This window comes from Dipteris shenzhenensis, chromosome 3 (genome assembly GCF_047967505.1).
Source record: "Dipteris shenzhenensis isolate YYH24624 ecotype China chromosome 3, Dip_SZ_1.0, whole genome shotgun sequence".
Taxonomy (NCBI): Eukaryota; Viridiplantae; Streptophyta; class Polypodiopsida; order Gleicheniales; family Dipteridaceae; genus Dipteris; species Dipteris shenzhenensis.
The window spans coordinates 29424116-29557099 of NC_141598.1; the positions used below are offsets into that span (position 1 = coordinate 29424116).

A 132984-nucleotide genomic window follows, 5' to 3' on the forward strand; every position below is an offset into this window, starting at 1 on the left:
GCATGTTTATAACGACATAAGCAAAGATTTTGAGACAATCCAACATGTTGCTTATCGGGATTAGTCTCATCTGCATATGTCACACACATGCTCTTTTTGAGAATCCTTTAATTGCTTTGGAATATCTTTTGGGATGTTGAATAGTTAAATTTGGGCATTGTTGATAGAGGGCATAACAACAATAAGTAAATAAGTAATTTTGGTGTTGACAAAGGGCATGGCCACAATGATGCAAAAGGACAACAAATAGGTTGTGGTAGGTTTGGACCACACATAGGATGTGGTTGGTTTGGGGTCACATATATATATAGAGAGAGAGAGAGAGAGAGAGAGAGAGAGAGAGATTTTTAGCAAAACAAGAGAGAGAGAGATCATGCATGAACAGACACACACATGTGCATGCACACGCACACACATGCACATACATATGCATGTGCTATCAGGTCTCTTACAAATTTAGTAGATGTGCTGCTCGAACATCCCCCACGTCAAGAGCCCATTGCAGCCCTAGCTATTTTTATGGTCCCAAGGCAAATCATTACCTCATTGGATTTTTCTCAGGTCACAAACACTTTTTTACCTATTACTTCAGGACTTTCCCAATCACAAGGCATCTCTTAGGCCTTGACGTGCTACTAATAGCAGTTCCTCCCAAGCATTTCTATAGAAAAGAAATTTATAAAACATAAATGAACTCACTAGGCTACTAAACAAAAGAAAGATTGCCTAGATCACATATCACTCCCACAATCTTGTTTGTTATGCCATCACCATCCTTCTCTCTCTCTGTCTCTCTCTCTCTCTCTCTCTCTCTCTCTCTCTCTTTGTGATGTCTTCAGCATTTACCCATGCGGGTGCGAGTTTGAGCTTTTTTTCACTTGGGTTTGATATTGGACACTTTGAACTTTGTGGAAAGATAGAAATCATAGAGCCTTTGGGGTTACTACTTTTTCCATCTTTCACTATTTTTGGATGTTGCTTAGGCAATCATAAAGTTGCCTATTTGTTTGTCACATAGATTACTCTCCTTTCTTCTCTTACAATGAAATCTTCTGGTATTGTAATTGCAGATGGCTTTTTTGTAATATAAACATACATAGATTTCACCAAAACAAAAACAAAAAGTCTCTCTCTCTCATCTCAGCAAACATTTTTACCGCTCTTGGTGAGCAAACTTGTTGGGTGTGTTGAGTTTGATCCTTAGATGGCATTCCCGCAGAAGGAAAATCAAGTAGCTTTTTTTGTGAAGAGTCCAAGAATGGAGCTCGTCCATGGATTTCCTTGGCTGTAATGGAGAGATCTATTTTCACGACTTATGTTAGTCGTGAAAGTAGGGGTGGAGAGTAATTCGGGAGATGGAAGCCAATCGTCAATAATAGATTACACGAATGTGCTCTGCAACTTTCTTGAAATGTAGGACGTTAGATGAATTGTGATTGCAGTAGAGTTGTTCCCACGAGTAACTTGCATAGTTTCAGCCAGCTTATTCGGATTGTCGTGGGAATGTGCTCTTAGGATGGACGTGTAATGACCTCGTGAGGGCCCCGCCTTATGGTCGGAAGTTTAAAAAATCTTCCTCTTCTCCTCCTTCTCTCTCACCCTTATAGAAATCGATAAAGCCACACATTGAGAGAGGCACTCAGGACAAATATACATGTCGCCCTCTGTTACTCTAGATGCTTTGTTTTGCTATGAAAAGGTAATTTTAGCCTGAAGGTCAAAGCTTTGTGATAATATGGTTCATAGTTTAGAATGTAGTCCATTTGGGGCATATGGAGACCTTTTGGCAAGGTTCAGGCCAAAAAGGCAATTGGGTACCTATCGGATGCCGGACTGATGGAAACGGACTACAAAGTCTGGTAAGGAGGGGGGTAATGGAGAAAAAGGCAATCGAATTACAGGTGCCCCTAACTCTGACAAGGTGAAACGAGCTTCCGACAGGCGTTAGAGTGCATGTGCCCGTGATTCCGATAACTCGAGAGTGCAATCGGAAACCTCTCATGTGCGCGCGCTCTTGCTCTCTCTTTTTTCAAACCAAAAAAAAAAAAAGTGTGACTCGAGGTTGTTGCTGGATAATGATTGCCCTCCATCTCCTCCAGCTTGCGAGACTTTCGCACGTGCAGCCAACATCTCTCACCCACCCTCATTCTATCATTTTACCTGCTCAGCTCCACCTTCACTCTCCTTGCCCCCTCCAATCCAATCCTTTCTTTCTTGCCCTCTCGGCTAAACCCTAATAAAGCTTCCCCTCCCCTTTTGCACTACTGCCTCCATCATGTGCCCTATGCGATTCATTTTTGTGCTCCTCTCCCTCGCTGTGGCGGGTTATCTCGCTTGTAAAGCGCTTTGGTATACCAGTGATGATTTAGAGAGCAGGGATCAACGTGACTCCACTCAAGGCCAAGAGAAACGAGTTGTTCGAAAGGTACCTTCGTTTTTGTATTCGCAATTTGCTCGTATTTAGTTGCTCGAACTGTAGATTCAACCCATCCTTAGCGCCGGATCCAGGTGAGCTGCACTAACTTTCCTGTCTGCTCTTTCGTCAGGGTGTCTCACGATTGGTTTCAGGTATGTGGATTTTGGTGGACATGGCGAGCGGAAAATACCTATGGCGGACTTTTAAAGCAAAAGGAAGCGACGAGAAGGCCAACTCTTACTAAAATGCTCAAAAAAGTATAGATGAAACGCCATTGTATCCCGTTAAACAAATCTAGATTACAGAAAAGAAGCTGTACTTGTGAAATTGGTTGACTTTAAGGTTACTTCTCTTCTGATTTGCCTTACGGCAAATGCCGCTATCCTTTCCGGGACATTTTTGTATACATTTCATACGATTCATCTCTCTCTCTCTCTCTCTCTCTCTCTCGCTCTGGATTTTTCGCCCAGGAAAATTCTGTTCTATTCGACCAACCTTCTGCAGAAGTATTTGTGCTTACCTGCAGTTAGTTTAAAACTAGATTTTGTTGTCAGCAGACAGTGGTGCTTGCTTCATGTAACCTGTTGACAATATCCTTTGAAGGTAGAAGAAACTATCAGCCTGGAAGATGCTGACAACCCAATATACGTAAAAGATGCGAGAGGATGTAAAACTGATTTCGTTAAAAAGCTAGCTGTAGACGTTCAGCTGGTTTGGTGGTGTGGAAAGATTAGATTTTGTCATATGAGAATTGAGATTTGTTTCAGTTGGTTTGGTGGTTTGGAATATGCGAAATCATAGCTATAAATCTTTAGTTGGTTGTGGTGGTGTGGAAATAGCTGTCAGACCAAACCAGAGGTGTGGAAATAGCAGGCCAACAAAGCCGGAAACACGATTTATCGGTGCATTTGCACATTTGGCACCCTTGGATGCGTGGAATGCAAATACGCTATTGCAACTTTGATACTATCTGCTTTTAGACTTTTGTGACATGTATCTGTTGTTTGTTAGAGATGTTTTCAGAGGATCCTGATTTCATCAGATATATGTTCTTGCCGTATTAGCAGACATGCAAATTTAAATTTGTGAAGTTTTCGCCCATGTTGCAGCCTGCTGATATTGCGATAAATTCTTTCTATCTTAAGTGGGACAATGCTCTATCAGCTTTCTTTTCTAAGCATCCTTCCCTTAGAAATACTAGTTACGGAGAGACTAAAATGAAATACCACAGGTTTCACAAGTAACTGTTGTAGTTGAATGAACAGAATGTGGAATACTTTTTTATTAGCCTTCTCCTTTAGTGGAGCCTTTGTCATGGCTGAGTCTGCCCTTCACCTTTGGAGCGCTAATAGAAACTCGATAAGAAGAATTTTGAATAAATGGATGCTCAAGTGTGCGCGGGTGTGTGAGAGCATTTGTTTAAACTATGGTCTACATCCACCGTTGAGCATTGAGGATGTCGGTGGAGATGTCATAGTAGCTAGTCTTTCCTATGTGTGAGAGTTTACAGTTTTCAACCTTGCGAATGACTATCATGAGAATTTGTTGTGTTTTCCCAAGATGCGTCTGGGCATCTTCTTGAATTCATCTAGATATATGTTCTTGCAGCAGACATGCAAATTTCAGTTTGTGAAGCTTTCGTCCATGTTGTGGTCTCCTAATATTGCGATAAATTATTTCTATCTCAAGTGGTGCATTGCTGTATTGACTTTCTTTTCCATGCTAAAAAATGCTTGTTTGGGAGAGACTAAAATGAAATACGGTAGTATTTACAAGCAGTTAAAGCTTGAATTAAGAGAACGTAATCTATAGGTTGGTTCGGGTCGTGTACCTAAAGATTAGGATCGTTAAGTTCCTTTGAGGTACGTCGAAAATGATTAGGTTTTAATATTTTAGGATCTACCTTTTACAATCGTGCCGCTGTACATTTGATAATGGCTGTAGTGGAGCTACATTATGATAGTGAGGGAAACACTAGCACAAGTGGGGATTTTAGATCTAGTGACTCATCTGATGAGGATGAGTCTTGAGTCATGAGTACTTTCTATTTATTATTTAGTAGTATTTATTTTGCTGTTTGACACATTATTTTCATACCCGAGTATGAGACATCCCTTTTGAGTCATGATTCATCTTGATAATTTATTATGAATCATGATACTATGTACTTTTTAGCTTCAACTTTGATACCTTATCTGTGTGAGTTGTCACTTGTGCTACTTTGAAGTTCTAATTTGTAAAAATGATTGCAATTTGCAATTTGCTATGAGTATGAACTTTTAAGTTTAATTTTGTCGTGTGTATAGTGTGCAATGTTTCCAACGGACCATGATTAGGACATGATCCGAACCGACTATCTAGTAGTAACTTATCAATGGTCACTATAATACTAGATAGTATGTAATGTCATATGTGCATCTACTATTTAATATTTGAACACTTAGCATCATATTAATAATAAGATATATATAATCTCTCTCTCTCTCTCTCTCTCTCTCTCTCTCACACACACACACACACACACACACCCACACCCACACACACACACAAACGTTTCATACCTAACTGACGCGACAACCATGAGTCTTCATGAGTAGTTTTAGCTCGAATGAAGAGAATGTGGACTACTTTTTGATTAGCCTTCTCCTTTAATGCTAGCCTTTGTCACGGCTGAACCAACCCTTCACCTCTAGAGTGCTGACAGGAACCGGTATGAAGACTTTTGTGTAAATGGATGCTCAAGTGACCGTGGGTGTGTGGACATGTATGTGTGAGAGCGTTTGTTTATACTATGGTCTGCACTCACTATTGTGTACTGATGATGTCATTGGGGATGTCATAGTGAGCAGTCCCTACTATACATGATAGAGTTTATGATCGTCAATCTTGTGATTGACTATCATGAGATTGAAAGTGCTTTCAGAGGATGAGTCTCGGCTAATTGAGTCAAATCCCATGTTACTTCTTGTCGTATTATTGAATCAATTCCCTAGCTTTTGGAATAGCTGTTCCAGTGTTGGATCTCATTCCGAGGACCAATGGAATTTGGAAAGCTAGAAAGCATATGGCACATGTATTTAAGCTAAGAATTCTCTCATAAGCCATACATGCTAATTGATTGAATGTAGGAGGTTGAAAGACGAATGAGAGAGAGAGAGAGAGAGTCCCACATGTACATGTGAGGGAAGAGTAAGACTCAATATTGGGTGCTGCAACTCTTCCCCCTCCGCAGAGTATTTCTAATAAAAACTAAGCCAATAGACTGAATGTATGAAACTGTAGATGAAGGCCGACTGCTCCTAGAAGCTTTTGAGGCTGCTCGTGGATGAAGAGTGGACTTGACGAAGACAGTTGACTGGCAGTTCCTTGTAGATGGAAAGCTGCCATTCTGCTGCGTATAAAGAAGCCCAGCTTGCTGTAGATCTATGGTGTGGATTGTTGCTGGCTGCAGTAAACAGCCCTAGAGGGATCTCCACCTGCTCTGGATGCCTCTGAAATCCCCTGCTACTCAAGCTGAAGCAGGCTAGAGAAGGTTGAGCTTGTATGCTACAGGGTCTGGGTACTAGTGTGAAAAATCATTCTCCTACCCGTGGTGCTTTGTGCGAGAACTTGACTGCCTACAATCTTTGGTGGTTGCTGTACGTTGAATCTGCGCAAGCAAATCTGCTCTGGCTCAGCCACCTCAGCTCATTGACAATCTGTAGCTGCTCCAGTCTAGTATGGCTGCTAAGCACATATAGCTTGAGCCAAGAAACGCGAAACTTTGGATGCGTGTTCCACTTGATAGGCAATTGACGCTGTATGGAGACATTGCTGATGATTTCAATGATTGCATTAGGACAAAGTCTGATGCAAGAGCTTTTGAACATCCTAGTGTTTTGTTTCTCATGGGTCTTCTCCTTCTCAAAATCTGCTGATAGCTCTCTGTGATTTAGTCAGTTTCCTTGTTGACGTGAGATTAGGACTTGTTGCTAATGGCTTCCTCGTATGACGTCCTGCCTATGTTGGGTGAATGCGCATCGCACCAATGGAAAAAGCTTCGTTTTAGGTTTCCATCTGACTATCGATTGGCAGATGGTAGCTGCTAGAAAAACTCAGTTGCTAATGGCTGCCTTGTACGACGTCCTGCCAATGTTGGGTGAATGCTTATCGCTAAAAATGCCGGGCACCAATGGAAGATGATTTAATACAGCAAATGCCAGCCATCTGACTATTGGTTTGCAGATGGGAGCTGCTAGAAACTCAGCTGTGTATCCAATGGTCTGAGTTCGGACATTGTGTGAAGTTATCGTTACAAGGAAGGGCAAGTTTCTTGGAACATTGGATGCCAAAATAAGAACATGGATCCGAAAAGAGAAGGTGAACCTGGAATGAGAATAACACGTCATCGTATGAGAGAAAAATACTAAAATATTTTTAAAAAGCTTTTTACAGCTTTGAGCTTTCGACTGCAACTTTAGACTTTGTAAAGCGCACAAAATCCATACTAATGAAATGCATTATGCCATACATAATACTTGATATTATATAGGTCATAGAGCATATATAATATGTTGGAGCCTAGAAGTAATGGCCATGCCCCAAGAGTAATGGCCCATGTAATACATTGCCATAAACAAATACTTTGGGGCCCTAAGCCCTCAATACAAAATAGGCAAAATTCAAGAGTGAAGTACATGATGTATGAACAAAGGATAGTGACTACCAAACCCCTAAACACCCGGAACACAAGGGTAAAAATTTCCAAAAGTGTGCCTCGGGCCCTTAGCCCTCAATACAAAATAGGAAAAACAATGGAAGAAGAACATAGACTTTAAAACCTCAAAAAAACCAAAACTCTAGGGAACAATGTTTTGGAATTGGGAACGCCATTCCAAGGCAGTCTAGGTTTTGATTTTCATTCTAGTGGCATCCCAAGCATCCCCCCTTGATTTGTTTCTTTGGAATGGCATTCCCTTGTTTGGGGAGGGGGAGTAGCGTTCCTTGGTAACTATGTGTGAAGCTCTTGTGGTTCCCTTGTGTATTGATCATCAAGCCCCTCAATCATCATTGAGGTTGTTTTTGGAGGGCTTCGCATTGTGGTTGGAACAGATGTTGTGACTTCCTGTAGTCAAGACAATCTTGATTTGTGTAGCTCAGAATGTGAATTGGTAACAATGGTTGTATTTTTACATTTTGCTTGTGTCCCAGTACTAAGATAATAACTATATCCATTGCGATCTTTGACTCTCCATAGCTTCTTGTTCTGTTGGGGCTATTCTTCTTGAGGTCGTTGGAGTTGCCATCTCCAAAAAATACAGCATCTTCATACTTTTTTATTGAGAGAGTCTTTGGTCCTTAACTCTTGCCCATGAGCTGAGCAACCTCATATGTTGAGTCACACTTTTTAGGCATGAATTTTTTGTTCATAAATTAGGTGTCTGATCTGAGGCCATTGAGAAGTTTGCTAACTTTGTCTCCCTTGTCCTTTTTTAATTGAATTGCCACGTGCATGAACAATTCATGTAGTGCTTGGTTGTGACTCATGTTGTTTTGACACACCTCAAAGAACTTAGTCTTCAATTCTTGTGGTAGCAAAGGTTTGGCATGACATATCTAGGTTGCTTTAAATGGGAACTATAATGGTTGGTGCACCTTTTGTGCTACTAATCATTGCTCTAGTTGAGGTTCATGGAAAGTTAGAATGCAATTGTCATTGTCCTCTACACCATGAAATGACCACCAAAGGGTCAGATGCCATCATACCTCTAAAGTAGAGAGCTTTCATGGGGAGAATATATTTGTTAAGGGCCAAAATGGCACACATTTCCTTGTTTGATGTGAATATAGACAGAAGCTCTTAATCATGGGTTTCTTCCCTTTGTTAAATGGCATCTATGTTTCTCTATCTTCATGGCTCAAAACAAGTCATTGCAATCTATAGACATATCCAAGGTCCTTTCTTGCATTGGGGATCCTAGTTGTTATATGCATCCATTATAGGATGCATATGAACATGACTTGTCTGCTACTTGCATGTTTAAAATAGGAATTAACCATGATGCAACCTTTGTGAGTTGAGGGAAAACAAGAGTCCAGTCCATGGAGCTCCAACATGCTTTCATTTAGCTTAATTGTGTACATCGCATATGCAGCTCATCTTGGATGTCCATTGGTCAACCTTTATGTGGTCCTCATTGGTGGATGGCCCTAAGGTCAACTACATAAGTCTTGTAAACGGATGCCCAACTTGCTAGCCAACTAGGCAACACTATCCCTACTTCAAATGTTTTATGCTAAGTGAAACATTATAGAAACAACCTTTGGGATTGATAAGGGGTAACATCGCTCAAATATAATTGTGTATAAAGCAGGTAACATTGTGCATAAACGAGAACTAAATGGAATATTCCTTTGTAGAAGTGAAAAATTGAGACCTTTTTTTTCCTAATTAAGAACACTCTTGCACACTACCAATATGGGGAAAAAACCTACAAAAAAGAGGCCTAAATTTAAGAGTGACTTTCATAGCAATTTTGAAAACTGTAAACATTTATGTAATTCTAAAAAACACAATACATAGTCCTCATGGTTTGCTAACATTGTCAAAGGAATTGAAAAGTTGTGTAATTTTTTGGTACAATGATATTCAAAAAAGGTGAATTTTTTATATAGCTACACAACATAAAGTATACATGGACTCTCTCATTGTGTGAGTGTGCATCCTCTATCAACCCCAATAGTTTTTGTTAACAACATGGTCCAGGTGGAGATGAAGGAGATAGAGTAATGAGGATGATGGTTGGATGGATAGATCATGAAGGGTTAGATTCATCCCTTGATTCATCTCCTTAATTCACTCAATCCACCCAAATGGCTCTTCACTTGACATCATAGCTTAGATCATTGCAATCACTCACACACATGGTGATCACACACAAACACATGTAGACACACAAACAAGCACATATGCAAGCATACATGAAGCTCAGAGTTCCCAAAAAATCACCCTTCGAGTGAACCTCCATTAGCCATGGTGATTTGGGCTCAAGACTACAATCATGTCATATGAATGAACACAATGATGCCAACACCTAAAACTCTAAGTGAGCTAATATGAGAACTTAAGCTTTTTGTGGTGAGCTTTTAGCGTTCAACCCAAATTTTGGTAAGCTTTTAGGGTTAAACCAAAATTTGTGTAAAAGCTCACCAAAATGTATATGAATAGCCCCAAAATCTCAACAAAATATCATTAATTTGACCACACTTCATCGACACGACTACTTCGTAGAGCATGATTCTAAAGTTTTGAGTTAAGTGCATTGGCACAAGGAGATACATATGTCTGATCATACAATCAGCTATTCTGGTAATGGAACGAACATTCTGGTATCCAGGGCTACCTACCCCCCCCCCCCCCGAACATCTTAGTCTTCTTCAATTAGCCCAACAGGGGCGCGGCACTTCCAGTGAGTAGGACTAGGAAGCGCCTTAGTAAGTAAATCAACAGCAATATCTTCAATGTTGACGTAGACCAAAAGGACAACCCCTCGTTGATGTGATCCTTGATATGGTGATGGCATAGGTCAATACGCTTGCTACGATCATTCTTAGCAATATCTTCAGTGTTGACGTAGACCAAATGAACAAACCCTCCTTGATGTGATCCTTGATATGGTGATAGCATAGGTAGCTACGATCATTCTGAGCTTCATTGTTGGCACTAGCTATACTTGACAGAGTGTCAGAGTACATTGTGAAAGGGGCCATCAAAGGAAATCCAAGCTCAGCAAGAATGCCACGAACCCACAAGCCATCTGACATTATAGTGGAACAGAGATATATTCAGCTTCTGGCAGTTGATTTTGCAACACTAGCTTGCTTCTTGCTATACCACAGAATAGGGCTGAGGCGACGTGAAAGAAGAACTTTATGGTTGAATTACCAGAGTCGATGTCGCCACCCCAATCAGCAACCGACCCGTTGATGAGCAATTCAGCATGATAGGTAAGACTAAGTTCCTATGTATAAAGAAGATAACAGAAGATTCATTTAACTGTGAGCCAGTGAGGCATGCCAGGATATTGCATGTGCATGAAAACCTGAGAGGCCGCATAGGCAAGGTAAGATCATGTGCAGGTCACTAGATATCTAATGCAGCAAATCGCCTATCGGTATGGAGCATTTTGCATCTGAGCTCACTAGCTAGGGCCTTTTGGAGAAATCTTCTTCGATAGCACATCGCCTAGCGGTATGGAACGTTTTGCATTTAAGCTCACCAGCTAGGGGTATTTGGATACATCTTCTGAAACAGCTTGAGGCCGAATCCATCAGCGTGGGAAGGGAGTGAGCATTCTCCATCTTGAACCTACGAAGGATATCGAGAACGTACTGCTTTTGAAGTAGAGTGAATACACCTGTGGAGGTTATACATCTTTTTTACTTCATTGTCATCCAAATTCTCCAATGTTTTTAGTTTTTGTATTTCATATTAAAATGGATGTACGTGAAGTAATATTTGAAGTGGAGCAAGCTATGATGACCTCTTTGGAGTGGGTTGTTGAACAACAAAGAGTTCACGAAGAGCACAAGCATAGACGTGAACCATTGACACAATATGAGAAAGAGGATTTCTCTGCTAAGAAGCCCCTAGAGATGGAGAAGTTGGCAAAAGTAAAACATTTCCAAGAGAAGTAATGACCTTGACAACAAACCGATGAGAGCTATATTCATTGCTCAACCCAAATAGCATCAAGAGGGCCTGTCACGGTCCATCCTCTCGTGCTAAAGGCAATGGCATTGTACAAAGAGAGTGCAATTTGTAGAGACAAATTTCTGAGTCAATGCTAGTCTTTACTTCTTATGGTTATGTCAAGCATAGCATTGTGGGGCATGCACAGGATAAATTGGCATCTGACATGAGCTTCAAAACATCCTTGCTTTTGGAGTCTTTTTAAGAGAATACAAGAGTGTCTTGTCAAATCACTTAGTGTTGTTTCTTGTCACTATTGCAACCATTGTAATGATTTGTAGTGCAAAATCTATGATCTAACAAACAACTGTCTCTCTCCTTGTGCGCCTCTCCATCCCCTTCCAACAACGTTCTTGTAGATGCAACGATGGCAATGGGACCTTACGTTAATCGAGAAGTGGGACCTTATGGTCATGAATAATTTTCGATTTGGGGCCTCCCTGATGCACTTAAGTCTTCCACAAGCTCCTTTGATAATTTTGTGAGTCACATAAAGGATTTCTTCACATGAATCTACGATACAATACATGCATGCTCTACAGTACCTTGACCTTTCGTCAAAGTATTGAGGAAACTTATGCACCGGAGAGGGTTGGTTGGTGAATGAGCATATCCTTGGTCTTACACAACCCCAAAACACATAGGAACTTGCTAGTTGGTATAATACATTTCGATCAATATGCCAGTATGCTTCCAATCATCGGCACAAGACCACATCCACTGGGCTTTGGCTCTTCGTAGACCAGAGTGATGTGTTTTGAGTAGAAACATGGAGCCACCGCTCCTCCCAACCATGAGCACAATACCACATCCACTGGGCTTTGGCTCCTCTTGGCCAAAGAGACATGTTTTGAGTAGAAACATGAAGCCAAAGCCCCTCCAGCACTTTGTTCAATATACTAGTCACATTTAGCCGTCTTATCTACGAGCCCAAAGAAATTCACCTTGGAATTTAGTGCTGCTCTTGGTATTGCCCACATCAAATGGTTAACAGGATGCTAAGATCAACCTCGACCTCTACCATCCTGTTGTGTTGTGCTACTTGGGTTTACCCACCTTCTTTGTTTGCAGCTTCTCCTTGTCTCTCATTTGCAAATCTAATTTTGCAGTCTTCCTCTAGACATTATTTCCCACAGCCACATCACATACTCAAGTTTGTAAAAACTATTTCCAATGGCGGAAGCCTTGCTTCTCTTCCGTTGGACAATCTCCATCTCTCCATGAAGCATTCTTGCCTCTCAAACATGGGAATCTCTACCACTACTTTGTGTACCATTCATGCAACTTGGAGGGGCATGGGGGTTTCTCCATTGGCTTCCCCCTCTGCCAAATGTTGTAGGCTCGATTCATCCACGATATGCCTACTAAGTATCCATGCACTTTGTAAGGCATTTGCCATGTCTGACACACAAGCATCATACAAGGTTATCTTTTACTTAAATGCCTCTCCAAATAACCATCTATTATGCATATTCTTTGCAAGATTTGTTCTTGGAGTATGTGCCAACTCCATTGGGCTCTTAACGACCTATGGAAACAAATTGATTCATGTTAGATTCATGTGAAATGCAACCTTAACTCTCAAACAAGGTCTCTGTACCAATAAGACATATCACAAACATTAGATTTCCCCAATGAGCATTGCACACTTCCCACCAACTAAGTGATATGTCAATGGATGGACTACCCCCTTAAATGGTTACCCCATCATGCCACCATTGCCTTAGGACCTTGCTTCATTTAGCTGCTGCCATTTCCTCCTTGCTTCTTTTAGCTTCCTCTTCCTTTGCTATGCTTAACTGCCATCTCGCACACATCAATAGATGCTCAGTGCATTGTTGTTCCTTTAAAAGTTTTTGCATGTGTTTCCTTAATATTTGTTTCCAGTGGAAAAGGTAGGTGTGTTCCCATCCCACGATGACATTATTTGGGCCCCAATTGAACATAGTTTTTATAGCATTTCAATTTGTTTGGGCCTCATCCACCATGAACTCATGGAAATTGGCGGTTGAGAAGCCTAACTGTGCCATCATTGCATTGAGCATCTCCCAAAACCAAACTTGGCTTGCCGTGTCTTTCTCTTCCATCTTGCACAACGCTATTGTCAACAATTCCTGGACATTGGAACGTAGATGAAATAAAATCAACCTCCATCTGTCTCACAGAAGGCAATTTTTCATCCTTCTCCTTCACTTATACTGCTAGATCTACCACCCTTGTTTTCTCAATCTAGACCAAGGTCTGAGCATTATTATTATCTCTCTCTATTGTACACAGTTAGACTTGTAGTTCCTCCAAGTCTTGATCTCATCTTTTAAAATTTGCCAAGGACTGCTTGCAAGAACTTAGCTCCATTATCATAACTAAGAGTTCCTTCTTTGCTAAAGCTCCTCTAGGTTGTCTTTTAATGCAGTCATCCTCTTATCATTGTTTTAGGGTTCTAGCTCAAGCCAATTTAGTTGTTGCTGCCACATATTCACGTTCAAACTCCATTGCAGCATGTTCAATATCATAGAGGTAGTCCTTTGCATTCCTTCAAACATTAATTATGTCCCCTCCATTTGCTCTTGTTCCTCCATCCACTCAAAGCGATCCACTAATGATAGGGAAAGCTCAGCCTCCTCAGCTTAAGATATAGTGGAGAGGTTGATGGAGAACATGGACAAGTCATGATGGACATTGAGACTTGAATGATGACTTGGACGACTGGCCACATTTTAGGCATCTTGCATGAGCCTTCTCATTGTGTAGGCATTCCTTAGCATCCCTCTTGGACTCATCTGCCTTTGAACCTTCTAAAGTACTACTTGGCTCCCAAGGCCTAACCATAGGCTCGTCCTCTGGGCTAAGAGGACATTGCCACCAATTTAATGCCAAGCACATCTTTGTGGATTCTTGCATTGCTTAGAGAGTTAGTTCTAAAAACTCGTGATATCAAATAGGGTCCTTCATACTTAAGTATCTTTGAATTGTTGTCAGGTACAGACCCATCGTGATATCGAATAGGTTCCATCAAACTCAGGTATCTCTGACTTGTTGTAAGGTACAAACCCATTGGTATAGCTTGAGTCTTCTTCTTGCTTAAGTCGAGCGATTCTAGGTAGCACTCAGAAGCGATTGTGAAATGCCACCCAATAAGTTTCATGATGTAAGCCCCCATGACATATGTTAAACTCCATTGTCTAAGCACCTTGTGGCTTATAAGTCCAATCAACTCTCATAAAAATTATTGTAAAAGTAAGAGATTCCAAAGCTTTATTGATGCTAATTTAGGACATGTAGTCACAGTTGATACTTCAATTTACTTTCTAGTAACTTAAGAGACCTTTTCATGAAAGGCAGAAAATTTCAATTATACTCTTTCAAAGAGTCTTGCCCTTTAAAAGCTATTGATAAGGGAATCTCAAAGTTTGTCTTGCAAATAGAAGAAAGTTTAGGGGTTCAAAATATCGTCTCAGAATACAAAGGGAAGATTTTGCAAAAAGTTGCTTTGAAACTAGAAGAAGTGTTGGGGTAAAGGCACATTGCCTACCCTTATATTAAAGAATTAAAGTTAGGACACCTATGACTGTCTTAAGACAGTCATAGGGTAAACCTAATCCTAATAAAACTTAAGTGAGTTTGTGGTGTGGCTCACTCATCACTTCACACCCGCACTATTGTGTCTCTCTCACTCTCACTCTCTTGCTCCCTTCCTTCTCTCTTTACCCTCTCAACTGGTATCAGAGCCTCCTCTCCTAAGCCCCCTCTTCCTTGCCTATCCCTTACAGTACGGACGTACGCGGCCAGATCCGTACGGCCGTACGTCGTCCGTACAACTGTACGGACTGACTGTGGTGCAGGGGGCGGCGCATTGGCAAAGGCAGGACGCAGGAGCAGCAGCTCGTCGAGCAGCTTCAAGGGCGGAGCTGCATCAGGCAGCTGCACAGCAGCTGCTATAGCTGCGTCGCGCTACCCCAAGGGCGGCGCGTTTTCGAAGTGCAGCTCCAAGGGCCTCCAAGGGCGGCGCGTTTTCGAAGTGCAGCTCCAAGGGCCTCCAAGGGCGGCGCGTTTTCGAAGTGCAGCTCCAAGGGCCTCCAAGGGCGGCGCGTTTTTTTTTCAAAGGGCAGCTCCAAAAAGGCGGCGTTTTTCGCTGCTAGGGCTGGGCGCGGGAAGCAGTAGGGCTGGGCGCGGGAAGCAGCAGGGCTGGGCGCGGGAAGCAGCTGCTAGCTGCAGCAGATCGGCGCCGTGTCACGTCAGCAGTATCTGTTAAGCCCTCGGTCGTCGCACAGGCTACAGCTAGGTACACGACTGTACGGCCGTCCGTACCGTCGTACGGACTCCGTATGAGTGTCCGTACAGTACGGACGACGTCGCCGTATCTACAGGAAGCTGTTGTACGAATTCCGTACAGCCATTGTACGGCCGTACGGATCTCCACAGCACAGCAGGGAGATACACCATTTCGGTGTTTCGGGATCTGTGTCAGAGTTTTTTTTTTGGGGGGGAACTGTGCTGCAAGAAGGACAGAAGTACAGCAGGATTTTCTATGCATTTACTGAGTGAAATTCTCAGTTTTGGGTGATCTTATCAAAGGGCTTTAGCCTAGCAGTTGGTGCATTGTATGCCTTGAGGCAGTGTGTTGACAGGGAGCACACATCTGCTTTGTTTCCGCAGTGCATTTGGTGACATTTGTTGCAGGTCACATTCTTTGTACACACTCTGAAAATCTCAGTTGAGCCACGCTTGGTCAGGGCGCATCGAGTTTACTCGGTCCCTAACTGCCCATCGTTGACAGTGCTCAAAAGATTTTCTTCTTGGTGTCTGTACGTTGTGAGTTGTGTTGTTACTGATTACACAGGGGCAGTCTATGCTTTGCACATTGTCAGGTACAAGTGTTAGAGAGATTTATCATATTGCTTGCTACCTCAGTGTTGAGGTGTTCTCCACTTGATTCAGGTGTCAGATCAAGGGGCTTTTGCCCAGACTTTGTTTGACAACACTTGGGTTACCAACAGAGATCTTCAGATGCATTTTCTCCCCTTGGTATAAGGGTGATTGCTTGGGATTTATCCCATTTCCTGTTGCAGGTTTTGTGACAGGCTGAAGGGTCATTTATTTTTTTTTGGGTGTTTGTCAAGTGATTTCTGCAATTTGAGTCAGTGACATACCTCATCTGAGGTGGGAGAAGTGATCAGTACAGTCAGTACAGCAGTGTTTACAGCAGTCTGAAATGGTTTTGTCAGATAAGTATGCACTGTTAAGCTCTTGTTGAGCAGCAGCAGCAGTCTGAAATCACTGTTTTTATGCCTTCTTTGAGCTCAGAACAGTTTGTCAGAAGGTACAGTATTTGCAGGGACATTTACTGTTTTGCTGCAGATTTTACTGACAGTCAAAACAGCACCTTTGAGAGTGCTTCTGGCTCTTGAATAGAGCAGGCTTTTCTGAGAAATCAGAACTTTTTATTCAGTCTTTTTACTTCCAGGGAGTCAGGTACTTTCCTCATCTGATATGGCATCAGGAGGAGGTGATTCTTCAATTCTTAACATTAAGAAACTGGAAGGAGCACATAACTATGCATTATGGGCAGAACAGTGCTTAAATGTTCTTCTGTTAAAGAAGATTGCTAAGCCCATAAGGGTAAAGGGTGTCAAGCCATCTGACATGGCAGCTGATGATTGGGAAGAGCTTGATTTGTCTGCGAGGGCAGCTATTATGCTCACTATTTCAGACACTCTTGTGTTCAATGTACAGGCTGAAAAGACCTCTTATGGTCTATGGCAGAGACTAGAGGAATTGTATGCCCAAAAGAGCTCAGCCAGTAAGGTTTATTGGCTGAAGAAGCTGGTCGATCTTCGCATGAAGGAAGGTACAGCTATGACCTCACACTTGAGTGAGTTCAATGCTATCTTTACACAGCTGATTGCACAGGGGTTGAATCTTGATGAGGAGTTCAAGGCTACTTTCTTGTTGTGTACTCTTCCTGAGAGTTGGGACACTTTCAAGACCACCCTGTCAAACTCAAATGCCACTCTTATTTATGCTGATGTAGAGAGCTCTCTCCTTATGGAGGAGATGAGCAGGAAGAATAATGCGGGCAGCAAGTCTTCAAATGCTTTGCAGGTACAGGATAGAGGCAGGACTCAGCAGAAGGGGAGATCTGCTAGTAAGTCCAAATCCCGCAGTCAGTCCCGTGGCAAAAAGGACATTGAATGCTTTTATTGTGGCAAGAAGGGACATGTGAAGTCGAAGTGCTTCAAGTTCATACGGGATCAGAAAGCCAAGAAGGCTGAAACACAAGATGCAGGAAATGCAAGCAAAGGCAAAGGCAAGGCCAAGATAGTTGAATTGGATGCAGTGAATGTTGCAGCAGAGGACAGTGACAGTGACATACATGATGTTTTATGCTCTTCTGCTGTAATAGCACATGCTTTGGTTATTGATGGCCATGACATGCACACCTGGCTCTTGGATTCAGGTGCCTTTTTTCATGTTACACCTCATAGGGAGTGGTTTACTTCCTACACAGGTACTCATGGAGTTGTTCATCTTGGGAACAACTATGCATGTCAGATTGCAGGGGTTGGCAGTATACAGATAGTACTTTCTGATGGACAGTCATTTATGCTTGATGGTGTTCGCCATGTGCCGCAAATCAAGAAAAATCTGATTAGCACTGGCTTATTGGATGACAGTGGTTACCACACCACATTTGGAGATTCCAAATGGGTGATTACTGATGGCCATACTGTAGTGGCTGAGGGTTTTAAGAGTGATACCTTGTACCCTCTTTATGTTTCCAGTGTGGGTAATCATGTTGTTGCCATAACCGAGCTGCCAAAGGTTTCATTGTGGCATAGCCGGTTGGGACACATGTCTGTTAAGGGAATGCAAGAACTGTCACGTTTGGGTTATCTGCCGCCTCTCTCTTTTTCAGATTTGCCTACTTGTGATCATTGTATTTTTGGCAAGCATTCTGTGACTCCTCATAAGAGGAGAACTCCCCAGAATAGAGCACCACTTGATCTAGTGCACACTGATTTGTGTGAGATGCCACAGTTATCACTAGGGGGTGCCAAATATTTTATTACCTTCATTGATGATGCCACACGTAAGGTGTGGGTCTATTTCTTGAAGCATAAGGGAGATGCCCTCAATGCTTTCAAGAAATTTGTCGCTCAGATGGAGAATCGGACAGGTCGTAGGCTGAAATGCCTCAGATCCGATAATGGGGGTGAGTATGTGTCACATGCTTTTGTGCAATTTTGTCAAGCTAAGGGCATCAAACAGGAACTCACAGCCCCTCATAATGCATCTCAAAATGGTACAAGTGAGCGGATGAATCGAACTGTTCAGGAGAAGGTTCGATGTATGTTGTCTTATGCTGCATTACCCCATGGCTTTTGGGCAGAAGCCGTGCAAACAGCAATTCACATTATTAACAGGTCACCAAATAAGGCTTTGGAGTTGAAAGTGCCAGAGGAGGTGTGGTCTGGCAAGCCACCTTCATATAAGCACTTACGGGTATTTGGCTGCGAGTGCTTTGCTCATGTACGCAAAGATCTACGCACCAAGCTGGATCCAAAGTCTATCAGATGCATCTTTATGGGATATGGTGATGAAGGTGAAATGGGGTACAGATTATGGGATCCCGTTAAACGGAAAATTATACGCAGCAATGATGTCATCTTTAAAGAAGATAGTGTACACAAGGAACCCGTGCAACCTGTGGAATACAGGAGGGTTATTTATGATGATGTTGGACAGCAAAGAATGCCCATTTATATGCAGCAGCAGCCTGCTGCAAATCACCCTGTTCAAGAGGGTATACAGGCTGAAAATCAGCCAGATAATTTTGCCAATGATGCACCACTGGATGTGCCAACAGATGGGGCTGTAGAACAGCCAGATATGGTGGTACAGCCACCTGTCATGCATGAAGAACAGGCTGGACAGCAGCCTAATCCGGAACATTTTGTGAGGAGGAGCACCCGTGCACAACGGCCTCCTGCCAGGTTTGTTCCAGGAGCCAATAATGTGGCTGATTTTATCATGCTGACAGATTGTGGTGAGCCTTCCAGCTTCAAGGAAGCTATGGGAAGAACAGAGAAAAAGAAGTGGGAGAAAGCCATGCAGTCAGAAATGGACTCTCTACTTCAGAATGATACATGGGACTTGGTGCAGTTACCTGCAGGCAGAAAAGTTTTGCCATGTAAATGGGTTTACAAAGTCAAAGTGGATTCAAATGCTTTACTGAGGTATAAGGCCAGATTGGTTGCCAAGGGATTTAAGCAGGAGAAGGGCATTGAGTTTGATGAGATCTTTTCCCCTGTAGTCAAAATGACTACTTTGAGAGCAGTGTTGGCTCTTGTTGCTCATACTGATATGGATTTATGTCAGATGGATGTGAAGACAGCTTTTCTTCACGGAGATCTCCATGATGAGATCTATATGAGTCAGCCAGAGGGATATGCTGTTAAAGGGAAAGAGCAGCTTGTGTGTAAGCTCAAAAGGAGCTTGTATGGACTCAAGCAGGCGCCAAGAGAATGGTACAAGAAGTTTGATGCATTCATGCAGTCCCAAGGGTATCATAGGTGTGAGACCGATCATTGCTTGTACACCAAACGGGCAAAGGATGGCAGTTTGATGCTACTCATTCTATATGTGGATGACATGCTTATTGCCAGTAAATCTCAGCATGAGATTAGTTCTTTGAAGAAACAACTGCATAAGTCTTTTGACATGAAAGACTTGGGTGATGCAAATCATATTCTTGGCATGCGTATTACTCGTGACAGGTCCAAGGGACTTTTATTTCTGTCACAGAAAGAGTATATTGACAAAGTACTGCAGAGGTTTAAAATGGAGGGGGGGAAGTCCATTAGTACCCCGTTGCCTCCACATTTAAAACTCAGCAGTAAGGATAGCCCCAGATCACATGATGATAAGGCTGAAATGGCCAAGGTTCCGTATGCATCTGCAGTTGGATCTTTGATGTATGCCATGGTTGCCACTCGTCCGGATATTGCTTTTGCGGTGGGAGTCATCAGCAGGTATATGGCAAATCCAGGCAAGCGGCATTGGGAAGCAGTGAAAGGTGTCTTGAGGTATCTCAAAGGTACCAAAGACTTGTGCATATGCTATGGTAGGCAGGATGCATTGGTGCATGGTTTTACAGATTCAAACTATGCAGGGAATGCAGATAACCGGAAGTCTACTACCGGTTATATTTTTACATTTGCAGGAGGTGCTATATCATGGGTGTCTCGGTTGCAGAAATGCGTTGCACTGTCAACCACTGAAGCTGAATATGTTGCAGCCACTGAGGCCTGCAAGGAAGCAATATGGCTTACTCGGCTGGTGGGAGATTTGGGCATTACAGGAGATATGCCAGTTTTGCATTGTGATAGTCAGAGTGCTATCATGTTGGCAAAGAATCCGGTCTTTCATCAGAAGACCAAGCACATAGAAGTGAAATATCATTTCATCAGGGAGGTACTGGAAGACAAGCATCTTGAGCTTGTGAAAGTACATACTGATGATAATCCTGCAGATTTGCTCACTAAGAGCTTGCCTACAGAGCGGTTTGCACATTGCCGCCACATCATGGGATTAGGATGAGACCATTCTTACTTTATGGTCTTGTATACAGTAACTGTATATTGCTGTAATTTTTATTCTTTTCTCCCCTTTAGGCACATTGGCCTTTAGGTGGGAGGTTGTTGGGGTAAAGGCACATTGCCTACCCTTATATTAAAGAATTAAAGTTAGGACACCTATGACTGTCTTAAGACAGTCATAGGGTAAACCTAATCCTAATAAAACTTAAGTGAGTTTGTGGTGTGGCTCACTCATCACTTCACACCCGCACTATTGTGTCTCTCTCACTCTCACTCTCTTGCTCCCTTCCTTCTCTCTTTACCCTCTCAACAGTTGTTGGGGTAAAGGCACATTGCCTACCCTTATATTAAAGAATTAAAGTTAGGACACCTATGACTGTCTTAAGACAGTCATAGGGTAAACCTAATCCTAATAAAACTTAAGTGAGTTTGTGGTGTGGCTCACTCATCACTTCACACCCGCACTATTGTGTCTCTCTCACTCTCACTCTCTTGCTCCCTTCCTTCTCTCTTTACCCTCTCAACAAGAAGTCCCTTCTATTAATTGCTCAAAGCAAAGTAACCATCTTTCTAAAGAAGACGAATCTCTTGTTCGAAAATTCCATAGGAAATTTGTCATTTCTTATATGGACAAATGTTCCAATAACTTTGTTTTTATTTGCAAAAAGTTGTACTTAGAATGTCTTTTGAGAGAAGTAAAATCATCTACCAAAACTTATGTCCCTGCCTTAGTTTATCAAAAGGATTTGATCTAACAACACCAGGTTTGTTTGCAATCCAAGTATCCCTTTTCTCGGTGTTGCTTGGAGGTTTCACAAAACTCCAAAAAAGCCAAGATTTATTGCAGTTGTTTGTGAGACTACTTTGACGGATGTCTCTAAATGCTTCAAAGCGATGTTGCCTGCTATCCATGAACTTTGGAGGGACTTATTAAAGGAGGCAGATGTCCCCTCGCACTCAAGCTGGTTTTTAAATGACGCTATAGGAGTGATTTCTATTGTAAAATTTTTTAATTCCTCTCGAAGCATTCAGGAAAAAGAGTCTCGTATTCTCCTTCAAACCTATGATTTTACTACGCTTTACACAAAGATCAAGGTGGAAGATCTGAACTTTAGAATCAAAATTTAAGCTAGTGTCTGAAGTTTTCAAGATGAGATTTGACAAAGATAGATGCAAAGTGCTAAAAGTTGAGAAAACAGATTTATGTTTTGACTTTTTCTGGCTACATAATAAAGATCATGACATGGCTCCCTGGATACCGCTTTGACTCTCGTAGAGCGTAGCCCTATCCTCCTTGGCCCCCATTCGGTTTACCTCATCCCTTGGGTTTCAAAAGAGATTTTGATTGAGTATGCATGTGCTTTCTAAGTTAGAAATACAGTTTTGCATCTTTGTAGGAAGCGCTACATAAGTGTAAGTGGTCCTTTTAGTTTTGTTTCTTGATTTGCTTGTTTATTTTTGCTTGGTCATCTTCTTCCTTTCTTCTTTATTTCTTGTTTTCTCTCTTGTGTTTATTTCACGTATTTTAGTAACCACTGGGTTTGCCCAAGAGACTCTGCGGGTCTTTAGAAACCCAATATAGCTACTTATGCTTGCGCATTGATGACGACATAAGTGTTGCTTTGCTTTCTAAGTATGTCTTCCTTTTGTTTTTCAAAAAAGTTTTTGTTACCTCTCTTTTCTTCTCTTTCGTTTTCTCTTTTATTTTCTGTGTAGTTTTTAAGACTTTAGAACAACAAGAAATCTAAATTTTTATGATTGGATATATTTTAGTCATACAAAGGTATATGTGTATATTTATTTTCCTATGGATTTATAGAAAATAGACATACATAAGAGGCTAAGGGATACTTAAAAAAACTTCTATAGAACGCGTGTGATACGCAAGTTTTACAAAAATCAATGCCCTAAAGAATTTAGGATCTTAAAATGATTGTTTAAAACATTGAAAATTTATGATTATTTTAATGCGGTTGCACATTGTTTTCCAGTAGTTGGATTTTGTGTGTGTGTGTGTGTGTGTGTGTGTGTTTGTGTTTGTGTGTGAAAGAGAGAGAGAGAGAGAGAGAGAGAGAGAGAGAGAGAAAAAGAGAGATCACATTTTTATGATCTTTTTGTGAGCGGTTAGAAATTGAGAGTCGACCCTTAAAGAGCCATGGTGCTAGAACCCAAACTTGGTCGAGACTATGATGGGCATGTATTTGGCACACCGTGTGGTGTCAAATTTGGTGATAAGGTGGAAGTGAATTAGGAGGAGCACTTATTATCGATGACTCTTAAGCTCATACTCAAGTTCAGAATGTGTTCTAATGTTTGAAGTCCAAGATTGCTCAATTTTGTTGAGGAAGTGCTACATAATCGAAAACTTTTGGGCGCATAATCAAGTTCGAAATGTGTTCTAATGTTTAAAGTCAAGGATTGTTCAATTTTGTTGAGCAAGTGCTGCATAACTTATGGATTCCATAAGTGACCCACATACCATATATTCCTTGAACCTCACCATCATTTTGTCATGTTTTGGCATCACAAACATCTCAGAGGGGTTAAGATTCTTTGTTTTGAGACGTCATATTATTGAAAGAAAGACATTAGTAAGGACTTTAAAATGCATCTATTATTTATACCATTGTTCATAATAGCTTTAAGGGCAACAAAAGTTGGGTTGTGAGTTCTTTTTGGATTCCCCATTGGTTGGGAGCAAATCAAAGGAAAAGAAATTGGTTTGTGTTACTAGACAAAATATTCCTTAGTTTTCTCAATCAATTCATGCAAATCCAAAAAACGCTCATCTTGATATAAAAATAAGAGTTCTCAAGCATCTTAAAGGCCCATGGGATTATGGACTTCAATATGATAGATTATCAAACCTCAATGTCTTTCATTACAATGATAATGTTGGGCAAACAGTAGTATCAACAATGACAGAAGATGCTAAAGTGGTTTTTCATTCAACCTATTCAGAACCCTTGCAATGGAAAATTAAGAACCTACTATGGCGTTATGTTTAAAAGAAAAAAAAAATGAAGAATATACCTAGATGAATCCAAGGAACATTCCCAAACTCATCCTCTAAAAACACAACATAGTTTGGTTAAGAAGGTTACGATAAAAATTTAAGAAATCCCACACCACTCTATATTTAAATAACATGAGCAATATTCGACTAGCCAAGAACCTAGTTTTTCATGCCAAAACAAATCACATTGAGATCCATTTTATCTTAAAAATAATGCTCAAAGGTGAGATAAATCTTGTTCCAACTCAAGAATAAGTTGTAGACAACCTATTGTTTTGTATAGCTACCAAGCATGGATACCTAGCCAAGCACCAAGAAGCATGGAAAACTAATGAATTGTCCAAAAGTTCTTAGTGGAGGAGTTGGGAGCCAAAGCACAAACTCCTTGCCCAAATTTGTAGGAAAAAAGTAGGAATGCTTCCTCTAGAAGGAGCAGCACTTTATTCTCTACATAAGAAAATAAAAAAGATGGGACTCAAACAGGCTACCACACAAGGCTCCCAAAGCAACAATGCTGATGGACAGCGAAACTACCTCAAGATGGAATCTTGATGTGTAAAAGACTACTGTAATGAAAAAGAGTTCCTTTCATGATCTAGATGTCAACACTGGCCATTGGAGGAATACTAACCTAGAGAAGAAGCTCTCTAAGCTACTCACATCAGTGCATTAGTAGAAGGTGATGAGAAGGAAGCTTACCCCTTACTCTACAATCATTTTAAATTCATTGGGAACTATATCAGAGAGATCTGGAAGCACAGTAAGGAATAACTGACGACATTAGATCTAGAGAAGTGCAAGTGTCACTAATTTCATAATCTGGGATGAGTGAACATTCGTGACAATTTGTCCCATAGGTCCTATTGGATCTCTACAGAACATTAATACAACATTTCATTTCCTCTCTCTCTCTCTCTCTCTCTCTCTCTCTCTCTCTCTCACAGAACATTAATACAACATTTCATTTCATCTCTCTCTCTCTCTCAGAGCAGAGATAAGTATGTATACTCAACCCAAAAATCATCCAATGGCTATGACATTGACATTCTTTAAGTTGGGCTTTCCACTCATTTTATTATGTACAATAGAGTTCATCTCCAGCTGTGCAGCAGAGTTGGGCGAGGCCTCCAAATCCCTTTGTGAGAAAGCTAGTGACTTTCGAACAGGCTAAAGCAGGTCCCACATTCCCATTTACACCTTAAGTCTGACCGCAACTACAAGCTCTCTTAGAAATATACAGCCTTTTCTGGCATTGAGGACACAACAAGACCAGCATAAGGAAAGGGTACTTAAAGAATGACCTAGACTGAATGAATAAACCTAGCTACCCAAATGCGGGCGACAAGGCTAAGAAATTTACACCTCCAAGGAAAACTCAACATTAACAATGTTCATAGCTGGATAAGAAAGAATTAGAGAAGCTCCAGTTAGCTTGGAGCTGTTAAAATGCTCTAAAGAATGAAAAATGATTCATCCCTTAAAACAGCTCTTGTATATTGAACGTCTTCCAAGCTTCCTGCAAGTAAAAAAGAGCAAAGTTACCCAACATTCGGAAAATCTCGAAGCATTCTTAAACAAACACACAAAAAGAAAGGAAGCAAGCAGGAAGAAAAGGGGTTCATGTGCGCAAGTAGGAAGGGCAGAATGGCGTGAAGTGGTTTTGTCTGCATTTTCACCTGAAGGATGTCGAAAACCCTCTCTGCAACATACTTCTGTTGTAATGTTGCTCCCTTCTGCTGCACCTTGTCTGGGTGCACAAACAGTGTTGCTTTTCTATAAGCTTTCTTGACAGCAGCTCCCTCTATCAGGTCCGTTAGAGGGATGGGTTGCCATCCACTATCCGGCCAAAGCACCTGTTAGCCGATGCAAACAAGATGAGACACTGAAAACCAGCTGCATGAGGGAGAAATACTATTTGGAACTTCCACATGCTATCAGCATTAAAAGTAAGATAGCTGAAATTTGAGCATTTTGCATCAATCAAAACACCACGACATCTGACTACTTGAACAAATCTGTGTATCCATTGAACCAATTCAACCTGATTAGGAACACTTTTACTTACAAATAAAACAGTGATCTTCTACTGTTATGCAAATCACGACATGGACAAGTCACACGTATCACAGCAGAATTTATAGCTCCTATCAAATGCAGCCTCTCCAGAATTGTGTCAAGGTCCTTCAGGCTCTCTAAAGTTCAAGGTCCTTCAGGCTATCTGAAGTTTTCTTAAAAGGCATATCCCCAATCGTGAGTGCAAAATGAGGGACACTAGGTGTTGAGGTCATAGGATGGTTGAGGCGACGCATAGGGATTAGTATGCATAGGTTGAAGTGTCCTTCTGAGGACTGCGGCCACGAACGACCAACTTGCCCAAAAGGGCCCTGCTCTGCATCTCCGGATCAATGATACCCAAGCCTCCCAATGCCTGCAGCATGATTACCATCTGCCAACCTACTCGGGCGCTAGTGTTCCTTGTGCTGTCTGAACCTGCCCAGAGGAAGTTCCGTACCAACCGTCGGAGCTGCCCAATGCATCCTCTGTGAAAGCACGAACAGGAGCCAATACACCAGGCAGTGGCAACGAGGACCTGGTTTGCCACTAAGGCGCAACCTGCGAGGGAGAGTTTGGCCGATCTCCAATAAAGAAGCTTGCGCCGAACACTCTCAAGGACCGGGGCAATCTGCTACTCTGCTGTGATGTCAATACCCACCTGGCATCCAAGGTATCTTGTTGTCTAGCCCCGCAGTATCCATATGAAACCAAAGTCACTCCCCCACTCATGGATCTCCTCTGTCTCCTCAAATCCCGTGAAGAAGCCTATGGATTTCGTCCAATTGATCCGTGCCCCCGAGGCCTCACAATAGATAGCCAAGGCGCCTCTGACTCTCTCTAGACTCCCTGTGGTGCCCTCAACATACAAGGCCATGTCATCTACAAACTCCAAGTCAAGGAGCTCCTCCTCCTGCCTGATTGGGAGGGCTCAACCTTGTGAGACCTGCCACCTGTGATCTCAAGTAGTAGCTCAGAGCCTCCACTACAAACAAGAAAAGGGAGCTAGTGGGCAGCCCTGGCGGACCGCGCGAGAGAGAGGAAAGGCCTCGCCTATGTGTCCTCCGATAATCATCTGACTAGAGCTCCCTGGGTATAGCGCTGAAACTCCTCTAACCCATCAGTCTGAGAAACCCAATCTCCTCATAAAGCCCTCGAGGAAAGACCACTCCACCCTGTCATAGGCCTTCTCGAAGTCCAAGAGAAGGATGGCCAATGGCTGTGACTCCTCCCTGGACCAATCCATTTCCTCCCAGAACGTGAAAATGTTGTCGTAGATCCTGCGCTCCTGGACAAACCCAGTCTGTGTGTCATGGATGATGTCTGTAAGATGAGGCCGTAACCTAAGATGAGGCCGTAACCGCAAACTCAAGACCTTGGCGAGAATCTTGTATGCAGTATTGAGCAAAGTGATCGGCCTCCACTGTCGGATATCTGACCTATCTCGCACTTTCGGGATCAAACAAATCCACCCCCTGCGCAAGGACTGAGGGAGAAGGCCTCTGTCGAAAATCTCCTAGCAAGCTAAACGGAAAGGGGTGGAGATAATCTCCCAGAAGTTCTGGAAGAAGGCCGGAGTCAAGCCATCCTCCCCCAGGCGTTTCTGGGTCGGGAGAGCCTTGAGGGCTTCCTAGAGCTCCTCATCGGTGAAAGGCTCCTCAAGTCTGATGCATAAGTCCCACGAGACTACTGTCGGAACGTGATCCCGAACTAGCTCTCGGGCCACAAGACCGGCTGGGGTCATCCTCTCTATCTGAAAGAGCTGGCTATAAAAACCGATGGTCATGTCAAGAATCTCCTGCGGATCAATGTGCATGATGCCCTGCGAGTCCCGGAGACGCTGTAGCTGTGTGCATGTCGATCGGGGCCCAGTGGTCTGAAAGACTTCGTCATATTGTCCCCTTGCTGTACCCATCGGGCCCAAGAGGAATGATAGGAGAACTCAGCCTGCCGCAGCTTCGTGTACTGAAGCTCGAGACGAGTGCTCTCCAATCTATCACTAAGCCGCTGAGACGCTAGGTCCTACTCCCTGAGCCTCTCAATGGAGGCGAGATCTCTCCTCAAATCCCGCTCGTGCTCCTAAAGGGTCCTCCGCCTGAGAGCGTGAGCCTGCAGCTCCACACTGCTCCTCTGAATCACATCCGCAACCCACGCAGCCCAGCCCTCACTCGGTGCCATCTTTGAGTGCTCCCAGATCTCTGCCATAACCTGCTGAATCTCCTCATCTTGCGAGAGGTCCTCTGGGATGCGGACCCCCTTCTGGGGGAGACCTCGGCTGGGCTGATCCATTGTTCATCTCTTAGCTGTGGATTGGTTACCTTTGATCACGCACAATCCAGCAGGCTGTTGTCTTATCGTGGGTTTCAACAAACGTATCGTGTGTTGACGTGGAGATTGCATGCTATTGAATGAGCTGTCGACATGATCAACAGGCTGAGCCTGACGAAGTGTATGTGATTGTCTTGCGATTCATGGGCTTGTGAACAAAATTGGGGAATTCTTCATTTGACATCACGCACATTGGAGCAAGCTCATAGTGCAAGTGTTGGTGGCGATAGTTTTTTGTTAACGAGATGAGGACAGGGAATGCTTAGTCTTGTGCAGCTGATTTGTGGGGAAGAGTTAAGTCTGAATCTGATCATAGTTGGATGTTTGAATCGATTCGAAGACAAGCTGTGGGTCTGAGATATCATGTGGCTGATTGTTTTCTGAGTTGTTAAGAGAAGTTCATGTGAGAGTTTTTGGCCTGAAGCTGCCTTTGCCATGGGCATTGTGGTTCGTGGTTTCTATATGTGTGTGTGGTTGATTCTGAGTCAGTTCATGGAATCATCTTGAGACTTGTGCCATGGATATTTGCTCTGGATGTTGTGCTCATCCTTCAACTATAAGAGTCCTCTACACTGCTATCTGATCCCTAGGGGACCAGCTTCAGTTTGCCTCTTAGATGCACTTTAAAAATTAATGATAATTTTATCTCTTGAGCTTGGGCCAGAGGTACCTGGTGTTTTCTTTTATGGTTTTCACATAGAGGTTATGCTATCCCTGGTTCATGGTGATTATTGGTCTCTGCTTTTGCATGTGGTAGATGAAGAGTAGATGATTGTGATGCTTCCTGATGAAGAAGATCTTCCTGAGTGTATCCAACATATGGAGTTTTGTGATGAAGATGATCTCAACTAAGTGGGTGTTTGTATTACCCGAGTGTGGAGCCGCTCTTTGAGTGCTTAGTTGTGTGCTTCCTCCTCCTCATAGTTTCACCCATCACCGCTACTCGACATACACAATGATCTCATTGTCGTTGCTCTAGACTATACTTCTATCCCTTATTCCCGCATAGTGAACATGATTTTCAACACCTCACGTGCAATGCTTCACCAACATAGCTTCACTTTTCTTTTTATGGACATAGCTTCACTTACCAAGGTGAGCCAGTGGAGAGTGTGCAATCCTCATGCAGCTAGAGCATGACTCAGACGAGGGTGAGGTGCCATCGCTGGTCTAGAGAGGCAGTGCTTCCAAGCACACTTACAAGATCCACCAACAAAGGGTTGGCTCTTCGACACCCTAGTGAGGCCGACTACCATGTATGCAGCACCTTTTTGGGGGAGTGATCTTCCAATGGCAAAGTGGAGGAGATTCGAGCGGCTACAAGCTATCATCGCAGAACAAGGCATCCTCGTCTGCCTGACATAGTGCAATGACAAAACTGGAATCTCTGTGAAGGCCCCCATCCAGTAGAGAAACCATCTGTGTCAACCAAATCCATGGATATAGCTTCATCAATTTGTTGAATTCTCTTGACACTTCCTTTTGAGGTGACTTGTCAATTGTAATTTACGATCATCTGGAAGTTTTATAAAAACTTTCCAAGATCCCACAGAGGAGGCAAGGCCTCTCTCCCATCTAGAACATAGCATATAGTGGAAACTGCCAATTGGTCTACCATGCTCAAGATCCCGTGGTTTCATTGGATCAAAGGATACACACTTTTTTTTTGGGGTGAAATCCATGGGGTGTCCACACACATCTAAAACCTGCGATTGAAGAAGGAGTGCAATGAGATGAAGCCAGGAACAAAGCGGCAATGGATGAGGAGCCTAAACCACCTAAGGAGAAAACTACAGCCAAATGGTTCAAGAAGACCCTGGAGAACTCACTTTGATATAGGGCATTCCAGATCGAGCTCATACGAATCAAGGGGGAGTCACTAGCTTCAAGCTTCTCAGGTATATCAGATGCATAGGACTATGGGAGCACTTGTGGAGCTGGAAGAACACTTGGCAGTTATGTGATTCAATTTGGGCTGTTGATTTAACACTAGATGTCCGAAGACAAAACATTACCAAGGGCCATCTCATGGCTCAACAAGAAGCCACCAACACTCCCCTAATAGAACTGCATGCCGGTCTATATAGCATAGATGGATACTTGAGGAGAAACAATTGGAAGACACAATGATTCAAGAGGAGAAACAGAGTTGCCTTGTCATTGCACAAAACCTGATGTTTTATGCGAGCACAAAGCACATCAACGTCCAAGGCCATTTCAGTATATACAAATCACTTGGTCAAATTTATGTATAACCCTGTAGCAGAAACATAACCGGTGTGTTCGCCAAGAGTCTTTGCAAAGAGCAGCTGAAGCATCTCACTAGTTGCATGGGCATTGTTCCACAACTGAGTCATTAAGAGGGGGGGGTGAGATTACAGTTAGTCAATATCCTTTTGCAGGCCCCCAAATGAGGACAGCCCTGTCATGTCATAAAACACGACTTCTTTGGAGACCATTCCAACACATGCAAAAGAGACATGTCGCTGCATTGCAGCAATGGAGGTGGCTCTAAAAATTGAACACTTATATTGTATGCCAGGTTTAGTGCAAGGCACTTCAAGGAGAGGTCAGCCACTTTAAACAGCCTAGAAAGGCCAGCCCAGGCTGACTACAAGTTGGCCTGTACAGGTGTAGTAGTGGAGAACAGACCTTGCCACCCTTTTCAATAAAAGGGAGTGCGTCTACTCCATTCTACATACTGAACCAGCTAACACAAGCATATCTTCATATTTGAGTAGAGTAGCATCAGTTCCTTGCGAGGACGGTTTCTACAGCTGTTGTATTCAGCCATTACAGCAGCAATATACTTCTTAGTTTATGTACTGTTTGCACTGGCTTTGTTGGAGGATTGGAAAGACTGTGTACTATCTTGGGCAGCCACAGAGTTTAGTTTCAAGCAAATGCTCATCGACTTGCTTTTCCTCACGCTTGAGGTATCAGCCTTATAGAGGCTACAGATGAGACGAAAGCGATTATGATCTCCCAAAAACTAATGACCGAAAAACATCTAGATTGAAAGCCAATTTTGGTCCTATTTTTCCCAAAGAAAAGAACCTTCTATTAGAAATCTTGAGATGTTACAGATCGGCAATCCATGAGACGCTTGACCAATCCAAAGGGGCAGTGGCTGCTATTCCATCTGCTTGGCAGGACCCCAAGAGTGTCTCAGAAAATGGTGCCAAAAGCCAGGGTGTGGGGTCAGCAAATTCCACAATCCATGAGGGTGTAAAAAATGCCTACAGGCCATGCCTTGCAAAAATGTTCACACCTTTCGGCAGTCTTCCTAGATCCCTCCATGCCCTGCTCCCAAGTGGCAGCAGGATGTAGATGATATCATGTAATATCTTGATAAGGGTGGACAGAGGTGCTCCCACATACTAACTTTCAGCACACTTCCCAGATATTCCAAGCTCTTATGCTGGCCACCGTCTCCCAAACACCGTCATCCAGAGAGAACTCATCCTGTAGGCTAAAGAGACCATCTCAATGTGGAAGCATGTTGCCCCTTTGTCAACCAAGCTGCCATACACCGAGTTCATAGATATGTGCAAGTTTTAATGCTCTTTAAAAAAAACAAAATTTTAAAGAAAATTAAGGCTCAATAGAGGGAAACTGAATGACCCTGTCGGCCACATGGGTATACACTGTAACACCATAAAACCATTTAAATACACATTTAACAACCGTCTCAGACATTCAATGCGATCTGCATGAATATTTCAAGCTTCAAAAACCTTATGGCCATATGAAGGTCAGGTCGTTTATGATAATAACTGGTCCTAAAGCGATAACTGTCAAGCAGTGCATGAGATTCCAGGTTTGAGCTATTATCGTGGCTTTATTTCACGGTCCTCTGTTGAATTATTACGTAAGTCACTTTTACAAGGTTCAGTCACTTTTTACAAGGTTCTAACAGATGGTAAACTATAACTAATATAAGATTTGAATACGGCAACTCTAGATTTCAAAGTGAAAATGAGAACATCCAAATATGATTCAAACCTGACACTGGTGGTTGGTCTTAATCCATAAAGTCTGATAGAATTTCTACTCTGACCAGCTTCACGTTATTACTGGACCATTCAAGCATACCTAAAAGCTTTGATAATTCCTTTCACGGAATAAACAGAAAAACACTGCAATAACAGTTGGTGAGCTATGTAAAATGTACTAACCCACAAATTTCCATATTTAAAAAGACATCATTCAACACTCGAGCTGTCACAATGCAGCATACACAGACTTTGCAAACTTGGACATAACAGTTGTGTACAGGTTTAAGGCTAAGCCTCTAAAAGTAAGTAGCTGATTCAACAAAATAAGCACAAAACCATGGACACACATCCCTCATTTGGCAAATTGCAGCCACTTTCTGTGTAATTTCTATGACAGCCCTATGCTACCCCATAAAATACTTGAATATTAAAACAGGCGTTCGAACCTACATGCTGAAGATTGGAGAGCAATGCACGTAAATTCCCCTCCTTGCCGGTAGCCCAGCGTTTTATCTGATGGTCTGAAGCCTCCGCCAGTCTCTGCCACAAAAATTCGTTGCTTTTAAGTCAGTGAGACTATCAGGACAAATTCGCTTTAGAGTTATTTTTGAAAAAAGAAAAAGTTTCAATGGCTTTCTTTGCTACACCAGCTCTGTATCTTCTTTGCACAAATGCAATCCCCCAAAAAAAGAAAAAACCAAAAAAACCTCTGAAGTTCTCCATCCAGTGCTAAACGAAATTTCCATTATGTCTCCATCATAACTCAATGTAAGTGAGGTGCTCAAATGTTGTCATCAGCACAGCCAATATAACCATGCATACTAATGAAAGGCTTAAACATAGTCATCCAAGAGAATGTATCTTAGGAAATGACTTCCATTTCCCAGACTCCGTGGGTCTTTAGAAACCCAGTATAGCTGCTTATGCTTGCGCACTGATGACGACATAAGTGTTGCTTTGCTTGCTAAGTATGTCTTCCTTTTGTTTTTCTTAAAAGTTTTTCTTTACCTCTTTTTTCTTCTCTTTCATATTCTCTTTTATTTTCTGTGTAGATTTTTGATCTTTAGAACAACAAAAAATCTAAATTTGTATGATTGGACTTATTCTAGTCTTACCAAGGTATATAATAAGCCCGTCTGAGGGCTTCAACGAAGCTGTGTATGAAAGATGTAAAGAGATAGCACAACTAAAAGCCATCCACCAAGGGACACCCCTGTTCTAAAGAAACATGGCTCTAAATCCAAGGTACGCACTCACCATGAATAGACTGACCCAAAGGTGCACCTGTTTCTGAGGGGAACCACCCGTTCATCCTAAGGACAAACCAGATCATGACAAGGACACATCCAATCATCCTAGAGACGCACCCCTTCATATTAGGGATGCAGTTTTTCCTGAAGAGCCACGCCCCTTCACGCAAGGGACGCATCTCATCATGAAGGGACACACGCGTTCAAAGGATGCACCATTTGCAAAGGCGTGCATGCTTCATATGAACAGGGGCACATCGCTTCACAAAAGGGACATCATGCAAACTGTGACACTCTTCACAAGGCTTCACCAAAAATACACACACCCGCACAAAAGGAGGTGCACAATTCCTAGCCCTTCCCGAGGAGCATATCCTTTCCCCAATAGACATAAAAGTATTTCCATGTGAAAAAGGTGCACCTTGTACCCCTCCAACAGGACAGGACATGAGGGCTTGCTTAAATGGCAATGATGCGATACTCCTGGTCCATAACAGCCCCACTCATGGCTGCCTGCACCCCCCCACTTTTTGCACTTGACCCTCACCCCTTGTTTCAATTTACCCCTCTCCCTGTGCAACAATAGCTCCCTTTCTGGTGCAAAAATGTGAGAAGTGCAGCAGATCTGGACAGAAATGGAGAGAGAAAGCGCAGCACACATGAACTGAACAAGAGAGGAGAGAGAGAGAGAGAGACCAAAAGAAATGCAAGGATCTCAGGACAAAACCCTCAAGCTGCAGGGGAAACCTCTGCTATAGATAGGCCAAAACTGCTCCACCAGGAGATGCCAACAATGAGGGAAGGGGGCCTATATATAGGCAACCTCCCCCTCCCTAGTCGACTGCAACAAAGGGCCGACCTCCTGCTCTAGGGGCTGACCCCTCGCTAGTTGGCTGCAACAAAGGGCCGACCCCTTGCTCTAGGGGCTGACCAGCCAGCAAGGTAGACCGACCCACCTCTAGCCTCCAAGGGTTGCCACACACAGCCCTATCAGAGGGCTCTACCCTCTGGCCTATAGGCCGACTCAGCAGTTCTCTAGGAGCCGAGGACATTAGCCCCATATAGATCCCGCTAGCCAGCCATATGGGGGCCTAACTCCCTGTCCCAAGCACCCCGGCTGAAAGCTCTACTGGGCTGACCTTCTCCAGCCCTGGTATGGACTGCCATGCAGCCATAAAGGAGGCTGACCCCTCCTGCAACAGGCCGAAAGCAAGAAAAGGTGGCCGATCATCAGGTCAGCCCACCTCAGCCAACAAAAAGCCTCCAAAGGGGAAGCCCTACAGCTCCAGGGACAGCCACACAGACCCCCAACACTGGGCTGACAAGTGGCACCCATCCTATCCTACTCTACGCTCACGGGGACGGGCACACCCACATCAAAGGCCCTCACTCAGCCTGCCCTAACCTCTCACAGGGCGGGCACACCCACAAGCAAGGCCCTTTCTCTATATAGTGACATCAGGAATTGTTGACCTCCCACAGCAAATAGCTCTATTAACTGCCAGTTGGCTACCCTCTTTTGGCCTGTTTGGTTCGCCTCTCCTGGGCACATTATGTCTCCCCATCAGGCTCCCCTTCTTGCACCTCATAATGCTCTATGGCTGCATGCAGCGTCCTCCAAGGTTGGGCTGAACCTTGCCCCTCAACAGGGTTACTTACAGTCTCCTTTAGAGCAAACAACACAATTTCTATTGCTGTATCACACAATAAATGTTTCAAGTCAATTAATCGACAAACCTGATCCAAAATGAACACACAAGACTAACACAGCCCGATTAATTTGTAATGATGTAATCGGACCAGAAAACCTAAAACGAATCTGTAATCGGACCAGTAATGAATCACAAAGCTACCTTACAGTGATGTAATCGGACCAAAAACCCTAAAACGAATCTGTAGTCAGCCCAGAAACCCCAAATACGAATCACTTCTGGTAGAAACACAGCCTGGATCCTCAATTTGCACAGATAATCACCAAGATAGATTTCGAATTTCACAGATAACAAGGGAAAACAACATCTGATAGCTTTGTTTGACAGGGAGCAGCATGAGATTTCTTCTGGGAAACAAAACAAACTGAGAGAGGTGGAGAAAGAACAGAGAACACACGCACTAGGGCCCAGAAATAAGGGCTGACCCCGAAGGCCTTTATTGCAATAGAAATAACTTTGTACAATTGGCTCTGAGAAGAGCAATAGCTGAGTACAACACTTGAATGATATGGGTGCTTTGGGGTTTTCTTTTATAGTCTTGGCCTAGCAAAAAACTCGACCTGCTTTCTAAAGCTACTTGTTACAAAACCTTAGCTTTTCCGCTTTTGCCCACTTTAGGCCAGCTTTAATGACCTTTTTAGAACCCCAATAGAGTCTTCATTAATGGCGCCATCTTCTAGGAGCTCTTGGTGCTTTTCGCCTTGTGGAACCTACAGTTGGCACTTGCTCCATTAATTATGGACTTTTTTGTCGCATCTCCAACACGTTCTTTCCTTGTAGAGACTCATGTCTTCTTCTAGCATTTTCTGCTCTTCGAGAGCGTTGGGCAGCCATACGCATGTCTTATCTTGGCAAATCCATGCATTGTTTCTTGTGGAGTTGATTGCTTCTTCTTTGTCTCTCACAGTTGCCAGTTATGCTGGTGGGAGAGAAGTATTCCAAAACAGTCATAAGACTCTAAAGACAGAAATCCATCAGTGTTTCCATATTTTTCCTTAACATGTTCCTTACAGATAACCTCAAGAGTCCAGTAATACAACTACTTGTTACTTCTAAGGGCTCGGTATTCCCTTGGCTTCTTTGGCTGCAACGCCATCTTTAATTTCCAAATAAGAGAAAGAAAACCCTTGGCCAATAATCACTTGTACCGAAACTGGAGCAAATCAGGCTCTAAAGTCTTCTCATTTATGAGTAGTGTCTCTCTGAAACAAATTCAAGAAAACATTCCATATTCTCCTTGCATTGACATACAAGGGTTAGGTCATGAGACAAACTTTATCAGCATAAAAGAGATGCTTAGCCTTAGATATTTCTTGGAGCCTTCATTTTTCTTCTTTTCTTGATTTCCAAGTAGGGTGAATCTCTTCTTGAAGTTGCTTTGAAATAGATTCCATGTACTACAAAATTGCACCCAATTCTCAAGATCTTCTTCCTACAGAGCACTTACAGTGCTAGTCATATATAAACTTGGAGGGTTCTCAAACTTTGCAAAAGGACATATAACTGACAGATAAACTGTAAAACTGTATCACATTGGCCATAATAATCAATGAGAAACCATTGGAATTCTTGTATAAAACAAATCCAAATAAAGGAAACTGTAGAATCATAAAGTCATATCTTGGCCAATGACGACCATAAAATGTTTCCATATAGAGAGCTGATACTTGAGCATTTCATGATCCATAAGAAAACAACAAAACTGAATATCTTAACTGAAATCCATTGAGAGGGAATAATTGAAAGCATATAACTGTGTTACAATGGAATAAAGCCATATTCATGTGACTGCAATTGGTATAGCTGAGAATGTACTACCCTCAAGTGGGGCTTGTCCTCAATCTCCAAGGTACTTGTTCCCTCCTATATGAGAACTCTTCAAGCTATGCTTGAATTATATAAAGTGCTGACTTTGGAGTTAACTGAGACCAATTTCTTTTACACGTAATAGAACCATGAACCATACATATAAGATCCAACTGTGTATTTCTCAATATCCGCAAAAGATATACATGTTCCTTTGCACTAGCAAGACTCCAACACTACAATCATAATTGAATATAAAAAACTAGTTCCTTGATGTAAACATCATAACTTAGATCTTGCCAAGCTTGAGAAAGTATAGCTCAAAATAAATACATGTGTGAAAACTGGTTTCACACCCTCTTAGCTGAAATCTTGGCCCTGCCATAATCCTTCCACATCACACTGGAACTTTTAATATTCTCCTGTAATTCATTACCGGCATGCGACATTGCCAGTCACAGAAATTAATTCCATAGCTCCATATTTCTTCGGCATTATTTCCTTGCCGTGTCCAATACTTGGATGAAGAATGCTTCAACATTCATGGGAGTATAATTGTAATAATAAATCAAACCAAGTGTGTACTGCCTTTGTTTTTCTGAAATAAACAAAGAAAAACAACACACTTCTTTTCTTGTATTGTAGTGCAGGAGTTAGATCTTTGAAAGCAAACTAAATAAACATGAAGGAAATACTTAGCTTCATATGTTTAGCAACATCTCTGAAACCACTCATCCAATGACAAGCCTCCATGCTTTTCCGGTTTTCAGCACTTCTGCTCAAGATCTTTTAAGGAAAAAGTGTGGTCTTGATAGAAAACTTCGAACCCCATTGCATGAAAGGTTTCAACTAAAGGGAACCATAAAGTTCATCTCTTGGCTGACGATTGCCTTTTATATATCTATAACTTCATAGATGAACAATACTTGAGCATAGTATGCTCCAATCATGTGCTTCTTTTGTTTCCCCCTATCATAGGAAAAAATCAACGTAGTTAATGCTATGGAGTGTTAAATCTTGAAGTACTGAAATAACCATCAACACAAACAATCCCAAATATGGGTTGTTCACCCATTTGTCATCCCCTTCTCAATCGCTGCAAGCCCTAGGAAAAATAGCAGCTTGCAAGTTGACTTTGAATAGAGAAATGATCTTTTGACTTTCGCTCTCTCACTTGACTAATCGCAAGGAGTTGATGACACTACTTGGGCTGCTTCAAATCAAGTGCAAACAGCTCTGAATTTCCAGATTGTGAGTATGCAGCTCAATCAAAATCTAAGCAGGACTGCTTTGTAAAGCACCGGATCATTCAGAAAAGCAAGCAAATCTAGATTCCCCTTCAAGGTTGATTCAGCTCTGAGTGTTTGTCACAGATGTTTAGCTCCATGGGAATCTAAGCCCCATCTTCTTTGGCATTGTCCACATACCCATGATTTCTTGGGTCTCCTTAGACAACGTTTGAGAACTAGATTTTCTAATGCTACCTTTGGGATTCACTCACACAAACAAGAGTTTGAGTTGTTTTTCACTTGGGTTCGCTACTGGGCGCTTTGGACTCTATTCAAGGATAAAAATCATAAAGTCTTAGGTGATCCTACTTTTTCCACTTGCCTTTTTTTTAACATTCTCTACAGCAATCTTTCTATGATTGCCTACAAACTCATTACATAGATTATAATATATACCTAGATGAATCCAGGAACATTCCTAAACTCATCCTCTAAAAACACAACATAGTGTAGTTTCAATCTCATGATAGTCACTCACAAGGTTGAAAACCATAAACTCCATCATGCATAGCAGGGACTAGCTACTATGACATCCCCACTGACGTCATCAACGCCCAACAGTGGGTGTAGACCATGTCATCAGCGCCCAACAGTGGGTGTAGACCATAGTATAAGAATATGCTCTCACACATACAAATCCACACACCCACACATACTTGAGCATCCATTTATACAAAGTCTTCGTACTGAGTTTCTGTCGGCACTCCGGAGGTGAAGGGCAGACTCAGCCATGATGAAGGCTAGCACTAAAGGAGAAGGCTAATCAAAAGGTAGTCCAAAATCTCTTCATTCAAGCTACAACTGCTTGTGAAGTCTAAACATTTTCATTTTAGTCTCTCCCCAACGAGCATCTAAATCTAAATGTATACTTTTCATTACATAGATTATAATGTATACTTGTCATATACTGAAACCTTCAGCTGATGTACTCTCGAGCTTCCCTTTCAGGAAAAGCTACCTCAGTTAGGACCTCGGTTTTGGGTCGACAGACTCCCTCCTTCCAAGTCGCGCTTTGCAATAGCAGGCGGTATGATCAAGCGTTTGTGCCCCCATTATACGGGTCGCTACGCTTTCAATGGTGACTTCAGCTCTCCTTCACAAATTTTGGCTCCTTACTTAGTCGCTTGCATTTTCGTTTCATTTTTCCCTTGCTTTTCTCTTGCCATAGCTGTGTATATACGCGCCCTTGCTATGTGAAATTCGCCGTTGTCTTTTTCCCTTTCCATGGGGGTTCTTAACATCTCTTGATGATAGGGTTAGGACCCCCTTTATACTTCTGCATCTCTGTGTACTCATTTTATTCCTTTTTCCTCTACTGTTTAGTACTGCTTTATCTCTTCCCAAATACAGCATTACTACCTCATCTTACTCCATATTGTTTATAGTCTTTCTACCTTTTTCCCATAAGCTTTTTCTCTTAGTTAGATAACTCAGATTTGAAGGCCTTCCTGGTGCAATTAAGATGGCAGCGTATCAGTTTGACAAAGCTTAATCAGCTCAAAATAAGAAGCAAAAGCATGCTATGGGTCATACTGATATCTCTCATGAAGCTGAACTTGTTTATGAAGTCATGCATGAGGGATTCGAAGATATTCGTAAGGATAAGAAAGAGCAAGTTTCAACAGTGAGGTGGATGATATTGTGGACTCGATAAGGGAATATGCTAAGAATGCACTGATTATCGGATAATGGTTGCTACAGACGTGGGAAACTGGTTGACTCGCACTTTGGTTGGATGATTTGTTCATAAGTACAATATGCAAGCCGGGGGTTTTTTAAGTAATCATGACAGATGAAGTTAAACAAGCAAATGCTCCTGGAGCATTCTCCCCTTTATTATGGTCAACAGATGGTGCACATTTTGCCTTGGGCTCCCATGCGGGACTATCCATCTTTGATTAAATACCATTGTCCAGTTTGGGTTGAGGTTGTGTACTGTACACAGATGTCCCCACACCAAAATCATATTCTATTACTGTGAATAATGTTGTAATGGGTAGTGCTTTTTATAAGCTTAAATGGGGTTTGTTGCAGCAGCATGCTTTGAATGTAGAAAATTTGGTCATAGCTTCGCAATGTCCCTTGGCTTTGCCTAAGATGCCTCCTGAAGGAATCCCTGCTTCTATTCAAAATAAGGATGCCCCTGGAACCTCTGGGCTCAAAAATAAAATAAATTAGCAAAAGTAAAGAAAAAATCATCGAGTGAAGGTTGGCAAACTCCGAGGAAAATTGCCACAGCCAAAAGGCCCCTTCCTCCTCGTACATGGACTGGTGCCTCCTCTAATGGGCATACCCTGGCTGAGAACTCCGGTATGGGTATTACTTTGGCTGCAAGGATTGCCAATCGCACTCTGTTTCCAGAAGAGGATGATGTTGCTCTCTTATGGCCTGGTCCCCCAGGACCATGCCTTAGATTCTGATGTGGATATGCAGTCATGAATACTGCTTGGGAAGTATATGGCATGAACATATTTGTAAATCTATGCATATGCTGCCAAAAATAAAGTGTCTGACTTACAATGTACAACGATTGTGTGATCCACAAAATGGAAGATTATATGGGCATATGTCAAAAAATTGCAGCCTGATATCGTAGCCTTGCAGGTGCATAACCAGCATAGTTATGCACATCACATGGGCCATTTTGAGGGGTATGACATCTTCTATGTAGGTAATAACTCCTTTTCCAGGCTTGCGCTTCTTGTAAATCATGCATTTCACCTAGAGGTGGCTTATAATGACCAGAATGGTTGCTGGATTATAGTGCAATGCCTTGTGCAAGGAGACATATTTGAATTTGCATCAGTTTATGCTCCAGGAATCATCTCAACACAGAGCTTTGATTTGGAGGGATATGCTGTAGTATCCTTGGAGGGTAGATGCCTTTCTCTATGGGGATTTTAACAATGCACCACAGCCAAGGGATAACACATCGGTCATACGCATATGTTGTCTTTAGAGAGAGACCAATGAACTCAATTACTCTATCAATTTGGTCTAGTTGACCCCTAAAAAGAAACACGTCCTTTGCTTCCTGGGTTTGCCTTTCAACTGTGAGAAGTGCAGCGGAAATGAACGGAAGAGAGAGAGAGAGAGAGACAGACAGACAGAGACAGAGAGAGCACGCGTTACACACACACACAGAGAAGGAGAGAAAGGAGAGAGAAAGGCACAAGAGAACGGCAAGTGATCTCTGAAACCCCGCTACAACTGGGGCAAAACCTCGGAAACAACGGGCTGCTCAAGAGCTCGGAAAACACAGCTCAACAACCAAGCACAAGGGACTATATGGACTGCTCCCCTACCCTGCTCCTCAGGTGCACAACAGGGCTGGCTCTGGTCCTCTACCAGGCCCTCCAAGAGAGGATGCAAACAAGTGAGGGGTAGGGGCCCTATATATAGGGTCAGCCCCTGCCTCATACAACCGACCAGCAAGGGGACTCATGGCCGACCCCCTGCCCTAGGCCACCAACCAGCAATGGGGGGTGGGCTGACCCACATCTTCCCCTACACAAGGGGCTGGCCTTTGCTCCTAGCAACCCGACTGCCAGGGCACTAGGCCGACTGCCTCAGGCCCTACAAAAGGGGCTACCCACATACAGTAGATGTCATCATAGATAATTGCCGTGTCAAAAATGTGTGTGTTGATGGGGGAGCTGCATGTAATATCATGGTGCCCCGAATCATGAAGAAATTGAATTTGAAATGTACAAGGCGTTCCTCCACTCGAATCAAGGTAGCAGATGGTCGACGACTCGCCACCTTGGGAGTCATTGAGGATTTGCCCATCACTGTAAATGGGTTGACCACCACCGTCAATTTCTATGTAGTGGACATTGAAGATACAGGTAGGAGTTACCCAGCCATACTCGGGAGACCATGGTTGAGAAAGAGTGATGCAATCAGCTATCGGAAGACAGGACACATGTCTTTTGGTGCTTCTAAGGAGAAGATCTTGATGCAACCAAGTGCCACGGAACCAGAAGAAGAAGAGGAGCAAGACAGTGATACTCTCTCGTCCTCGATGTCTGAATCAATGGAAGAATCAAACGGGGGGGAGGAATTCTCCGAGGAGAAAGTTTACATGATGGGGGTGTCTCCGACCCCGCCACCTGCAGAAAAGGTAACAGCTAATCCTTAACAGCTTGAATCTATGCTTTCCCCACACCTCACTCCAAGTGAGAAAGATGAGTTCCTAGAAATGTTCAAAGATTTCCTTGACCTTTTCGCAACTAGCTACCGCCACCTTCGTCATGTGACTGCCATAGAACACAAGATAGAGCTAAAGCCTGATGCGAAGCCTGTGGCTCACAAGCATCGGAGATTAGGGCCCCTACAAACCGATGCTTTGCGCTCAGAGTTGCAGAAACTTGTAGAAGCTGGATTTATTGTTCTGGTTCACAATACTGAATGGGTTTCAACAGTGGTAGTCATCCCAAAGAAAAACAACAAGTGGCGGGTCTGCATCGACAATAAGAAACTCAATGCATCCACCAAGAGGGACCATCATCCTCTTCTCTTTCAAGACCACATTCTTGAGAAGCTAAGTGGTCGTGAAATGAATACTTTCTGTGATGGTTACTCTGGGTTTTATCTAATCAGAATTGCCGAAGAAGATGTGCTTAAAACCACATTTGCCACACCCTGGGGGTCATTAAAGCAATGCCATTTGGCCTCACCAATGCTCCTGCTATCTTTCAAAGATTTATGCAAATGGTGTTTGCTCCTTATTTGGGGGATTTCTTGGAGGTGTTTTTAGATGATTTTTATATATTCTCGTCACGTAAGGAGAACGTCATGAAGGTTAGGTTGGCCTTCCAAAGGGTCAATGATGCGGATGGCAGTCTCAACCCGGAGAAATGCACCATTGGAGCCACTCAAGGGAGGTTACTGGGACATATTGTCTCATCCGAGAGTGTCAAGCCTACCCCGAGAAGGTAGAAGCCATCCTCAAGCTCTCCCCGCCAACAACCAAACATCCGGCACGCTCATTTGTCAATCTAGCAGGATACTATCGCCGCTTCATTGATCAATATGCTGCTTTGACACGACCCATGACTATGCTATTAAAAGATGGGGTTGATTTCTCTTGGGATGAGGATTGTGATCATTGATTTGCACAAATCAAGAATGCTCTAGCTTCAGAAGCCATTCTATGCAATCCAGATTGGTCAAAGACTTTCTATATCAATCTTGGGTTTGGTGAGCACGCTCTGGCAAGTATTCTTCTCCAACAAGGGGAGGATCGGTTCATGTATCCCGTTCGATTTGCTTCTCGACAATTGCTCGACTCCGAACGACGCTACTCAGAGGCTGACAAGCATGCCTTGTCTTTGGTTTTCTGCATTGAGAAATTTAAGCATTATGTCGCTGGAAAGTCCTTCATTATAATCTCTAGCAATGGTCTTGCAAAGCAGGTTCTTCAATCACCAAATCCCATGGGCTGGTTGGCCAACTGGTTGGCAGTTCTACAAGAATATGATTTTTCTTTCAAAATTATAAAAGGAGGTTGTTCCAACTTGAAGAATGCTTTGATTGATTTAGAGGGGTGCCTCGATGTAGCAGCCATAGAAGTGGGGGATCCATGGTATGGCAGTATCCACAAGTTTCTGACTGCTTTCTTCTTTCCTCCAGAAAGTACTAGCTATGAGAGAAAGAAGATCCGCAAAGATAGTAGGCGCTACATCTTCTTTGATGGGGTGTTGTACCGTCAAGGCTGGATGGGATACTAAGACGGGCCGTTGATTCAGAGGAAGTACCTAAGGTATTGAAGCATTATCATGAAGGATTTTGTGGAGGCCACAATACCAGTGACTATACAGCTAAGAAGATTTTACATGCTGAATACTATTGGCCGACCTTGTTCAAGGATGTCACTTTGTATTGCAAAACCTGTGAACCATGCCAATTCTTTGGTAGGAAGGATTTGCGTCCTAGGCAACATCACCCAGTGATGTCCATCCATCCGTTTCAGAAGTGGGGAATAGATTTTGTCGGGCCCTTGCCCACGACTGCCCACAAAAAGAAGTATCTTTTGGTAGCCACTCAGTATGTCACTAAGTGGGCTAAAGCTATCGCCCTCCGTGCTACAAATGGTAAGGCAGTTTCAAATTTCATATTTGAACGTATCTACACAAGGTTTGGGACACCCATGGAAATAGTCTATGACCATGGGAGTCCATTCTTAAATGAAGCAGTGCAGTTACTCATGGATCGCATGGGTATTGATCATCGCACTTCTAGCATCTATTATCCAGCATCCATGGGTCAAACGCAACGAACCAATGGCCTCCTTCTAAAACCATGAAAAAAATAGCCGCAGGGAACATGAGCCAGTGGAATCAGTAGGTCACTGAAGCCGTGTGGGCTTACAACATCACTCATAAAACGTCTACAGGTCACACTCCTTTTGAGTTGGTGTATAATTCTCAGGCAATTTTACCACTAGAGATAGAGATTCCGGCTTTGAGATTGGCACAAGAACAAAGGATGGCAGAAGATGAACATGTAGAGGCCAGATTTGTACAACTTGAGAAGTTAGATGAAACCCGACACCTTGCACTACACCGAACAGAGATCCAAAAGAATCGACAAAAGACCCGCTTGGATGCTAAGATTCGCAAGGGATGGGAAAGACACTTTGCTGAGGGGGATGTTGTGCTATGCTTTGAGAACAGATTGGACCACCAAATGGATAAGAAGTTTCTGCCACCATGGACCGGTCTATACAAAGTCATCAAGGAACGTAGCAATGGGTCTGTACAAGTTCAGGAGCTGTACGAACCATATGGCAAGAAGGTGATCAAGAAGCGTTACCTCAAGCCCTTCTTTGTGCGTGATAGACCCAGGCATAGAAATGTTGTGCATTCCCTGCCTGGGGGGAGGAACTGTCATGGATAAATTTGTCTAAGGAAAAAGGATAAATATGAGTGTGTGTTTGTATGTGTGACAATAGTATAATAAAATATGGTGTGCATAGGGCCCAGGGTTGAGATGGCACGGCATGACCATGTGCCACCCTTCCACGTAAGAGGACCCATAAGGTGTGTTGTACATAATCCATGGTTGTAATATTATAAAACGTAAGGTGGCATGGCTCCTCCATGTACCACCCCTCCACCTAGGCTGCATTTAGTGAGATATGGCTCAAAGTCCATGGGAGAAGTAATATAAAATAGGTGGAGATTGATATTATATTGGGTTATTCCCTCCATATAGGATAGGCCCATGTGGGGGAGGTATAGATAGTCCAAGGATGCAAGTTAAATAATGGGAAAAGTAGGATGAGGTGGCAAGATTCCTTGTGCCAATCCTCCACTTGTCCTCCTAAAGGTTTGAACATATTATAAAATTGGGAGAGACCAAGGGAATATAATAGACTTGAGATATGGGGCTTGATTTATGTGAAAAAATGAGGCAAAGGGTTGTCGCACATAATTGAGAGTGTGTAACCGCCTAGCCCACATGGGAGACTTTTCCACACACACCATATATGTAGGAGGATGCATTTATTGGGAGAAAGCCCCTCTCTTGGCTATAAAAGGAGGGGGCTATTCCTTGATGAGACATGCTCATTCTTGTAAAGCCACCTTGCTAGTACTTTGATTTCTCCCTTCCCTTCCTTTCAAAATAAAGCATGATCCTCTTCGCTTGATGTCTCCATCTTTACATTCCTCCTCCCATCATGTACATGCTTCTCTTCCCTCTCTCCCTTTCCCCTTGTGTCATAGTCTCCCTCTTCATTCCCTCCCCTTCTAATTCTTTTTTCCCTCCCATGATAACGTTTCGCCCTCATGTTCTCCTTTCGTCTATGGCCCTTGAGCGTCGCCATGCTTAGCCTCTAGTCTCTGGTCCTGATTTCTTTTTCGGCTAATAGTATGTGTGTGGAGCGGACTTGCTTCCAACCAGCCCAACCCATATGCACACACCCATCGTTCACGGCTTCCTACGCCTTGCTGCAGGTCCCGCCATAGTTTCGTACAGGGCCGTATTGTTCCGTACAGCTTGTACTGATTCCGTACAGTTTGTACAGTCAACCCGGACTTCTCTGCGCGCTTGATTTATGGTTCTCTGCAGCTTGGTCGTCATTTTCTCTCCCTTCTTACCCTTATTTATTGCATGTTTTTATTTTTCTTGTCTCCCAACGTCCGCTCCATTATCTCTTTGTAATCCTTGATCCACATTCTTCAGTTTCGTATATAACAGCTTTTTTCTCTTCGTTTCCTACTTTTCCTTCTTCACTTTATAGGTTCTCAATGGCTACTATGAAGACATTCATAAATAAAAGTCAAAAGCAGGATTTGGGTCAGGATGACCTTGGGCATGTTTCTTTGGAGGCTTAGTTAGTTTATGATGTGATGCATGAAGATTTTTTTGATACACACAAGGATTGGAAGTATCTTGCTCCCACCGTTGGGATTATGGTGGAAGTAGAGGATATTGTGGAATGCGTGAATATGCCAAGCATGCAGTTATTATATTTTTTCCAGGAAGGATGCCAGTTGCAGCAGATGTTGGAAATTGGCTGACACGCACTTTGGGGCGCTGTTTTGTTCGCAAAGTGCATTATGCAACTAGGGGCTTTTTTGAAGTGATTATGGTGGATGAACAACACAAGCAGATGCTACTTGAGCACTCCCCTCTTTTGTATGGCCAACAATTGGTACGTGTTCTTTCCTGGTTGCCTACCAGGGATTATCAGGCTTTGATTAGGCATCATTGTCCTGTGTGGGTGGAGGTTGTGGACTTCCCTCAATGCCTTGCTTCTTTGTTGCCAAAAATTGCAACCTCTTTGGGAAAGGTGGTATGTCCACCACCACCGAATGGCAACTCAAATAGATTTCGCATTTTGTGGGATACAGATAATCCCACTCCAGACTCATATTCTGTCACAGTAAACAATGTTGCCATGGGCAATGCATTTTACAAGCTGAAATGGGGTTTATTTGCAGGAGCTTGTTTTGAATGAAAAAGGTTTGGGCACATGGCTTCACAATGCCCGCTAGTCTTTTATAAAATGCCTCCAGATGCTATGCCTATTGATATGCATCCCAAGGATACTTCTGTCTCTTCTCAAGCCAAGAATAAGTCAGCAAATGCAGCTCACGATAAGGGGAAAGCTCCTGCTGCGTCAAATGCTACTGTTTATGCATTGATACCTTCAATTTCTCAATCGAAAGTAAGGGAAAAAAATTTGCAGGAAGCTTGGCAAAGTCCAAGAAAGATTATGACAACAAGGAGACCTCTTCCATCACGTACTTGGAATGGTTCGCCATCAAGTGGGAACACTCCTCAAGAAAATTCAGGGATTGGAATTACATGGGCTGCAGTAACCGCCAGTTGTACCCTCTTTCTTGAAAAGGAATTGGCTGCTCTTTTGTCTCCTCCACAGACTTTAGTTTCATCTCAGGGTCGGGGGCCAGATCCTAAGGTTGAAATGCAAACTTGAGCTTCTGGGTTCTCAAATGTAAATACTTTGTAAATATGTTGTCATAAATAAAGTGTCTTACTCTCAATGTACACGGTCCCTGTGATCCCAAGAAATGGAAGTTGGTTTGGGGTTCTCTGAATCGAATGCAGCCTGATATAGTTGCATTGCAGGAGCATAATCAGCATATGCATGCTTCATTCTGGGCATTTTTATGGCTATGCTATGCAGTAGAACATACTTTTTCAGGAGTGGTTTTCTTATACAGGGGGAAGTTCTTGAGTTTGCTTCAGTTTATGCGCCACAATCTTCTCGTAGCAAAGGTTTGATTTGGGCTGATATGCAAAGTTATCCCTGGAAACAACATGCATTTATTTGTGGAAATTTTTTAATGCTCCTCAACCAGGTGATAACACATCAGGTCATAGCATCTGAGCGTCAGTAGTGGTCTTTGCTTTATTGACTCAGCTCCCTCTTATTGATTTATGGAAAGAATCACAGCCTATGCTGCCTAGTTTATCCTTTCAACATAATGCTCAGTTTGCTTATCGGGCCCGGTTGGATATATGGTATAAAGTTGATCCTCAGCATTATGATTCTCTCACTGTCAATTTATGGGTGGATCACACTTTCACACATTCTGATCATGCCCCTTTGTGGTTGAGAATTGCTCTCCATGAGATACCTGATGAAAGGCTTGTTCACAGAAGATTGCTCCTTGTCAACAACAGTTATTTGCAGCATGAAGCATACAAGAATCTGGTTAAAGATGCGGTTCAGCCACTATCTCTACAAGCTACCATTGGTATTGATTTTGCCTGGGAGGCCTTTGTTACACGAATGCAAGCTGTCATTCGTAGTTATGGCAAAAGCTATATGAAGACCTTGAGGGATAATGTTGCTCAAGCAAAATCTCAGTGTCAGTCTTTGACAAAGCTGAGTCACCTCAGCTATCTTTCTTATCAGGAAAATCAGATTTATGTCAGGCAAAATATTATCTGCAATGCAATGACAATAGGAAAATAGCTAAATGGGAAACACATGCAAGACAGAGAGCCTTTTTGGATAAAGGTTGCTCCTCTAAAGCCTTCTTTAAAGAGCTGCATTACAGAAGGTCTTGTCAAAATATTTGCAGGGCTTTGTTATCAGATGGTGTTTAGACTTCTTCCAGGGCAGAGCTTGCTGCAGCTTGTGTTCGACATTTTTCTTCTCAGTTTGGAAAAGCAGATTTACCCTCACAAGAGGTTATTACAGCAAGGGGAAAATAATTACACCATGTCACTCCAATTGTCTCTCTGGCACAGGCTTTGGATTTGAAAGCTCCTTTCACTGAACAGAGCTAAATGATGCTGTTAAATCCTATGGTAGATGGAAATCTCCTGGCTGGGAAGGTCTCACGGTGGAATTATTCTTGGCATTTTGGGATCTGCTGAAAATGCCTTTGCTGCAAATGATTAATAGTGCTTGGCAAAATCAATGTATGCCGGCTGCTTGGAAGAGGGGTTGGTTAAACTTCTTCCCAAGAAGCCCATTTGTGAGTCCTTAGCTGATTGGAGGCCCATTACTTTGATGCTGGTAATATACAAGATCATCACCAAAATGGTGGTTGATCGGATAAAGGAATATTTACATGATGGCTTGCACCCAACATAGTATGGCTTTATTCCACAACGCCATATTACTCATAACATTGCAAATGCTTATGTTGGGATTGAGTATGCGAAGTATAGAGAGCAGGATGTGCTTATCTTGCAAGTAGATATTGCAAAGGCACTTGACACCATTCAATGGGACTTTATAGCTCAAACTATGCAGGCTTTGGGATTTGGTCAAAAATTGCAGCACGTTATCTTTTGGCTTTATCATGATAGCAAAGTTGCATGCATATTATTTGGAGATTTATCAAAGCCCTGGACACTTAAATTCAGTTCGGTAAGGTTGCCCTCACAGTGCTATTTTATATGCTATAGCCACGCATCCAATGCTTCAATATATTGATCATTTGGTGGCAACAAATATATTACATGGGCTGGAAATTCCTGGAAGTCGCTCATTGGTTGCTCAGGCTTATGCACACTCCAAGGGATCTTTCTTACTAATGCAGGCTCTTTCTTTGTATGGATTGGGTGCTAGCCTACACATTAATTTTCAGAAATCCCGTTTGTTGTCATTGCATACCCAAGATTGGCAAAGCCTGCTATGGCCGGCGGAAATTGTTCTGCCAACTCAATTGATTCGTCATCTTGGATATACTTTAGGTTGGAGCATTACTCGCCGTAAACAAATTGACTGGGTTCTTGCTAAATTGAAGAAAACTTGGAATATTGGAAATTGACTACTTGGCCGCTGCATGTCCGACTTCGCAGTGTTCAATCTATCTTGGTGTCTTATATTCAGTTTTCTCTGCCATTGATTTTTTTCACTAAGAAGGATTTGTCTCCCTTCATGTCCACCATTATGGAAATTTTTTGGCGGTCAAAGCATGGGAAGAAAAGATTGTGGATTCTTTGAGATTGTGGAATGGAGGGTTGAATATTCTTAATATACATGTGCATATTTTAGCTCATAAAGGCAAAATGATGCTTCAATGATCAGCCTTGGGCTGCTATGATGCGTTCCTTACTCATTCACATCACCACTCCTGCATTTGGTTTTTGGCAACCCACGCAATGGGATTTTCTTTTGGACTGCATTGAAGGCAAAATCAAAGGTTGCCCTATGGTTTCTCAGATGTTTTTTTATTGGAAGCATATTCTTTCACACTTGGCATGGAATGGAAGAGACTCTTTACAAGCTAACTCTTTAAGAGCTGAGAGCATTCATTAGTCACGGGCTTTCTCTACTCCCTTGGCTTTGCAGGAGCCTTGACGCTCTTATTTTCTTAAATTAAAAGGGATTTCAATTGTTGCAAATGCTATCAATGATGATGGCATTATTTTATCTTTCCCTTTGGCTGCTGCAAAATATGGTTTAGGCATGCACTATCGTCTAGTATGGCACGTCATCTCTCGAATGGTTCAGCCATTTCATCCAGTACCGACATTAGAGCTTCAAGACAAGCTTCAGGATTGGACCCTTCTTCCTTTATATTCATCTATTCGTCCTTTGAAGCTGTCTCATATCACAGTCTCTTCTTTATATAAAGTTTTGTTATCACCACCTTCAGTGTCAGACAGAGCTAATTAGATATGGGCATTGCACCGTCCGTGTAGAAAGAGATTGAAGCTGATTTAGCACTCTAAGCTTCCTTTTCGCCGACAGGTTTTTTTATGGCATGTTCTGCTCGGGGTTGTACCGTCAGGACAGCTTTTATCTTACAGATGTATTGCTCCTGCTATCTGTCATCGGTGTTTAGCTCCCCAAGAATCTGTATCTCATATCTTTTGGAATTGCTCTGAGACACAGAATTTCTTGGGTATCCTTCGCGACAGATTGAGATTGAGATTCTCTCAGACTGTCTTTGGCAAGCATTTATGGTTGTTTGGGATATATCCTAAATGGCCAGATTTTGATTTGTTATTTACCTGGGTTCGCTACTAGGCAATCTGGACTCTCTAGAAAGCTAGGAATCACAGAGTCTTTGGTGATCCATTCTTTTCTACGTTTTTCTTTTTCCGTCGGTCCTTGCAGCAATCGCTCTTCGATTGTTTTCAAACTCACTGCATTGATCAAGATGTATATTTGTCCTACATGGACATTTTGGCTTGATGTACTATTTTCGCTTACCAGTTTTTTTCTAGCTAGCTATCTTGTAATATAAAGCAGTCAAAGATTTCACTAAAAAAATGTGTGTGTGTGTGTGTGTGTGTGTGTGTTCGTTATTTGGAAATAGTTTTTCTTTGCTTTTGATTTCCTGTTGAGGCTCTCTGCTTTTTTGAGACCCTCATGTAAATTTTGCTGATAATATAATCATGGATTTACCCCAAAAAAAAAAAAAAAGTGTGTTCGTTATTTGGGCTATCCTTTGGGTTGGTCAATTACTCGTCACCAACAAGCTGACTGGATGTTAGCAAAATTTAACAAAAAGCTTGAATATTGGAAGCTGGCAACATGGCCTTTACATGTCAGGTTACGCATTGTTTAATTAATTCTGATGGCCTATATTCAAATTTACTTACCTCTAATAACATTCAGCAAGGCAGAAATTTCTTCTTTTACGTCCACTATTCTGGAAACTTTTTGGCGGTCTAAACATGGCAAGAAGAGTTTGAGATAACTCTCGCTACAACATCTCTGTTCACCAAAAATGCACGAGGGGCTGAATATCCTTAACATTCAGGTGCATATTCTTTCCCACAAGGGGAAAATGATGCTGCATTTTTTACAGGGTTCTCAGCCTTGGACTGCTATGATTCGCCATCTGCTTTTACAGATCACCACTCCTACTTTTGAATATTCGCAGCCTACACAATAGGATTTTATTTTGGGTTGTGTTGATGGCAAGATCAAAGGTTGTCCTTTCGTCTCTCATATGTTACTGGATTGGAAGCATGTGCTCTCTCATTTGGAATGGCATGGACAGCATTCATTGCAAGGAAACTCTCTTAGAGCACAGAGCATACATTGGTCAAAGGCTTTTGCCCCTCCACTGGCAGTGCAGGAGCCTCAACGCTGTTACTTCCTTAGCTTGAAGGGGATCCATTCAGTTGCAGATGTCATTCATGATAATGGGATTCCTCTTGATTTTCCTTTGGCTGCTGCAAAATGTGGTCTTGGTATGCATTACAGATTCATATGGCAAACTATTATTGGGATGGTTCAGCCTTTTCAGCCCATTCCACCTTTAGAACTTGAGGACCGTCTCCAAGACTGAACTCTTTCTACTCCAAGGTCCTTTTGTCGCCCCTTGCGACTATCACATATTACTGTCTCTACTTTACAGAAGGTGCTTTTGCCTCCACCATGGGTTTCTCAAAAGGCAAATCAGCTTTGGCGAATGAATCGCACCGTCAAATGGTGGCAGAAAAGATTGAGACAGATTTGGAATTCAAAAATTGCACTTCGACAACAGGTCTTTTGGTAGCGAGTTTTATTGGGAGTTCTTCCATCTAGACAACTCTTGGCATGCAGAAATATCGCTCCAGCTGTTTGTTGTAGATGTTTGGCTCCACGAGAGTCTGTGCCTCGTCTTCTTTGGCATTGCTCCCATACTCAAGATTTTATGGGATTCCTTAGGCAGAATTTAAGAACCAGATTTCCGAACGCTACTTTTGGAATATCTTTCTGGCTTTTTAGGATACACCCACCTAGACAAGGGTATGATTTATTTTCACTTCGGTTCGTTAGTGGGCACCCTGGACGCTATGGAAGGACAGAAATCATAGAGTCTTTGGTGATCCAACCTTTCCACTTTTCTCTTTTACACGCACTCTTTGCAGCAATCATTTTATGGTTGTCTGCAAACTCAGTGTAACGACTATGATGTATACTTGTCATATCTTGAAATCTTCTCTTGATGTATTTGAGCACTTTCCCATTCTTTTGTTGGGATAGTGGCTCTGTAATATAATGCAAAAGAAATTTCACTAAAAACAATGTGTGTGTGTGTGTGTGTGTGTGTGTGTGTGTGTGTGTGTGTGTGTGTGTGTGTGAGAGAGAGAGAGAGAGAGAGATATTAACGTCCACGAAAGGCCTCGTGGGCCTATGGGACAAAGTGACACCAAAGAGAAAAACTCCTCTCTCGGTAATCTAAATTGCCCGCATAGCATCTAGCTCCTCCTCCTCCACCCCACTGTGTCCTGGAGCTGACTCGAATGCATAAACATATGTGACGTGCCACTGTCTGTGGTCAACCTCTGCATCTTGTGGTGTGATCGCCTCCTACTGCTCTCTAATCTATCGTAGCAAGGTCTCCCTGAGTCGGCGCATCTCAAGCAGGTAGAGCCCAATGCAGACCTGGTCATGGAAATGGATCAAGCGTGATAGTGAGCTCATGCCACTGCCATCTTGATAAAGGAAGTGGTATCGTCCCCGGATCTCGTAGGCAACGAGTTTCGAAATGCCAAGTTTTGAAATGGGTTTCGAGGTTTTGGAAACATTTCGGGGCAAACCTGAAACGTCTATAAAAACGTTTCGTGCATAATAGGATATGTTTTTTTCAAAAAATATTAAAACATTTTAGATTATTACCACAAGAAGTCTAATACTTGAAAAAAATTCATGAACATAATGCACAGACATTTGATGTATCACTTAGAACTTAAAATTGGATACTTGATACATATTACTAATTTCTAAATCAAATAATTAACAACACATCATTGTCGATTCAAGCATCAATGGTCATATTTCAGAATTGAGAAAGATACATGGAATCATGAATCGTGATTCATGTCCGTGCTGCACTTGGACGGGCTAAAGGCAAATGTACGACTGAAGATTGATTTCAGCATACAAGCGACGTATGGGCAACGATTTGAGACGTACGAATCCAACACCAAATTAGGATTATTTGAACATTGTGGGTTCTTTGGGGGCTCCAAAACGCAAGTTTCAAAACCGAAACATTTTTGTAACGTTTCGTACGTTTCGGGCTGTCCCAAAACACGTTTCAGGCCTACTATGCCAGGTGCAAAGAAAGTGTACCTCTGTCTCAACCACCCCCAATTTGCATAGCGTGCAGGTCTCTCTAGATATATGTGTTGCTCTCCCTGTCTCAATCCTCAGCTGATGGGATGAAACCCGCATGATCCTCAGTGCATGTGAGACTCTTCTGTCCTCGAGATATAGGGGTCTGACAATGAATCCCTCCTCTGAGACATTCAGGAAATTGTCACAGTAGAATTGTCTCTTGGTGGGGAGCTCTTGATCTCCCCCCCAAACCCGAGACGTGTGGAGCTGCAAAAGATCTAACCGTATGATACGGTTAAACTCATCTCGCGGGATCGACTAAGGGAGTACAGAAAAAAACTATACTGAAAGGTGGGGAGCTTGTCTATCTGAATCATGTGTTTGGCAAACCATGTGGATATACGTGCATACCATGTGTCCGCCCCACCCTCAGCTAGTCGTCTGGATGACTCTAGAGCCAGCCTCGGTAGTCTCCAATGGGGTAAGTCCCAGACTCTATGGCATCAATCTGTAGTGGTGTCATGGCAAGCTCTTCCTGTCATCCTAGATCCCATGGTCACATGTAGCCGCTCAAATGTCTTCCACATTGCTATCAGTAGATCACATCCCTAGAAAGGTGCTACATACATGGCAGTCGGTCGCACTAGCATATCGAAAAGCCAACACTTTGTCGATGGATCATGGAAGTGTGCCTGGAAACACTGTCTCTCTAATCGGGCCAGAGCACCTCGTCCCCGCGTGAGTCGTGCTTCGGCTGCTTGTGTCATGGTGAAAAGGAATCCTGTGAAGACTGCTCTCAAATATGTGTATGACTGCACTATCTCCACTAGCTCAGTTCGATAACTGAAACTGAGTCGTCGGATTATTGCATGTGAGGTGTTGAAGACCATAACCTTGGTCTTCCCAAAGTTGACTGTCAAGTCTCTCTCTCACAGAAGACCTCTAGGGCCTCCAACTATCTCTGCAACCCTTCTACTGAGGATGAGATGAGGACTATATCATCAGCATATAGTGATATATGTATCATGAGATCGGCCAGTAGTGATCGTTCGCCTCTAGGCAGTCTATGAAAGAGGTGATCTCATCAATATACAGCCCGAAGAGAGTCGACGAGAGGGGGCAACCCTGCTTCACTTCGATCATCCTCTGTCGACCCAATCCGATAGGCTACCTGGGGCACGAACTCGGCCTCTGACTGACTCATATAGGCTCATCACCCCGCATATAAGTGTCTCATCATGCGGGTTCGTGGGACAATGTCAAAATCCTTCCGAAAGTCTACAAAGCATGTGTAGACTTTCTAGTGTGTAGACCTCACCTCCTCAATGATAGCCCTTAAAGTAAAGATGTGATCTAGGGTAGAGTATTGTCTCCAAAATCCTACCTATCCTAGTGCCCGTTGCCCCAAGCCTCTCTATGGCTATTGAGTTCCCTCTCTAGAACTAATCCATAAATCTTGGCCAAAGTGTGGCTAATCATAAGGGGCCAATTTTTCCCCGGCTTTGTGTATCGGTACAATAGTAGTGGTACTCCAAGAAGGTGGAAATCCGTGACAAACAGCCCGGTTGAGCATCTGTGCTAGGATCGAGACTAGGACCTCCTATCCATGTGCAAAGTGCTCCGAAGGCCCTCATGGTCCTGCACTCTCCGATTGTGTAGACGGCGAATTGCAGCCCATCTATTTAGTGTGGTGAACAGATGGCAAGATGTGGGCCTAGGCATGGAGGACATATTCGGCGGGGTTTGCATCTGGGCATCGCAGAGGAAGCATGCATACGTGTGCTACACATCTGGGTCAGAAATGGGGATAGGTGGCTTTCCCTCTGATAGAAATCCCCATCCAGTGGTCAGGTCTCCTCTCGGAGCGATCTAACAATCTCATCCATCCTATGTGTGAGGAAAGCCCGTCTCTTATGGCACGTCAGTCGTCGATAGATCCTCTATGCTTCAAGTGGCGTCAATGACTCAAAGCTTGCCGATGTGTGAAGTGGGCTCTCGCCTCTCTGCACTCATCGTCAAACCAAGGGTTCTGAGGCATCTTCCCATCCCAGGACCGCCTGGATCAGGTCGTGGGAAAAGATCTGAGAGTAGCATCCTATACCACTAAGACAAGGGTGTCAGAGGCACTGGTGAAGTATATGTCATCTCCAAGTAGAGCCGGGAGCTCCCTAGCTAGATGGCTCATGTATACTGGCTCAAGAGCACGGTCAAAGTAGATCTAAGTGCGTGGGGGGAGCTCTCCCTATGGTTGGCATGGTCGTGGTGATATGGAAGGCCAAGTATGAGTGATCAGCTCCAAGTGGGAAGGGGGGGGGGGGGTATGGCGAAGTCGTGTATCCATAAGACAGTCTAGAGGGCCTAGTAGATAGTCCACTAAACTAGATTCACCACCATGTGGGAAGCAAGTGAGTCTCCCAAAAGATGACCATCTGTGAAGGCCATTAAAGATAATCAAGTCGTAGATTGCCCCCAACTCAAGCAGATGTCGTCAATATCCTGTCACCAGTGGGACATCTGCATATGCCTTACTATCCCAAGCTCAGTTGCATCTAGTTCCGAGACTATATGTGGGTCTCTGTCATCGTCTGAGAAGTCAAGTAGGCCCACCTGTCTATTTCCTGTCCGTGCATTGAAATCCCCCAACAGGAGAGTGTCTCCCTGTCTGAAAAACTCAGTGATGTCATCATGGATCGTCTCATATGGACTGTGTCCATTTGTAGTGACCTCTCGTGCATAGGATGACATGTCTGGAGGAAAGTAGCACATTGCAATGAAGATAGGCCGAGCATCTGGGAGCTGAACTCATATCCACATGTGTCGTGCATGCTCCTATCTTCGAACCATTGATATGAGTAGTCTCAATTGTGATCTGAAAAGGGCAGCCACTCCACCGCAGCCTCAAACTCCGCTATTTCTTCTCAACTCTCTTCTGTGAGCTGATTCCCATGTGTATCCAGTCACTGTGGGCAGGCCTCGTTCCGGACTATCGTGTGTTTTGGTGTAGAAAATCATATCTCTATCATTATATGTCTCCAAAAAAACCCCTGGGTCAGACCATAATGTGCCATTACAATTTCATACTGCTATTTTGAATCGAGTATATGCACACATCCTATGAGCTTGACACCGTTACAAATCTCCCTCTTCCTTCTCTTCCTTCTCTTCTTTATCCTACTTATCTCCTCTTTCTCGAATAATCACCCTACCATCCCTATATACAGCCGATTTCCCTACTTCCCTTATTGCCATTTCTTTTATCATACCTTCCCTACAGTGTTCCTGTTGTAGGAGTGTGAGGTCGCCATCCAGGTAGATCCTGGTTCCCTTCAAAGTCAACCTCGTGCTCATGAGGGTCTTCCTATCCATGCCTGTCCGGAATTTCAGCACTAGTGGCTTTGAGGGTGCCTCAAGTTTACCCACCCTCCAGGCTATCTCACAAGCGAGATTGACTCCCATTTTGGTGAACAGTATTTTGGCATCTCCCATTGGAGTCTCCCATCGGAAGCCCTCTCATTAAGACATTTAATGCTTTGCTCGTCTTTTTTTCCTCCTCAAGTGCTTCGAAGATAAATTCTTTTTTGGGGTGGTTGTATCCTTTTTTACCGCATCCTTCCATTCCAACATCTTAGCTTCCCCTTTGCTGATTTGTTGTTTAAGCTCAGCACGTGTGCCTTGCATTGTTTCATGTATGGTGGCAATGTCCTTCCTGAGAGGGCGTTTTCTGTTTTCAGCTCCTCCATTACTTTGCAATTTCCCTCCGGGGGTGCTTTCATGTCCTTTATTTGCTGCAATTCGATCTCCAAAGCATGTACCCTGTCCTGGACCTTGTTTTTCTCACATATCCATTCACGCTTTTCCTTCTCCCATTCCTCCTTTCTGCCCCTTTCTTTCCTCCATTCCTCCTGCATTTTTCCTCCATGCTTTTTCAGTTCAGCTAGTGTTTTATCTACATGTGCCTTCTCCACAAGAAGGGCCACATAAGTAGATTCCAAGCTATCAATTTTTTCAATCAATGCAAGGCATATCTTTTGAAGGCTGGTGAGGACGTTGGACGTAGTGTTTGGATTGGTCCCTGCTGTGTAAGCTGTCATGGCATTTTCAAGTGCTTGTTTCCCCCAAATGTCCTCCACACATGCTCGTGTAGGCATTGTGCAGAGTAAGTATCTGCCCCTGTTTATTTGCTGAGCTGTATAATGCAGAAATAGAGAGAATCTTCACATGTTTTGTACTTTAAGAAAGCTGGTGGTTCTTTCTTGCCCTTCTTTGTTTTCAGTATCCCATTGTGTGGATTTGCTGATTATATTTAGTTGAGAGAGAGAAAGAAAGAAAAAAAGAAAGTTTATTAAAGTCTTCAGAAGACCGATGGGTCTATGAGACTGTGAAAAACCTGATACAATGAGCTGTGGTAGTGGAGCTACTAAACGAGCATCCACACCAATGCAGAATGCAAAATATGCAAAATGGCAGTGCTAAGTCCTAAGTACAACATAGTCATATATCCCGACTATATATATCAATCTCAGCATCATTGTTGGCATCATCATAACCATCATCATCATCATCATCGTCGTCGTCATCAACAGGACATCAGGATGGATGAGGTTGTGGAAGTGGAGGCATGAGGTCAGCAATAGAACGTTGTGGCCCCCTCAAGGGTGCAGTCTTGGTACGTCTCCTGGTCGTAGCTCTGCATGTAATCAAGGCCACTGTGACCCCGATCGGTCGGGCTCCGACCCTAAACAAGGAGGGGATGTCCCCAAGTGTGATCTGAGTGAGCCCTCTGTCTGAGCTGTTGGGTCACAGGCTCCGGGTCACGGTCATGTCGAGGTCTCGCCTCGTGGGGGTCTATGTGATCTGGTTGAAAGAACTCCGTGATAGAGCTCTGAGAGGTATCAGTCGAGGGAGAAGTCTACTCATGTCTCCATGCTCAGAGTATCCTATCACGGTGTCTTTTTATCTCATAAATGAAACCAATCAAGCATCGTTGGTCTGGGTAGGAGAGGACACGGGCCAACATCCCATAACTACCTCTGAAGAGGCAGTTGAAACGCGCCTTGGATCTCATAGTAAACAGGACACCTGAAGATGAAATGCTCCTCTGTCTCAACCTCCTGCATGTCACACAATGTGCATATGCGCCTCTCCTTGGGTAACCGCTCTGCTTGGCCGCTCTCAATACGAAGTCTGTGTGAAGAGACCCGGAACTGCCCAAGGGAGATCCTCGGTGAGTGGGGTAGGTGAATCTGCGTGTATCCTGTTGGATCAATGAAACCCTCCGCTGTGATATGTAGGAAGTGAACTCTATAGAAGCCCAGCTTCACTGGAAGATCACTCGGACCCAACCAAGTCCGGAATGTGTGTAGCTGTAGTAGATCCTCACAGATAACCTGGTGACCTCGTGTGATAGGAGGGGAGAGAAAGGAGCATCCATGCTACACTGAAAAGGAGGTAGTTTGTTCATGTGGAGCCCTAGTCCTATAAACCAACTCCCTATGCGTGCATTCAAACGCCTCTGATCCCCCCCTGCTGCAAGTGCCATAGAAGAGGACAGTGCTAGCCATGGTATCCTGCTACGTCCGGATGTGTAATCCCCATACACCCTGACTCGGTACAGATATGTAATGACCTAAAATGCAGCATCCAGCTGTAATGGGGTTGACCCAAACTCTGCTCGAATGATCTGGTGAGGAACAGATGGCTCACCACGGATCATCCGTCATAACATGAGAACTTGTAGCCGCTCCACCCTGACCCACTCTATATCCGACAAATCTGGCCCCCCAGCATGGGCTGCCATACATCCCTGCAGGGTGGATCAAGAAGTCAAAAAGCAATCCTTTGGTCCGTGGATCCTGAAAATGAGAGCGGAAGCACTGTCTCTCTAGTCTAGCCAATGAAGCATATCCTCTGCTCAGGCGCGCCTGCATCGCGGGTCTCATGGTGAAGGTGGATCCAAAAAAGGCGACCCCCAGATAAGTGTATGATGAAACTACCTCAACAAGGGACCCATCAAATGTAAAATGCTCATCGCGCATGACGACTCGAGATGTATTGAAGATCATAACCTTGGTTTTACCCAAGTTGACCTTCAAATCATGAGACTCACAAAAGGACTGTGGTACATCCAAGTGTCTCTAGAGCCCCTCTGCTGAGGAAGACAAGAGAGCCACGTCATCTACATAAGGTAATACCCGGATTAGCGTGCCCGCTAGAGAGCAGCCTACCCCACCATGTGCCTTCATCACTGTCTCGAGCTCGTCGATGTAGAGACCAAACAAGGTAGGTGATAATGGGCACCCTTGTTTGATCCCAATAGTGCTCATAATCTCGTCTGTCCATCCAGATCTTGTCCGGACTCACTCATAAAGTGCCATGACAGCCCAAATGATCTTCCTGGTCGTAACCCAGATCCTATATGTTAGAGAATAGGAGGGAATGAATCACTGAAACCTCCACCCAAGATCTCTCCAACTCTTCCACACACACAACTCAGATAGATGATCACAGATGCAATAAACACTCACTCAGAGATAACTTAAACACAGAGAGAAAGAGTATATTCATCCACCGGAAGGTGGGCAGAAACTGGCTCCAAGGGAGCAATACAAAACTCAGCGAAGTGCTGGGGAAAACTGATGGAACTCTCTCTCACAAACTGAACCAGCTCTGAGTGCACAGCACAGCCTTGGAAGGAGGCTTTCAGTCTTGCACTGGATGCTGGAATGACTGAAGGAGTGGGCCTTTTATAGTCACTGGCCAGGCCCTTTGGGTTGACCGACCAACAGGGTCGGTACCCTGTCTGGTGGCCGACCAGATGGCCCTGGAAATCCGACCAGGGTTGGCCCTGGTCGGTGGCCCTGGTTGGGCCGATTTGGCCTGCCACAGGCCCCTATTTAAGGGTGCCCTGTGCAGCCAGTCTATGCAGCTGCAGGCGCCTCCAAGTGAGGCCCAAGGCCCCCTGTTTCTCTGCTGTTGCAAGCAACAACCAGCCCGTGTGCTGGTTGCCTATGATGTCAGCCTGAGTCTCTCTCTTTCCCAGCCCTCCTACCTCTCACTCCCCCTTGTCCCCTCAAATCGGGGGCTCACAGGTGGGCACAGTGAGTTTCTCACACCCCCCCTCAATGTCACAACTGTGGGCCAATCCCCATGCGTTTGATGAGGTGCTCCATCTGTTCTCGAGGGAGTGCCTTTGTGAAGAGGTCGGACAAGTTGTCGGCGGTCGGGCAGTAGATAAGCTCGATCACGTCCTCGATGATGAGCTCTCGAACAAAGTGGTAATGAACTTCGATGTGCTTGATCCGCGCATGGTACACTGGATTCTTGGCAATGGCTATACAACTCTGATTGTCGCACATCAGCACTGTTGCATTCTCCTGGCACACGTCCATGTCCTACAGAATCCACCTCAACCACAGAGTCTCACAAGTTGCTGTACACGCAGCTCTGTACTCTGCCTCTGTAGATGAAAGGGCCACTGTGGGTTGCTTCTTACTCAACCAAGAGATGGCACCAGATGCAAGTAAGAAACAATACCCTGTTGTCGATCTTCTGGTGTCAGCATCACCCACCCAATCACTATCACAGAACCCGCCTAGTTCGATGCCTTTGGTGTAGGTGATCCCATAGGTGCAAGTACCCTTTAGATACCTCAGCACCCGTAAACCTGCATCCCAATGACTCTTCTTGGGAGAAACAGAGAACTGGCATAATAGCCCGACTACATAACAAATATCAGGTCGAGTATTGGTAAGGTAAAGCAAACTTCCTACCAATCGTCAGTACAAGGGAGTATCGACCGGCTGAGATGTGTCGTGAACACTTAGCTTGAGCCCGACCTCCATGGGAGTTACTGCTGTCGTGCAATCCTCCATCTGAAATCTCTTCAGAAGTTCTCTGCAATCTTTCTCCTGTGAAATGAAGATCATGTCTTTGGCTTGCTTTACTTCAATCCCAAGGAAGTAATGTAATAACCCAAGGTCAGTCATCTCAAACTCAGACATGAGTAGCTCCTTGACCTATGAAATCTTCTTGACATGATCACCTGTCAAGATAAGATCATCAACATAGAGGATGAGTACCAGTCGCAATCCCTTCTCAATGAACAAGTAAATGTTTGCCTCAGAAGGACTCCGACTTAGCCCTATCTTCTGAAAGAATACATCAATTCTTTGGTACCAAGCTCTGGGGGCCTGTTTCAGCCCGTATAACGCCTTCTTCAACCTGCAGACCTTTAATGGGGACCCTGGATCTTGAAAGCCTGTCCATGCCTTCAGTTTGAGCAAAACCTTTGACCACTAACCTTGCTTTATACTTATCCAAGCTGCCGTCTGATTTGTATTTAAGTTTGTATACCCACTTAGTGCCGATGACTTTCCGTCGCGGGGGCCTGGCCACTAAGTCCCAGGTATTGTTCTTCAGGATAGCATCCATCTCTGCCTACATGGCAGCCTGCCATTCTGGATTGTCCTTCGCCTCCTCGAAGGTCCTTGGCTCGTCAAGCTGAGCCACCAACGCAAAATTCACGGATGGGGTCTTTTGAAGACGTTGGGACCAATGCAATCCGGAACGGCTACTCTCAGGTAATTCGGTGACCCGAGACTCTTCCAATGTCCTTAGGTACCATTGGGGCAACCTCTTCTGCTTCTCAATGGGAGGAGGAACTGGAACTTCTTCTGGAATATCCTGTTCTTCCTGAGTATCTTGTGGAACATCAGCTTCTGATTTTGCCACCTCTTGGATAGTCAACCTGGGGCGGGGTGGGTTCGGGGGTTGAACAATCTCCTCCTTCTCAATTTAAAGCTCCTCTTGGGGTTCAAGTTCCTTTTTCTCGAAGATAACATCTCGACTGATAAGGATCTGCTTCTTTACTGGGTCGAAGAGTCAATAGGCCTTGGATTCTTCGCTATACCCAACAAAGATACATTTTCTGCTTCGGGAATCTCCTGTCTTCCTTGTGCACATGCACCCATGTGTTAGAACCAAAAATGCGAAGATGAGTGATAGAGGGCTTCTTACCATAAAATGCCTCATATGGAGTCTTGTCCTTGACGGCCTTCGTCTTGGTCCTGTTAAGAATGTGTACGGCTATATTGATAGCTTCACTCCAATAGGCTTTAGAAAGGTTCCTCCCTCCGAGCATAGCAAGCCATGTCTCTGTGGTGGTTCTATGCTTCCTCTCGACTACCCCGTTTTGCTGAGAAGTATGTGCTGTGGTGAGTTGTCGCTTGATCCCATGCTTGCGACAAAATGTGTTGAACTCATTTGAGGTGAATTCTCCCCCCCTGTCTATGCGGAATGTCTTGACATCCTCCCCTGTCTCCTTTTCAACTCTCGCCTTCCAGTCCTTGAACTTCTCGAAAGCCTGAGACTTTTTAGCCAAACAATATACCCAGGTCATTCTACTGAAATCATCCACAAAGAGAAGTGAGTACCCAGATCCTGCCCATGATGCTGTAGACATTGGGCCACAAATGTCGGCGTGAACCAACTCAAGTGGTTTGCTGGCCCGAAACGAGGCCTCTTGTGGGAACTTATCCCTGTGCTGCTTGCCTTCTAGACAAGCCCTACAGACATCATCCTTGCCTCTAATTGGTGGAAGTCCATCCACCATCTTCGACTTTGACATTTCAGCCAAGATTCCATAGCTGACATGACCGAAGCGCTCATGCCAAAGTTTGGACTTCCCGTTGTCTTCATGAACCAACATTGCACTGAGACGGTACAGTCCGTTCTCTTCAACTCATTGAGCCACCATCTGTCCATTTGCTTTGGATGTCACGGTGACCTTGCCATCTTGAAAGAGAACTGCCATGTTGTTTTTGTCCATCTGACTTACAGACAGTAAATTCTTGCAAAGGTTGGGTACATAAAGTACTCCAGAGATATTCTTCTCCTCACCCGCGGTTGTAATGAAAGGAATGCTACCGATGCCCTTCACTGGACACGTCTGGCTATCCCCGACAGAAACTTTGGAATCCGGATCTGTACTTTCCATGGTTTTGAACCAAGTCCTTATGTTGGACATGTGCTTGGAAGCACCGCTGTCAACATACCAACCCTCTTTACCTTCACTGACTGCATATGCTGAACAATGTTCACTGATTAAAAACAACTGTCCAGTCGTCACATTGGCAGAATCATTCTTAGGCTCTTCTTTGTTCTTGGCTTCTCTCTTCCGCTTCTGATCTGCCTTCTTCTTTCGGTATTCTTTGGCGGAGTGGCCAAGCTTTTCACAGTAATAGCACTTCATTTTCTTCTTGCGGTCAGCGTCCTCTGACTCCTTGGACTCCTTTGGCTTGCCTTTTCCAGGCTTGTCTTTGGCCACTAATGCCTTCTCATCGGTTTGCGTAAAGAGTTTCTCTCAAGCCTCCTCCTAAAGCAGGAGTAGGCCAAGCTCCTCAAAGGTGATTGGCTTAGTCCGTTGACCCGCAGTGACCGTAGCCACAAAACTTTTGAAACTCAGTGACAACTTGTGGAGTGTGAGCAACGCCAATTGACTCGTGTCCATTTTCTGACCAACTGCTGCGAGCTGGTCCCACACGACTTTCACCTTTGTCAGATGATCATGCACACTATCACCCTCATTCATATCAAGATTATAAAGCTGATGCTGAAGAGTAATGATACGGACTGTATTATCGGTTTCATACAGCTCCTTCAATATGGCCCACGCCTCTGAAGACGTCTCTGCCAACTGGATATGAGGAATCACAACATCTGCTATCGTGCCAATAAGTATTGCGAAGGCTTGAGCATCCCTCTCCTCCCATGCACTGAGTTCATCCGCATCTGCTTCAACTAGAACTTCACCTCTTTTGTCCACAATGTCCTCTGGCTTCTCCTCGGTCCCAATCACTATCTTCCACAGCTTCCGTGCCAACAGATGGCTTCGAATCTTGACTTTCCAGATTGGATAGTTCATCCAATCGAGCTTTCCAGCTTCACCAATATTGGGAATAAATGAAGAAGCAAGATGACTGGAGAAGGAGGAAGGACGAGCAATGGATGTAGAGGCGTCTGAACGCTGATCCATGTCGGTGAATAGCAAACTGAAAAACTGAAGCAACAAAGATGCACTGACCTCCCGTGCTAGCCTCAGCTGAAAACAGAATCACCTTTCTGCCAAGGGACTCCTTCCTTCAGAGAATGCTTTGATGAAGAAGGGTTGAGAGCCTATGGCTCTGATACCATGTTAGAGAATAGGAGGGAATGAATCACTCAAACCTCCACCCAAGATCTCTCCAACTCTTCCACACACACAACTCAGATAGATGATCACAGATGCAATAAACACTCACTCAGAGATAACTTAAACGCAGAGAGAAAGAGTATATTCATCCACCGGAAGGTGGGCAGAAACTTCTCTCTCTTCCCCAGCCCTCCTACCTCTCACTGCCCCTTGTCCCCCAATCGGGGGCTCACAGGTGGGCACAGTGAGTTTCTAACACTATATGCGTCGTATGAGGCAGGCTCTCGAAACGGTGTCAAATGCCTTGCGGAAATCCACAAACAACAGTAAACCCTCTACTTCTGTGCCCTCGCCTCCTCGATGATACATCTGAGCGCGAGAATGTGGTCCATGGTCCCATGATCCCACCTGAAACCGGCCTATCCCATTGCTCTGAGTCCTCGACACTCCGCAAATCTACTGACCTCATAATCAAGCACTGATGCATAAACCTTGGACATGACATGTCCAATCATAATGGTCCTATAGTTCTCCAGGTTCATGGGATCCCCTGCCCTGTGGATGGGTGAGATAGTGTTGATGGTCCAGGTGCATGGAAACCCCAAGCAAACGGCTTCATTAAATAGCTTGGCTAAGATTGGGGCTAGGAGGTTCATCCCATATGCAATAAACTCAGTGTATAGTCCCTCATGATCCTTCGCTCGGCCATTATGAAGTTTCATTACGGCATCCTTTACCCCCCCTAGTGAAGAGGGTGCAAGATGTGGGGTGTGGCATGTGTGATAGATTAGGGGCTAGCTGATTTAGGATATCATAGAGCGTGCGTGCATAATCACATCACACCTGAGTGTCAGTGAGTGGTGGGGGGGACCATCCCTCAAGAAATCTCCGCCAAAAGAGTTGTTACTGAACAGAATGTTCAGTAGCTCCTCCTCGTTCCGACGCACGAAGTCAAGTTTCTTCCTGCGTATCAGACAGTAGTACTCGCGTAGCGTCTCTGGTTCGCTCGAAAGGCTGTTTTTTATTTCGAATCTGAGTTGATGGCGTAAAGCCTTACACTCATCATCGTACCAGCTATTACAGGGTACGGTTCCACGAGGTGGTGGGTGGGTGGTGTGGAGAAAGGCATGAAGAGCGGCCTTGTGTAGTGAGCGAGTGATTAGGACAGCACGGTCTTCTAGTAAAGGTATAAAGTCAATGTATGCGAGAAGTATGTACAGACGGCCAGAGTAAATAGGTGAGTGATTGTGCGATCAAAGCGTATATCATGGTAAGTGGAGTAAGAGCTCAATGGGGTAGAAAGTGATGTGCGGCGAGGGGTAGAAATGCTAAAGAAAAGATCGGTATGGTCAGCCCCTGGAGGGAGAGGTGCTACGGTAAAGTCAGTGATGCAAGATGTGAAGACAGGGGATCCCATGATATAGTCCACAAGACTGAAGCCTCCCCCATGTGGAAAGCAAGTGAAGCCACCTAAAGCAGGCCATCTGTCAAGACCATTATAGATAATGAGATCATGCATCCTGCCAAGGTCTAATAGAGCCTGCCCATAGGATGTGAACGGTCCTCGTCTGTCAGCCGAAACTCGTAGCAGACCTGCCTCCTCAAGGTCAATGTCTAGCAATAGAGTGGAATCATCCCTGAAGTCGAGGAGTGGTCCCTGACGAGCGCCTATTCTCGCGTTGAAGTCCCCAACTAGGAGGACTTCCCCGTGGCTAGAGAAGTCAACGATGGACTGATAAAGGAAAGGACAGCAAATGGGGATGTCTCATCCTCCCCTCGAATATCTTTGACAAAGCGGGAGGTCTCGGGGGAAAGTAGCAAACTACGATAAACAAATCTCGGCTATCCATGTGCCGGGTCCGAATCCAGAGAAACTTGGAGTGTGAATCTCTCTGCTCCACTAAGATGGTCCCCAAAAGTATGGATCTGTAAAGGACTGCGACTCCTCTTGATCCTCGAACCCCTCCTGTATCCCTTGTCTCATCTCTGTAGGCAAACTCCCATGTATACCCGCTGACTGTCGATAGTGGGCGCTCTGGACTCTGATGTGTCTCTGTGTAAAAAACTATGTCATGACCTATATAGGATTCCGAGAAGTTCCCTGGTTCTGACCATAAGGTACCATTACAGTTCCACATGGTACAGGATAGGATCTCGGATGTCTGGGTCTCATAGACCCCGTCCCTGTCAACTGACTTCTCTTTTCTCTCTTCTATTTCACTGATCACGGGAGTAGCACCATAAATTATCCACCCAGCCAATTCTATCAAGGCTTCCCAGCTTGGGAGAGAGAGCTATATCAAAATCACGTAATTTTTCAATTCTTCATTCTCTCACAAGCCTTGACAGACCCCAATTCCCTAGATAGATCTAGATGCCACATGTCATCCATATAGGGCCTTTCTAATGCAACATTTCACCCCTCTCTTGGGATGCATTTAATTCCTTGCCCCTAGGCACATTCTTTGCACTAGGCCCTTGGTCTCAGATCTATCTAGTCCGGTGCTATCAGCCCTCACCTAGGACCTTGACATTAATCCCTCCCGATCATTTACATAAAGCGCAAACACATACATTACAAAGATAGATCCTATAAGGGAAATGTCGACTGATTCTTCCGAGGTCATGCTACCTCGGCTAGAGCGTAACATTCCTTCCCTCTTCAGACATCAGCGTCCTCGATGATAAAGTCTGGGAACACTCTCCGCAATTGATATACGGATTCCCAGGTAGCTTCGGATAGAGGCTGACCATGCCATGCAACCAACACCGTGGGTATCTTCCGATTTCGTATTTGCATTGTTCCTCGGTCCAGGATTCTTGTTGGTTTGCGCCTTGCAATATCCTCTATCTCCTGAAACAAAACCACACCTTCGATTAGTGAGTCACCTGTATGTAAAAATTTCTTTAAGCGTGAAACATGAAAAACCGGGTGCACCTTACACCCCTGTGGCAATTCTAATTTATAGGCTACACTGCCTATTCTCTTCAGAATTAACCACGGCCCACAGTATCGAGGTGATAACTTAGCACACTCTCCTGAAGTCAACGACTTCGAGTGCGAAGGAATTCTGAGAAAAACTTTTTCTCCTTCTTCAAATACTCTTATAGACCGATTTTCATCTGCATACACCTTGGCTCTATCCATAGCCTGACGGATATTAGCTCTCGCAAGTGCTAGCATCTCCCGCATCTGAACTACAAAGTTCGCGGCACTAGGCACTTTCTGAGGTACTCCAACTATAGTTGGATTGGCTGGTCTATAACCGTAGTTCAGCTCAAACGGACTGAACCCAGTAGATGAATGTTTCCTATCATTGTAGGCAAACTCCAACAATGGCAACCACTTGTCCCATGTATGTTGCCTCAATGACACATATGCCCTCAACATATCCTCTAAAGTCTGGTTGACTCTCTCCGTCTGACCATCCGTCTCAGGATGATCCCCACTACTCATTCCCAACTCAGTCCTTAGTGTCTCAAATACCGCTGTCCAAAAGTGACCGGTAAACCTGACATCTCTGTCTGACACTATGGATCTAGGCAATCCATGCAGACGGAATATATGTTTAATAAACAAATCCGCCACTTGCGGGGCACTAACAGACTCTCTAGTCGGAATGAAGTGAGCCATCTTGGTTAGACGATCAACCACCACAAGGATAGAATTATACCCTCCTTGTGTTGCAGGTAACCCTACAATAAAGTCCATGGAAATGCTCTCCCACTTACTTAGTGGTATTTCCAAGGGCTGTAAAAGTCCGGGTGGCTTCACCCGCTCGGCCTTACTTACCTGACACGAGAAACACCGTGTCACATATTCATGAATATGCTTTTTCATCTTTAGCCAAAAGAAATCTCGCTTCACGAGATCATATGTCTTCTCGACACCTGGATGTCCCGCACACGGGCTATCATGGCATTGTCGAATGACTCTCTGCCTGAGATCATTCTGACCAGGTACTACAACCTTGCCATTTCTAACTAGCATACCATCCCTTATGGTATATCTTGCATAAGTTTGGCCTTTTCTGGATGCCAGGTCATCCTTTTCATTTTCCCCGGGTTTTAACACATGAGCCTTAGGCCATAAGCTCTGGACAAACTCGTCCACCTTCTGAGTTTCTCTGATCTCGGTCATTAGAGCACTCTCTAATACCGTGAAACTCAGGTTGTGCATAATGCGAGATAACGCATCAGCTATCTTATTGTCTTTTCCTCTTCGGTACCGAATCGTTAAATTAAACTCCTGCATGAGCTCTGCCCACCTAGCTTGGCGGCCCCTCAAGTCAGGCTGTTTACAGAAATGTTTCAGAGTATCATGATCCACATCCACATAAAACTCTGAACCATACAGATAATGCCTCCATGTTTTCAAAGCATGGATAACAGCATACAACTCCAATTCATGAGTTGGCCAATTCCTTTGAGAGGGAGAAAGCTTCTTGCTTTCAAAGGCTACTGGCCTTCCCTCTTGAAGGAGGACTGCTCCTACCGCAATGCCACTTGCATCAGTTTCTAGGAACAACGGTTTCTGGGGATCAACTATTTTTAACACCGGTCCTGAGACCACAGCTTGTTTTATGGTGTTAAAACTTTCTTGTTGATTCTGTCCCCAAATAAAAGGTACTTTATCTGAGGTCAGATCAGTCAATGGCGATACTATTTCGGAATATCCTTTGATATGCCTTCTATAAAACTGGACAAATCCCAAGAATGATCGCAACGCGGTCAGACTCTGAGGGATTGGCCAAGTTAGTATCGCAGCCACTTTCTTCGGATCCATTTCTACCCCCTGTGGAGTAATTATGAACCCTAAGTACTCAAGCCTAACCATACACAGTATAGTTTTCTTTTTATTCACATAAAGACTGGCTTTCCTCAAAGTACTGAACACTATCCTTAAGTGTTCACGATGTTCAGTAAGACTTTTACTGAATATCAAAATGTCGTCAATAAAATGTACTACGAACTTTCCGATATACGGACGTAGTAAATCATTCATAAGCATGACGAAGGTCGCTGGAGCATTGGTAAGTCCGAAGGGCATTACCAAAAACTCATAATGACCAAACCTGCTCCTGAAAGCGGTTTTATGCACATCCTCGGCTCTAATCCGGATCTGATGATAGCCGCACTTAAGATCTATCTTGCTGAAAATCACGGCTCCATGTAATGCATCTAGCAAATCATCAATCCGAGCCATCGGATACCTGTGCTTAACAGTGATATTATTCAATGCTCTGTAATCTATACAGAGTCGAAACGTATCATCCTTTTTCCTCTTTAATATCACTGGCGAAGCAAAAGGTGAGAAACTTGGTTGAATCTGCCCCAACTTGAGGTATTCTTCCAGTTGCCTACGCACCTCAGCTTCTTCAGTAAAACTCATTCTATAGGGAGGTCTATTTACAGGCTCTGCCCCCGGGATCAGTTCAATCTTATGCTGAACTTTCCGCTCTGGAGGTAACCCATAAGGTAGTTCATCCCTAAAGCATTCAGAGAACTCCTCTGTTATAAGATTAGCCAGCGTGGCCATCTCACCACTTTGCGTAACATCAGTGCTAGCCGAAGACTCATCCACCGGCTCTACCGATGCGGTGCAAAGGTATAAAAACTCTACTTGAGCCTTTCTGATTTCCATCACGGAAACCAACGGTCCCTGAGGTATATCTCTTTCACCTCGCAAGACATAAAGCACATCATTCATCTTGAATTGATATACGTGCTTTTTCCAATCAATGGCTGGATTCTTACTAGAATGCCACGCCATTCCCAGGGCTATATCCGCATGAGCAAGCTTGGTCATTTCAAAATCAAGCTTCTCAGCATAGTCCTGAATCCGAAGCTCCAACTGGGTAACCCTTTGGTCCCATACTTCAGTTGAACTTCCATCTGCCATTCTGACTGTATACGCATAGTCAGATGGACTTGTCTTTAATTTCAGCCTCTTCACGAGCTTGGAGTTAATCACATTGTGAGTTGACGCTGAGTCAAACAACACAATGACATCATGATTGGCCACTTGTCCTTTCATTTTGATTAGCTCCGTATCATTGAAGGCTGTATACCCCGTTGCTGCGGGCTTAGATAGGATGTTATCAGGTGCACTCGTCACTAACTTAGCAACAGATACACATAACAAACAAGGTACTAACCTCTGAGAAGGTCCCGCCAGTTGCATCTGCAAATGTTCCGCACTGGGACTCTCCTGCATTTCTACGTCGCATTCAGATATTATCATACTAGCCGTGCGACGATCTTTATTCAGTGGACAATCCTTCCACTGATGTCGCTGAAGGCAGCCGAAGCACAATCCTTCTTTCCTAGCTTTCTCTTTTTGTTCAGGGGTCAACGAGGACTTTGACCAAGCCCGGGCTGCCATTGGAGTTATTTTCCTTTTCACTCCAACGATGGTACTTGTTTTTGCTGGTCCCTCAACCGGCTTCACCTGCTTGGTTTGGCCACTTGGCTGCGAGACACTTGTCTTTGAAACCCATTTCCTCTGAAATCCCCCTTTCCTCGGGTGCTCATACTGAGTCCCTGCCTGCACAAATCCACCAGACCTACCTCTGGCATCCTCATAGTTCAGGGCTACTGCAATAGATTCATCTAGTGTAGTCACATATTTAGCCCGAACTTCCATTTTGATTTTGTCGTTCAGTCCATAGATATAATCTTTTAACTGAACCGACATAGGGAGAGGGTCTGTTATTTTCATAACACATTCTCTGAATTTGTCAGTGTACTCTGCCACTGACAAGCTCCTCTGACGAAGACTTCTATAAGCATCCCAAGCTCGGGATTCCTCATCAGGTGGGAGAAAGTGTTTCTTGAATTCAGCTTTGAACCCTTCCCAGGTGGTTGGAGCAACTTGATCCTTCTGTTGCTTTATCCACCATCTGTCCGCTGCCTCAATAAACAGGTGTGTGGCCTCGCGGATTTTCTTTAGATCGGATTTAATCTCACAAATGGCGAAGGCTTCTTCCCACTTGTGCAACCAAACCTCGATCACATCAGAGCTGCGCTCGGTCATCCGACCAGCGTACTTCTCTGGTCTATAATTAGCGATATTAGGCACTTTGACCCTTGCGCGCTCTAAGGAATGTACACTGGGCTCTGGCTCTGCTGGAGCTTTGCCCTTGTCAATTCTAGACGGTCTAGCCGACAAGGCTTGCACCATCTCCCTAATCTCATTTTGACCAGCATTCACCTGAAGCTGCTGGTTCATAATCTGCTGTAAAGCATCCTCTAACATTGAAATCCTACCAACCAATGTAGGTGCTGCCTGATGTGACATCTGTTGTGTTGACTGAACTCTAGACTCGCTAGGATTTATTCTTGAAGTCTGTCCTTCTGCTTCCATTTGTTGAAAGGGAGTTTTTTTTTTTTTTTTTTTTTTTTTTTTTTTGGAATGGATTTCTCCCTTTTCCTATACACAGAAATGAATAGACGACAGCCTCTGCTGTACAGACAACTTCGACTGAAAACTCAGATTTTATTTTTTTTTTTTTAAAACAAAAAAGAAGGACTGCTCCCTGGAATCTCCACGCAATCCGAATTCGGGCGCTGCTGACTCTGGGGTTTACGATCTGCTCCAACAAAAGTCAAACACCGTCAAAGGATAAAGAGCTCGTGGAGGAAAGGTCGAGAACTCCTGAGCCTTCGCTTGGTCGCGTAGAAGACAAAGTCTTCTGCAATTCAAACGACAATTCCCTCTTCAAGTCCCTCCTGGCGCAGATTATTCCTTCGTTGAGTATGAATCGCTCCTTCTTCCAAACCACCGCGCAACGCCTCACATTAAGCAGCGCCCCACATTCCGTCGCACGCCACTCAAATCACAGGTCGTGTGCAGCCTGTGCCTGCAATCCTTCATCACGACCAGTCACCTCGCCATCTTCATCGTTGTCTGTGTCTCCCTGTCGGTGTCTCCGTCGGACATCAGTCACAGACCTCGACTCTCCCTTGAGCCCGTCGGGTTTCTTCGTTGACCAATATCTTGCTGTCCGTCGACTCTCCGTTGCTGGCGTCGGTCACAGACCACCACGCTATCAACCCGTCCCTGCTCACGGCCGTTGCGAGATCGCCAATTCGTAGACCCCCTACGTTCCTACGCTCCAGAATACTGCTGTTCGTCAAGGTCACGAACCTCTTCCTGTTCCTTACGCTCTGATACCAAATGTCAACTGACTTCTCTTTTCTCTCTTCTATTTCACTGATCACGGGAGTAGCACCATAAATTATCCACCCAGCCAATTCTATCAAGGCTTCCCAGCTTGGGAGAGAGAGCTATATCAAAATCACGTAATTTTTCAATTCTTCATTCTCTCACAAGCCTTGACAGACCCCAATTCCCTAGATAGATCTAGATGCCACATGTCATCCATATAGGGCCTTTCTAATGCAACATTTCACCCCTCTCTTGGGATGCATTTAATTCCTTGCCCCTAGGCACATTCTTTGCACTAGGCCCTTGGTCTCAGATCTATCTAGTCCGGTGCTATCAGCCCTCACCTAGGACCTTGACATTAATCCCTCCCGATCATTTACATAAAGCGCAAACACATACATTACAAAGATAGATCCTATAAGGGAAATGTCGACTGATTCTTCCGAGGTCATGCTACCTCGGCTAGAGCGTAACAGTCCCCCTATGCGAGAGGAGAGGTGGGTGCCCGACGGGGGCCTGTAAGCAGTCATCCATCTCGTACTACTGCCCACTTCTCCTCTTTGCGGGCCTGATCCCACTGCTGCAACAGGAAACGCCTCTCTCAACCTATAGTGAAGTGAGGTCCTCATCCATGGAGATCGCTGGCTAGTCTCGTAAGGCTTATCTACGACGTAAAGCCGAAAGTCGGGCCTGGGCATCATGGAACCGGATGATAAGGGACTGCTCTCAGTTGGGGTCTCTCCCAACCTGCCACTCTCTCACAATCATGTGCTCAGTCGCCCCTAGGGTAGAGGTCACGAAGGCCTACGCATCTGCCATCGGGAAGCCTCAGTGCGGGAAATCCCACGCACTCTAATATTGAGAGCCTTGTTGGATCTCTGCTGCTGCTCCAAGAGGGTAGCCGAAACGGTTGCCCTTGCAGATTCATGTTTGGCTACGTCGACCCATATGGACGATTGCATGCTCGCAATCTGTGCCTCCACAACTGGGGTGCTCCCTGGGACTGTACGTACAGCAGTGACCTCCTGTCGGAACTGTGAGATCTCATGTCTAAGCCCCTGAATAAGATCAGCCTGGACTCGGATAGCCTGAGACTACTCCTATATGAGTCATGCCTACTCCTGGGTGAAGCATGTCTGCTCCTGTGCGAAGCATGACAGCTCCCTCTCGCACTCTCGAATGCTCTAGACCTCCATCAGCAAATACTCCCAAGCCTCTGATGGGTCAGCTCGTCCGTGCTCCAACGGAAACTGATAGGACTGTGGCCTGAAAGTGTGAGGAAGAGACTAGAGGCTGGGTGATGATTGGGTAAGATGGGTGCGGTATGGCGATGATGAGGCGATCCCAGCAGGGTGAGGGAGTGTGGGCTAACTGAGAGGCAGAGGGGAGAGAAAGGTTGAGTAGTGCGGAACAATGTACGACCCCTCCAAAGTAGGTGTCATAATCGGAGAGAGAACTGTAGCGGGAGAAGAAGGGAGAGATGGAAGAGATGGTGTCAGTGACAACCCCTCTATCCTAGGGAAGGGTGGGGAAATCAATGTCATGGGTAGGGGTATATCAGAGCCAGTAGCTGTAACAATAGAGGCTATGGACGGAAGTGGAGCTGAAAGTGGAGCTGGAACTGGAACTAGAGCTGACGCTGAGGATGAAGCTAAGGCTGGCGCTGAGACTGAGTATGAGGATGTATCTGATGTAGCTGAGACCAAAGCTGAGACTGAAGCTGAAGCTGAGGCTGTGGCTGAAGCTGAGGCGAAAGTGGGCCTCGCCTTTGCTTTGCTGTCCACTCCAAGTCCACTTCGGTTGTATCGTGTGTTCACATCTTCGATTTTCAGCTGTGTCTGTTTTTTCTTGGCGGCTTTATTTGTATCCTTGCCACCTTTTCCCATTTCATTTGATTGACCCGTGTTCGGTGCAGGTCTTAGTGCAGGAGCAGGAGAGGGAGTGGGAGCGGGAGCATGAACATGAGCTCTCTTCCCATGATGGGGGGTATCCCCAGGGGGGCTGAAAAGAGGCTGAGGGGTGGCGGGGGGGCTGTAGGTAGGCTGAGAGCAGGCGGGGGGGCTAGTAGGGAAGGGGGGGGTGGCTGGAGAGCAGGGAGAGTAGCTGAGGGGTCGAGGGAGTAGCTGAGGGGGCGGGGAGCTGAGGGGTGGCGAGTGGCTGGAGTGGAGGAGGTGGAGTAGAAGGGGAGGAGGGGGCGCAGCAGAGGGAGCTGCAGCAGGCAGGAGGGAGGAGCAGAAGGGGAGGAGGGGGCGCAGCAGAGGGAGCTGCAGCAGGCGGGAGGGAGGAGCAGAAGCGGAGGAGAGAAGGCAAGCAGGAGCGGAGGGGCGAAGGAGGCAGCGGGCAGAAGGGCTGCGGGTGGTGGGGGGAGCTGCAGGCGGGGCTAGGCGGGGAGGGAGCTAGGCGGGCGGCAAGGCTAGGCAGGGAGGGAAGGAGCTAGGGCAGCGAGGCTAGACGGGGAAGGAGGGAGCTGCGAGCGGAGAGGGAGCTGCAGGCGGGCGGAGGGAGCTGCAGGCGGAGGGGGAGCAGCAGGCGGGAGAGAGAGAGGAAGAGGTGGGAAGGGGAGAGAGAGAGAGAGAGAGAGAGAGAGAGTTGATTATATTTTAATTGCATATTCAACGCAAACAAGGTAACAAAAGACGCACCAACACAAACATCAAACTGTATCTACTAGAAACCATCTGAAACTGTCTATGCTGCATCCTTCTCCATGTGGCCTCTCACCAAAAAACCCAACATACAGGAAGATCATAAAGTTGGCCATCTAGGAATAGAATCATACTTGCTTTTCTGCTTGCTCTCGCTGCACATCCACATCCCTCTGCTGCTTTTCCTCCAGAGCTCTAGCCTACAATAGAATCAAAGTAGCAGGCTGCCATGTCACAACCTTACTCAGCAACTTGCTTGTTAACCTTAACAGCTCAAAGATCTACATGGGAACTCATACCACACGCTCCCTAGCCCGTACATGGCGTTCCCATCTTGATTTCCTGCGTTCAAGGGACTCCCCTTCCATTTCTTCAAATCCATCCAAAGAAGAGGCTACAACTCCCATTGACAAGCAAGCAACCACAAATAAACACAAGACCATGAAAGATTAAAAAATAGGTTAGACAGCCTTACAAAGTCTAAGTCAACAGCCTTTCTTAGTTTAGCAGGCTGGCATTGAGTAACAACAGACTTGCTATGCTTTTTCAAAGCTTTTTGCTAGGAAACCTTTCTGAATCTTATTCAAACATGGCACATAACATCTATGGCTGGATGGGGCTACATTTAACAAAAGAGACCTTATGAAACCAACCTAAGAGAGACTCCAAATCCTCTGCTCCTTCACTTACGAGTACTTCATGGTATTCCCCACCCTGTACGGAGTCCTGGAGAAGTAGTTCAAGATAAGTTTGCATTCTGAAAAAAAGCCCACACAAATCGTTCTGAAAAAAAGCCTACACGAATCGAACTTCACAGACAGGATTACCTTCTTTTGCACCTTTTCTAATGAAATACAAATCCCTACCTTTTTTCTTTTAAAAAATGGTCCTTCAGAAAAAGAAATCTTGCATTTCAGAGCATTCTCCTGGCACATTTGCACCAACAATAATAGAACTACATATCTACTTTCCTATCTTGAGTATTCTACACTCTGCAAAAGGAGTCATAGTCAGCTCTTAACTTCTCGCATTCCACCTCATGGATTATAGGCTCTGCAAAGCATGGCGCAACCAGCTTTTCATAATTGGAATAGAAACACGTGACTACGTGCTTTAACCTCATGATGGTCACCAAAAGGTTTAAAACCAGCAACTCGACCATGGATGATAAGGATTAGCAGCAATGTCATCAGCACCCAAGAGTGGGTCCAACCATTGTGCAGACTTAATCTTAAAAAACAACTCAAACTCCTGACTCTAGTTATTTGAAGACTAATATAACAGGAGATTTGGGCAATTGTAGGACTAGAGTAGAAGTACCAATGTACTAGGACAAATGCAAAACAGTTAATAATATGTAGCATTTAACTTGGGAGAGCATAAGTCATGGGCTGGACTCACAACAGTAGCATGTGACGGGATGCACATGAACAGAAGAGAGAACTCTTATTCAGTAAAGCTTGAGCAAAGGACTCAGATGTATGGAAGTTCAATTTCAGTATTAACTGATGTGGACAGCAGGGCCTTTCACAGTTTAAAGCTGGATGTAAAATGACACATGGCAACTGCATGTCAAACAAATTTGTATATGGGATTAACCCCATTGTGCTAGAAAGCATCCCTAGCAAAGCTTAAACTGAAGAATCTAAATAACTCCGCCAAAACATGGCAGCTTTTAACAAGAGAGGAGTCAATCCTGACATACTCATCAAGCGCTCTCCTTGCCTTTGTTATAGTCCTCCCCACCCATGATAAAACATGTCCTCAAATTTCAGAGAGTGATAAAATCCGGTTGAAGAAAATAGAAGGACATCATCAACACTGCTGTAGTACCTCCCTGGAACAAATCAGCATCAAGGAGAGAGACGATTGATTCATCTCCGAGTAAAATGAAGATAATATGGCATCCCTAATCACTACATCAGTTAATTAAGCGGGGGTTCTTCTCCACAATAGACAATGACTTCAAGAAGATTCAAAGGCTGAAGTAGCCCAGCTCATCTGAGATTCAGGCCTCCGTGTTGCTAACAAGGAATCCAACTCTGCACACAGCTGTAGATCTCCTTCCATACTCCCTTGCAATAAGAACTCTGCTTAACTCTCTCAGAGGTCTAATGACCCTGTATGACCTGCCAAAAAGTGAAGAATTTAACTCCTGCAGTACCGAAGACGTGAATACTGTGGTTTCAACAAGATATATCCTGTAATGGTACCATGTCAGTCCATTATGGAGCTTATAGTTTGGACGGTTTAGGCAGTTAGGGTCCTCCAAGTCTTGGAACAATGTGGCAGCTTCAGGATCCAACAATTACTCCTCTTGAATTCAATGAATCCAATCTTTATAAATCTCTGAGAAAGATACAAGACCCCATTTGGGAAAGCGAATCAGTGACTACATTCTCCTTCCCCACTCTTTAGTCGATGGCAAATATCATAGTTTTGCATAATCTCAAGCCATCTTTTCTGTTTGGGAGATAAAGTGGGCTGAGAGGGGAAGTGTTTGAGAGTTCCGTGACCTCTTTTGACTCGAAAGTGACCAATATAGTCATGCCTTCTTGATTGCATGTATGATTGCTAGCATTTCTTGGAAATATATGGTAGCTCAGTTTTTTATCATCTAGCTTGTGACTTCCTATCAACCTCTTTTAGAAAGAGGTGACACTAGCCCCAATCTATCTGGGTGATAGTTGCAAGGTTCTTCGCTGGAAGTACTTCATTGATGGCTACAAGGCAAGTTACTTTGGGATCTTATGCTTCCTTATCAAGCGACCCCAAGATATCCTAACGGAGGATGGAAGCCCGAGTGGAAGGGCATGGCCCAACCATGGTCGGAGTCCATTCTAGACCAGCATCAGTTTCATTGGTGAAGGCCTTAGCCATATGATTGAACAGTAGGTTTTTTGAGAAGAGGAGGTGTGCGCTGATTGCACGTCGCTGGTGGTCTACGTTGCCTTCTGCGCTGATTGTGAGAGAGATCTTTGCTTGCTTGAGGCGCACGTACAAAGCTTGCTCCCCCTTCGCTCGAATTCTGTCGTTGGAATTTGAAGAGCTACTAATCGCTTGTTCTTGAGGTGAACGAGAATTTGAGAAGCAGATGCCAAAGGATTGCCCAAGAGACTGCTCCTACATTGAGGAGAGGTTGTTGCGTACGTGAAGACAACGCTGATAGGGAAGTTGCCCATGTGTGTGGACAAGGAAGGGTGAAGACTTGTTCGACTGAAGTATGGAGGATCTTGGATGATCTGCAGGAGTTGTGGCGCATTCCTATCGCTTGTGGTACCACAGATTGTCACGATCTGTGACGTATTCCTTTCTCTTTCTAGACTTATGGATGGTTTAATGAATGGACACTTGTGGAAGGGTATGACCTTTCGACGGGACACTTGCCCTTTCGACGGGACACTTCCTAATGAGGCATAACCCTTCACAAGAGACATTCTAATGAAGAGACATTCCTATTGTAATGTACCCTCTCATCAAGGGTCACCCCCTTCACAAGGGGTACACACCTCTTCATGCACACACCCTTTGGAGTACACACCTTTTCATGTGTGACTCTTCACTCTCTATATAAGAGAGGCCCAATTGTATGGATGACATCACATCCACCCTACAGACATTCAAGCAATACAATTATTCCTTGTTCTCTGCTATCTCAGTCTCCTTTCTGTTCCTTAGCACATTTCTAAATATAGTAAATCTAGGATTTCTTACACAGATGTGCATTGTCCCATCTGACTATGTCTTGTTCATCGTGTCACTTGTGCCATCTCAATTGAGAGTCTTCCTGGTATCTTTGTGCTTGTTTGTGGCCTGTTGAGGTATCATCTCAAGTCATAGTGGTCCACGTACATGCTCTGGCATTGTGCATTTGCTCTATTTCTATTGGAGCCCATATTGCTAGTTTGATCCCATAGTAGTCCCGACCTTATCTACAGAACTAATTGAATTATGGTGATTGCTAGTGATTGTTTTTTTCTCCTTTTGCTTTCATGAACGTTACTCCTGACTGTCTGAGGCATGACCACGCATGCTGAATTGGTAAACATTTCCATGGATGAAAAAGAGTTGCTTCACACCCGTCCTGTCTTCAGTTGCATAGGCTCTTCACTAGGTTCCCTACCACTTTTCTTTCATCATCTGTTTTGGCGATCTTACTGGTGACCCCTGTGTGTCTTGAATTGGGATGTGTGTACCCATAACAAGGACGCCCAAAAGTGTGGAGAACAGTATCTGATGACGAAGCCTCGCATGCAGATGATTATTTGCGAGAAATGTAAAAGGTGTGGTCACTGGAGCAAAGATTGCATTGATTACCAAGTTCATGTGATTCGTCTTCGAGCTATAATCCAAAGAGTCCTAAAAAAAGCTGTTCATAAGAAAAAGATGCAGAGTTAGATGCAAGCTTGGCAATGAAGGATGGAGATTCTGTGAGGGACTACTGTGTACAAGAGATAAGCAAGAACCGGAAGGTATGGCTCATGAATTTCCCCGCTTCTATGGGTTGCCACATGAGGATCCTGAAAAGTTTATTGAAAATCTGGAGTTTACAGCTCTGATCAAAGATAGGAATGCACCAGCAGTGTTACTCAGACATTGACCTTTTGTCTAGTAGGAGAGTCTCGTGTTTGGCTGCAAGAATTTATAGCTGGTTTACATACTGAAGACGGGGCACTAAGGGCTCTGAATTATGCCGAGGTGAGGACTGCCTTTGTGGCACAGTTTGCATGCAACCAAGATTCTAATAAAATGTAGAGGGAGTTGTGTAGTTTGCAGCAGCATCCTAACCAGAGTGTGGACGAGTATCTGAGTAGATTTACTGTGTTGTGGAATAAGTGGCAAACAGCCTTGCTGCCAGAGGTTCCACCCCGAGTGATCAAGAAGGATCGTTTTGTCTCAGGATTGAAGCCCGAATTAAAGATAAAGAAAGAGTGCAAGGAGTTGCCCACTTGTGAGGATGCTGTGAGGAAGGCCAAGGAAAAGGAGAGAAAACAAAGGAGGCTGGTTGAGTTAAGTAATGAAATGCCTGTGGTGCAGCCTAGACCTCAAGTCACCTTTGCTATGAAGGATGATCCATCTAAGGCAGAGCCTACAAAAAAGGAATCCTTCAAAGAAGAACTCCAAGAGATGCCAGAGCTTATGAAAAACCTCAATCTCAACTTGATGAGTGGTAGAGGATGGGGAAGAACCTCCAATGGAAGAGGAGCAGGAGGGGGCTGCCTCCTCTTGGTGCTCCATACCCTTCGCAAGCAGGCCATGGACGTGTTGGAAAGGTCACCTCCCCATCTGTAAGCCCCCAAATGAGGTGAGCGTGGGGGAGGGAGACCTAGGGCAGGATGTGCCCAAAGAGAGATTACCTGGATGTGTGGATCTTGGACAGATCTGGAGCATTCATGGTTGGTGGGGTATCCCAAGGATGAAAGGCTGCATCAGGAGCAGCTCATGTGCAGGAAGATGGCGGGGACACAGTGTCTTGGATCAGGCCTGGCATGAGGCACTCAGTGGACTGCAGCAGGACCCTTTGGAAGGCGCGATGACATCAGCAATGTATGGAACTGTACAGTAGAAGGGCCTGGCAGAGGCGCTTGCATGACGGGGTCCTTGGCAAAGTATATGGGCAGGTCTATGGCCTGCAAGCAGGGCTGGCAGGTGGCAGGACAGCAGCAGCAGCAAAGGGGCTGGACCCTACATGGAACAAAGGGCTAGCAAAGGGCCCTAAATAGGGCTGGATAGGCAGCCAACCAGCCAACCAACTGGTCGGTTGGTTAGGGCTGCTACAGACCAGCCAGTCGGCCCATTTAGGGCTGGCTGGTCGGTTGGTTCAAGGGGGCCTTGAGCCCTATAAAAGGAGAGGCTTGTGGCCTCATTTCATATCCAACATCCAGCAGCAAAAGCAGGAGCAGACAGGAGCAGACAGGAGCCACTCCCTTGGGCCTCATCTTGGAGGTAAAGGAGAGTTAAAGGAGTGCTGCAGACTGAGTCCCCTAAGGGCTGGGACCTTGGCTGTCTTCTAGGGCAGCAAGGTGTTGTGATCATCATACCCTCTGGAGGAGCCATTCACAAGCAGGTTGGAGCAGTGGAACAGGGACCTATGTGCTGCAGACAAAGCTTGGCAGGGGCTGCCCACCTAGGCTGATTCACAGGCAGTAAGGTGGAGAAGAACACACTAGACGGAAAGTCTACAGACGCTCGAGGTGGAGCACGCGGGCTCGAGTCTAGAGATAGCCAGCAGATTGGAGAAGGACCTTGTGGTTAGATCAGAGGACCACACCATTGGTGGGACTCTCGATCTATCTCTCTTGTATTGTGTCCATAGTTTTGGACGGAAATATATATTTTGGTGGTTTCTCTATCTGGCCAGTTCATTGTCTATTGATGAGTCTGCACATCTATTGAATGCACATTAGTAAAGAAGTTTGTAATTCCACACCCCACACCGCACACTGTGTGAGCTCCTGGGCATTACTATAAGTCTTCCGCTGTGCGTACCCTCTGTTGGGTCATTTCTAACAGGACGTGGGAGTTATGTGCCTAATGTACAGTGTTACAATTGTGGAGAATGGGGGCATTACAGTACTCATTGTGACAAGCCTCCTCAGGTGGGTGGAGAAATGTGTTCTTTGCCGGCTGGATTAAATAACCGGGCTAATGATCATAGTGTGGAGGTGAAGGACGCAGGCCAGCAAAGTAGTAGTGGAGACGTGAAGGCTACAGCTGAGGAAAAAGGCAAAGGGAACGTGGTGAGCCTACTTGGGTTAGAAGAGGATGAGGTGACAGCCATGCCATTGGGGAAAAGAGACCATGAAGATGAAGCAAGCACAAGTACAAAGAAAGAAGAACCTACTGAAGAGGGGGTTACTTACCATAAGAAGAGGATTAGACCGGTCAAGAAGCCTAGAAGAAAATTCAAGACTCTAGACTATCCGATTGGGAAGGAGCAAGGAGAATTATGATTTGGTAGAGGATCTTTCCAAGCGAAAGCCCAACATCACATTTGGTCAGATGATCAGCCTATGTCCCTAGTTGAAGAAAGAATGGAGAAGAGCAATAAACCCTGGTAAGTGGAGCCCTCAGAAGGAAACAATCAAACTAATGTCAGTTTCTAAGCTTCCAGATATCTTGCCTTCAGTAGAACCCTGGCACAAAGGAGTAGAACTTGGTGAGGCTTATGTCACACAGTCATGTGTGGAGAAATTGGACCTAAAGATTTCATCCCCTTCAAGGTTCCGCATCCGAATGGCGAATCATGCTAGGGTTAAGACCCTGGGAATTGTGGCTGGAATGGAGATTGAAGCATTCAAGGTCCACAGCAAGGTAGATTGCCATGTCATGCCGGCTGGTCTGGGAGCTTACCCTCTCATTTTGGGAAGACCTTGGTTACAGAAGGTGGGAGCGATATAGAATTGAGGAAACGGAGTGATCACAGTACATAGTTCTATGGGACAGAGGATGCGGTTTGATATGGTTAGTCACGCTGAAGTTTCTAATCCTGAAAAAGAGGCAAAGGAGGAGAGTGAAAGTGATACTTGTAGTGAAGAGGCGAGCAGCCTTACTTCAAACAGTGATGATGCTATGTAGCCTTTATAGGAAGGATGGAAAATCTGCAAGTGGATCTCACAACTGAACTCAATGAACAGGAAGAGGATAGAAGTGAGGTAATGGAGAGATTCATGCAGCCCAGGGACGCTCATGAGCCTATACAAGAACTGGTTCAGCATACAATAAACCCAGATCTTACACCTGGAGAGAAAGAAGAATATTGTAGGATGTTGCAGAAGTACCCCAACTTGTTCATCACCTCGAATGAAGAAATTAGGGGATTCCAGGGGAAGCCACTAAGAACTAAGTTAAAAGAGACTGCTAAGCCAGTATGTCAGAAGATGAGGGGAATCGAGATTAAGCCCAAAACAAACAGAAGTGTTGAGAGCAAAGATAGTGGAGTTATTGAGAGCTGATATTATAATGCCAGTGATGCATTCGGATTGGGCCAGCCCAGTGTTGAGAGCAAAGATAGTGGAGTTGTTGAGAGCTGATATTATAATGCCAGTGACGCATTCGGATTGGGCCAGCCCTATGGTGATTGTTCCAAAAAAAAAAGGGAAACGGAGAGTATGTGTGGACTATAAGCCCTTGAATGCTGCTACCAAGAGTAATCACTATCCTCTGCCACATATGGATGACATATTAGACGGGGTAGCCGGCCATGAGATGTATAGTCTTTGTGATGGTTACTCGGGTTACTTCCAGATTGCTAAAGAGCCAGAAGATCGACTGAAAACCATCTTCATCACTCCGTGGGGGTGCTTCCATTACAAGCGGATGCCCTTTGATCTCAAGAATGCCCCGGCTCACTATCAAGAGAATTCTAATGAGGTACTAGCTCCTTATTTGGATAATTTTTGCGATGTATTTATTGATGATATTTGTGTGTACAGTAATCGCAAGGAGCATTTGCAAAAGCTAGATGTTGTATTTGAAAGGGTGGATGCAAGTGGCGGACAGCTGAATCCAATTAAGTGTCGTTCGGCAAGAAGTAGTATCAAGGTTTTGGGGCATACTGTTTCTGAAAATGGAATTGCACCTGACCCAAATAAAGTAAAGGCATTGATGATGTTGTCTACTCCTTCAAACGCCAAGCAATTGCATACTTTCATTCAAAAAGTGAAATATCTTGCAAGGTTTATTCACATGCTGTACCAGGTGTTATTTCCACTCCAGCAAATGGTTAAGCATGAGCCATTGAAATGGACTTGTGAATGCGAAGAGGTATTTGAAGCTGTGAAAGAGATATGCTTGGTCACATTTCTAGTGTGAAGGCTCCTGATTTCAAGCAGACATTTTATGTGAACCCTTTAGTGGGTCCTGATGCCATAGGAGCAATACTCTTGCAACAAGGTAAAATCTCGAGGTACATGAGGCCTGTGTACTACGCTCGTAGGGTGAAAAGTGAAGCTGAAAGGGGATATACAGCAGCTCAGTTGGTGTTGGCCAGCTTGGTATATGCTTGTCGGAGGTTCCCACCATCTCAAACTTTTGTAGTCTTGACCAATTGTACCTTGCTTCCGCAGTTGTTGAGCAATACTAATCTCTCGAGATGTAGGATTAGGAGGATAACTGAATTGCGAGAGTATTCATTCACCTTCCTGGTAGAAGAATCTACAAGAGCATCATTGGCTGATCTGCTCACGTACAAAGAGGGTCCCATATTGGTGAAAGAAGTGGAAGAACGCACAGCAAAGATGGAGGACCAAGTTTTGTAAAATGCATTTGTCTTGCATTTTGATGGCTCTTTCAAAAAGAGTTTAAACAAAGCAACCAGAGGAATTGTAGTGCATGATTTAGAGGGGAAGGAGGTTCAAAGGGCATGCATTCAGCTCAAGGCAGGCAGCAATAATGAAGCTGAATATGCAGCTTTGTATGAAGGCCTCCAAGTATGTGCTAACCTGGGAATTAGGAGATTGATAATCAAAGGTGATGCTTTGCTGGTTGTAAAACAGATTTTAGGTGTTTGGAAAACAAAACATGTCCATCTCAGGAACTGGGTGAGTATCATCAAGAAAAGATTGGGACAGCTTGAAGCCTGGACTCTACAGCACGTGGATAGAAGTCAGAATTCTGCTGCTCATGATGCCCCCAGGGAATGACAGAAGCACATGTGAAGGCTGCAAGAATACAAGAGCCTCTTTACAGAGGTAGGGAATTCCTGGCAAAAGAAGAATGATTTCTACTGTCCGGAAAAGTTCCTGATGAGATACCCAAGCAAAAAAGATACAGATTTGTGAAAGCCTGTCAACCTTATGTCATGATTGGTGATGTTCTGTACATGAAGGGAGCTGATTTGATTCTCATTCAAAGATCTTGCATATATTAGAAGCCAATCATGAAGGTATATGAGGAGGCCATTTTGCCTTTAAGATCATATTGAGGAAGATTCTGACAAAGGCGTATTTATATGGGAAAGATGATAAGAACCCATGAGAAAAGTTGGGACCTCACTGTACCATGGTGTTTGTGGGCATATCGTGTCGCTGTAAAACAAGGTACACAGTTTTCTCCTTTTCATTTGGTGTATGGCAAAGAAGCTCTCTTGCCAATTGGAGTGGAGATTCCAACCCTTCAATTTTTTATGAAGATGAAAAAGGAGCCAAATTCAGCATATGCAAATAGGTTATTATGTTTGCAGGAAGCACAATTGGACCGGTTGAAGGCTATGGATCATTATGTTGCTGCTCAAGAAGCAAATCAAGGAGGGTCAATCTGAAGTGCAAAGATAAGTATATCAGAGAAGGGGATCTAGTTCTGAGATATGACAGTAAGTTGGATTTCACTTTCAAGACACGGTTTGTGACTAAGTGGGAAGAACCGTATCAGGTAGTGAAGAAGTACCCAAATGAATCTTATCAACCGGCTGATTTGGACGGGATGTTGCATAAGAATAGAGTCAATGGGCTGAGGTTGAAGAAATATGTGATTAAGATCATGCAAGTAAACACATGTGGCCCTCTTGTGATGTAGGAAGGCGGGACTGAAGACCTCATGGATGAGGACGTCTCTGAAGACCTCAAAACTATATTTGACTGCAAGACATGAATGTCTGCAGCTTGGGGTTGTGCAAAACATGATAAGACAAAAAAAATAAAATACTAGCAACTATGAACAATGTAGGGAGACACATAGGTGCACATAGTTAGCTAGTGATGATTTTTTTAATGGCCCCAAAGACATCTTTTCCCAAAAAAAGATGATATGATGTAAATGTTTGACTATGAAATAAAATGTTTGTAGGAACTTCCTATGGGAAGTGATGAAAACGCAATATGGATGCACTCCAGAGCAATGTACCCATGTGTGACGGGGTCGGTGCTTGAATGTCAAATGTAAAAGTTATTTTTACGTGCGATAAATGATCTTCTGTGCATGGAATGTTGTCATGTCAATATCTGTGTTATATCCAATGTGGTGAATGTGTGGACCCCAATTGTGTGAGCAATGGTCTTGGTGCAATGTTTTTGGAGGCAAGGTAGAAGAGTGGTAAAAGGAGGCAATGGCATGGAAAATTAACGTGGAGAGGTCGCTTGCATGAGGAAGCTACAACTTTACGTGGAGCCAATGCTACAATACGTTGGGACGTTGGCTCATTACGTGGGTGGCATGAAGGATTTTCCAAAAGGAGTTGACACTGCGTTATAGAGGAGGAGTGCAGATTGTAGAGAAGGGGAGAGAGGCTTTCCAGAAAGCAAGAGAGAAGGTGACGACTCTGGGTTTTTTGAGAAGAGAAGGAGGTGTGCGCTGATTGCACGTCGCTAGTGGTCTACGCTGCCTTCTGCGTTGATTGTGAGAGAGAGCATTGCTTGCTTGAGGCGCACGTACAAAGCTTGCCCCTCCTTCGCTGGAATTCTGTTGTTGGAATATGAAGAGCTGCTGATCACTTGTTCTTGAGGTGAACGAGAATTTGAGGAGCAGATGCCAAAGGATTGCGCAGGAGACTGCTCATACATTGAGGAGAGATTGCTGCGTACGTGAAGACAATGCTGATAGGGAAGCTGCCCATGCGTGTGGACAAGGAAGGGTGAAGACCTGTTCGACTGAAGTCTGGAGGATCTTGGATGATCTGCAGGAGTTGTGGCTAATTCCTATCGCTCACGATACCACAGATGTGTATTGTCCCGTCTAACTGTGTCTTGTTCATCGTGTCACTTGTGCCATCTCGGTTGAGAGTCTTCTTGGTGTCTTTGTGCTTGTTTGTGGCCTCTTGAGGTTATTATCTCAAGTCATAGTAGTCTGGGTACATGCTCTGGCGTTGTGTATTTGCTCTATTTCTTTTGGAGCCCATATTGCTAGTCTGATCCCACAGGTAATCCCGACCTTATCTATAGAATTAATTGAATTATGGTGATTGCTGGCTGTTGATTTTTCTCCTTTTGCTTTCACGAACGTTACTCCTCACTATTGAGGCATGACCATGCATGCTGAATTGGTAAACATTTCCATGGAATGAAAAAGAGTTGCTTCACACCCATCCTGTCTTCAGTTGCATAGGCTCTTCACTAGGTTCCCTACCACTTTTCTTTCATCAACGAGAAGCTTGCTCTTGCCACATTGCATCTACAGAAGGATGCTTTGATGTGATGTGGTCCTTATTACAAACGGGAAAAGAGCCTATTCTTCAATGGTCCAAGTTTGTAGAGCAGCGTAAGGTCACTTTCATGCCTTCGAGGCATGAAGAAGAATTGACCTTCCGCAGGGAAAGGTTAAGGCAATTCGACAACGAGAGTAATGCCGACTTTAAGGCCATGTTCCTGAAACTCTCTTTAGAAGGAAGAAGTATTTAGCAGCCCTAACACCGAAAGTAAGGTATGAGGTTGAAATGTTCAATCCAACCACCCTAAAAGACCTCACTAAATTGGCTGAGATTGCTGAGAGAAAATTGAATCCTCGTAAACCCTTCAACAAAGGAAAAGAGAAAGCTAAACGTACAAAATGTTAACAGCCCATCACGTCCTGGATGAATACCATTTCTTTGCATGACTGACGATGAGAAGAAAATGCTAATTAAGGAAGGTAAGTGTTTCGGATGTTAGAAACATAAGCCAAGGCATCCATGGCATAAATGTCCTACTCTATTAGCCAAAATTGCCAAGACCAATTTTGTAAAAGGGAAAGGCAAAGCATCCAAGCAGGAGGGTGAGGCTTCTATCTCCTCATCCCAAGACTCTACGGTGAACATAAAACCAAGAGTAAATGCTATCCATTCAGCAAACACTGGAGTATAGATGTGTGAACTAAATAGAGAGTAGATATATTCATTGTAGAGTATGGATAGAGAATAAAGAATTTTCTCCTCCATGTAGAGCATCTCATAGGATGAATAGGGCTGAAATAGAAGAGTTGAAAAAAAAAAGAGGTTGAAGGTCTAAAGTTTCTATAGACTTAGTTCTCCATCGCAAAATCAACCATGGCCAAGGTCTACCTAGTTCAATAACACATTTGGGTGAGAGAATCTTTTTCATACTAGCTAGTTTGTTGAGAATATGTTTCGACTTATTGAGCAGGTTATTATGAAGAGATTTCAGCAGCTTTGTATTCAGAAGAGGATTCTGAGCATGAAGAGATATTGAAGAGGCACTCCAGTGGTACTTCTGCATTTTGGATATTCAACATCAGGAGGAACCAAAACTCGAAGATGAGATTTAAGTTCTGATTCAGAAGAGATCATGTACTATCAAGAGAAGACTATTTGCAGATTATGAAGAGATGATGCAAATGCAGAAGTAAAAGAGGAAAGCGTATGCAACAGAAAGAGACAAGAGGGGATCCAGAAGAGGACTTCTGCACATTCAAGCAAGAGGGAGTGTAGTAGACATTAAAACATTACTATATATTATATGCCAATGGTGTAACATGTATTTGTATTTATGATGGACACCGACCAATTGATTATGGCGGTGGATCATCTGAGTAGATAGGACTAGTCTAGCTGGAGCCACTGCTTCAGACAGCATCAAATTTGGACATGTGGCACTTATTTTATTAATTAAGATGTGCACACACGCGTCTAGGTCCTAGGGACAATAGGAAGGGAAGGGTGCATTAAGGTGCACTGAATGGTAGATGCATGGGGCAGCTCTGTCCACACACGTCTAAACAAAATGTAGCTTATGTCGTAAAAAACTGCTGGACCATTCCAACTAGATAAACTAGTCCCTAGGCCATTTATGCTTGGGAACTGATCCCAAGGTATGCATTAATTATGTTCATTTGAAATCTGGTACTGTTTCTTGCCGCCTCCTTCCCTCTAGCTTCTTTTTCCCCTTCACATTCAAAAGAAAGAAAGACAAAAGAACATATACTTAACTAGAACAACAAGAAAGCATGAAGACTTATCACAAGCAATTGGACATAGGCATCAGGCTTGACTCCGGTAGGCTCCAGTACACCTGTTTTGTACGCTTGGGCACTGTTGCACCTCCATTAACAGGAGTTTGGTTGTTGGAAAACCTTTCTGGATAGTTGGGTGCTTGTGATTGCTCCTCCACAGTGAGGTCTGTTCTTTCTTGTGCTACAGCAACATCCTTTGCAAGTGTTTTCTTCAAGTCTGTACCAGTTCTCCCAATTGTGGACAGCTCCGTTGCAGTCATAGACAGCTTTGTAGACGTATCATTTGTAACAACCTGCGATGTTTCCTCCCTGGACACAGTACCTTCAATACCAGAGGTAGCTTTAGTTGCTGCAATGCTTCCCAATCTGTCTTCCAGGTGGACAGAAACTTGTTCAATGATATTAGAAACCTTCTTAGCCTCTTTCTCAGTCATGATATTGTCCTTCACCACTTCTTCAATCCTTTCTCTGGTTGGATATTTCCTCCACTTTTTCCAGAGTATATCAGCTTCTCTGCTCTCTGGGCCTACCTGCACCTCTTGTTTCGGTTGAGATGTCTTGAACTGTCCATTTAAATGCCTTCTCCATTCTTTCCGGTGTAGCTCTCTTTCGATTTCCTCAGAGACTTCCTGACTTTGAGGCACAGGCAGAGCCACCATTTTCTCCCTTTCCCTCTCTTCATTAACCTTCCAGGCATTTGCCAACATTGCCTGCAACTCTCTCTCTTCCATTTCGACAGTCTCCCTTGCAGATTTGGATTTTGACTTTTTCCCCACAGCTGGAAGTTTGAGTTCGTTCCTGGCAGATCGATGCCCAGGAAGAGAGAGAGAAATAGCATCCACCCAGTTTTTAACATATCCAGATGAAGCATCTCCATCCCCACCCTCTTCCATTTCCGCTTCCACTGTAGCAGGTGTTGCAGGTGTTGCAGGTGTTGAGCCTACACAGTCTTCTGCCAATACTAAAGTGTTAGCATGACTTTTGGGGAGCTCAGATGCCCAATCTTTCCACGACTTGAATTTAAGATGAGCAGCAGGAGCTGGTGGGGGACGAGCAGGTGGTGGTTTGGATGAGGGCGGAGTTGAGAGATTTACATCAGTAACCGTGATCCAAGCTTTCCTTACAGCAACTTCACCTTTTTCTGATGCAAAGCAATCATTGTGCCTATCCATTCTTATCTCTATAAAATCATCATTGAGTCCTTGCTCATCAGTCGAAGACGGAGAACTGGAGAGAGCTGGATCTGCACTGCTTGAAATGTCATCCTTGTCAACTGCAGAGGAACTTCCTTCTGGTGTAGAGCCCTTCATGGGGGGCTTTTCAACAGACCCTGCACCATGAGTTCCTGAGGATCTCGTGTCATCACTGGCTTCTCGCTGGCCACCTGTGAACGGCTGAGAAAAGATCAAGGAGCTCCTTTGAGGGAAACCACCAAAGACATCGTCTGTTTCTGAATCAAATCCAATTTTAACGCTGCTGCCACTATTTGATCTCAGTGGCTTCTTCAGATGATCCCAATGACCCGTGCGGGGAGGGGAGGAGGGTAAACTTGATGTAACTGGATCGCCTCGCAAAGCCGTGAATGGTCTATCCAAATGCTTTCCTCCACTCTCATCAAAGGAAGAAAACGAAGAAAATGAGCATCGCCGTATGACCTTCCCAGCAGCTGGCCTGTTCTAAGCAGGAGTAATTCAGAAAGTTGAATCTATATGAATCCAAGCAATGCCAAATAGAACAATCACATTCTTCACCTCATAATAGTCAACCAGAATATAAAAATCAGGGATTAACTACTATGACGACTCCAGGGATGTCGTCAGCGCCAACGCATTACTATAGACCATTACATAAACGAATGCTCTCAAGCAAGCAGACGTATCCACACACGCGCGCGCACATTTGCACAGGAAGGGCAGACTCATTAAAGTGTACGTGGCATTTGTTTGTAATTTTTGTTAGTCGTCACAAGTTGGAGGTGTTCAGCGCTTATTTGCTTGAATTGCCATCACCTAATTTTCAAATGTGTCTTTTATCAATACCCAAGAAACGACTTCGCCTGCACTTTTATGAGAGAATTCAGTAAGTTGGCTGGAAACTGATTCAGTACCTCGGCTTAATAGTACCCGCAGCGTTCGTTGTACTGGACACATCTTCTTGAACCGGATAGCCCGCAGATGCAGCGGGATGAACAGGACTGATGCGGCGAGAGCTGGAGCGAGAACTCGGTTTTGATCTGGATGCGCCAGTAAACAAGCGCGCAGATAGGCTCACAACGGGAAAAGCTTCGGGAGTTCCTCCTTCGTTGAATATGTCCTCGTAAGCGACCGCAGGAGGTCTCGCCCCATATGTGCTACCCCCGAAGACGCCATCACCAAAAACAGGAAGCTCAAACACAGGCAGAGACGAGGCTTTGAAAGATGGAACCCTTGCGGTCGCTCTGAAAACGTCGTCCAATGCCGGTGAAGGCCCAGCCTGGGAAGCAAACATTGAAGTCGCATAGCGGGGAGGACCCCCGAAGACATCGTCGTAGTCGACTGCAGGAGACGTCTCCTCTGCACCCTTGCCAAAAGATGATGATCGATTGGAAGCCATACTTCCCATGAATGGCAAGCTCCCCTCCGACGGTCCCTCGGCTGCCAGAAGCGAAGCAGCGCCGACGGTGGCATCGGGAGCAGTCCTGCCTTTGGGCAAGGGACCGAGGCGGCTGGCTCCGGGAGTTCTACCGGGGGGTACTGCGTGTTCATTCCCGGGGGTACTCATGGGAGGCAGCAGCGAGCTGCTGTGCGGAGTCAAGGCGAAATCTGAGTGCAGGAAGGTGGGGAGATCGGCCATGGGAGCAGGGAAGGGGCGTTCTTCATTCCTGTGTACCTGCTGATGCTAGAGAGAGGGAAGGGGATCGCCATGAACTGAATGAGGAAGGAAGGGAGTGGAGGGAGAGGAGGAGGAAGAAGGCATGGATGAAATGCGGAGCTTGGAGGTAACCCTAATTTGCAGAGGAGGCCATTGAAGGCTATGGCGTCTGTGCAGAAGAAGAAGAAGAAGAAGAAGCTGCCTGAAGAGCTTGAACAGCACAAAGCTTAAGAGAGTTGGAGGAGACGGCCCCATAAATTTGAGAAAATAAACAAAAAAATTTACCATCGACTTAATTTTTTTACCCTTTTGACTTGATTCCTTTATCTCCTCCGCCTACCGGACGCCGCCGCGTGGCCTCTAAAAGATTTTGTGCCGCTGTGTTCTAATAAAGGCCAGAATTAGTTAATCATTTTTTTTCGGCTCGGATTTTGGTCGCCCTGTCCGACCCGCAAACCGTGGCGCGGTCACATGGCCGCACCACCAGCCGCCTCCATCGCCCTCGCCCCCCCCCTTCCATTGCTTCAACTTTCCACCACCTTTTCATCGTCCTCTCTTTGTCCTCGTTCTTTTAACTTTGTTTATCCCCCCAACTACATCATCACTCCACGAACCAACGTCCATCCCGCACCACCTGTGTGGCTCCATGCTTGTATCATCACCAACCCTTTTCTACTTTTGCTGTGGCGACACGCAGAGCTCTGAGCATGTGTTTCCTTTCCTCTCTTAAGGCCTCTTATGGTCAACTTGGACTTACAGACTTCCACCTGTTTTTTCAGGCGCCCATTCTTTCGTCAAGGCCTATAGTGGTGACGCCATCACTTGTTTTAAAAAACAGTCTTGAGATTGGCAAATAAAGCTTCGCTCTTGAGTGTATCTCGTTTCTATTGCTCAAAATGTTTCAGTTAAACCAAATTACATAAAATCAATCCTAAAACAAAGGCCTTTAAAGTAAAATAACAGGGATTTTTTCATAATGGAAATGGGTAAAAATGCATTAAAGTTTGTTTTATCACTACTCCCCTTCAAAATCAAGGTGACTCCCACAATGCAATTGCCAAACAATCCAAAAGTAGTATGAAGTTCCAATTGGCTCCAAACCCTAACTAAGGACCTCAAGCTATGCCCTCAATTTATCCCACACAATCTTATTGGAACATAGGTAGGAATCACTCCCATTGTCTTGACTTTATAGTTGCGAGGACATCTTCTCACGTTTGTTGCTTCTCGCCTAACCAAACTAACCACAAGGGGGCTCATCAATTTATAAAGCAGCTCTTTTGTTAACATGATTTAACCTACCCTTGGTCGTTATTTGTGCTCAATGGTAATATAAAGTCAAGATCCCCATGCCCAAGATATGAATATCATTGTCCCCATGGGACTACAATCCTATCCCTCTTAATCATCCCACCTCTTTTATGAAAATAATGCATGCGCAATTGACACAATGATTTCGTTTTCCACTTGTCACAATCACATGCAACCCCTAGTCAAAGATTGTTTGAAAACAATCAAACCCTTTGGCATGGTGTCTTGTACAACGTGCACCTTGTTCAATATCTAAACCATACTTTGTAACCATTGACTCTTCTTTCCAAGTCTTTATCATAACCAACGTATAGCATCTAGCCCTCCTCTTATCTTTATTTGGCTTTCCAATCCAATCTTCATCTTAGGAATATTCTAAATCATCCCCTTCTTAGTTTAGCTTCCTCTTTTGAAAAGTGTGAAATGTACTAGAAAATTACATCTCACAGTACAACACCTGGGAGAACTACTAGCAACAAATCTGACTGTTTCAAAAGAAGAGAGTACATTCAATAATGAATTCGTAGTTGTTCATCTTATCTAAACTGTTCATAGGTCACTTTCAAGAAATCTAGAATCTTTTAGGGATGATCTTAGACTTAATACAATTGAAAAATTTCAAGTCCATATAGTAGATCTTAAATGGATTCAACTTATTTAAGCTATATTTAGTCAGCTTTTCATCATATCCTTATTGTGGTTACATGGAATTTTTATTCTTAACTAAAATTGTTCTTCCCCCCCAAGAATAAGTGGTAATGTATTTTACACACATATAGTAGGTTAAAGAGCTACAAACTTCAAATCCCACTCTTTTAGAACATGGGAGTTATCTGCGTGAGATACATTTACAAATCAAAATTTGTGTGTGTGTGTGTGTGTGTGTGTGTGAAAGTGAGTACGCAACCGATATTTTTTCAATCCTGTTACAACTCTTTTATGTGACTAAAATGGAATCATTTATTTCAAAAAGTAGTATAACATGCCTACCTAACAAATCCATTTACTTGTGTACACATGTGTGCATATTCATCTATGCATGTGCATGCATGACTCACACGCACACATGCATGCATATCATAAGTATGTATATATAGAATTATGCCATGTGTGTGCATGCATGTGTCTATGTGTGTGCACGTATGGATGCATGCATGTGTGCGTGCGTGTGCGTGTGCACATGCATGTGTGTTGGGGGGCAGTCAGTGTGGCCTAAACATTTTAGCTACCCTATTAGGCTAGCCAAATCTCTGCACGGCATATCTAGTGAACCAAGCAAATCTCTTACAAGTCACTCAATTCCATATATACTAGATGCAACAATCATGATAAAATCAAAGTGCTACCTTATTTTTAAGAGAGTTTAATAACAAAGGATCTGCATTTTGTCAAGTCAATCCCTTTGACTTTATATAATTAACGAATATGTATAAGACTTCACCCATTCCAAACAATGAGAAGCAATTCGTAGAATGAGGCCACAGGTAGTGTTGCTTCAATTGCATGCAAACACTTTTTGCGGTAGGGAGCTTGGTAATGTGATGAGTGTCTATGCCCCCAATGATCCTCACGAGCGGAGGGATTCACTAGCCGTCATTTGTTTTTACGGGGAGATTGGAACTTTACAATTGAAGAAGGAGAGAGATCCCATGAGACAGCAGGCAATCACAGGTCTGGAGAGAGAGGAGTGGGACACTCTTCGCATGAATCATGGCTTTGTTGATTGCACCTCCTTAGATCTGGTTAGCCTTGCTAGATTTACATGGTCGGAACCGAAGACTACAGGAGGAATTCAGGGTCGAAAGGATAGACAAATTCTACATTTTGAAAGAAGGATGGTGGACCTGCAGCCCTACGGGAGTGTTAAGGATGGTGTAATTTGCACCATCTACATAGGGCATAGGGGCAAACCCTAACCCTAATCCTAAGGGGTACTCATGTATATATTCATGTTTATGTTCAATACAACATAGTGTACATGTATCTATATCGTATGCACTCCTCTCTCTCTCTCTCTCTCTCGGCAGTAAGCCCTCCTTCTGCAAGGCATCCTCCTTCTTTGAGAGCAAGATTCGTGGGGTTCATCTTAAAGAGAGAATTTTTGTTTTGAGAGAGAGTCCAAGGCCTTGTTCTGTCAAGGCATAAGCCCTTGTTTGTGAGGCACCTTCTTCATTTCTTCAGCTCTTCATGTAGAGCTCATCCTCACCTTCGTTTTGAGGTAGAAAGCACCTGATTCCGACATTTGGAGCTTCAGAGATGTTCATTTTTTTATTGAGGTTCTTTCTTGAGTGTTCTATGAGAAACATCTAATATATTCTCTATTTTTTGAGAGAGTTTAAAGGTTCTCTAAGGTCCAATATGAGTTGTTCTCTGTAAGGTTTTCTGAGAGCCTAGTCATCTGGACTAGCTCTCTACTACACGAAGCACGAGAGTAGTCCTACGTCTATCCTCGACCCACAAGCCTCCTCCACCTAACTTCCTTCAGCATACGGCCTCTACAACAGCATCTATGCCATGACATAGCTGCATGGTCAAAGGAAATGCCCGCAGGTCACAAAGATCCAAAGCTCTAGCATGGAGCTGACTACAACAAGCTTGCGGGCTACACCAAGCAATCTGATGACAACCCACTTGTCACGCAACTCGATTGGCAACGACCATCAACCAGCCTCATCCTAGCTTCTACCTCTTGCAACACAAACTTCTACAACGTCTCCTACGATACCTTCAGCTCCAAAGCGACTATCTTTCGTCGACTCCAAAGCCCAAACTAGCCATCATGGCAGCTCCAACAAGTAGACAAGATGACATCGCACACCCAATCTCAACTTGACTGCAATTAAGAGCGTCTCTCCACGATTCCACGAGCAACCATCCTATACAACAACTCTTCCATGACGCCAACTACGAGTCTCCGCTAGCACAACGAAGAAAGCCTACAATGCCAAGGATCAACAAACAACTCCTATCAGCGACCCTGCAGGCCAACGCAACATGCCATGGGCTAGGCCATAGTATCACGACACCTCCAACAATTATCATCCATTACAATTGGCTTTAGTAGCCTCTGCGCAATGATGCATTCCTTCAACTCTAGTAATGCCTACAACGAGCACCCAAATGCTTTTGCAGCCAAACACTCCAATCAACGAAGTACAATGCCAGGTCCAAAAGCGGAATGACTAGAGTAGCCTCCACTCAGCCGAATCCTCAAATGCTTGAATGCCATAATGCCATTAAACGAGTAGCCATCCCCATTGCTTATCGAGACCAAAGCTCTACACCTATGTCTCCTTGCGTGCATGCAGCTGAATGACACACGAAGCTCAACGACTAGCTAGGACAATTGCGGCTCCAATGCTCAGTAATGAGCTGACAGACCTCCACACCTTGCCACTGACTCTCCCCAACCCACTTGTAACACACCAGCTCCTCCTTCAACAAAGCACTCAGCTCTAAAGCTCCTCCACAGCGAGCAATGCCTCTACAATAGACGGCTATATACAATGAATTTACACAACCACACTAGGCGATCTGATGAAAGTCTTGGCCACTAACGGAATCTCATAGATTCTGTCAAAATCTATGATTATTCTTGGACTGAAGCAGTTACTACAGCAGTCTACATAATGAACATGACTCCCACTGCAACAATACATGGCATGACGCCAGAGGAGAGGTATACCAGTAGGAAACCAAATATTTCTCATTTGAAAGTTTTTGGTTGCATTGCCTATGTTCATGTGCTAGATGAGTTGAGATCCAAGTTGGATCCAAAAGCTGAGAAGTGCATCTTTATTGGTTATTCTCTGCAGCAGAAAGGGTATAGATGCTATAACCCTTCTACTCGTAAGTTTATAGTGAGCAGAGATGTTTTTAATGAGATGAGCAGCTGGTATAAACCAGTAAATGTGATTGATGATGTAGATGCACAAAATGGTAATGCTGCACAGAATTCACAACAGCAATCACAAAATATTAGTGGACCTGTAGTGTCCTCTAGTAGTGGTTCACATACTTCGCCATGGACAGGTAGACTGAGATCAGGAGGATCTCCTCAAAGCAATGCAGATAGTGGTATGCAAGTATCACGAAAAGGAAAAGAGAAAGTAGATCAGATCATGGTTGATGTGAATGCAGGTCACTCTTATGTGGATGGTGAATCTAGTGGCTTAGAACAGAGCCTTGATGATAAATTGGGTATTCCTTCTGTTGTTACACCTAGAGTAAGAAAGACAAGGGATGTTTTCAGAGCACCTGGTAGTGAGCCTATTTTGCGCAGGTCTACCAGAGCTAGGTATCCTGTGGATAGGTTGAAATATGATGGATTTACAGCCATTCACTATGCCTATATGGTCAAAGTGATACATGAACCAGAACCCACTTCTTTTGAGCAAGCCATGGGAAAAGAAAAATCGGAGAAAGCCATGGATGCCTTGGAAGCAAATGCTACATAGGAATTGGTGCCTTTGCCTAAAGACAAGAATGCAATTGGCTGCAAGTGGGTTTATAAGGTGAAGCACAATGCAGATGGTTCTGTGAACAGATACAAGGCAAGATTAGTTGTCAAGGGGTATGCACAAACATATGGCATTGATTATGAAGAAACATTCAGCCCGATTGCCAGGATGGCAACCGTAAGAGTAGTCATTGCTATGGCTGCATCAGAGAGATGATATTTACATCAGATGGATGTAAAGAATGCTTTCTTATATGGTGATTTGCAAGAAGAGGTCTATATGGAGCAGCCACCAGGTTATGTTCATGCTGTTCATCCTGAATTTGTTTGTAGGTTGAAGAAAGCCTTGTATGTGTTGAAGCAAGCACCCAAAGAATGGTCTGATAAGATAGGACATTATCTTGTTACTATTGGCTTTCAGATTTCCAAGGCAGATTTCTCACTTTATGTGAAAAAAACAGAGAAATGCATTATGCTGCTTGTCATTTATGTTGATGATTTGATCATCACAGGTGATAGTAATGAAGATATCCTTTATGTGAAAATCCTATTGAAGCAGAAGTTTGAGATGAAGGATTTAGAAGAGTTGCGTTACTTCTTGGGCATTGAGGTGATTAGATCCACAAGTGGGATATGGCTCTTGCAGAGGCAGTATGGATTGGACATGCTGTCCAAATATGGGATGACAGGCTGTAAGCCTATTTCAGTTCCCTTGGAGTGAAATGTGAAGTTGAGCACCGATGCAGGTGAGCTTCTAGAAGACCCTACTATGTACAGACACATAGTAGGAAGTCTGATTTATATGACTATTACCAGGTCAGATCTGAGCTATGCTATTGGGTTGGTAAGTTAGTTTATGCAGGCTCCAAGGAAACCGCATTTGGATGTGGCTAGACGCATACTGAGGTATGTGAAGTCCACATTACAGTATGGACTATTTTATGAGACTGGGGTTCAGATACAGTTGCATGGATACACTGATGTTGATTGGGCTGGTAGTATTTCTGATAGACGATCTACAAGTGGATATATGTTCTCTTTTGGGAGTGCTGTAGTCACTTGGAGCAGCAAGAAATAGCCTACAGTTGCCTTGTCGAGCACAGAGGCTGAGTACAGGGGTGCAACAATGGTTGCATATGAGGCAGCTTGGTCGCATAAGCTACTTTATGATATGCATCAGTCTACAGATGGGCCAGTTGTCATTTATTGTGACAACATGAGCAGTATACACTTGGCAAATAACCCAATCTATCATGCTAGAACAAAGCACATTGAGGTGCATTATCACTATGTGTGGGAGAAGGTTCTAGTAGGTTTTATTGATCGAGTTTATGTCAGCACAGAGGATTAGGTAGTTGACATATTCACGAAGGCATTGGGTGTAGAGAAGCTGTGCAAGTTCAGAGACTTGCTTGGTGTGCAAGAATTGGGATTGAGCTTGAGGGGGAGTGTTAAGATATCGAGCTCCACTTGTGATGTGCTAGGGTGACGACTGTGCATTTATGTCACTGACTTGTTAGCTGCAGATGCGGTTGCTACACCGCCCATGAATAATAGCTGGATGACAGCTATCTTTATGTACTCTAGTTAGTGACTCAGTTAGTATGCCACCTTAGTTAGTTGAGTTTGGTTTCAGAACGATCCGGATGAAAAATTACCTATATTGAAGATGGGTGCCAAATGTCATCAATTATATATATGAAATTATGCTTAAGTACATGTATCAATGGATCTTTAAAAATGAAAGCTTCGATTAATTAAATCATTAGTATGCACCTACTCACAGTGCTTAGGAAGAACAAAAGTATCACATTCATCGGTCCAATGTTTGGTGGAGTCTATGGCAAAGAAACCGCTTACTATCTTTTCTCACTATCGCATGGGGACCATTGTAAATAGTTCCAAACCATTTTAAAGTTAGCCATGACTCCACAATCATACGTGACTCTCTTTGAATCGATGCATTCCACGCGAAAATGTCGTCCATATGACCATAATGCACTGTACTTTTTGTACTATAAAAGAGCATCATTAAAACAATGAAGATGCATCTATTTTATAGCGTATATTGCCACATATAATTACTGAATTACGTCAAGAGGTAAGAAACTTACATGCATCATACATCCAGATGATAACTCTCTCTCGCACTCGTTTATTGTCTCTCCATCGTATTCGGCTTTACGTAGAGCTAGTTGTAGGTGACATGTGAGTGGGGAGAAGAGCCAGATCCCGTGGATATGGTTGCGATCGCTTGTACATTACTCTAAATCTCGTCCTTGCATTTATTCTTTTTGCTTTGGCCGCTTCATATCTCTCAATCGACTTCTGCATCTCCTTGCTATTGAGGATACAAAATTTATTTATTGCTCTTCGCTTATCTTTCTTTCAATCCCTTTTCCTTGAGGAACCTCACCAATGATGCGATCATTATCCTTGTTATGCCAAGCTTGCGGCATATCGGGATCCGTGGATGCAAGAAGCTCTGTAATATATACTAATGACTCTTGCATAAGCCATCCCTTTGCCATACTTGCTTCTGGTATTACTCTTTGTCTTACAAATCCCTTCAAAGTTTTCATAAACCGCTCGAGGAAAAACATCCATCGACTATGAACGGTACCTGCAATAGCCACCTCATCAACTATGTGCACAAGCAAGTGGACTTGAGTTGTCATAATGCTCGAGGGAAAGTGCTTCTCAAGCAAGCATACGGCTTTGATGGATTTCACCCTAGCCTTCTCGATGCTCAATGTGGAGATCTCTTTTTGAGATATCCACCTATTTCACATGCCCATGTAAGATATTTTCATAATCAGTCCACAGATTATTCGGCTTAAATTGAAGAAAATGCAATCAATGCGATTTGATAGTAAGCATACCTCACAATACCACTGATCTTGAATATAGCATTTCTAACATCTTCTTGTAAGCACCCTTTTATTGTAATTGGAAGGATGAACTATCAAAGCAACAAAGAAGTCATGTCAACAATATAACATAATCATAATTACATTAATGCATCACGATTATTGGTACACTAATTCTATAGCTTAGAATACCTATAAGACCTTGTGCCAATCATAGGACTTGAGTCCACTAAGCTTATTGTCCTTTGAAAATGCTCCTTTCAAGCAACGCATATACCCTGTCGGTGTTTGAAAATAGGCAATGTCTGCCTTGACCATTGCCTCCTCCCTTGTAGAGAGGATCCACGTTGCTTTTAGGAGGACAACTTTTCCCGAAGCGTGCACTTGGGGACAAACGAGACATCCTATTCATAGCACGCAAGTCTTCTCGCACTCCTCTCGAGTCTTTGAAACCAACCAAGTGTGCCCAAATAGTAGCCCCCACATTCTTGAAGATATGCATGGGATCCAAGAGATGATTGATTTGTAACTGACCCCAATAAGGAAGCTTGTGAAAGATCGATAGCCTCTTCATACCAGGAGGAGGTTCCTCTCCATTCGCCCTCTAAGCCTGAATTTAGTCACTTGCCTTCAAATATGATGGTAGTGGATCAAGCTGACCTGCATGTGCGAGATGGTCTAGCAAAAGGTATCGAGCATGACCTTCATAAACATTTTTCCTCATATGTTTGGAGTATCGTGCACGCGATTTCAAACCTGGTCCACAAACAAGACAAGCATGGTACCCACTTGTAACAAGTCCTGCATGTGTGCATGAATGTGTTAGTATAAGACATGCGTGCAAAAGAGAGTCATAGAAGCATAATCCTATATTATACATGTAGAGACACAACCACGTACCTGCGCACTCTCCATATCTTGGGTAGTCATGCATGGTCCACATCAAGATACCCCTGATCATAATATCATTGGTATGTCTAGGAGATCTAGAAATATCAAAGACTCGCACTCCTCTCCATAATTTCTGTAACTCCTCTATCATGGATGGTATCATAATCCATACCCACTATTGTTAGCATCTTCTTTGCTTCATCTCTTGATGCGGGCATGGTATTTGGTACACGCAACATCATCTGGAGCAACCTATCACAATTCAAACATACATAGGCTTCGAATAATGATGATTCGGTACACTAATCCATACATGATGATTCTCAAAACAAACAATATCCAAATAATGAGTCAAATTAATGCAAGAGCTAACCTCATTGAGGCGAGACACTTGTATCCGACCACCCATACTTTACTTGTAGATTCAAGATTGAGAGATAAGCATGTAGTTTAGACATCCTAGCACCCTCGTACAACTGTGTTGATTGCAACTCTCGCATTTTGACCTCAAACTCTGACATCATGTGTACATGGGATGTAGTGCCCCTAAAAATAGAATCCATCATGTCGACCATACCCTCGTCATCATCTGGGAGACTATAGTCTTGCTCAAAGTGTGAAGGTATATGTGTACCCTCGTCAGCCTCCTCATCCTGTTTTAAGATTTCGTGTAAATATAAGATCTTGTCTCAAGGTTTCGTATCATAATGGTATCTAATATTAACCACGAACTTAAATAGCTTTGACTTACTGATAATCCATCAACACATGCAACACCAACGGTGGGTACTGGTTTGGGCTCCTCCCCATACATCTATAAATGGGACGACGTTTATGTCATACTTCTTACTTGCAATGAGTGCAATGACAATACAACCTCTCTGTAAGCCACTTTGTGCTCCCGGGCGTTGGCACATCATCTGACGAGCTTCCACTCATCCCTTCCATCTGCACACTTATAAAATCACAACATAAGTTACAAGGAAATATAATAATAGTAATAAAATAGCATCAATGAGCTTCTTTTTTATGTCTCCCTCTTTCAATCTCTTTTCCTATTTTCCTCTCTTTCCCCCCCTCTTTCCCCTCTTTCAATCTCTTTTTCTCTCTTATTCTTTTATGCTTAAGCTTTCTCTCTTTTTCTTTTATGCTTATATGCTCATGCATAAGCATAAGCATATGCTTTGTTTCCTTTCTCTCTTTTTCCTCTTATGCATAAGGATAAGCATATGTCTCCTTCTCTTATGCTCATGCATAAGCATAAGCATATGTCTCCTTCTCTTATGCTTATGCTTATGCATAAGCATATGTCTCCCTCTTTCAATCTCTTTTCCTCTTTTTCTCTCTCTTTCCTCCCCTCTTTCCTCTCTTTCAATCTCTTTTTCTCTCTTTTTCTTTTATCCTTAAGCTTTCTCTCTTTTTCTTTTATGCTTATATGCTCATGCATAAGTATGAGCATACATCTCCTTCTCCTTCTCCTACTCCTCTTTTCCTCCTTTCCTCTCTCTTTCCCCCCTCTTTTCCCTCTTTCAATCTCTTTTCATAAGCATATGTATTTGCCTATGCATAAGCATAAGCATATGTCTCCTTCTCTTATGCTCATATGTCTCCTTCTCTTATGCTTATGCTTATGCATGAGCATATGTCTCCTTCTCCTTCTTATGTTTATGCTCTTTTTCCCTCTTCTTTTTCCCCTCTTTCAATCTCTTTTTCTCTTTTCCTCTCTCTTTCCCCCCCTCTTTCCCCTCTTTCAATCTCTTTTTCTCTCTTTTTCTTTATGCTTAAGCTTTCTCTCTTTTTCTTTTATGCTTATATGCTCATTTCCTCTTTTCCTCTCTCTTTCTCCCCCTCTTCCCCCTCTTTTGATCTCTTTTCATAAGCATATGTATTTGCCTATGCTTAAGCTTTCTCTCTTTTTCTTTTATGCTCATATGCTCATGCATAAGCATAAGCATAAGCATGAGCATAAGCTTTCGATCATAAGCATATGTATATGCCTGTTGTTTTTTGTTTTCGTGTTTGTGTCTACGTTAGACATGGGATCACGTTGCACCTCCGACAAATACGGACAACCTCACAGGAGGAGACATCACGATCTCTATGCTCCAGCGGACTTTGATTCCTCTCAGGCGACACCTTAGGGGCCTACACCTGGCCCGACTCCTCGTAGATGTAGCACTGCGATTACCCCTCGGGAAACTCCTTTGCTAGCTACCCATGGCTTTGTCAGGAGTCCCGATGAGTTTGTAGCACAGATGTCCTATAAGGAGGCATCGATATTCTTCTCTCTGCTATCTCAAAGAACCTCAGCAATTCCCTCTCCTACATCGATGGCTGGAGCTACTGCCTAGCGGTCCCCTCATGCCCCTTTGATCGAGGGATCATCACCTGCACGTGCCTACCATAAGGGAAGGAAGGGTAGGAGGGGCCGCTTATGTTGTGCTGACTCGGGAGATGTAGATGAGTCAGCACATTCACATCCCTACAGGTCTCCACTTGGTCCTGAGTAGGTCCCTTGTCCTCTCCTACTCCCACTGCTACTCCTCACTCCGGAAGCGCTTGCACAGCCACTCACTTTGACTCTGCCACTACCATGAGTCCTCCTCACCTAGTCGAGGACCTCTCCTATCAAATCATGGCTGGCGGAGAGATAATAGAAGATAGAAAGGGCAAAGCAGTGATGGCCACCATGAGGCGGTTGATGAGCCACCACTTCATGAGCGGCATTACTACTGATTGGCAGTATTAAGATGACCAAAAGAAGTAGGCGGTCATCAATGAATTAAAACAAAAATACCCTAACCCGCCAAATTGGGAGTTCAAGGAGAATTATATACGAGAGCGCATGGGTTTGGTCTTGAAGCATCATAGATCAACCTTGCGTACTTCCATCACAAAGGGGATGGCTAAGCCTAGCTGGGTAGACAAAGCTGATTGGAAATTCTTCAAGAAGCAGAATAGGGACCATCCCAAAATGTTCGAGGGTCAGAGGAGGGCTGTGAGAAGACGACTGGATGCCGTAGGTACTTCGTACTTTGGTGTAGGCGGACGGTTGGCATTTGAGGCAACCATGGTAAGTCTACTTCTTCTTATTTAATGTATTGTTCTATTTGTTTTACTACATATTACATGACGCGCGTTTCGCATAGGGACAAAGCCATGGTCTATTGAGCAGGAGGCAATGGGAGCGATGGTCGATTGGGCTGAGGTGGCTACTCGCACGGTATAAGTCTACTCCTACTTGTAATCTCACTTTTTAAATTGTTTTATTCTTTAAGTTCCAATCTAATTTTCAATTAATATGGTTTCACTCTTAGGGTCAAAGCTTGAGTGTCCCATCACTAGAGGCGAGTGATCATGAGGGCCAGGGATTAGGTGCACCTGACGAGGGTCAGGGAGCAGGCGCAGCTGACGAGGACCAAGGATCAGGCCAGCAAGACGAGGACGAGGAGGATGACGACGATGATTCAAATGAGTAGTAGTAGTAGTAGTTTGCATATACTTCGCCATGTATATCATTTTGTATATTGGCTTGTTTGAGCGATTTTGTATCACCCTTTTCGAAAGGGTAATTTTGTAACAAACAATGTTCTATATCTTCGACATATATATGCTTTTGTTGCTTGATCATTTCATTTGAGTGATTTTGTATCATCCTTTTCGCAAGGAAAATTTTGTAATAAAAAACTTTTTTTTAATAATTACAAAAAAAAAACATTAGTGGGACAAAACAGGGCTTGCTATGGCCCTGTTTAGCCCCACTAATGCTTTTTTTAAAGTTTTGTTAATCATCGCTATATAACGATGTTTACCAGTGTCGCTATATAGCAACATTTAGCAGTGTCGCTATATAGTGATGTTTATTAGTGTCGCTATATAGCGACACTTTATAGCGACTATTCTTTTTCGGCGCTTATGACTATGTTTGCACTCGTTTAAAAAAAAAATTTAGTGTAAAGAACATCAGTATTTTTGTCAGAAAAGGGCCTATGCCTTGTAGTGGAATTTGAGTTCTTACACTTATTATTGAAAGAATATATATGTATTATTTTGATTTTATGTGCATAGACTTTTAAGTATTCAGATTCATACACTTGCTTTTGAATGAATATTTTTTATTCTTTCAATAGTATGTGAATGAATGTTTTGTAATTTGTATGTTTCAATAGTATAATCACCCTTGTCACTACCATGATTGTGGCACCATCGTCAGTGGGTAAAGTTGGGGTCATTATAAGAGTGCCTCTTACATGAGGATGAATAAATTCTTAATCCAGCATCACTTGATCTCGATGCTTGGCATCTTTGAAACTATTATCATCAAACATAGAGACTCATTTGGTGAGTCCAACTTATTGGCTTGCCCCTTACAAAAATGCTTATATTTATGGAGCACAACATGCTCGATCCAATGTGAACGTGTAAGAGTAAAGATACCTATAGAATCCACAGCATGTTTTATACGTTTAAAAAACAAGACACCAACATTTTGATCCAATTTTACTTAGGGGTTCAAAGAGGTTATTGGTTAGGATTTTAGCCACAAAGCCATAAATATAATTTTCTTATGCAATAACTCCAATGGGTCCGATAATTTTCTCATAATTTTTTTTTGTTTCCATCAACTTCATCAAACATTATTATTGTTTTTCCAAATTTTTGGTATGTGGTGGCAAACTCAAATTATTCTTTAGTATCTCCTATAGAAACATTTTGATCGACTATTATTAACTTTTCCATTTGTCCATTTGCATGATTCTACGAGATCTACCCTAAACCTCATCTTTCATCCCTGTTAAGTAGTGTCTCCTAAGCAATGGAGCTATTTAAAGTTTACTCCTATATTTTTTGCAAAATTATACTATATGAACAGATATAGGTGGAAAAAAATGGTTCTTTCAATGAGCTCTTGTTGCAACTCATCTCACAAAGGCTAGCCTCATGTAAGAGGTGCTGTTGTAAAGCTGGGGTTATTATAAGAGCACCTCTTACACAAGGCTAAAGAATATGACAAATTGCAACAAGATCTCATGAAAAGGCCATTTTTCTCCACCTCTCTCTTTTCATATAGTATAGTTTTATAAAAAGTATAGAAGCATTAATTTTGGGAGCTTCTAGTTTTGTAAGGTACTACTCCATATGGATGAGCGGATAAATTTAGCTTGGATATGGTAGAGGTTAAGGGATTGACAAATGAAAACTTACTACTATTTGATCTAAACATCTTCCATTAATGCCACTAGAGGATATATTAGAAAACAAATTTGAACTATCATTGTAAAAGAAATTAGAGGATGATAAAAATTGTATGATGAAACAAATGGTCACATAATAATAATATTGGTGTCTATTAGACCATGTCTTGAAGAAATAATTTATCTTTTGTGGGTGTTGTGGCTGATATTTAATTGTGCATTTGGATGTTGGACTCATGAAACAATCAGTTATTAAGAAAGAGAAGATTTTCTACCTTGACAACTTTTTGACATGTCTTGACACACATGTGGCTTTGCTGTTGACACATGTGATTGCACCAATCACTCTGATGGTTATCTTTATATATGTATAGCAATATCCAAGTAATCATGAGTGACCTTGAATCAATCAAAGTCAATATGGTCCTTGAGGGATCCCCATTAGGGACGAGGACATATTGACAAGCCATATATGTCCCAGTGCCATCATTCACCCACAAAACCACTTTGGTGATTGATTCCATGTATACCATTGCAATGGATGGAATCAAACTTCGATTACACTTTCATGCATGCATTCAAATAATCTTGAGTTGCCTTTAATTTCTCTTTTTTAGCTGAGCTATTTTGCCAAATTCGTGTCAAATTAATCACATGCTAGATCATTCATATGTTTAATTAATCATGAATATCCTTCAATCAATCAATTAGGCATCCAATGCTAGTGAGGTGACTTCATTCACAACAGAAAGACCATCGAATTAAATCTTCATTTCTAGTAAAATTATTTGTACAAATACTAGTTTATTTGTATGAATACTAGTTTATTCATACGAATACTAGTTTATTCATATGAATAAACTATTCGTACAATAAAATAGCATAAAAACTTTAGTTCATTTTAAATCAAGAAAAATGTGCTTTTATCCGATTTTTCGAATTAAAAAAAAAGGATGAATTAATGCAACCTAGATGCACACACACATGCACACTGTATATGTGTTTGATGCCATCATAAGAATTTATATAAATCTTTGTGTTATTGGGAAAACTATCATATCTAAGACTATTGACATTTTATACCAAATGTGGCAAACAAGACTTTAAATGAATGCTCAACCAAGTGGAATAGCATGGAAAGAACTAATCAATTAGGATGGTCCTTTTTAAGGGTTATCATAAAATCTTCTACTGTTCTAGGGAAAAATGAGTGTGAAGGTATTCTTTAAGAAAATGAAGTGTACACATTTTTGTATAATGTACTTGCAATTGTATATATTTTGGTTTGCTTCACAAAGTTGATTCTAAAGAAATTTATTAATGATGATAAAACTCAAGTGTGTGCCTGTAATATATGGAGTACAATTTACAGTGTTGCTTTTCAAGCACAAACTTAAGTTTGAGACTAAATGTGAAGTAAATAAATTTTGATATACTAAAAGGATTATGATATTCATTTGAACTTATTTCTTTATTAAAAATTAACTTCAAAATTTTAAATATAATATTTATTTATTTTTTTTGTTTTTCCTAATGTTAGATAAATAATAAGAGTTGATGTTTACTTACCTAGGCTAACATTGAGAAATGGAATGCTAAGGATTTGTCTTGATGGTGATCAACAAATCATAATACCAAGATTCATCTTTGAATCCATCTATTATATAAGAATAAAAATTAAAATCACTCAAATAAGACAATTAAAAATCTTGTGAAATATCTCAAGCTCATAAATGTGTGGACTAGCAAATATTTATTACAATAATTTCTTGGTTCATCTACATAAGGAAGTTGTGGCCCATGACCTACTTTTTAGAACTTGCAAAGTTTCTCAAGATATTTTATAGACTCCAAGATCCCTAGTTCTCAAGTGAAAGATGGTAAGTAAGGAAGACGTGTAGATTGTGCTCCTTTTTTAGATGCTTCCAGTTTTACTCATAGGATACCACACATGTATTTCACTTCTATCATGTCTAGCTCAGTTTCTTTTTTGTTTTTGTTCTGCCTTTCTTAGGATGGAGAATTTTGTAGTATTGGATCAAAATGAGTTAAACTATTGATCATATAATATTAAGCATATACTTTTTTGCCCCCATAAAGACTTCTTGTGAAATATATGGTGTTGGTATTTCTAAACCTCCAAGTCTAAGACTTGTAATACCCATTGCATGAACAAAAGCTTCATGTTAGATAGACCACTCTGTAAAGACCTAAGTAAGCAACATTATAGACTTATTATTGTCATAATCGTACACAATCATACAGAATCTAATGTTATGACATAGTGTGTTATATTAAGGCCTTTGAGAAAATTATAAATATCCTTCCTAAATTAAAGTTTACTTTGTAGCACTATCCTTTCCACCTAAAAAGTTTATTTACTCACACTATAGTTTTGCACTAATAATGAAACAACGAGGAAATATAAATCATACCTTGGTTTTTAAAACTTGATAATAAATCAAATAAATTAAAATAACCAAAACCCAAGGAAAAATAATCACTCTTTTATATAAAATAAGTAACAATAGCATGTATAATCCCCCATTGTTCCTCCTTTCATTTTTTCCTTTTTTTTCTCTTTTGTCCTTTTGTTTCTCCCATTTTTTCCCATTTTTTCTCCACGGAGAATAGCCTCTTTGAATTTAAACTTCAATGTAAAGAAAAATTACACTCACAATATGCACAAATTAAACACTGTTCAATACAGAATTAACATGAAAGACTCGTTATTATTCAAAGAATAGCAATAGTTATGGTTATACTTTTACATTATCATAGTATGATTTCAAGAGCATTTACACTCAATGAGTTTTTGTACAAGAGATTTTGATGCTTGAGGCAATGGGCACTACCCATGGCCTTTCTAATTAGTAAATTATATCTTTATAATAAGTGAATTCCAACAAGTGCTTGAGTGAAAGCATATTAGCATAATGATTGAATTTCACCCTTGTAATGTTTGAAGTATAAATGACATGTGCCTTTTGCAAGATGTGGGTTAGTTACCATGTTATTTATCTCATGTCTCACCAACCGTTGCTTGGTTAGCATTTGCAATAACTTTGCTGACCAATATGGTACCCCATCTTTATCATAAAAATTCTTCATTTGCATTGTCTCCTTCTACTTTCTCCTTGGTGAGAATCCTTGAAAACTATTATATATGCACAACACTTGTTTTCGATATTTTAATTTTTGCTTGTATCAAATAATGCTTCATGTGCTTCTTGATTTTCTTTGTCTTTGACATCTGAGACACTGTGAATGTTTTTGTGGATAGCTTTGAACTCATTGTTTGGGAGCTATTCTTTCTTTTAGTACGTGTTGTTATCCAGATAAGGCCTCTTATAAATGGAAAAAGTATTTGCAATAATGCATATCGCATTATTATAGGATTATCACATGGCACATATTGGAATTTGGCTAATAAAGCAAAGTATCATTAGGAAAAAGGGGAGCTCATTTTGGGGCCCTGTAAGAAATTCACTATTTTCTCTTTTCTCTCTCTACAAAAGTAAGAAAATATAGATACTTGCATGAGAAATGTCAGTGTGAAAAGAAATAAATATATTCTTTCACATGCTTTATATTCAATGTTCATATAAGAGCAACACTTTTCTGTGCAAAATTTGGTGATTCTGACACCGCAGACGCGTCCGAAACGGCCCAAAAGCCCAAGAACGGCACTGACGTTGGAATCGGACATCCGGAGGACCGAAAACAGCCAAAAAAGGTCGAAAAACGCGATTTGTCGACACATGCTTTACATTCAATGTTCATATAAGAGCAACACTTTTCTGTACATAATTTGGTGATTCTGACACCGCAGACGCGTCCGAAATGGCCCAGAACCCCAAGAACGGCACTGGAAACGCTGGAATCGGACATCCGGAGGCTCGAAAACGGCCAAAAAAGGCCGAAAAACGCGATATGGCAATCCGGAGGCTCGGAAACGGCCAAAAAAGGCCGAAAAACGCGATTTTTCTGGGCCTTCGGATTGCCAAATCGCGTTTTTCGGCCTTTTTTGGCCGTTTCCGGGCCTCCGGATTGCCAAATCGCGTTTTTCGATCTTTTTTGGCCGTTTCCGGGCCTCCGGATGTCCGATTCCAGCGTTTCCAGTCCGTTCTGCCAAATCACGTTTTTCGGCCTTTTTTGGCCGTTTTCGGGCCTCCGGATGTTCGATTCCAGCGTTTCCAGTGCCGTTCTTGGGATTCTAGGCCGTTTCGGACGCGTCTGCGGTGTCAGAATCACCAAAATCTACACAAAAAATAAAATTTTTAAAGATTCAAATTAGATCACCTCATTAATGTGACATGCTTCTACGAACATATAGTACTATTTCTTTTTCTTATTTTCATCTTCTTTTGTTGAATTTTCAACGTTACGTTGGCCCACTCCTGATTGGTTGAGAGCCTATTTTCTCTCTCTTCTAAAAGGCCCTAAAATGAGCTCCCTTTTTTCCTAATGGGAGTAAAATTTCACATTCATGGAAACACAGGAAGGTATAAAACAAGAGCCTCAATGGTTGCGGTAACATCAATTTTGAAAGACTACATTCATGAAAGTGCTTTACCGCAACCCCATCTATATGAAATGCATTACAAAACAAGAGCCTCAATGGTTGCGGCAACAACAATTTTGAAAGACTACATTCATGAAAATGCTTTACCACAACCCCATCTATCTGAAATGCATCTTCCAATAGGTTTGATAAAAAAAGAAATATCTAACTCTATTAGAGAAACATAGAGGCAGAGAGGGCATGCTTCGGCATCTTTTCATACTTTGTATACTCTTTGGAAAAAGAGCTTTAGACATGTTAAAATCCCAAAGAGGCAAAAAATGTCAAAGTGCAATGACTGTGATGATCTAAAGTGAGCACTTGAGAGTGCAACATCTCCAGAACAAAAAGAAGCATACAAAAAAAAGAGAAAATTTCATCATGGACTTGTTCAACATACTAGAATAAAATATGCATTTTGGAAGGAGCAAGCTATTTCTCATCCAAATGAGTACGTGCTTCTACGTCCGATTTTGGAGGCTAAGTTATCGGGTAAGTGCATGGGAACGACGAATTTACATGATCGTGTTGAAATAGGGCGTGGTTACTTGGCCAGCACTAGGACGATTTTCAGAAATCTCAAATCCTAGGCAGCCAAGTGGCTTCAAAGGAACCGTGAGATGTAGGAAGCCTTTAATAGATGTGCTTTTCTTAATTTGTTGGAGCCATTAATAGGTTGACAGCTAATGTTATTGCATCATGTTCAAAAAAATAGCCTCCCCCGTCACTTTCGAGCTTAGCCAGCTGATTTCAGAAAGTAAAGCAGGTATCTTCCGACTCTACGACTCATTCTTTAATCTCGCCAGGAAACACCCTTTGCAAGCTTCCTAAAGGCCTCCCCCGTCACTTTCGAGCTTAGCCAGCTGATTTCAGAACGTAAAGCAGGTATCTTCCGACTCTACGACTCATTCTTTAATCTCGCCAGGAAACACCCTTTGCAAGCTTCCTAAAGTTGTAATCCTCAACGCGGATGAAGAAGTATCCCTGAGTGTTTGTATAGGCCGTCTCGTAGATGAACGCTTTGTAACATAGGCTTTGCCGAATCGTGAAGAACCAATCAAGGGAGGCTTCCTAAGTTTTCGTTACTATGGGTACGATCAATGCTCTTCGAGATATTACAGACTGTGTAATATCTTGCAACGCTCTTGATTGCTCCCATTCAAACTTGTTAGTTCAGTTGCCTGCGAAGAATTCTCCTTCTTTGGCAAGATTTCAACATCTTGAATGCGCTAGTCATTTTCCCAGTCTTAGCGGTTTTCCTGGAAAATTGTCTTCCGCATTGCAGATTCTAAAGAGCGCGGCGGAACTGCGCAGTCACGATCTAGAGAGTAGTGCTTTTGCTTGCGCTATACAAAAGCAACGCGAAGGCAACAAAACCTCCACCAGCAAAGAGGAGGTTCTTCCTAACCACAAAGCAATTCCGGCTAGCAAACAATGCAGGAGAACGTCCGGGAGCTTACATCAACGGCTTCAACACGTATGCAGAACTACGCGACTTCATTGACAACTGCAATAGGCGTTTGCCAGCTAAAAGAGAGCCGGGAGGCTTGAGATTCGCAAATGGTGCGTAATGCTTCCGAAAATTTAAAAAAAACACAACAATTGAGAAAAAGAATTAACGAGTTGCAAGAACAACAAAACTCATCATCGATTGCACTTCTCCTGCAGGACTCCTCAAAGAGATCCTTGTCGAGCTTGACATTGAGTTCGATGAGACCGATAGGATGATGGAAAGTTTGGAGGGGCAGAAGCTACTAGACACGAAGACGAAAGGGATCACAGCGTATGCGTGCGAGCTGCTGCATTACGGGTACAACGTATCCTTGGAGTTGCCGAGGGACACGACGCGCGATCAAGCAACGGCTATACTCGAACAATTCATGGAACAATTTGGAGGGACGCACGACGCGACGCACCCGGTGACGACAATGGAGAAGCTAACGTATATTTTCGACAGGGACTTATACGAGGAGCGTTTCGGGATTGGAAACGATCCTTTCACGGCAACAGAGAAAAACCAGGGCAAGTAAATAATTGCATTCTATTATGGACGTCAAATGAAAAAAAAAGACCGAAAACCTCGATGACTAACGTAATTGTCAATGTTTACGCAGGTACGACATTGAAAGACGCGAGCCTCGAGATGAAGGAGGAGCCTCCACTGAAGCGCCCGCGCAAGGGAATCGCGCGAGCCTCGTCGTCTACTGCATCACGTGCAAGCCCAACAACAGAAAGTACATAGGGAGCACGACGGACCTGCCGCAGAGGATCAAACAGCACAATAAAAAACCACCGGCGAAAATGAAAGAGGACTTGCAACGTTACAAGCCCTTTGAAGAAAATTTCGAAATCAAAGTTTTGGAAACAACAGACACCGTAGACAAAGCACGAACTTTAGAGCAGTACTACATAAGGAGCCACAACACAGTAGGTCCATTAGGTTACAACACGCTCGAGGGCCATCCGGCCAGAGCGCGGAAGTACTATTTCCTAAAGCGTAGGAACATAATTTGACCCAAAAAATATACATTTGTGCCTTCGAAAAAAGGGATCCAATGAAGTTGCAAATGCTCTTCGAACTTTTGTCATACATGCAATGCAGCTTTGGGTTTGGATTTTTCCTGTCACACTTGCATGCTTCTGGCTCAATTTCGTTTAGATTTATTATTTATACATTTCTGCAACATTTCTGACAACGTGACTCATGTGAACCTCAACAAGATAGCCCAGCTGGACAAGCACTCTAGTTTTTCATTCCGTGCGAATGCTCTCGCTAAGGGGATGTGGATTGCCCTTTAGATTAAGGGCGAGAGAGGAGGATGGGATCCGTTGGATGGCGACAGGATCGGACAGCTGAGAGAGAAAGGAAAGTCTACGTGGGTGAATGCCCACCACGAAAGGCGCGTGCGGGGCACACGTGCACGGGTGCGGGAGGGAGGGGAAGCGAGCGTGTACGGGTGCGCAGCGAGTGGAGAAGGGTCAAAGTGCGACACGTGTGTGAGAAGACTTCTGATTGGTCCGTAGCTGTTTGATCAACCTCTCTTGGATAAGATTTGGCAAGCTCTTCAATTTGATATAAACTCCCACCACCTCGCCATCTTCCCTGCCATCATCTCTCTGAGTTATCATCTCTTCCACTCCGCCTCCCTATCTCTCCCCATGGCTTCCATGGCTGCTGCCTCCCTCTCCTCCTCCTTCTCTGGCTCTCTCTCCCTCAAACCCCAGAATGACCTCGCCTCCAAGGTCGGTAACCTCGGTGAATCTCGCATCTCCATGCGTAAAACCGTCTCCAAGGTCTCCGACTCCCCCTGGTATGGCCCCGACCGCGTCAAGTACCTTGGCCCCTTCTCTGGTGATGCCCCCAGCTACCTCACCGGTGAATTCCCTGGTGACTACGGCTGGGACACCGCCGGTCTCTCTGCCGACCCCGAGACCTTCGCCAAGAACCGCGAGCTCGAGGTCATCCACGCCAGATGGGCAATGCTGGGAGCTCTTGGGTGTGTCACCCCGGAGCTGCTGGCCAAGAACGGTGTGAAATTTGGCGAGGCTGTTTGGTTCAAGGCCGGCTCTCAAATCTTCGCTGAGGGCGGCCTGGATTACCTGGGCAACCCAAGCTTGATTCATGCTCAGAGCATTCTCGCCATCTGGGCCTGCCAAGTTATCCTTATGGGCGCCGTGGAGGGATACAGAGTTGCCGGTGGACCGCTGGGAGACGTTACTGACCCAATCTACCCAGGAGGTAGCTTCGACCCCTTGGGCTTGGCTGACGACCCAGAGGCTTTCGCAGAGTTGAAAGTTAAGGAGATCAAGAATGGCCGTCTTGCCATGTTCTCCATGTTTGGATTCTTCGTTCAGGCCATCGTCACTGGCAAGGGTCCTATCGAGAACTTGTCTGACCACTTGGCAGATCCTGTTACCAACAATGCCTGGGCTTATGCCACCAACTTTGTGCCCGGGAAGTGAGCTCTTGGATTAGTCGCATTGTTTCGCAAGGCCGCCCTCTGCTAGGATGCTTCTGTTTTATGATCTGATTCTTGTAGTGGAACGGTGGTCTGCCTTATGTTTTGGTTCCCACTACTGTAAAGGCATTTCGAAATGCAACATTTTGTACTTGAGCCTTCAGCAAATTCTTGTTGCTCTATACATTTCCTTTTCCTCTGTAGTAGGAATGTAATGTCCAACTCTTTCGTGATGAAACTTTCCATTGGCGCTTGTTTATCGACGGGTTTAAGGCCTTCGTGAGTAATTTTGAGATATAATTATAGTTTAGCCTCGTCTTAACTACTGCGGTCATATGCATATGACGGAGCAAGGAAAAGTTGAAAGAAAAGCTCTTGCTATGTTTTCAGCTGGTCGTACGCCTTGCTATGTTTTTAGCAGACATGCAAATTCTTTGAACTTTTGTCAAGTGGCGATCAATTGTTCTTAGAAGGCATATTTGTCTAGCAACATGCTGAATTGTCGAAGTGGTGATGAGTTGTTCAACTATCTTTGTATTTTTGTCAAAGTGGTGATCAATTGTTCAACTAATTTAAATTTGTACCTTAGAATATGTTCTAGTCTTACAAAGGTATATTTTTTATCACCTTAGCTGTCATGCAATTTCTTGGAACTTTGGACTTAGTCATGCAAATTCTTTGAACTTTGGTTGAAGTGGTCATCAATTGTCCAACCATGTAGAAATATCTATGCAAATTCTTTGAATTTTGGTCCTACTGGTTAGTAATTGTCCAACCGCATGGAAGTACCTAACGTTGGTGTGGAAATGCCATTCCCCAAGTCTTTTAGATCATAGAAATTTTGAATATGTATGATTGGATATATTCTACTCACAAAAGTATATATTCCTTTCGTTCTAGAAATGCCCATTCCCAAGACTAAAGATCATCAAATTTTTGAATTTGTAAGATTTGATATATTCTACTCACAAAGGTATATATTCCTTTCATACATTGAATTTGTGGCATATGAAATTCATATTAGGAAACAATCTATCATAGCTTCCATTTTAAAAATGGGACAATAGGTACATTTTTTATATAAGTTAGCACGTTGAAAACATGGAAAATAATTAAAGTTTATTTACACCATATAAATTGAAAATTATACATACCAAACCTTTGAAATTTCGAAATCCAAGCCCGATGCATGAGCTAGAATACACCCACCAAGCTTTGCACTTACAATGTTCCTCTTAAGGAAATAAAAACCTTGACTCTGATATTCATGCAACTTTCAAGGTTTTAATTTTCTTAGGGGATAAACCTAGTGGTTACTTCTAGCCCATGTGGCATGGATGTTCCATGATATATGTACCTACTAATAACCAGATTGTCCTTACATGCATGACATTGAAACAGGGATAGAAAGACTTACTAATATGTACATTGTCCTTATATGTTCAAGTGACTTGGTTTGAACTTTCCCAATTTATCCCAACTAAATCTTCAAGAATATTTTCATCTACATGCTTGTAAGAGCACACAGTTTTTGTTTTATGCATATGTATATTCTGAAAACAAAAAGAAAAAATGTGGAGAGGCATAAACCAAGATAACCTTGCCCATTTGGATCCAAATGTGAACATCATGACCATGCCTACATCCTTTGCAATCTTAATCTTGTACGATTGTGATGTCCTCGAGTGCACCATGCTACAATCCATGTCTTCAACTGTATTGCTGCAATGCTTTGTACACGGCCATAACTTGATGATGTCCTTGGAGTGATGTATGTTGCATTATACCAATACATATTCTTATTTTGCAAGGAGGCCAACTTCTTCCCAGCATGCATTTGCTTACCTAAATCCTCATGAATCGGAGGTGAACTTGCCTATGAATGACTTGACTGGTTTCCACGCCTTGAAGTCTAAAGGGAAAACTTCTGGCATGAACAAGAGCTCTTATAAGCCAAACATCAAATTTCCAAATGAACTCATTACACTTACAGGTGAAAAAGGTACACAAATAGAAAGACTTACAGTGTGATGGAGGCAACTGCATATCTTTTCCCATGTAGATGTGTTGCACCTTTGCAAGCCATCCTTTCTTCCAAAACTTGAACTTCAAGATGCAGCCCTCCCACTAATGCAAGGTATCACCTCTCTTGCTCTTAGGAAGATTATGTGGACCTTTGTCCAATCCTTTTATGACTATCCAATCATTATTCAAGCTATAGGTGTAAGGGATCCATTCATGCAATAGTTTTTTGGTGTTGTGGGAAACCCAAGAGGTCACAACATTGCATGGTCTTTTAGCCTTGTTCCTCAACATGCTTGCAAAGGTCACAACAGTAGGAATGGGACTCCTACACAGGGCGGTGTAGCTCACTGGGAGAGAGCACCTCCAACAAAGGCAGAGGAGAGGGAGAGGGAGAGGGAGAGATAGATAGATAATTAGATAGATAGATAGATAGATAGATAGAGAGAGAGAGAGAGAGAGAGAGAGAGAGAGAGAGAGAGAGAGAGAGGATCTACTTAGCCAAAATGAGCAGAGGAGGGGCTAGAACAAGATGGGGGAAAGGGCAATTGCAAGAGAGGGAAACCCTATATTCAAAAAATGGAGGGAGAAACAGATTAGAACAAAACAGTGGACCAAAGAAAGCAGGGCAGACGACCTAGAGAGAAGGGGGGAATCAAAACTTGCCAAGAGGGCCCACCTTCTCTTGAATGCCACTTGGGGCTGATTTGGGGGAGGTGCATATGGGAGGATGGTCAAGCATGGGTTAGGTCGGGGGAAGGGGGAGGATCGTTTGGGTGGTCCCTACTATAAGAGGAACAATCAATAGGGGCTCTTTGTAAGTCTACCACCCTCCACCTTAGCATACCTTGTCTCACACCTTGGAGCACTCTCATTGGTGCGCCTCAAATCCCTCCCTAATCCCTTGAAATTAGGAAACACTAATTGGAGGACCTTTTAAGACACAATTTCTCTCCTAATGAGTCCACACCACAATATCTATAGATCCCTCAAAAATTATTCCCAAACATGAAGGTGCCTAGATTCTTTCAAAAGCAGGCCTCAGAATATCCATATGTAATAAGGAAAAGGGATGGTTTGGGTTTTGTATGCAATTGAATTATGTACTACACTTTGAAATGGGGGCGACTGTCATACAGTTTTTTTTTGGGTCATGAGCCATAAACATCTTAGGTTCCTTATAGTGCTTAGATTCTTTCAAAAGAAGGCTTCGAAAAATCCATATGTAATAAGGAATGGTTTGGGTTTGTATGCACTTGAAATATATACTACACTTTAAAATGGGGGCGACCATTATAAAATTTTCTTTTTTTGGCATGAACCACAAACATGTTAGGTTCCTTCCCAGTTCCTTATAGCTTGTATGAATATCACAAGGCTCTTCATAAGTTACACTGAGTTTGGACCTCAATGTTAAGGTCTCTTTTCCACTTCTACATCATGTGTCTAAGGTACATGCTACAACTAAAAATTTGAGGACCAACATGCTTTTGAGGGGAAATTTTTCCTTTTGCCAATTAAATTACTCATTAATGTCAATGATCCATCTTTAACTTTCTTTGAGGTTGATTCAAGGAGGGTAACTTCATGTTGAAGGAAAATGTGATTTTCAAGTTGATTGGCATATGGCGGGGGACCTCAAAACATTGAAGTGCATTTTTGCAAAAGAATCCAAGTGTCTATTCTTTACAAAAGAAGTAAAGTATATGGGACATATTATATCCCAAGAATGAGTATGTATGTATCTTGAGAAGGTAAGGGCCATATTGGAATGGCCACATCCTACAAAACCTACAAGTGCATACATTCTTAGGCTTGTTTGGATTTCATCAAAGGAGGTGATTCTAAAACTCCGTGCCTTTACTTGGCAAGGAGCCGGCCCATGTCATGGATCTTACTAACCCCCCCTCAAGTAAGCTCTCATTTTTTTTATGTTGTTAAGGGTAGCCAAATAATTCTATATCATTCTCAATTACTCCATTGGTTTGTAGTCTACTCAGGATGCTAGACGATTCTATTCAAGGACTTGTACATATCATTGACCCATCAATCTCCTTCAAACTGAGGAATCACAGAGAAGATTACCAAATGGTTCACCTATTATGATTTCAAATTAGTTTGCCTTATGCTCATCCCATACGCTTGGGGCACCAACTCCCTTTAGTAAGAAAACCTATCAAAATCTTGAGTATGAGATGGATTTAACAATATGTCATGAGTAGAAATTATTTAAATTAACATGGTTGTGTTCTACACTAAAAGACCTTCAAATATGTCTTTACACCTTGAAATTTGGATATTTTAGTATATTTTTTGTTTTATTTGCTCAGAAGACTATTGTAAAAAACAAACTACTTTGATGAGTCAAAGCCAACAACAATGTACTGTGATCATATCGCGTTTATCTACAAACTTTCAAAGAGGAGGAGCTAGCCATTCAGGTGATGTAGGTGATGCAGCAAGACTTGTCAGGAAGACCATTGACCTCTCAACTTATGTTGTAAGGGAGAAGGAATCTCCTAGTAAGAATTTCTTTATGAGTGCTTCTGTTTCTTTTTAGCTATATGTACAGGACTCAATTTTAATTTTTTATGATGCAGTCAAGAGAAGAAAGCCCAATGAGAAGGGTTCAGACAAAGGTGGACAGTCAGTTGTGCGAAGGGAAAGGAGAAGGAGGAAAAGAAGTCACCCCAACTGCAGCTCTTCAAATTTCTACAAAAGGTAGAATGCCAAATGCAGTATCACAAATACCATGAGATGTTCAATAAGGAGATGGATTTGCAATCTCTTCTGACACAGCACAAAGATTTTCTTGGAGAGGTGTATCAATCTTTCAATAAGCTGATAGTTGAAGGATCAAAAGTTGTCAACAGTAAGACTTTTGTACATATCAAGGACATTGCCCTGCAAATGACAGAATGAGGTATCAAATGCACACGCTCTTTGATAGTTTTGAAGACTGCCACAAGGGAATCTGCACTGTACACAAGGGCAATTGTAGGATACTTGAAAAGTCACTTGCATTTGCCATGTATGGATCAGTTGAGGACACAATGGATAGTGATGAGGAAGAGGAAATAGAAGATAAGTCAGACCTACTAGAAGTGGAAGAGAAGATCGACCTGAAAGAGGAGGAGCTTGCAGTTGCAGCATTGGATCTAGTGGCCTTAAAAAATGAGACCCTAAGAGATGCTATCCTAGTGGATGATGTTGAGGCTGAAAGCTCTGACCTCACTGTGCCCATTCTTCCCTCGTTCAATATTGAGAGAAAAAGTTATGTCTTATTGTATGACATACAATGCCTTTTTAATTTGAGAGAGGACTATGCAATTACCCTTATTGCACAATCTTGCAGGGTTGACAAGGAAGTAAGGATTGATGATGATCCTTTGTTAGAGTTGAAGGACCAATTCAATCCTTCAAAAGAATTTTCCATTTGTTTGGAGCAAGCCAAAATGTATGAAGAGGTGGATGAGACAATCTTCTAGGAAACCCAAGCACGAATGAACCTCACAACAAGCTTGGATATCCATAAGAGCTCCGAGGGGAAGGAGGAGATGGGCATCTCCTTGTTTAATTTGAAAGCTAGCTTAACATATGATGTATTAAATTTCTTATTAGCTTGAAGTTGTAGTATTCCTCGATAGAACCATTGGAAGACTTCTTTTAAACTATTGGCTTTCTGTTTGTCCCCCAAAATGTTGTGTATGTCTAAGGAATGCAGGGCATCCGATTTTTTTAACAAATAAAGGAAGGTGATTGTAGATTATATGTAGTTTTGATACATAGGCAAGTGGGCATTAGAATATATAAAACTAATATTGTTTGCTTTAAAAAAAAACATGCACAAAAGTAGGATATTGTTCTTACCATGTAATGAGTGATGTTACATGTTGTCTAAGCCTCTTTGATTGCCTTTCTAAAACTCTTTACCACTTCTTCAAATGCTTGTTGATCATTTTTGCTAAAGGTAGCTTGGTCACAAAAAACAAAAAGCTTATCTAAGCATTTCCACACTTTTGCCTTGACATCTCTTGCCAATCCGTCTGCTTGATGATCTTTGATAGCATTGTGTACTTTTCTCCACAAGTTATACTTTATCCTTGATACTTATGTTGTTTTATTGCCATTTATTTTTCTTTTCTCTGGATGAGACAAAAATCTTCTAGCCTCTACTCCACCAATAGATAGCTTGATAGGAACATCTTTTCCATTTGTAGAATTTTTAAGATCCTTTGTAATATGTACATCTCCTCCATGGAGACCAATCTCTGATAGCACTGCTTCTAATGATTGTAGTGCCTCTTTTCTTTTGCTCTTGGGGCAAAGTTTTCATGCAAATCCAATGTATAGAAAAACTAGTTTTTCAATGATCCTACATAATGCATGCAATGTACAAATGTGAACATTGCATAATGGGATCTCAAGAATTGCTTTGAAATTTTTATCTACTTTATCTCTATTGGGTGCTCTTTTCCACCATTTAGAATCTAAGACATGTGCTGGTTCATTGCAGTACAAGCAAGGAGACTTTGAGTTACCCCCTTTACTTATATTCAACATACACTTCAGTGTCTTCAAGTCACCTACCATATGCCATTCAATTTGAAAATCACCCTTCCCTAGAACATGAAGATGACATCCTTGGACTTGACTCTTTATAATTAATGGTATATCTATTTGATGAAATACCCAATAAAGTATTGCATGGTCCTCAATCTTCACCTATAATTTAAAACCGCAGGTATATGATATAAAAGTTATAACATTTCGAGCAATGAATAATTTGGAAGGCGATAGTTTATATACCTCAAATGAGCCCAACCACATACGAGCTTTTTCGACTGGACACTGAAGTACTTTGAGCTGGACTTTGTGATCGATTGATCAAGTGCTCAATTCATTAAAGTGATAGAAACTCTATCTATTTTTCCTTGAAAATTTCACACTCATCGAGCTTCACAACAAACTTCAAAACTCCTTTACATTCTTCAAATGTGATACTGTAGAACTCAACCATTAGTCGTTGCAATTGTTCAAGATCTACTTCAAAAATATTATTCCAAGCATTATATGTAGTGCTTCCCTTTTCACTTTCATATACAGTTTTGATATGAAAGTATTGTCCAATGAACTTATCAATTTCTTGGTTGAGATGAACTTGTTCCTTCCACACTTGTGCTAGTGTTGGTAACAACACACGTTTTATCCGTGGATCTTTTAATGTTGATGACACAACTCTAAATATTGAAGCATATCCCTTTCTGCTCACTCCGCTTACATCAAGAGCCTCTTGAATATTCGTGACATCGGCTTTACTTTTCGATACAAAATCTTCAAGAACTTCACATTTTATATTCTTAAACTTCTTTTCCTCCATCATGTTCTTTGCAACAACAGTGTAGACTAAACCCTTCATTTGTTTGACGAGAATTAAATTAGGATCAATGTTTTCTTTCTGAGGTCTCAAAATTTCCCTGCAACAAGTACACTTTGCAATATCATAGATTTTCTTGCAAGACAGACACACATATACAAATACAATGGCTAAACAAGATGTACTCTTACTTGCTTTCCGTACTGTGTGCTTACATCCATTAGTGCTTGCTTTCAACTCCGCAATGTTTCGAATTCTCTTGCTTTGTTGTATGTCTCCAAGAACCATTCTCTTCATTCTTGCTCTTTGTAGCTCATTCTTTGTCTTTGAATGCTCTTCAATTTCCCTTTGCAACTACTCTTCCAAGTCTTAAGACATGATGCCATAAGAACCAAGTTTTGTATTGAACCAAAGAATTATAATAGCAATTATAGCTATCATATCGACATTTCTTGCGCCTTCTCCATTCTTTCTCGGACATACAATGTCTTGTACATTTTCGCAGTTGAATGTTGAGTCGAAATGTATCCATACATTCCATTGTTCCTATCACCCATAAACCTCAATAGCGTTGTCAGATTAGAAAAATGTCCTATGGATATTCCACAAATGCCAGTATTTTAAGGAGGAATTGCTTTGGTACAAAAATAGACACAATGGCTAGCACACTTGGAATGATCAAAAGTTTGGAGAGAAAATAGTGGGAGGGTGAAATTAAGATGGGTAGAGAGGAAGAGTTTTCCTTGCCAGATGGATATCTTACACAAGTCGACGGCATCAGAGGAAAGACTACATAAGGTAATGAGAGCCTCAAGAGTAAAATGGGCACGGTGGTTAATGGTCTCAAAAGCCCAAAGCTTGTGAACAAGTCCGATGGAATTCAACTCTAGTTGATGAGGGGGGAGAAGAGGGATGAAAGAGGCAAACTTGGCAAGGGGATTATCAGAAGAACTCTCAGATGAGGCAAAATCTTGGGTTAAGTTAGGTAAGGCTTCCTTTTTGGATGGATTGAGACCATTAACATCGACAACCTAGCTAAGGGGTTTGATGGAGGCAATGCCAATAGCCGAGAGTGTGTCCTTCCTTTTCGCTTCTTTTTTGAATTGTATTATCTTTGAATGAAATGTATTTCTAGGAAAGCATGCAAGAATAGATTGAATGCCTTGTGTAGGAGGGGGGATAAACGCCATCTTTGAAACCAAGACATTGTACGAAATTATTCCAACATTCCTGCATGACCTAAAAAGAGTTTAGTGAGCAATGTGGCACGTGGCATGCATCACATGGCTAACCCAACCAAGGCTTACCAACATGACACATGGTTATCCCGACCAAGGGTTAACAAGGTTTGGGTGTGTGTGTGTTTAAAAATAAAACCTTTCACCTTGACCTTGTAGAACTTGTGCACATTGGAAAATTAGTGTGAATGTTCTAGAAACAATCTACTCAACTTATTAATCCAAGAAAGGCAAATAGATGCATATATAGATCTAAAAAGCCAAGAAGACATTTAATTATTCAAGCCATTAATTTGAGGATATATGTATATATATATATAAGTATATTCTACATATAGATATATATCCATACCCATTTCCATAAGCTGAAATATTTCTATATGTTAACATATTTTCATAAGCAAAGATAATTCTCTCTCTCTCTCTCTCTCTCTCTCTCTCTCTCTCCAAAAATGAAGATGTAGATTTGCCCCAAACCTTGGCGCCCCTTTTTAATTAAGTGAGAGATCCTGAATCACAAACGCATACAAATCCTCTTGCATCTGGGGCATTCTACATCCCATTAGGTATCCACATACCATGCATACTGTTCATTGCTTTGACTAAACTTGGCAATAGGCATCCATCTCCATTCTAGATTGATTACACTTAGCCCAGAACTATTACTAGCAGCCCACTCAGCCACTCAGTTCCCATAGCTATCATTAATGCCCAATTAGCCATCCATCTGCTTAAAGCAGAGAAAGAAAGCATACAAAAGCTTTCTCCACTGTCCAAGAATGTAACTACCAATAGTCTCTCACCCTACGACTAGCACATATCCTAATATATCAACTTGTTTCCCATAAGTGAACTAGCATCACAACATAGCATCTATGGTAGTCACACCTATACCATCCCTCTCTTGGGTTCCAGGGATACTTTCCATCTCAAGCACGGATTCCTGCCTAATCTACAATGAGGCTGTACCAAATATGTGCCATCTTCCTAGCTTAGCCACTGTGTGCACGTGACATATCTCCTAGAGAAACCAAAGCATATTCCCACACAGAACATGTTACCTACCAAAGCCAACAAATAAGATACACAGTGAATTTGATCCCACTTGCATTCAATGCATTTTGTGAGTGATCTCAACAACGGAAGTGGAACAAAAGAGGGTGAGAAAGAGGGAGAGCCATAAGAGAACCACACAAGTTTTGGTGGGTGTAGAACACCCTAATCTCCTATGTCATCCCTCCATATATCTATGTGTTTGAGTATTGTACATAACTGGGGTTAAGGCACAGTGGCTGTTAACCCCCACAACCTCCTACTTAAAGGCCAATGTGCCTTTAAGGGAGAACAACCAGTGGACATACTAATCCAATGCCCATCAATACATGACAATACTCAAACCACTGACTAGGTAGACTCTTCGTAGCATATCTACAGGGTTATCATCTGTATGGACCTTGACAAGCTCTATGCGCTTGTCCTCAAGTACCTCCCTGATGAAATGATACCTGATTTCAATGTGTTTGGTCTTTGCATGAAAGACCGGACTTTGTGCTAGCTAAATAGCACTCATGGAATCACTATGCAATGTTGATACACCTATATGAATCCCTAAATCTCCCACTAGCTGATCAAGACAAATAGCCTTCTTGCAACCCTTTATGGCATATACTCAGCCTCTATGGTAGACAAAGCAACACACTTCTATGCATGAGACATCCACGATCCTGCACCACTTGCAAAGGTGAACACATAACCAGAAGTGAATCTCCTGCTATCCACATGCCTGCATAGTTTGAACCAGTGTACCCAAGTACACGGATCTCTCCTCTACCAAAGCAGATACGCATATCCTTGGTACCCTTCATGTACCTCATTATGCATCTGGCTACATCCCAATGCCTCTTTCTTGGATTAGCCATATACGGGCTAGCAACTCCCACTACAAATGCAATGTCCAGTCTAGTAGCTATCATAGCATACATAAGACTCCCAACCGCTGATGCATGAGGAAGCTTGGCCATCATGGCCCTCTCCTCATCTAATTTCAGACTTTTTGCCTGACTCAGTTTCACATATGGAGGAAATGGAGTACTTACTGCCTTCCCCCCCTCCATATTGAAACTCTGCAACATTTTTGTAACATATTCCTTCTGTGAAAGCCAAAGAAGTTTCCCACTCTAGTCATGGGTGATACACATACCAAGAATATGACCTACAAGTCCCAAATCCTTCATATCAAAGGCCTTAGGCAACTTGGCCTTTTATGCATCTATTTCATAATTGTTCTTACTAGCCTATTATAACATATCATCCATGTCAAGTGCCAGGAGCATCTGGATATTATCCTTAGCCCTTTTAGTATAGAGGCTGTGATCAATCTCACTTCTTCTGAAACCTTGGGACCGAATGAAAGCATCAAACTTTTGATACCATTCTCTAGGCGCTTGGTTAAGGCCATAGAGACTCTTTTTCAGCTTGCAAACCAAATGTTCTTTGCCCTTTTCTTCAAAGCCTTCCAGTTGTACAATGTAAATTTCCTCATGCAAATTCCCATGCAAGACAGCTTTCTTCACATCCATTTGCATAGGCTCCATATCCTCTGCTGCCACATCCATGCAATAAAGCTTTCTTCACATCCATCTGCATGAGCTCCATATCCTCTACTGCTGCCACAAGTCCAAGTACACATCAAAGTGTGGTCATCTTCACAATTGGAGAGAAGATCTCATCAAAGTTTACCCTTCTCTTGCTTAAACCCTTAGCAACCAAATGGATCTTGTACTTAGGCACATCATCACCTGTGACCTTCATCTTGCAGACACATTTACATGGCAATGCTTTCTTTCCATGTGGCAAAGAAACCAAGTCCCAAGTCTTATTCTTCATGACTAAACTCATCTATGATTACATAGCATACTCCCACTTGCACTGATCCTCGCTCACCATAGCAAATCAAACGGGATACATGAACAGATCCTCCCCTTGCTAGAGAAGAATACCTGTCAGAGTGTGCTCACCAAACCCACAATTAGTAAGCATCACAGAGTCTACCCTTGGAACAAATCTCTCAAGCGGTCTAGACACTCTAACTAATCTTCTCAAGGGCATTCTAGCTTGCTATCCCATCTGCATATCAGCCACATTTGTTTCATCGTCTCCACCAATAGATCATCCATCATCTGCCCTTGATTGTGTACCTATGGGATAACCTAGTGGCACCATTTCCTGCACATTCGGTGCATGGATAGCTTGGTGTCTATCAACATACGCGGGTAGATTGACATGCTGGAAAGTGATTATCCTTATTTTCACATACCTCATGGGTGTCTTATGCATCTTCTTCTCATTGAAGACCACATCATGGATTTTTATGATCTTATTTGCTTATGTGTCCGAGAGACGATAGCCCCTCTCTACGGTTTCACCATAACCCAGAAAGATACATTTCCTAGACTTAGGCTCTAGCTTCTACTGAAGCCCTTTTGGCACATGTGCATATGCCTCACACTCAAATATATGCAAATGAGCGTAAGAGAGCTTCTTGCCACTCTATGCCTCTTTAGGAATACCACCTTTCAAACTTTTACTAGGTGATCTATTGATAACATGCACTACAGTCTTCATTGCCTTCGCCCAAAAACCACCATCAAGACTTGCATTGGAAAGCACACATTACAATCTTTCCTAAATGGTGTGGTTCATTTGTGCTCCAACTGGATTTTGTTCTAGAGTACAAGGGGACGTGAGCTCCCTCTTGATCCCACATGTATCACAGAAATGCTGAAAGCCATGAGAGAGATACTCTCCACCATTGTTAGTCCTTAGGCATTTAAGCATTGTACCTGACTGATTTTCAACCAAAGCCAGCCATTTCTGAAATACCTGGAACACATCGCTCTTATGAGCTATAGCATAAGCCCACACTTTCCTAGTTGCATCATCAATGAATGCCACATAGTATTCAGACCCTCCTAATGATTGTGTAAGCATGGGACCACATATGTCTCAATGCACCAAATAAAGCCTTTCAAGCTCTTTCTTTCCCCTTCTTTTATGGGATGACTTAGTCTACTTCCCATAGAGACAATGCTCACAAAATTCAAAGTAAGAAAAACTCAAATGCAGTGTGATTAAAGCAATAAATACAAAAATTCAAATGCAATCAAAGAATTTGTACTTCAAGAATATTGATCTCAATTATTGATCATAGTATAATGCGCATCATCTAGGCCTAGTTAGCTTTTCTTGACCTATATGAGAACAAATACAGGTCTAGTCTTAATGTTTTAAAATCAACTATTCATGCTGAAGTTGGATGAGGAAACCAAGTGAGTGCACATCTAGTCAAGGTCCCATTGAATGATTGACTGGCCCCTATTGGCTAGAAGGTGGACAATAATCAATTGGCCACCCTCTCACTTAGTAAATTACCTAGAAGTTATGGTGGGTTGGTGATGTTCTTGACATTAAAGAGAGACTAAGCTATAGTCACTTTTAATGAGATGATCATCTTAGCCTTCCTTCGATAAGGCTGATAGCTACTCTCATCTCTTTGATGGGCTCCTATTTTGTGGTCCTCCATATTCATGTCTCTCCATATTTTTGTGGTCCTCCATATTCATCTCTCTCTCCTTCCCTTGTGAGAAATTTTCTCTCTCCATTCTTGCATTTGTGACATGGTATTAAATCAATGGTGGCTCTTCCCTCTTCTCCTCCTCCTTGCCACTTGTAGCCTTGTGCAAGCTTTTTATTTTAGCCTACCTTTTTTATGCTACAAGTGCAAATCTTTGAGAAGGATCCTTTGCATTGCTGGTTCAACCACCTTAGAGAGGGCGAGATCTACAAAACTCAGTAGTTGTAGATGTACAACAACCAAGTCTCACTAAAGTATTGGGCAACAATGTTTATTTTGCCTATACTCGTATCTTCTACCGATGTCATCATATATTTCCCTAGAGTTTGCCGCCCAAAGGTCTGCTAAAGTTGTCAAGGGACCCTTTTTGTCATATGTTGTCGTTCTTCATCAATTTTCTAGAACACTTGTCTTTTGTTATATTTTTTATAAATCTACAACTGCATGTGGTCATTTCCAGAAGACATAGTTTGTGCACAATTCTTCTAAAGGCTATTTTAAAGATCACTATGTACTAGATAGGTCTCATATCTACTAGATTTTCTACTTCCCAGATGTATTATTAACTATTGGTTGATATTGCTATTTCTTGTTCTCCTTCTATCACGTTGTTGCCTATTCCTTGGTAGTGTATTCCCCACTGCATGTTATCTCTATTTCCTTTGAGGTAGTGTATTCTCCTATTATCACATCATCTCCTATTCCTTAGTAGTGTATATTTGTAGGCCAAGTAGAACTTCTGCCCATCATAAGAGGAACTCAAGTAATTTGCCTAAGTTTCTCCATGTTCACTTAAGGTCTTCGGTGGCATCTCTCTCTATCGATTGATCCTTAGATGGTTATCTGCTATGGTTGGTCTTCTTCCTTTGTATCTTTCTCGATGTAATTCCTCTAGAATACCAACCGAGTATTGTTGAAGTCATTCTCTTAGCTCGCTAGCATGGTTCCCACATTCATTTTGTTTTTCCACAGAGAAAATGGCCAACTACTCAAAATCCAAGCTTTTTGTGGAGGAATGCTTAGACTCCATCTGCCATGATGGACCTTCATCTTCTAATCTTCTAGGATGCCTCAGCATAGACCAGCATTCCATCCTTTTGACTCTGCATAGTCATCATCTTCACGCCTTGGGGTAGTGTGGCCAAGTCTCACTCCTTGTGCTCTTCACCCCTGTTGAACAGTTGATGCTTCTTCTAGTCTCCTTCAGGCATTGAACTCCAATTTTGAGACCACTTCAGCTCTCATGGTAGGATGTAGCTAATTCCTTTGGCTCAGGAACTCTTTGCAAAATTGTCTATTTATCGTCATCTTATTTTTGAGTGTGTGGTAGCCATTGACTAAGGTAGAAAGTATCCGAGTAGCTATCTAAATACTTTGTGTATCCCACATGTCAGTCTTAAAGCACACCACTAGACTGCGGCACTCATCTGGAGTTACTTGGAGAAATTTATTTGTAATAGCCCACCTTCCCAACAACAGTTTCACTTTGTCACTAGTCAACATGAACCTCACTTACCTCTCAATATTAAGCTTACTACCTTGGTTCTTTAGATCCCTTGAACTAACAACTGTCAACTCGCAATTCAATTGACCTTCCCTAGTAGGATCACCAAAATTTTGATGATTTGGTTCACTCACTTAGGACTAACTTAAGGTGCTTGGTTTTATCCTGACCCTGTGTAGTGCTGAGTGAAGATGGTCACTCTTGCAATCTTTATTACAACGTGCTCAGGTGACAGAATAGATGACAACATAACACTCAAAAGTTCAAGGTTAGTTGTTTTGTAGGAGGACCGTATGGTGATGGGAAAAATTTCGAGTTCACACAAGTTAGGAGAATAATACTGGGTGCAAAACACCATAAAGGGTAGACTGTGTAGATAAGAAAATCAACTTATATTGATCTTTTGCTTATAAACAAAACACCTCGGCTTGAAACAAACACTCAGTGTAAGGTTCCTAACCTAGCAAGCTCAAGTGAGATGGAGAGAACTCAGCACATGGCTCTCTTGTTCTCTATCCTCCCTATTACAACTCAGCACACGGCTCTCTTGTTCTCTACCCTCCCTATTACAACCACTTTGTACTAACTACACAAAATTGCCTTCCAAAAAACATCATGCTTAGTGTGCCACACCACTATTTGCTATTGGTTTGGACCACGACAATCACTTGCACCTCCAACTACAAACAGTGCTCAGTCCAAAATGTTCCACCACTTTTGAGCAAGCCCACACTCGCTAACTGCACTTGGCTCTACCCATGTCAGCTTGACTTGAGGGCTAACACCTTCATTCTTCTTCCTCTTTGTTTGGCCTCCCTCCTCTTCCAAATTCTCAAGCCCCACACAAGATCTTTGTCCCTCTACATCGAGCACCACCTTACTCCCATCCTCATTTATTGAGCTATACATCGATCCCTTCTTGCAACATTGCCTAGCCATCTTCCTCTTTGTTTGGCCTCCCTCCTCTTCCAAATTCTCAAGGCCCACACAAGACCTTCCTCCCTCTACATCGAGCACCCCACCTTACACCCATCCTCATTTATTGAGCTATACATCGATCCCTTCTTGCAACATTGCCCACCACCATTCATTGTATTCCACAACCATCCTAGAAAGAGACTTATCTTGCCCCTGCCTTGCACACAAACAAGTACCATTTGTGTAACAAGAGCATGTTTAGCTATGATTATGATAAATTATTACACATATATGAGCACACTAAAACTTCCAATAATTTCGGGGTAGTGAAGATCACCCAGGATACAAGCGTCCTAAAGTAAATAATAAATGCATGCCAATCCTCCAAAAAACTCTTAGAACAGACGCTTTTATAGTACCTACCAAAAAACACATATTATTACCCAATGAAGAATATTTCATGAAAATAAGAAGCCTTAACAAACAACAAAGAGAAATATTTGATGATGTGCTTCTACAGAAAATAGTTAGTCCACACAGAATTTTCCTTTTCCTTACTCGTGGGGCAGTCACCAAAAAAACATACCTTTACTCCTCTTTGTTAAAGGACTCATCAGACATTACAATAAAAAACAATGGACAATGATATTGACTAGGTGAAGGTTCTAATGCTTGCTTATATTGGTAAGACAACTTACAACATAAACGGAAAAACTATTCATGCACTACACTTGCTTGTTCATAGCAAGGACCTCACATCCGTCCCATGAGAAAGCTAGATACATTGAGCGCCTTGTACAAATAAGCTCAATTGCTTGTCTTTGATGAGATTTCACTAGTGGGGAAAAAATCGGTAAATTTTGCAGACCTCCACATGCATTCTTTTTTCCGTCCCCCATGTCTTTGATGAAATTTCACTAGTGGGGTAATGAACACTAATCCTAAAATTAGCCTAACGATATACTAACCTAACCAACAAACTAACTAAACCTTAACAAAAAATAATCGTTGGCTAAACTAACCTAGGTATGTGTGTAACTAACCCATGGTTAGGTCAAAATATTGGTAAAACTAACACTAGTCTTGGTGAACTCACCTAAGGTTAACTGAAGCAAACT

General features: G+C 43.0%; 2 protein-coding genes and 1 long non-coding RNA gene across 4 annotated transcripts; 2 read left to right on the plus strand and 1 right to left on the minus strand.

Annotated features, from left to right (window-relative positions):
- Positions 1 to 2129: 2129 nt before the first annotated feature.
- Positions 2130 to 2841, plus strand: LOC147903630 (uncharacterized). Its single transcript, XR_015540796.1, has 2 exons — positions 2130 to 2425; positions 2547 to 2841. It is a non-coding gene; the product is annotated as an uncharacterized LOC147903630 (long non-coding RNA).
- A 21941-nt stretch (positions 2842 to 24782) lies between these two features.
- On the minus strand, positions 24783 to 93136 carry LOC147903631 (uncharacterized). Of its 2 annotated transcripts, none has more exons than XM_087400261.1 (8): positions 92199 to 93136; positions 90135 to 91741; positions 76851 to 76923; positions 76497 to 76591; positions 76332 to 76397; positions 32591 to 32680; positions 25439 to 25615; positions 24783 to 25278 (listed from the first exon to the last, which is right to left on the minus strand). In XM_087400261.1, the coding sequence occupies exons 1-8, from the start codon at positions 92905 to 92907 to the stop codon at positions 25240 to 25242; spliced, it is 2856 nt and encodes a 951-aa protein (XP_087256387.1). In that variant the 5' UTR covers positions 92908 to 93136; the 3' UTR covers positions 24783 to 25239. The 2 variants fall into 2 exon arrangements, with proteins under 2 accessions (XP_087256387.1, XP_087256381.1); XM_087400255.1 differs by having other exon boundaries at positions 90135 to 91746; positions 92183 to 93136.
- Positions 93137 to 115304: 22168 nt separating this feature from the next.
- Positions 115305 to 116435, plus strand: LOC147903632 (chlorophyll a-b binding protein, chloroplastic). The gene has a single exon (XM_087400272.1). The coding sequence runs from the start codon at positions 115375 to 115377 to the stop codon at positions 116176 to 116178; it is 804 nt and encodes a 267-aa protein (XP_087256398.1). The 5' UTR covers positions 115305 to 115374; the 3' UTR covers positions 116179 to 116435.
- The last annotated feature ends 16549 nt before the right edge of the window (positions 116436 to 132984 follow it).

Excerpts from the sequence above, each read along its gene's own strand:
- LOC147903632 (XM_087400272.1), top strand. The coding sequence starts at position 115,375 with ATGGCTTCCATGGCTGCTGCCTCCCTCTCCTCCTCCTTCTCTGGCTCT.
- LOC147903631 (XM_087400255.1), bottom strand. The coding sequence starts at position 92,907 with ATGGCCGATCTCCCCACCTTCCTGCACTCAGATTTCGCCTTGACTCCG. Across the intron at positions 76,592-76,850 it reads GGATTTGGAGTCTCTCTTAG|CCTCTTCTTTGGATGGATTT; the intron begins GTTGGTTTCATA and ends TGGGAGTTGTAG. Across the intron at positions 76,398-76,496 it reads TACGGGCTAGGGAGCGTGTG|GCTAGAGCTCTGGAGGAAAA; the intron begins GTATGAGTTCCC and ends ATTCTATTGTAG.